Source organism: Saccoglossus kowalevskii, chromosome 20, assembly GCF_978046115.1.
Source record: "Saccoglossus kowalevskii chromosome 20, keSacKowa6.1, whole genome shotgun sequence".
NCBI classification, from domain to species: Eukaryota; Metazoa; Hemichordata; class Enteropneusta; family Harrimaniidae; genus Saccoglossus; species Saccoglossus kowalevskii.
In genome coordinates this window covers 25,224,974-25,369,152 of record NC_140660.1, presented here as the reverse complement: position 1 = coordinate 25,369,152, position 144,179 = coordinate 25,224,974, and the positions used below count along the sequence as shown (strand labels likewise).

Sequence of the window (144,179 nt, the reverse complement as noted above, 5' to 3'; positions counted from 1 at the left end):
TATTATTTAGCTTTATTTAGCATTCTGTGTAGTTGATTAACATTACTGTATCTTAGTGTAGTTTATTTTATTTTATTTTATTCTATTTTATCTTTATTTTATTGTTATATGACCATAGAACAACACACTGTAGTTCTTTTTAGTGTTGAATAAATAAATTATTTGACAAATTAATTTATTTTTTAATTCAACTAATCCTTGTTTGAGGTAGTGATGTCTGGGGACATTGAAGCATGTACTGTTCCAATGTACTATTTACAGCTAACATCTAGTATGTAAGCTTGTAGCATTTAACTAGTACAATTGTATACAACCATTTTAATTCCTCTCCAGGAATTTGACATGTTTCAATAAATGTAAGGTTATCCTGATATTACTTGTTCTAGACCTGAGTGTTTTTGGGTAAATTTTTTTTCTAAGATTGGGGAACACAGCATTAAAGAACTGAGTAATATTCTTTCCACATTAGACGTAAACAAATTTCACTGGCTAACTCAGGTGACTGTGTATTATTGTTGTTGTTAAAACAACACTTCATACCTTTGTAATTTTTAAACATTATTATCTTGGTATAGTAGTGGTTCATACCCCGGTATAAGGAGCAGTATAAATTTGATATATTTGAACATAACATGTTTCTATTTTAGCATGTTTGATCTTATATTGCTTCAGTGATCAAAACATTCAATCCCATCCCCATACACAGACAGAACCTATATTTCAAAACTGTGATCTTTTATGATGTTGAATAGTCCCTTGAAATAAAAGAAAGACAGTGATTGGTGTGCTTACTACAGGCTAATTACTGAAATGTATTTTACCACAACTATCTTTTGGTAACCATCAGGTGCTACAATTTTTTTCTCAATAATGATCAATGTATGTTTCTAATTTGTGTTTATTGAAAATCAAATTATTTTACTAATAGATGTCATCTCTATTACTTATAATAAATAAAATGTGGCTAATGATTTTTATCAAATTTACCGCTGCATGTACATAAATCAGATTAAATTATTACCAGTAACTGATTTGGATGGCTGATAGATAGTATGAACCTAATAAAAAGGTCTATGATTTAACAGTAGAGTGTATAGTTTCCTTTCTCGAACAAGTAAATTTTTAACCTAATGAATATTTCTATTTAGTATCCACTGGAATTCAAACCAGTGAATGTTTTTTAATTACACAGCACCCTCTAGGGGTTGCTTGGAGAAAGATACAAAATAATTTGAACTAATTAAAATTGAAGATTGCATAGCAATTATTAGTTTTCTAGAAGTTCAAGAACGATTAATGCCTGATAATTATGATATAATTCCCATGTAGTTCCACCTTATCGTTAAAATTCCACCATTTAAATTCATGAAGTGAAGAATATCATTTTTCAGGCATGCCTTAATATATTGTGTGCACCACAGCTTTGGATTCAGCTGTCATGAAAATTCATTTATTTAATATTTTAATCATTCATATTGTGAAAGGTGCAGCATTTGAATATTGCATTTAAAATAAATAAATAAATACAATAATGTATCTTATTGTTCACATTTGTCCAGCCATCACTTTGTGCTAGGCAGTATTATTCAATTTTTGAGACTAATTGAATCCCACATCCCAAATGCCTGGGTTGAGATTTCTCGTGCAAGGAATATTGTTTTGAAATAAAAAAGTGATTGTGTTAACGAATCATTTACATACCATTGTAGCTACCAGTATATAAGGGGATTATTAGGTTTGAACCAATTGATATTTAAGGTGGAGATGCAGTTTACCTGACAGGTATTTTAATTAGTTAATTAGACAACCAAGATGACCTCCCTTGTCCACATATATATATATTTTCGGAAAGTTTATAGTATGAATTTTAAAATTTTGTAAGTATTTTTTGTTGTTGACATTGTAGTTTGAAATATGCACAAAAATGTGTTTTTTTGGTCAAAAGTGATTTAAAAAAATTTGCTTCTAAACCATGCCTCTGTTTCCTGTCAAAATTGGTTTACGGATACATCTGTTTACTATGAAGAAAGGGCCGTATACCTGGCCAGCAGCTAAAATTTCACTAATTCACGTTTATGCATAAATTAACACCCAGGCTAGTTGTCTGTACGATTGTTGTAACACTGTTCAACCAAAAACAATGCCCCAACAGCGTTTTGAAGATAAAACATTGTCAATCATTTGTGAAAATTTCAAAAGCAAAGGTCAAAGCGTCTAGGAGCTATTTTTTTTTTAAAGTTCTGGGATGTGCACTAAAAAGAAGCTGAGATAATTGCTAATTTGCATATTTTATAGTTAAAAATATATGCTGATTTACATCGCCATGGGATTTAACAGTGTTCCACTAATGATTTTAATTTCAAATTTTCACAGAATACAGATGTTCATACAATGCCATAAAAAATTAAAAAAAGTGAAATTTGTCAAAATTTGCAAAATAAACTGCATCTCTACCTTAAGAGGTGTCAGAATTGAAAAAAAAATTGCTCGGCACCATCTGTAAAAAAATTTTGTTATATATATGTATGTATGTATGTATGAATATATATAATTTTTTTATATATATATTTTTTTAAATTGGCTAGCAAGGTTAAATGGTCCCATTATAAAATTGGTGACAACAATATACATTAGTATACATCTGACACCAAAAACAATAGAAATTACACACGACATACAAATGCAGTCAAATGTCTTCCTCATTTGGAAATTGTGTCATGTTTACGTCGTAATCAAACACTTTCTTTTGTTCACTTCAGACACATAAGTGCTATCAGCCCATAATAGATATAGAATCCCATCACTAAACGCAAACGTTTGCACAGCATTGCCATTATGGGCAGTTTTTCTAAATTTTAGCTCCGCTTTCATCGCAGATTACCCAGCGGAGCTGTTGGTATGAGGGGCTCTCCGGCGTCCCGTGTCCCGCATGAAGTTTTCCTTCAAACGACATTTTCTTCAAAACTACTCGACCAATTATATTTATATTTGTACCAAAGGTACTTGGGGGTAGTCCTCTGTCAGATTTGTTAAATTCGTGTAAAAATATGGAAATTTGGATTTTTAGTGAATATTTTTGTCATTTTTGGTAAAAAATGTTATTTTCAACAACTAGTCTGAAACCGTAAGTCCAAATGCTTTCATATTTCCAGCAATGATACGTGGGGTGGTCAGATTTGTTAAACTGGTGTCAAAATATGCAAATTTGGATATTTAGAGAACATTTTCCTCATTTTTGGTAAAAAATGTTATTTTTGACAACTGGTTCAAAACCGTAAGCCCTATTTACAGAGGGCTTTCAACTAAATATAAAACATAATACAGATTTAAATTATACTTTGAATAAGTAATAGCACAAGTGAGTTAAGTAACTGGTATTTTTGATGAAAAATGCGATGATTATTCTGCTTATATCAGGTCCCTTAAATTGCACACATAATAATTTGGATGGTCATTATAAATAGAACATTGATACAGTCATTAGAAACAACTTTTAGATCTTCTCAGCTTATTTCAGAAGCCACCACATATATGGCACAACAATTGATCTTGCATTCAGCAATGTCTTATGTAAAACTGGAGTAATTGATTATTACTGCACAGATTTATTGAACATTTGTTCTTGGGTGTAACAAAACAATTACATATATGTATAACGTATCAGGAAAGATAACATTTCAAAAACATGATCACAATTTTCTAACAAAAACATATATTTTTTTTTCCGACTATTTCTTAGGTTTTTGCACATCCACGATTTCTTAAGTTTAGCCTCAATGATGTTTGTCCAATAAAATGCACTATCCTTATGAACACTATAAAAGTTCATAATTGCAACTACAAGAAACTGTAACTCAAGTGCAATGTTCTCTAAATTTCTCTGAATATTACAACCACAATGCCACTTCACCGGTTCTTGTTCCATGATAATGAAGACAGCGGAGCTATTTCAACCGTCATGTCGCTTGTTTTTCAGTAGATTAATGATTTTTTTTCACAGCACAAATCATCACTGTGTACATGGTATGCTATCAAATCACATATGCAATCTATAAACGACAACCATTACAAGTTTTGAATATTATGGTAACATCCATGTGAAATATAGGAATCTGAGTCTTTGATTTGCACAGAAGATCTGAAGTTTGTGGACTCCTGGTGATACATCACTCAAAATAGGGAATAATATATAATAGCTTGTGTTGCATGCTCGTTGAATTACGTTGTTTTATTATTTTACCTTTTGATCATGAAAATTAAATTATGTTGTTCCTGATAATAAAATCAACAAAGATCACATAAATTTGCATGCACAAAGTTTCTTAAAAGTGGGAATAAATATAACCACAGTTTGGCAGTGCCATATTTACAATTAAATAATTGTATTTAATGTATTCATGGTCATTAAAGCGTGGTTGCTACGCATTCCCTGTAAACAAATGTGTATTTTACACGTATTGTGTATGTCATGAGTTCCATATTGATTAGGACAAGTAGTAGTTTGACCAATCATTTTCATAAACAGATTAAACAGCAAATACAGTGTTTATGTTAGCAACATATTTCTTAAGAACATTTCCCATCATTTCCACTGCTACTACCAGTACTGCAGAATTTACAGTTGATGGAAAATGTTACTGATATTAAAATATACAATCAATACATTTTTTCTCTATTGGTGCATTAAAATTGTTGTTCTCTATTTCTTTTCTCTAATTTTTTTGGAGTATAAAGAAAACTGGTATTTTTTTTTTTACAAAATTGACCATCACATTAAATGTTTGCAGTTTTCCCCATAGACCACCATGTAAACTGAAAAAGGTTGTATACTAATGAAACATTTTATTTAGCCATTTCTGAATACAGTCTTGAAAATGTATTGGTCACCCTTAATTTCTGTGCAAATGAATTTATTCACTGATTTCACCTCAAATTTGGTTGTTTTCCAGACTTTTACAAAATTGTTATATAGGCCTGTACATATGACTTACATATGAACATCCATTTGTGATACAGACTTATTTAACATGGACAAACAGTGGCAATTTTAGTGCTAAAAATACATCAAAATTCCTTGTTTTGGCCATTTCAGAAACAGATCTTGGTAATGCATAGACTGATTACATTCAAACTTGGTACAATGAAAACGAATGGGACCTTGATGCACGAGACATGCAGATATAATTAAAAATGGCTTACAGGTGGCCATTTTGTTTTACCAAATACAGTTCCAGGTCTCTATATTGGAAACACTGGAATGGTCAAGTTCAAACTTTATACAAACACCATACAACATGTGCTACTACTTGATTCAAGATTTAGTACTAAAAATGCATTAAACTTATTTAAATTGGCCTTTCTGAACTAATATTGAACCTTGATGCGCGTCCTTTCCTTTTGATTTAACAAATATAATTCTGGTTCCATATCTTGAAAGTACTTGGATAGTTAACCTGAAACTTTAAACATGCACACAACTCGGGATGCATATTTTTTATTCATATTTGTTTTTTATTTGTTTTTTATTTTTAGAATAGTGCGTTTTCTTTTTTTTTTTTTTTTAAATTATAGTTTTTAAATTTCTTTTTGTAAGACCCTTTTTATTCTTCCCTGAGGATTTTATGCATCTAATAAATATTATTAAGATGACTGCAGAAGGCCCCATCTTGGATGGATTTTGTTTTTTATGCAATGACTTAAACTTCATAACCAATGAGGACTGTATAACTTGTTAATAGTATTTTTGGGCAGGCAATACAGTAAAACTTGGGTTTTATCTATTTATAGCAGTTTAATTGTACCACAATAAGTCAAAGGTGACATTGTACACTCTTTGCCCAAAAACAATGTTTCTGGCCAAATAATTTTTTCAAAATTGATGCATTTCTTTACTACCATGGCCAACTACAAAAAAAAAACATTTGACATGTAATCTTTGAGTGATGTGCATGGTGATCTGAAACATTATTTTGTTTTGTTGAGCTTTAACTATATATAAATCTTAAAAAACATGGCTAAGAAAACAGAAATTCTGTGGAACCACAGATAAATCATCCTTGTATATATCATGTGTGTTTGACATTCTGAGTGCATGCTTTTTTAGTTTGTATGTTACATTAGTATAGGAAATGCAGAAAGTATTTGGTGTCCTTTGATGCCCTATTTTCACAGGTTCGTACAGAGTCCTGTCAGGAGCACTAGTGCATATAGAGATAGTCACACAGTGTTATAATGAAGACATTGCACACTAGACTTGATTAACCTATTTAACAAGTTTATAATTCCATAGTTTGTAATAAAATGTTGAGATGACGATGACATAAGTATCCACCACATTCCAGTATATTACTTACATGCACTGTAGGCAACTTTAATACAAATATGAGGGTATTAGTGACAACTGATTTTCATTGATGTCAGTTCAAATTTAAATAGCTAATTATTGCTACTGCAGAACTGACACTTGCCATATTAGTCATCTAGAAGGCAGCACATTTACAGTTTTCAATTTTTTTGGAAAATTATCTTTACCTACTTAAGATACTTGATGAAATTTGTGGTGCAAATTTTCACTGGCCCTTTAAATTAGTTGCTCATAATTGTGGATGTACAGTTATTTATATTTTGTGGACACAAATCTCAATTGTCAGTTTTGCACCTAAAATGTCACACAAATCATATGGACATTCAGAACCAAGTTTATTTAGTATGGAATAACACTGCAACCATTTACAATTATTATAAAACAAATTGTGTTTTATTAGAGAACCTATATAATATAACTGAGGATGCTGATAAAGAATGCCATATTTTTTCCTTTATATTCTTTAGAACAAGCTGTATGGAAACCAACATTACTGCACTGTATACTGGATATAATATAAATTAATGCTGGCTAACCTGGAATTATCAACATTGTATAGATGTGGGTGCAACCTCAGGACAGACATTTTGCCAGATTATTTCAGGTTATAATGAAAATATTTTTTTGATAATCATCTTATAAGCTATTTTCATTTGTTAACTTGAGTCTCAAGTCCAGGAAATAATTCCCTTTCCTCGATGGGTTAAATAAAGTGACACTGAAACATTACAATGAAAAGAAATTGTTTCAGATGATATTTAAATGTTTTTCATATTAAAAGTGCTGATAATACCATGAACTAACAAACATTCATTGTCAGCTGGCTACACATGAAGCTCCATGCAATACATAACCCCCAAAATAGCTTACTGCGGAAGCACCCAACACTGTTCTGTACACTGTTCTAATACATTTGGAGTTATTGCTATATACCGGTACTAATAGAAAATTGCGTATTTCTAAAGATGCAATACAGTACAATTTATTAACTCATAAAAACCTACTGAAGGAGGTTAAAGGTTACAACAACAACAAAAATTACAGAAAAAAAATTAATCAAATTACAATGGCTAATAGTTTAAAGACAACCAAAAACAGACTAAAAACAGAATAAAAGTTAGTAACGGAAATATATAATAAAGTAAAATAAAACACACAAAAAAAACTATAAACTGAATATAAAAACAAAAACCCAATGAATAGGTGTAAAAAAAAAATAAAAGAAAAAGTCAATGACTAAGTACCAGGGGTAGGTGCTGCTGTCTAATAGCAAAGCTGTATTTCAGATATTGTGCCAGAGGAATTGCTAAGTTATTATTTGACATTATTTTTATGAATTTATTTTCAGGTGTGAGATTAGTAAAGTCAGGAATAATCTTTTCAGCTTCATTGTATAAAACGACCCTCTCTTTACTATATACTGGGCATATTGTGAGGAAGTGATGTTCATCTTCAATATCATTTTTATTACACAATTTGCAGATTCTGTCGCTACTTTTGATTCTGTTTTGTCTTTCTTTTTCAATTTCTAAACTGTGATTGCTCAGTCTGAATTTAGTTAGGGTACTTTTCAGTTCTTTATTTTTTAGCTTAATTAAGTAGTTTTCCAAAATGAAGTTTGTTTTAAATTTTTTGTAAGTCCTCAGTTTGTTTTTTGTATTAGTGTTTTGTCTGTTATCATCATTAATTGAATTAATCCAATGCTTTATAAATACATTTTTTATTTTATCATATATCCGTGACATTTGTGACGATTTTAGCTCATTATTGTCAATATCTGATAGTGTTGTATTTGTAGATTTAAATACAGTTATTATTATTATGCGTCTTATATCTACTTCAAACAAAAGTAGCCGCTATTCATGATGAGAACTGGAAAACCAACTGTAACCCTAATGTTCATCTGCCGACACGTTATTGGACTTTCCCACCCACGATGACAACCAATAAATCATGTTTGTAACGTCTGGTCTGATTACACCCAGCAGCACAAGCTCTAAATCAGGGTCATATATTGCAGATTTGTATTTGAACAAATAATCGTGCATGGGCATTCTGTCTTCTAAGCTTTGTGAAAGCATATGGTTTTGAAAGCATTGTGCATATTTACAACTTTCTAGCATTTCACACGTAATGCGCCATATACTGTAAAAGGATCAATTGTTCACCGGGTTTTAATTTGGCTTATTTCGCTGAATGAAAAATGCGCTAAATTAAAACCCAGTGAATATGTAAAATTTAGCATAGAATACATTATCTAAATGACAAAACCGTGAATTTAAAACCCACTTAATATACCTGAAATGGTAAATCAGCGAAATTTAAACCAAGTGAAAATTAGTCATTTTACAGTATGTGTACCGATGTCGCCATGCCAACGTTTCGTCCTAGTTGTGATATTTATCTGTAAATGTCAGACCATTGGTCTGAGGTTCATCGCAGACTCTATTTGAAAGGCTGCGGTTGAGGTTTCATGTTGATCCGTCGAAAATGGCAGTTACTTATCACACAACAAAACTTATTAGTTACGACAATATTTTCTTAACATTTTATGGAAACAATTCGTAGTGTGCATAAACCTTAAAGAAACATAATAGACAAAACAGTCACGGTAAATTTTAATATTACTTGTTCGTGCTGTTTTGCAGCACTGCGAAGGAAAATGAAAGATTACAACAATTAGCACATATGGCTGGAAGTTACATTTGCTCCGTTGTGTAGACAGGTTTCAACATTTCATCAGATAATACAATTTATATCCAATCATCTAGAACAAACTTTTCTAGAGAACACACGCGCACAAAGATTTTGTGGTCTCGTATTGGGGGGGTGGGTCACAGTAATATAAACAAGGATACATTTTGCCGAGATATTCAAATCAGTCGCTATTATGATTTACAGAGGCGGCGGAACGAAATACCCCATGGAGGGGCGAGATCTGCTCATCACCCCTCGCTTACTAGGAGGACCCAGGGGCATACACTTCCTTGAATTTTGAAATCTAGACCCTCTACAACCTAAGCTATTTCCTTCATTTTGAGGGGCAAATTGTGCTGACACAAAAGGTTTCAGCTTGATTTTCGAGTGGCGGCATATTTTACATGCCCCTGAAGTGGTTCTCGTTTTTAGAATATTAGAAATAAGTATCGGTCTTATTTCTGATCAAGATAGGTATGAATATCGGTAGTATTTTCCCAATTTGGTGTATTTATGGTTCCGTATATGAGCGAATATCTCCACCTCAGATTCCGGCCTCACTCATATCCCTAGGTAACTGTTTTATTCGAAATAAACAGTGAGGACAGAAATGGTACTTTGGTATAGATTTTGCCACTATCCAGTTATAAAATTGGCCACACTTTTGAGCACTCAGGGGCACTTTCCTACCCAGCTATGTATCAACTGCCACCCCCCCCCCCCCCCCCCCCCCCGCGTGCATGCCCGTGAATGTGGTTATGCAATAGAAAGTAATGTCTACACGTAGGTAGGGTTATTAAAATCGAGAAAACAAAATACGGGTATATTTTTTCCAACATATAAGATAAACGGAAAAGAGGTTACTAATCAATCTTCAAGTTTTACATTTTTGTAATTTCTTCTGTGAATCTCTCCGGCGAACCTACCAGCGAATCTCCGGTAAGGTATACTTAGTAGTACGTGACGTTCAGAATTCCCCCGCCCCTGAATAATCGCGAAGAACAGACTGGCGTGTTAACTGCATAAATATGTATAATTTCCTTCCTGAATACAGAACTTAGTTGATCTAATCGTTAAGGCGTATGATACATTTTGATGTGAGTTAATTTGTAATGAATAGTTCAGCCAAACACTTAATTATATCATGATGGTGGTATGATGAATTATATTTTTTTTTCAAAATGATATTTCTGGATTTCATAGAAGTATATTTTCATTTTTTGGCTGGCTAATGTTGGATGTGCAAACCTCATTCGGGAACATGTATATTCGGTGTTTAGAATAAAGATGGGCAAAATGCTAACAGGGCAATCGTTTTTATTGATGTGTTGAAATTACGCCAATAGGGTATGCTTTTGATGTTTTTGTTAATTGAATGTTTTTGTTGTTGTTGTTGTTGTTGTTGTTGTTGTTGTTGTTTTTAAAAAATTGTGTACGTATTTGAAATTTATTTAAAAAGCTGAAGAACCCTTGTATCATCAGAGGGACTGTGCATCATCATAAGAATAGCGGATTTTGCAAGGAATAATGTTTACTTGCTCTCTTGACTGAACACTTAAAACCCAGAGTAAAGAATAAACTTTATAAAATAGTCGGATGGTTGAGATCATATACTAGTATCACATGGATATGTGTAGTTGTAGTCGGATGGTTGAGGTGATATACTAGTATCACATGGATATGTGTAGTTGTAGTCGGATAGTTGGGTGATATACTAGTATCACATGGATATGTGTAGTTGTAGTCGGATGGTTGAGATGATATACTAGTATCACATGGATATGTGTAGTTGTAGTCGGATGGTTGGGTGAAATACTAGTATCACATGGATATGTGTAGTTGTAGTCGGATGGTTGAGGTGATATACTAGTATCACGTGGATATGTGTAGTTGTAGTCGGATGGTTGGGTGATATACTAGCATCACATGGATATGTGTAGTTGTAGTCGGATGGTTGGGGTGATATACTAGTATCACATGGATATGTGTAGTTGTAGTCGGATGGTTGAGGTGATATACTAGTATCACATGGATATATGTAGTTGTAGTTGGATGGTTGGGTGATATACTAGTATCACATGGATATGTGTAGTTGTAGTTGGATGGTTGAGATGATATACTAGTATCACATGGATGTGTGTAGTGTAGTCAGATGGTTGAGGTGATATACTAGTATCACATGGATATGTGTAGTGTAGTCAGATGGTTGAGGTGATATACTAGTATCACATGGATATGTGTAGTGTAGTCAGATGGTTGAGGTGATATACTAGTATCACATGGATATGTGTAGTTGTAGTCGGATGGTTGAGGTGATATACTAGTATCACATGGATATGTGTAGTTGTAGTCGGATGGTTGAGGTGATATACTAGTATCACATGGATGTGTGTAGTTGTAGTCGAATGGTTGAGATGATATACTAGTATCACATGGATATGTGTAGTTGTAGTCGGATGGTTGAGATGATATACTAGTATCACATGGATATGTGTAGTTGTAGTCGGATAGTTGGGTGATATACTAGTATCACATTGATATGTGTAGTTGTAGTTGGATGATATACTAGTATCACATGGATATGTGTAGTTGTAGTCGGATGGTTGAGATGATATACTAGTATCACATGGATGTATGTAGTTGTAGTCGGATGGTTGGTGATATACTATACTAGTATCACATTGATATGTGTAGTTGTAGTTGGATGGTTGGGTGATATACTAGTGTCACATGGATATGTGTAGTTGTAGTCAGATGGTTGAGATGATATACTAGTATCACATGGATATGTGTAGTTGTAGTCGGATGGTTGGGGTGATATACTAGTATCACATGGATATGTGTAGTTGTAGTCGGATGGTTGGGGTGATATACTAGTATCACATGGATGTATGTAGTTGTAGTCGGATGGTTGGTGATATACTATACTAGTATCACATGGATATGTGTAGTTGTAGTCGGATGGTTGAGATCATATACTAGTATCACATGGATATATGTAGTTGTAGTCGGAAGGTTGAGACGATATACTAGTATCACATGGATATGTGTAGTCGTAGTCGGATGGTTGAGGTGATATACTAGTATCACGTGGATATGTGTAGTTGTAGTCGGATGGTTGAGGTGATATACTGGTATCACATGAATATGTGTAGTTGTAGTCGGATGGTTGAGGTGAAATACTAGTATCACGTGGATATGTGTAGTTGTAGTTGGATGGTTGGGTGATATACTAGTATCACATGGATATGTGTAGTTGTAGTCGGATGGTTGAGGTGATATACTAGTATCACATGGATATGTGTAGTTGTAGTCGGATGGTTGGGTGATATACTAGTATCACATGGATATGTGTAGTTGTAGTTGGATGGTTGGTTGATATACTAGTATCACATGGATATGTGTAGTTGTAGTTGGATGGTTGGGTGATATACTAGTATCACATGGATATGTGTAGTTGTAGTTGGATGGTTGGGTGATATACTAGTATCACATGGATATGTGTAGTATAGTCAGATGGTTGAGGTGATATACTAGTATCACATGGATATGTGTAGTTGTAGTCGGATGGTTGAGATGATATACTAGTATCACATGGATGTATGTAGTTGTAGTCGGATGGTTGGTGATATACTATACTAGTATCACATGGATATGTGTAGTTGTAGTCGGATGGTTGAGATCATATACTAGTATCACATGGATATATGTAGTTGTAGTCGGAAGGTTGAGACGATATACTAGTATCACATGGATATGTGTAGTCGTAGTCGGATGGTTGAGGTGATATACTAGTATCACGTGGATATGTGTAGTTGTAGTCAGATGGTTGATGTGATATACTGGTATCACATGAATATGTTTAGTTGTAGTCGGATGGTTGAGGTGATCTACTAGTATCACATAGATATGTGTAGTTGTAGTCAGATGGTTGATGTGATATACTGGTATCACATGAATATGTTTAGTTGTAGTCGGATGGTTGAGGTGATCTACTAGTATCACATGGATATGTGTAGTTGTAGTCGGATGGTTGAGGTGATATACTAGTATCACATGGATATGTGTAGTTGTAGTCAGATGGTTGAGGTGATATACTAGTAACACATGGATATGTATAGTGTAGTCGGATGGTTGGGTCATATACTAGTATCACATGGATATGTGTATTATATGTACATGTCGGATATTTTGTCTTTTACGCCTTGATGAGTCTGTCACATGGTTCACAAAGAATCACGTGTAACTGCCCCTTAAAAGAAAAATAACATTGCATACTCCGAGGTTAGTATTAAAGCCAATCGGCGAATTTTGCAGGGGCTTATTGCCAGTAGCCCATATTCTCAAAACCGTGGCGAAATGAAACATTAAGCTCAGTGGTTAGTTTACGCATCTTTTAAATGTGTTTTGATTCACAGTGCATTCGGCAATCAACTGCAAGTCAGTTATGTGAATATGAATTGCATTCACTGGCAGCCGTACTAATGAACAAGTTGAAATCGCATTTAACGGTAGAAATATGATAATTCTTAAAACATCTACATTTCTATGAAAGGCCTCAGTACTCTATATTGTTTTAATTTGTATGTAGCTGTTGTTGTATTTTCTGATTTAGTAGTAAGTGCAATGTATATTTCATTAAATGAGTGAAACAAAGACGTGGAATTCATCACCTAAACTGAGTATAATAATTTGTCAAAATAGCAATAGAAAATAATATTTCTTTGGCATTACCCAATCTCATTTAATATACTTATTAGACAACAGAAAGACAGACAATATGCAGGGTTACATCCTTAAATGACGATTCACCGTGAATGGAAGGGGTTCACTGCCAAGTTGAAGCTCCTTGTGTTGGAGAGGTATAGGTACATTCTGCGCTACGGAGTTCTCATTTCAAACTGTTTAACCCCTCTTTTCAGTGTAATGTAGAACTATGTCTTATTATGACAACACATCTTCATCAAAATGTCGAAATTTGAATATCCATTTTAGTACAATTTACCCAAAATGGAGCCTGAGTTTTAAGACCTTTTCTAATATAAATAAGAAGTGGAGTTTAGAACACCTATTAAAACATACCATCTTACATATTTCGACATTGATTTTGCAAATAAAACATTCCCTTGAATGGTATCATCACACTGCTGTCATTTGAAATAAAATTTGCACTCTGAGAGAATTTATAAAGCGTTATTAGTGTACTGGAAAATGCCATTCCCTGTAATAGCACGAACTGTGACAAAACGTGAAACCGTGAGTTCTATAAGTTTGTTGGACGTAAATAATTACATTTCAGCTTTAAAACATGAAACTTACTGCTAATGGTCCATTCAAATAATGGGTCAAATATTTTTTTTAGTCTATGAAGACGAATCGCGTACATTTTATGTAATAGATTGAGAGTATACTGTCAACCAGATTATTTGGAAATCTGTTTTTCAAAGCTAAATTTAGGTAGCACCGCAGTTCTCTTCAACCCACACATTTATAAGCAAACGCTGTTTTATTTTAGAATTATCTTGCGAGCATCATTATTTGTTGTCATCAGAGTACTTTGCTACGACGTACAGAACTCTATAGTATGTTAATCTCCATGACCAACTTCTACAAAGTACCGAAAAATCTAATTGTTGAAAACATCACTACCGGTAAATTGAAGATAATGAACTGGAACTCGAAGGCCTCAAAACACATTCTGTACCCAGGAATATAATGGCACACGGCGTTTAAATCAGTCACAGTACCGACCGTTACCTCGCGAGTCATTGAATAGTAGCACCGTAAACGGGCCATTCAATAACCAAACACTCCCTTGCTCTGTTCGACTGTGTGCGACCCGAGTCCACGTCGCGAGCTCAGTTTTTATTTACGAATTACCAAATATATTGATACTAATGGCCCCGGCATCGTTTATTTATAATGTACCACGACGCCATTGAACAATCAATACGTCACTTCCTGAGTCCTATTCGTGAGGTCGTATCTGTGAGGTCCTATTCGTGAGGTATATAGCGTGCGCATACATCAATTGCAAGTGTTGGTATCAGTGAGTTGATGTGTACTGCCCTCTGTAGGTGACATACTGTCAATCATTATACAGTAATAAATACACTTGGCAATACTAACTAGTGTTTGTATCAGTGAGTTGATGTGTACTGCCCTCTGTAGGTGACATACTGTCAATCATTACACAGTAATAAATACACTTGGCAATACTAACTAGTGTTTGTATCAGTGAGTTGATGTGTACTGCCCTCTGTAGGTGACATACTGTCAATCATTACACAGTAATAAATACACTTGGCAATATTAACTCGTGTTGGTATCAGTGAGTTGATGTGTACTGCCCTCTGTAGGTGACATACTGTCAATCATTATACAGTAATAAATACACTTGGCAATACACCACAGAGGGCAGTACACATCATTTGCGAGTATTATCTGGTGTTCATTAATCTAAATTTTTCAACGTTTGTTTTTGTAATAAAATAAAAAAGTAAAATGATCAAAATTATACTTACATTTTTTTTACGTGACAATCCATATACCTTGTACCTTTCCACTTCACACTGACACCATTGCTGTTTGAAGTCACTGATGTAGTGTCTTTGTAGTTGTCATCTGGAATTATCAGTCTTGCATCAAGTACAGCAAGTGTTGTGGTAAATTATGTCTTTCACATCAGTCAATATTCTAATAATTGTGAAAAAATAAAATAGAATAAAATTATCACTGTATTCTTTTCTATCAAACCATCCTCTTCTGTAGTACATTGTAGGAAAAGTAACTTGTTTATATTAAATTTCTTTTTTAACCTCCCGATAAGGTTAGTCAGCATGAAGCAGGACATCACACATCATTCCTAATGTGGCTACAAACTAAATTTTCCACAAATTTAGCAAAAGCAAGAAATGATGGATCATTTCATTTAGAAGCTTCTCTGTAAAGATTGATGATTACACTTGAATAAATCTTCAAATATGTGTCACATGCAGCATTGTATGACAACCATCTTACAGCTTTTGCTTGCTTTGGTTTCAAGACTGGGTTTGTCATACTTTTTTGTCAATATTTTACAATTGATTAATAAACACATATATACCCTATATTATTTGACAACATTTAAATTACTGGTACAAACAACATACATTGTTGTACCTGTATCTTTTTTCAAAGCATTCAGTCTTACAGGAGAATACTTGTAAAATCTAATTTCGGCGTACAGTTGTTTAGTTGTTTACAGAAATATTTAATACATAGTCTATTAGTTATGTCGGCATACAGTTGTTTACAGAAATATTTTATGCATAGTCATTCTGTGACAAAGATCATATTACCATTGAACTCTACTTAGTCCAAAACGTCCGCCCTGGTCAAAATCCTTGGCCGAAACGTTCGCTGCCCAAATGTCCGGCATTCCTACAATCACTCTGAATAAATCTGGTATTCAAAACTGTATGTATTAAAGTGCCTGTGCAATGCCCACCCTCACGTTTCCCATTTAGATCTGTGTCCCACTGAAAAGGGTTGTTATTGATTTTTTTGCTGAAAATGATTACTCGTATCCAAGTAAATTTGGGATATTTCTCATGTTGTAGCCACGCCCACCTATCGTGAAACGGTCGACTGTTTCCTGATTTCCGACTCTCGCCGAAAGTGCGCCACCAAATGACAAAATGTGAGAGGAAGTCGTATGCCTGAGCCATAATAACACTGGTCATTCAGTATACATACTTTTAAACGATATACATTTTTCGGTCGGCATTTTTTCTTTTTTTTTTGTCTATTTTTTTTTTTTTTTGAGAGAGAGAGAGTTTTTAGATGTTGTGTTGTGGGCAGTTGCAGTGAAACGTATAGCCATAATGTATGTATTCACACGTTTCTAATCGATCCGAAGGTGCGACATCACTTAACCTTAGATTCATTCAACTGTCCTCGTCCATAAAAAAACGACTAGGTTTAAAGAGAAACGCCGACAACGTAAACCTGGCGCAACACTTTTGAAAGAAATAGATTCCGGACCAGCCCATGATCACCGAGGCGGATTTCAGAAGAGAGAGAGACGTCCGGCAAGTGTTTCAAATGAGTTGACTTTTTTTGCGATCCTGATCGTTTTATAGAGACCAATTAGTCCCTGTTAAGGTAGAGATGCAGTTTATTTGTGAATTTCAATCAAAAATAGTTTTTTTCGTTTTTTATATAGATTTTTATCTAAAGAACATTCTGTCAAAATTTGACCAATGAATTCTTATTGGAACACCGTTAAAATTGCTGTTTATTTTCTGGTTAAAAATAAAAAAAACACTCACACGTGGCAATGTTTATGTCCAATTGCCTAATTTGCATGAGTAACCAAATAACAGGACCTTTGATTGACAATATGCAAATCGAGATTGTACGGGTCATAGTTCATTCAATTCACGCGCATGTGCAATTATTCTCAAATCAGTTCTCGCTCGCTAGCAAACCAAACATTATATTTCCTCAGCGTTTTTTCCTAATTTTTATCATTACATTATGCGTGGTGTGAAAAGAAAGAGAGGTAGAAAGAAAATTCAGATGATTTCTATGTCGGAAGAGGCAAAAGCTACACTGAAGGCATCAGCCCACCGAACGAAAAACAAAATTGATGTGAGCGTCCAAACATGACTTTCCCTGAAGGCATGAATCCGAGTTTCTGATTGACTGGGAGATTTTATTTTTAAATAATTGTTCTCAAAAAATAAACTGAGCATGTGAAGAATAATTTAACATTGTTTACAGTGATAACTGCTCATTGTCGAAAAGAAGCTTACCCATTCACGCTAGTCACAATAAACATCATACTCTTGAATAGGCGTCAATGACTGCGGTAAAACTTAGACTCTATTTTAGGCATCAGGAATGATTGAAATATACGAAAATAACGCCAAAATACACCTAAAAAGTCCCATTTTATTTTTTTTCAAAATCCCATCCCGAATTTACGGCAGAATCTGGTCCCTCAAATAAGGGACACGTGAGCTTTGATTCTAACCGGATATATTGCACTGGGTCGGGGAGATACAAACTTTTGTGTATCTTTTGTCAATGAATACCTCTACTACGATCATTCGCAAGTTTTGCTAGGTGGTGCGAGACAGCTTTGTTTGCAACCGGACGAACTTCGTTTAATTCAATGAAGCAAACAACTGATGGTCTTAGTGCCGAATTTTATAAAACATTTTGGGCTTTGGTGGGACCCTGTGTGGTGAAAGCATTGAATTATGGGTATGAGGTGGGTAAATTATCAATTACACAAAGACAGGCAGTGATATCATTACTCCCTAAAGAAGGAAAGGACCTCAGATACATTAAAAATTGGCGCCCCATATCGCTGTTAAATTTGGATTATAAGATTGCGGCTAAATGTGTTGCCTTGAGAGTGGAGAAAGTATTACCCTCCCTTATTTCTGAACTCCAGTCTGCTTTTGTTAAAGGTAGATATATAGGTGACTGTGCACGTCTGATAGATGACCTTATGAACTACACAAAAGACAGGAATATACCTGGAATTTTATTTTGCATTGATTTTGAAAAGGCATTTGACTCTTTGGAATGGCAATACATTTTTGCTGTTCTAAAGAAATATAATTTTGGGGAGTCATTTATTAACTGGATTCATTGTTTCTACTCTGATATCTCAAGTTGTGTAATGAACAAAGGCTTTTCAACTGGGTATTTTAACATGAATCGAGGTGTAAGACAAGGTGACCCTTTATCTCCTGCTTTGTTTATTTTAAGTTTGGAACCTTTACTAAATGCTATATCTGAAAATAATAAAATAAATGGTATTCAGATTGGTCCAAATCAAGTGAAATACACTGCTTATGCAGATGATCTCACCACTTTTGTTAGAGACTTGGCTTCTGCTACGGAACTATTTAGCAAATTGGACTGTTTTAGTACTGTATCTGGGCTGAGGGTAAATGCGGATAAAACGGAAGCAATGTGGATAGGTAGCTGGAGACACCGAAAAGACGAACCTTTAAAATTAAAATGGTGTTCAGATTGTGTTAAAATTGTCGGTATATATTTTTCATATAACGATGATCTTGCGACTTCAATGAATTGTGAAAAATATCTTGTGTCAGTTGGAAAGCTTTTAAAATTTTGGGCTTGTCGTAATTTATCTTTACTCGGTAAAATACAAGTTATTAGATCCTTAGCTATTTCCAAATTACTGTATACGTTTAACCTTATTTCCGTTCCTAAATCAGTATTAGTTAAACTCAACTCGATGTTTTATAATTTCCTCTGGAACGGTCCTGATAAGATCGCCAGAAACACTGTGATTGGTAATATGTTAAAGGGGGGTTTGGCTATGCCGGATTTATTGAGCATGTGTGTTGGAGCAAAAGCAAATTGGGTTAAAAAGTTTTTTGATAAAAATTACCATCCATGGAAACAAGTTTTTGATTGGTATCTTAATTCGGTAGGTGGAGCAAATTTGTTGTTCCAGTGTAATTTTAATAGGGAAATGTTACCGATAAACTTGCCACCCTTTTATGAGTCTGTTCTTCATGCATGGTCGTCAGTAAATTTACATAAACCCCCGGAAAATCTTCAAGAAATCGCAAGTGAGATTATTTGGAACAATCAAAATATTATTATTCAAGGAAAATCTATCTTTTATAGGGAATTGTATAACATAGGTATAGTTTATATTACGGATTTATATGATAAGAATGGTAAAATTCTGTCTTGGGATCTATTGGTTAATCGTTTGGAAGGCACGACAATTTTTTTAAAATGGTTTGGTCTTGTGGATGCAATTCCGAAAACTTGGCATATTAAACGTTCTTATGTTGTTAGACCCACTCTCCCGGTAAGTGTTCCTAGTGATGGTAAAATTATAGTTATTAGCAAAATGTCTACGAGAATATTTTCCCAAATACTAGTTAAAAGGAAATTTTCCCCCCCGAAAAGCGAAATATACTACCAAAATTTGTTTCCTACTATAACTTTAGACTGGAAAAAATTGTATGCACTTCCGTACAAGGTTACAATAGAATCTAAGTCACGTGCATTTTATTGTAAAATTTTGAGAAATATTCTATATATTAATTTTATTTTATTTAAAATGTCCCCAGCTTATGCATCATCTCCCCTGTGTACTTTTTGTAAAAAAACAGATGAAACTTTACTACATTTATTTGTAGACTGCCAATATTCAAAGGAGCTTTGGGGTAAAGTATTTCATAACTGGGGCAAATTTTTAAATCTAAACAGTCTGCCAGATAAACATCAATTACTACTTGGGGATGGAAATTTTAGTACTATTACAAATCAGGTTATATTACTTGCTAAACGGGCTATATACACTGCTAGGTGTCAAGATACCTTACCCAGTTTCATAGTATTAAAACATTTAGTATTGAATATCAGCAGTGGTAACAATGTTTGGAGGTGTTCAAAAAGGCGAAAACGTGTCTCCGTGGTAACATATTCGTGACGGAAGATTACTGCCAAGCCGATTATAAATTAAAGCGTGGGTTGAGATCAGTAATGGAAAATGCGTATAAAACGGGACAGAAACCATACTTCAGTAATGGTCGCTTATTTATTAACGGTAAGCTGTATGTGACAAATAATTAAATTAAGAATCGTTATCTGTGCATTGTTACCACTGCTGATTTGATTTTGGGGACAAAATACAGTCCTCGCTTTGTATGGATTTTATTATATTAATTACCGGACGGGTGTAATTATTATCACTGCTGGTTTGTTTTACAGTATTATGTTTAAATTTTGCCTAGCGGATGGATAGTTAAACCCATTCTATTCTTTAATGCTTTGGGTTTTTCTCTTTTTGTTTTATTTGTTTTTGTTTCGTGGGTGTCTGTGTTTTATTATCAGAGTATTTTTTTATGAAATATGTAATCATTGTGACTTATGCCAGAATTGAATTTTATCTCATTCAATGTACGGGGATTACAGGGATATAAAAAGCGAATGAAAATTTTCAGCTGGATTAGGAACTCGAAAGCTAATATTATTCTGCTTCAAGAAACGCATAGTCTAGAAAAAAATGATCATTTGTGGTGCTCACAGATTAAAGGTAATGTGATATTTTCTCATGGGACGGGGGGATCAAGGGGTGTCATAATAGTTATTAGAAATATAGAATGCGAGGTGAATAGTGTTATTAGGGATTCAGAGGGTCGTTTGCTAATTATTCGGATAACCATTGAAGATAATAATTTTCTTATTATAAATACATATGGCCCGAATTACGAACTTGATCATTGTAATTTTTTAAACATCGTTAACAAAAATCTACACAAAATGAATATTAACCCTGATACTCAAATAATTTGGGGAGGTGACCATAATTATGCATTGGATATTGTTTTGGATCGTAAAGGGGGGAATCCAAGAGTATGGCGGCGATCATTAGATTGGTATAATAAACTAATGGAAAAATTTAGCCTCATTGATATCTGGCGTATACAAAACCCAAACTCTCGTTGCTTTACATGGAGTCGTTACAGACCTGAACTCATACAGAGTAGAATCGATTATTTTTTGATTAGTGAATCATTGCAATCTTCTGTATTATCTTCTTCAATGAAACCAGGATTGAAGTCAGATCATTTGGCAATAACTCTCTCCATTTCAATAAAAACATCAAAACGAGGGCCCTCATATTGGAAATTTAACTCTAGTTTAGTGAATGATAGCGTGTATATCGAACAAATCACATACAATTTTCCATTATGGTTACAAAAATATAACAATCTGAGAAATCCCCTTCTAATTTGGGATTTATTAGAGCTGCAGAAAAAAGAAAGAAGATTCAGAAACTAAATGTTGAAATACTAGCCTTGGAATTGGAATATAATTCGGATCCATCGGAACAGTTGTTGGATAGGCTTGAAGGCAAAAGAAAATCACTAGAAGAAGAATATGACTATATAACGGAAGGGTGTATAATTAGGTCGAGAGCAGATTGCTACGAATTTGGGGAAAAAAATTCAAAATATTTTTTAGGCCTAGAAAAGACTAACCAGACTAAAATTCAGATAAATAATTTAATTGATATATCAGGAAATATAATACATGGGGAAAAGAATATTTTATCAGAAATCGGGAAATTTTATTCAGAATTGTTCCGATCAAAAGTTGTGACTGATAATACAAACATTGAGACATTTTTGAACCCATTGAGACTTCCCCATTTAAAAGAATCTGACAAAAATTTGTGTGAGGGTCCAATTACATTGAAGGAAGCTTACGAGGCTCTGCAAAAAATTCCAAATAATAAAACACCGGTTGCAGAGGTACGCTAAAATTAATTGAAAACAACCAAATAATTTCAATGAAAAATAAATCACAGAGAGAGGTAACTTGATACATTACGGTAACAACTCTTTTGACGCGCTGACCGCTTCTGCGCGTCTGATGTTTTGTTTTCCTTGTCATAATACTTACTGATTGATGATTTTGTTTTGATTTTTGAGTTTTTTAGCCTGCAACTCGACCACGACCTTTGCTTTTTCCGTGAAAAATGGGGAAGTTTACGTCAATTTGACGGACATTCCATTTTTTTAAACTAACGAAGCACACTGTTTAGCACTCCTATTTTTTTTCATTTGCCGATTTCTATTCAGAAAAATCCGACCGCTCGAAAATGCACCTCAATTTTGCACTATTAAAACATGTCAGATTTCCAACACTAATTATTTAAAACCGGTCGAAATTTTAAAACTTTTACGTTAGGAGCTGGAGCTCTCTTCTTGCAGGCGACCGTCGCCGGTAGTACAACAGCATGTTTTGTACGTACATCCGTGCGCTGATTGTCTGCGACTGTCTTAGAAAATCCCTGAATAAGGCGTTGCTAAAATCGGAAAAATAAAAAAATGCCTCCTTAAAAAACGAACATAATTCAAATATTTCTTTTAACAAATATGTTGCAGTGGGAAAAATGGAATTGGAAACGATGAACAAAACTTCTGTGCCTCGCGTTTCGATTCTAGGATTACGCGATTATTCATTATTGTGCGTTCGCTTCCTGGAGTTGGTTCTCAATACTACATCAAAATCATCAAGGATAAATAATTTAATATCCCACTTTGTACTCTTCACGGTAAACCATAGGCTCTGAAATACTCGTAGATTGTTTATTGAAAATACATCAAAGAGAAGCCATGATGTTTTGATCGTGATAAAAGGTCACCTTCCTAGGACCGCCCCCTGTTTAATAATTCATGAGATTACGTCATATTTACTGGGCATTGCCACGTGTTTTTACCGACCCCATCAAAACACTGGTATGAATGACGTGTTTCTGATTTATATATTCAAGAGCAGTTGTTCTGGTCCAACGATTTTACATAAAATGTCTATGTCTATACGTCAACTTTCAATTTCAATAGTCTAGAAAGTATGACAAAGTATGACAAAGCAGTAATTCCCGGTTTAACGCGCAAATATGCAAATTAGCCTTTTTCTCGTCTTCTATTTTTGGTGAATTCTTGGGTTTCAAATTAAAATAGCTGATAGACGCTTTGGCCATTTGCCTCGAAATTTTCACACATTATTGACAAGGTGTTTCCCCTTCAAAATGCGTCCGGACAGTTTATTACGGCGAGTGGAACAAAAATAACAAGTCCCCAATTAACATGGATATATAAATTATGCAAAAATAGAAAAGAGTGAACTTTGAGGTCATGCTGTGCGACTTTGAAAGTCGTTAGAGAGATGAGTGGACGCATTTGAATTAGTAGTATACCAAGGTATCCAGTGATGTAATTTTACCCACAAATGGACTTGAAGTTTTTAAGCTAATTTTTTTTAAACCACTTTTGTCCAAAAAAGCATATTTTTGACCCAAAATCAAAAACGCATTCTGGATATTTAAAATAAAGACAAGTTTTACAAAGTTTGTATAATAAGCTTTCAGAAAATATATAACATGTTGGATATATAATACCATCTTCATTGTCTAATTACTCAATTAAAAAGCAAGCCAAATAAACTGCATCTCTACTTTAAGTAAAAGGTAGCAATAATTTTGACAGTGACACGAAAACGAAGCGTCGGACAAACAGGAAATGACACAGCCCTTACACACTGCTAACTCTTTTCATTTTCAAAGGCTAAAAGTTTCTGAATTGTTTGGTGCGTTGAATGTCGAATTCACACCTCTGTTCTTTTTTTACTTCCATGCTTGCAGCTTGATCTGCGTAATAATTTATGAAACAAGAATCCGAGCTACGATGTTATAATTATGACAATCACGCCATGGATCAAGCTAACTCGAATCCACTCTGAATTTATCTGTATGTGTGTCGAACTCAATTATTTTTGTTATCCAATTAAACACCGCTTTTAACGCACTTGCCCTCGCCGTGACCCGACGCGTTCACCTATTTCAACAAAATGTCAATTTATTTCCACGCGGCTATCATTTATTTAGTAACTGTGATTTGTCGTTTTTTTAATTATTTTATAGTGATCACTATAGTCTAATGTTTAGAATGCCACAATATGTTCTCTTTTATTTTAATTTGAAAGTTTTACTCAGACGATCGATGAAATAAAACAGTGTAGTGACATGCCTAGTAACCTGCTAAATAACGAGATAATTCCGACGTCAAATTCTATTTTGTCAAGCAACAGTGTACAAACGTGCGCCGGTGTCGGTGACGATCACGGTGACCAGCTACACCAGAACGGACATATTTCGCATTTAACTCAACCCCATGCAACAAAAATTGATACATTGTACTATGTGTTCATTATGGTCCATTCTTCCTCGACGAACATGTACATAAGTGACAATATAGTCAAAGACGAGAAAACTGCACAAGAAATTTGCCTTATTTACACGTATCGGCAATGCAAGCTGCCATGCGACTTCCCCTTCTGACGTCACAAGGGGAATTTCTGTATGCAAATGAGAAGCTAATGAGGAGCCTCGTTTTAAAATATACAAAAATAAAGGTTGTTGAAGACTGGGTTTAAAACACATTTTTCACTTAAAAAAAATAATTCATGCTTAGAAACAAAAAAATTAATAATATTTATGTATCAATTGATAATTTTAGGCGTGAAAATAACAGCCATTTCACAGGCACTTTAAAATCCAATAGTGTGGAAAGCACCATGGAAGAAATAATATATTGAACATTTAAATCTCCTATTTAAACAAACTAATCACTAAAAAATTAAATTACTAAATTTGAAGTAAATACCAAAATCACAATAAAATAATATACAAGTAATTAACCACAAAAAATAATCTTTGTAGATACACACATGTCATGTATGTGTATTGACTGCTAAAACAATTCCAAGTTTGAAAAATATCAAAAATTAAAAACCCAGCCAGTTCACATGTTTTACAGATAGGAAATACCGGTAGGTATATATTGTAATGACCCAAGTGACAAATATCAAATCTGTGATGAAAGTGAAATCAATAAATTATTCACAAGTGAGAGATAATTTCTCATAAGTGAAGCAGAACAATTTATAATGAAATATCACATCAAATAGAGAGAAATATGAAAGTCATCATGACCAGTGAAAATGAGGGAGTACTTTCTGTTTACGAGAGGAAAAAAATAAAATTGTCAGCTTCCTCATAATAATTTTGTCATGTTATTTATTTTTTCTAGATTTATTTTTTATCATTTTTCTGATATGTTCTGCTATTTGACTGTGTGTGAAGTATTTTGTTGATTTTGTCTCGTCTTTTGATCATTTTGTCATCTCATGCTTAATTCAATAAAGATTATTATTATTAAAAATGGTAATTTATATACTTGTATACCTTGAAATGGAAAATTAATTAAATACAGACTTTCATTATTCTTAGAACAAACAAAAGGTTTATTATTTTTATAGCTTACTAAAACAATACAATGTAGTTGAAGGTTAGTTTGATTTGCCAGTACTTAATCCATTTTTAACACCTTGGTTGACATTGGCTGTTTATTCTACTGATGTAGTTCTTGAGCTAACTGATAACAGATTTTCATAATTAATTATAAGATAACACCCTGGTTTAGGGTGGATTAAAGGAATAGCTTATAAGGGTGCTTTCAACTCATGTAAATTTCATGTTCACCACACTATTTTGAAATTACACATAAATTAGTAAATGAAATGTATTCGCCTGGACAGAGGTAAGACAGCCCAGCCATATTGCATGCACATCACATTATACCATAATTAGATAAAATAATACTGTGTCCAGAAAGTGTTGACACCCGTAATACCGATATACAACAAACATACAGTTACTGTCGGAGTGTTATTTTTTCCTATTTTATCCACGGAGTTAAATTTCCCTAAATACCATCTATAGGCTAATACTCAAAAATCACAGTGTTGACGTTAATCCAAGGGGTACCTCATCATTAAAAACTGGATCAAGAACACAGTCACTTGGGGGCTGAAAATCAATAAATACTAATTTTCAATAAAAATCATCCGCTATACGTATATAAATAAACAAGTTGTGAAACACGGCACCTAGTAAATCGACACCCTGTCGTTTTCAAATGTTGATTTCTTACCTTAAAATGCGAAACAAAAAGTGCAGAGGGGGTCAGGTGTTATGTTAATAACCATTGTTCATAATCGCTAACTTGGTTTTATTCAAAACTGCACAAATCGCGAGTTTTCTGGTGATATCCGACAATTTCATGATCGAAAAGAATACAACCGAACTCGGCCAGATTTCAACTCGGCCACGAAAAAATTGCACAACTCGGCCAGTTGTGAATGTCGAGGTGTTAACTGGTCATTGGTCAACAATTGTCACCTTCTTTCACGTCTGTTGCCGTGGCGGCATTTTATTTCCAGATGTTATATGCTACACAACATACCCAGTGACGCATCCGTTTCACTGACTGTTTTTGACTAACTCCCGTGACTGTTTTATTGTCGATTTCAACAACGCAAGTTTACATACACACACAAACGCTACTGGTTCTCCGACATGTTCAAGTTGTTGATTTCAACATTGGCTGAACATTGTCGATTTCAGTGACGCAAATTTTCTTTTCAAAGAAAAAACACAGACATTACATCGGAATCACAGACATTACATCGGCGACCGTCTGGCTACGCTGTGTAACAACACAACACACAAAAAAGAAACGCTCCTGTTTCCCCGACTGTTGTCGATTTCAGTGACGCAAGTTTTCAAAGAAAAAGCTCTGCTATGTAAAAACACTAAAACTAATGTTTCAATTTGTAGCAGTTTTGTATGGCGCAACATTTTATTGTGTGATCCTTAATGCATTTTATTTTTCAGATCCATTACAAAATAATGTGAAGATTTACGAGTTGCATTTAATAAATCACTTCTGTTATAGATAAACTTTATGTTACGGTAAAATAAACTACTAGTATATATAATAATGGACTATGCTTGAGTATGATTCACATGCGTCTTGACTCACCGTGATAATAAACCATTTGACAAGGCTACAAGTGTGATTCACAATCGGCGCTAACCCACGGTGTGTTTAAATGAACTAAGGCAGTAGTGTTTTAGATCATGGAACTATAGTTCCATGTTTAGATCGATTCACGGATGGCTTTGTAGTGGGTAAACAAGATTTATGCAAGATTTACTCACCAAAAGTTCTTTATTTTTAACTTGTCACTGTGCTTGGCAAACAGGAAAAGGCTACAATGCTTCATGCGCGGAACCAAGCTATGTATACATTGCATATATATTTAAAAACACAACGCGGTTATTACCAGATTGTTACATCATCTATACCATTTTTCTCGCCCAATGTGATTACACTCACACATATATATTGTTCGTAGCTGGGGGAGCAGTATATATGAATGAAAATAAAAATAATAAGAACATTATAACGGTTAATCGCTGGAAAAAAACCCATGGATTTAATAAGATACTTCCAAGGAATAACAAAAACATTTTGGCAAAGCGTCCCGGTTTTATTGGAACGTTCACAGCCATGGCTGCACCCTCTAGCGGCTGATAGCCATAAGCATAATTCTTTGCCAAATTCTGCTAGGAATGAAAACACCTTTACACGACTTGTTACTTTCAAAAAAATAGTTTTATTTAGGAAAAGTACAGACCAATTTGAACACTGCAATTGGTAAATAAATGCAAATACACCGTTCTTGTAAGATACGAGTTATTGGTAAATAAATGCAAATACATCGTTCTTGTAAGATACGAGTTATTGGAAAATAAATGCAAATACATCGTTCTTGTAAGATACGAGTTATTGGTAAATAAATGCAATTACGCCGCGCTTGTAAGGTACAAGTTGTTGTACATAGGGGAAATTCTATTTTAGTTGTTGAAAGTCACGGGACAACCTGGCAATATCATGAGTGCTTGTGTCTGTGCGTATCTTGAGAGATCGACGCAACCCATAAAATATAAACCAGCAGTAATAAGTTGTGTGTTTCAATAAAAGAATGGACATATTTGGCATAAAAATCACAATGGAAATGCTGTTGATAACTACACGTGGTCACACCTTTTACCGACTTGTTAAAGAAGAGCTCCCCTGTCGTATGCCACCAGTCAAATCGCGCCTCGCACGAGGTGTTTATTCATCCATGTCTGTCGATTACAAGTTAGTATGCCCACGCTTGTAGCCATGAAGTATTTTACGCACCGATCACGCGAACTCCATTATTTTTGTGACCATAAAGTTGAAAAAAAAAACATGACACAAATTGATAATATACATGAAAATATGAAAACAGTGAAAACTGTTATTTCGAATAACGATTGCGCCACATTTAAAAAATAAGTTAAGAAACATAATGTGAATTAAAAAACAATTTTGCTTTAGAAACCTACCTTGTTACCCTGCAAAATATTGAGATGCGCGAAAATCTAACTAAATTCTACCTCAGTGACCATAACTTGAAAATTGAGACACAAAGAAACACGCCCGAAAGAAATGTTCTATTTGAAACGGCAAAAACCAAAACTTTTCCACCAAAGACACAATTCATAGCCTTGCTAAACAACAGTGGTCTAACACTCCCTGTGGCGAGGTACCCGGAAAGAAATATTTTGAAAAAAGACACCAACCGCAGTGACAATTTTAGTTCGTTTTATTTTATTTATTTGTTGTAACCTTTTCTATTGCAAACTATACCTCGAAAGCGACATGTCGAAGTTTAGTACAGGCGGCATCATCAATTATGTACTCACTTCTATACATGTTGTTAACACCTTTAAGCCGTGAATTTTTTTCTTTAAACAATGATCTGCCGCCAATTGACAGGTCATTGTTTGCAACTTAGCGTATAAAGTACAAGAAGTCGGGCATTTAACTTGGCGACAGAGTGGGACATCTTGCTACATTGTTACATTCCGACTTCAGTTCTCAATTTATTCACGCAATCTCCCCCACGAAAACACATCCTAACAAACCACAACAATGCGGACCCTGAAATGTATTGCTCAACAACCAGAAGCACAACGTGCAAAGAAACAGTTTGTTCAGATATGAACGCATATCAAATATAATTTATACCCAATCTGTTTTGGATCGTCCAAACCAGGGCCGGATCGTCATGGCAACATGATTTTTGCTTGAGTGGAGTGGATCGCCAACAGCCTTCCGGTTTGTATATACAATAACATGGCATAGTTTCAAAACTGTTGTATTTCATTTCCACTGAAGATTACTACATGCCTCTCACCATTCTTAATTAAACCCTTGCCGTCCGTGCAGTATTTATTTTTACATAAATAACGCTGTGCTCGTTGCTGCCGCTTGTGACACGGAAACAATAACAAGCGTCTAATGCAAGAATCACACCTTGCAAGATGTGTTAATTAACCATGAGGGTTACACCACGGTTACTAGAACTCCAACGTTTTTAACCATAAAGCACTGCGTCACTGAAACCGATAATCCTTGTGGCCATATTTTATTTTTTAACAATCGACAACCCTTTCAGCATCACTGAAATCGACACCCTTTGACGCCCGTACATTTTTTTATATTGTATTGTGATTTGACTCTGGCAGTCTGTAATACAGCGCTCGCTATTGCATCGCTGAGATTGATAACCCTCGGTGCCCGTGTATTTTTTTTAAACATTTTATTGCGTCACTGAAATCGACACCCTTTGACAAACCCATTAACACATATGCTGGCCGAGTACGGTCACTGGCCGTGATCGGTCACTGGCCGAGTAGAATTCTGGCCGAGTTCGGTGGTCACCATCGAAAATGGCCAGCAGCCAGAATCAAGGGGGATTCGCACAGAGTTCTGGGTAAATCAAGTGCGCAAACTCATTTTCAGCCAATCAGGCGTGTCGTAACAGCGAGTATTTCCTTGATTTACCCAGAACTCTATGAGAATCTCCCTTGATTCTGGCTGCTGGCCATTTTCGATCATGAAATCGTCGGATATCATCAGAAAACGCGGGATTTGTGCAGTTTTGAATAAAACCAAGTTAGCGATTATGAACAATGGTTATTAACGTAACACCTGATCCCTTCTAAAATTTTTGTTTCGCATTTTAAGGTAAGAAATCGACATTTGAAACCGGCAGGGTGTCGATTTACTCGGTGCCGTGTTTCACAACTTGTTTATTTATATACGTATAGCGGATGATTTTTTTTGAAAATTAGTATTTATTGATTTTCAGCCCCCAAGTGACTGTGATCAAGAATGTCGTCAATGACTATAATAATAACAGCTGTCGTCTGCACATCGTGCAATTACTGTCAACTTGTACTTATTTGTGTGAACTTTACTAAAATAGAATATTTACTACCACCAAAGAAGCTTATTCCACAAGAAAATAGAAAGTCCCCCGAGTTCACGCAATAAACAGGGTTCTCCACGGTTTGAAAATTAAACAGGGCGCGCCAATGTGAAGTGGGCGTGGCACATTTGTAATGTGCATCATTGGCAAGGATGTTGAAAAATGGAAACCAAAAAATCTATTAATCTACATATTATTACATATGCATAATATATATTTATTATTACAAAATGAATGGGAATTTTTAAGAGCTATTATTAAGTAAACGTCAGCACGTACAATCAGCTGATTTTAGCTGCACGATTCCTCAAGCGGCGACATCAGTTGTTTACAAGTAATGATCGCGTCCAGAAAAAAACGTAACAAGTTTGTTAATTTATTTTCCCAAATAGATACATACATACATGCTTTATTTAATTATTAGCAAAAATTTATATTTATGATTTATATTTATTTGGACGAAGCAAAATAAAATATATGTCGCACAAACGTTCGTAATTGGTTCATTAAAAAACTTGCATGAATGGCACTAACAACCAAGGTGATCAAACGAAATAAAATGTACACAATAGAAGATTTTCGATCTGCAGTTAACAGTTACTATCAAAAATAATAGAATTAGGTATAAAAAAACAAAATACATAATTAAAAGAATATTATAATTTTCATTCGAATCGAAAGTTTGTTGATGTCTGCTTCGTTGAAAACAGCTATGACCCGGAAACAGTTCATTTTACTTTGTGCACCCTGATACTATGTAACGATGCTTTTGATTGGCCAAAGCCACGCATTGACGCGAAAAACAACCAATCAGAATATTTGTTCCAAAAGAACACAAGTAAATTTTTTCTTCCACTTATGATGCGAGTTGAAAGCATGGCCGTTTTACCGGGGTTTTTAAATCGTGATTTAAAGAAAATTCAACTTTAAATAGTGACATTTAAATATAAACATTTACGTGTTCAAGCAAGCATTCATGTGGACTTCTTGGTGATCAGCAATGTCTGTGATGGTACGTCGGCTGCGCTGGTCGTTTACCGATCATGCAAGTGCATAGCTGCCCGGTTGCTGCCTTTGTTCCACTCGGCGGTGAAGATGTTGCCGCTACCTAGTCACGGCGTGAACTTGGTTTTAACCATAGACTTTATGTTTAACGAATGGTTTTACCGATAACGATTTTATATATTTGACGTCACCCTAGCAGTAAAAATATGGGTACGGTAATGCACTTTTCTGGGCCACATGTTCATTTTTAATCGTGTTGAAAAAACTTGTAACTTTTTGTTTGGTGGTGTTATCACCTCGCGGTGACCTGCTACGATAACAAACCGGAATTTTCACAGTTGCACCTTAAAACAATGAACCAGTTACCCTGAGCACAATGAATCATCTTCGGAAGACAATGAGTGTTGGCCTGTTTTGTAAACAATTCTTTGTATGGGACCATGCAGGGCGCACAGGAAATATAACAGGGCGCTGACAATTTAAACAGGGCGTCAATTTCAGATAACAGGGCGCGGCGCCCTGTAAAAACCTCTCGTGGAGAACCCTGATAAATGTTCACGTGAGAACAGTTTACAAATAACTTGGGGTCCGTCCTTTTCAGAATAAGTTACTCACCAAGACACCATTTCAGCTAAATAATATCCCGGGTTTATCTGGCAGTCGGGCCAGCGAGGCGCCAATCACAAAGGCGTAACTTTCTGCACCACTATCTCTCAGAATTCCGAAGTATTCCACGCAGGTTTAGATGTTCCAGACAGTTTTACTACTCCATTAAAGACAATGAGTGTCCTCGTTGCATGTGATACATTTTGTAAACCGCCTTGACTCAATGACTATTCTTCCACTGCTGTTAGAGCATTCGTTGTTTCTCTCCTCCAATGTAACGTCTTCAAAGATCTCAACAAAGTGGCCCTTTACACGTTCACATAATAACGCACAATACGCCATAAATTATGTCACACAAACTGTACCTGTGCATATCAAAGTTGGGTTTGAAGTTACAGTTTCATTTTTGTTTTTTGTGCAGTTGTGTGAGCAAGTAATAAGCTATTTCGATTCATTTTTGAAAGTTCAGTGTTAGAATAAAAATGAACTATAATTATTTTAATATGGCTATGTATGCATTTATGCGTGCGATAAACTAAGATCCATAAAAATACAGTTTTCGTCACAATATTTCATTATATTGATATTTTTTAAATCAAAACCTATTTCTAATTGTGTTTTTTTGTTCGCCCATTCTCCCTCCATGGTTCGCTATAGAGTCACGTGTATTAGCGTAATCTGCGTATAATTATATCAGCATTTTAATTTCCTGAACACATCATTCTGATTGATTCTGATTCATACACCGAACACACTCACTGGCTTTAGGTGTTATAGATTCTTTTCTTTTTCGGTCCTGTGTTCGGCATAACAATACTTGTGATATCCGGCCATTCTGTGTAAATAAATGACGTCATAATTTATCGACGGTAACATGATATTTAGAACTTGGTACAGACTGCTTTACGATGATTTTTGTTTGCCTATTCCGATAGCTTAACACATGAACGATATGTTTATATATAAATAAGATACGATTCACGCTCTGAAAAAATGTATATGCAATTAAAATTCATATCGTAATATTGACACTGTTTATCTGGCATGTATCTTCCTTGTTAGCCGGTCACGTGATCTAGCGAACAAACTATCGGGAATCATTATAAGCACTCAAGCTCAATGCAACTTTTGGTTTCTGCATACGAAAGATTCAGCCAATCACAATGCATATATTTTAGCCAATCATATACCCTCCTTATTGACCTATCACAAACATGTAATATATCCCCTTCCCGCCTAAATTCAAAAATGCACCATTCCCCGATAAATTGAGAAATATTCCTCGTACTTGTCAGATGCTGTGTTATGTTATGTTAGTATAATAAACCTCGTTACTTCTTCAAGCCACTGTTATCTCGCCTCCATTATCTCTATCAACTCGAATATCTTCTATATAATTCTACACACAAACATACTCTTCGAACTTTAGTTACTCTCTTCGGTTATTCTGTATGAAGTCAGAGAAACTGTGAATTCTCTATCATGGCCACGAATGGGGCTCGAATCCATGTACATTCACTTCCGATCAGCAGGCAGTTTCATTTGTTCAGAAAATGTTATTCTGCATTGCGCTACTGGACAACCGTTTATAAAATCGACATATCTTTCTGTACTGAGAGCACAGTTAGTAACGTAGCAACCATGCAAACAGGAATTCGCAACTCAGCGGCAAATCATCTGGATCTCTAGATTTTTTTAGTGACCCTGTGGTAATTTAAAACAGAGAACAGGACACGGACGCATTTCCCATCATAATGTAATTTTTACAATTCATCTTGGAATGTTTCGTAAATTAAAACAAATCTCAATTTATTTCAATTACCGTTGACAAAGGGCAAACTGTGTTTTGTCATGGATTTGTTTTAAGTATGTCGTATATCTCTGGAATGTGGGTGACCTCGAAACCATGGATACGTAATTAAGTGTGGTCAGGCCACAATCGACACTTAACATCAAATAATCTCAGAAAAAAACGTGTTTAGTTTAGTATTAGTCATAATAAGGAATATACCGCTATACCGAATGTCTTTGGTGAATTTCCTATGATGCCACCGGGGTGACAACCTGACAGTCCGAAGAATACTGATTGTTCGCCTTACATCACTGACAGAAACCTCATTCACTTCACCTTAAATCGATAATATTGTCCCTATATTTTTTATAAACTTACGTCATGTTTCGTTGAACTTCAACAACACAATAACAATATTGCCTATTTTTAGAACTCATCCACAACAGATATCCATGTTTTTCATACACCTTAGATTAATCCAATAATCTTACTTAGAATGACGAATGATGAGTTGAGGAATTAAAAAAAGAATGTTGTTGTTGTCGGCACTACTTTGTTGATTGGAGGTAAAGGTAGGAAAATGTCTGAGACTATTTTCTAGAAGTTATAATGTTCGGTTTTGACACAGGCAACTAATAGTTGTCTGAGATATTGAGGTCTGAAGGAAACCAACAATGAAAACAGCTATGATATCGTGTGTGACATGCTACTGAATTTAAGAACCAAGACATTTGATCGAAATCGTACATCGTGTTCCTTTACGTGCAGGTGATAATAAATATACTTACACTTTTCAACATCGATACCAGGGTCCGTCTCCAATCTCAGTGTTTGTAATAAGATACTATTTAGTTTTTTTCATCAAATATAATTTAGTTAATGTTTGTAATATTTTATTTTATTTGCTGGTATTTTAAAAATGTTGGTAAAAAAATAAACTAAATTATATTTGATAAAAAATACCCACTACTAGTAGGGTTTTTATAATAATAAAAAATCTATAGTTATAATAGAAAACATAACAGCGGAAATTTCTGGATTTAGAACAGACCGCATCAACCACACATCAACCGGAAGACATTAAAAACAAGTCATTGTCATTGACACGTCCCCGTTCCGTTCATATTTGAGTGACATGTATGAATGTATTCAAAGCAGATCATGACCGAAATCTCAGACCACTTTTAGTGGTCTGATCCGAAATGCACCTGCATATGTAACAACACATTGTACTAAATCTGAACAAAATCCATCCATGCATGACTGAGATCCGGTTCCGGAATTGTGAAAATACGTGATTTTGATGCATTTTCGGCCTTAAAATGGCCATCATTCAGCTATTGTTAAGCGGATCATGAAACAAATGCACATATCTATTTGTGACATGATGTACCATGTGTGTGTAAAGTTTGAACTTGATCAATCCAGACATGTCTCGGATACGGATCCAGAACTGAATTCTTTAAAACAAAATGGCCGCCAGTCGGCCATTTCGAACTTGACCCGAAAAAAATGACGTGCATTAAGGTTCTATTATGTTTCATGTATGTACCAAATTCGAACAAAATCCGTCCATGCATAACTGAGATCCGGGTCCGGAATGGTGAAAATGTGCGATTTCAATGCATTTTCGGCCTTAAAACGGCCGCCATTTGGCTATCGTTAATGAGATCATGAAACAAATGCACATACATATTTGTGACATGATGTACCTTGTGTGTGTGAAGTTTGAACTCGATCAATCCAGGCATGTCTCAGATACGGATCCAGAACTGGATTCTTTAAAACAAAAAGGCCGCCAGTCGGCCATTTCAAACCCGATCCAAAAAAATGACGTGCATCAAGGTCCTATTATGTTTAATGTATGTACCAAATTTGAACAAAATCCGTCCATGCATAACTGAGATCCGGGTCCGGAATGGTGGAAATGTGCGATTTCAATGCATTTTCGGTCTTAAAGCGGCCGCCATTTGGCTATTGTTAATGAGATCATGAAACAAATGCACATACATATTTGTGACATGGTGTACCTTGTGTGTGTGAAGTTTGAACTCGATCAATCCAGGCATGTCTCAGATACAGATCCAGAACTGAATTCTTTAAAACAAAATGGCCGCCAGTCGACCATTTCAAACCCGATCCCCAAAAGAATGACGTGCATCAAGGTCCTATTATGTTTAATGTATGTACGAAATTTGAACAAAATCCGTCCATGCATAACTGTGATCCGGGTTCGGAATGGTGAAAATGTGCGATTTTGACCATTTTCGGCCTTAAAATGGCCGCTATTCGGCTATCGTTAATCGGATCATGAAAAAATGCATGTGCGTATGTCCCATATAATGTGTGATGTATGAGTAAAGTTTGAACTTAATCGGTCCATACATGTTCGAGATACAGGTGATCACGGACGCACGGACGCACGGACGCACGGACGCACACAGGGCAATACATAAGGGGGATGTTGATCTAGTTTGCAGTGCATTAGAAAAACAATATATTAAAAAGTGAAAGCAGAATTTGTTACTTGTACTGAAAACCTGGATTTATTGATTTACACGATTTAGAATCTAGCAATACCGTGACGATGGGGGTTGTGTGAATAAAACCATGGATACAAAATAATAAAAGATATTAACGAGAAAATTACTTATTACAAACATATTTTGAAGGAGAAAAAAAACATTACGAAAAACTTTATGGTGGCCTAATGAATATTCATAACATGGTTCTGGGTGTCATGACATCAGCACAGAGCAAACAATCAACGAGGAACGATTAACTTAGAAATTCTACTGACGGTTGTAGAAGCCGAAAATGTGCTTACAGTTATGCCAAACTAAAAAAGTCCAGGTGCGTTCTGGCTTTACCACGGAATTTTATAAAGCATTTTACGGGGCCGGTTTAGCATCGGGGTTCAACGACGTATACGTGGCTGTAGAAATAAAATAATAATAGTAGCGGCAATGTATAGTGACGTGTATAGTGCCACGCCCCTACTCTACAACACGTATGTTTATGGGAGATCGTGAAAGTTATGCGGCACAAACATTTTACTATTAACTTTAATTATAGATTCCGTAAACGGGTGAACATTTTAAACACTAGAGTTGAGGGTTTTCTGTTGTTTTTTTCCCAATTGCAGCTTGAGCTTGAAAAAGAGAAAACTCTCTTACGCCATACCTTTCATAAGCAGTTAAATATGTGATCTGCCAAAACCTCAGGCTAAACAGAATACCGTACAGCGCTGATCGATATTCTGATTTTCATTTACCGGTACTATCAGTTTGAGTGTCTAGCGCCCCAAGTGTTCACTTATTGAATAAAGCAAGAACAGTCGTATAATACTGCGTTATTGTTATTTGTTATTATTGCCATAATTTTATTTTTTTCCCGCACATCCATTTCCACCTCTGGTGCTGTAGAGAATCAAGAACACGCTCCCAAAAAAGTGTATTATTAAATCTGCAGTGAAAAATAAGCTTACAGCTCACATGTACCACAGTCCCTCTATCCCAAGTCTGGAAACAATGGGAGTGTGAGATGCTTACGTTCAGTAAGGAAAATGTATGAAAATGATCCACAAGATCAAAATCACCATCAGCACTTTTCATGTTGAAATTGACAACCCCGATACCCTGGATCGAAATCTACAACGCCGGTATTTTTTCATGTTAAAATCGACAGCACTGGAATTTTTATGTTGAAATAGACAACAACAATACCCTAGATTGAAATCGACAACACCGGTATTTTTTTTATGTTGAAATGGAAAACACCGTTACCCTAGATCGAAATCGACAACACCGGTATTTTTTCGAATACTAAATCGAGTTGGTATTCGGGTGAGTTGGTTTAGGTGCCCCTACCCTGTCACAGAGTATTGAAAAAAAAGCTCATAGTTCCACAGGGAGAAAAAACACATAGAATAATTCTGCCAGAAACATTATAATCTCGACCAAATCACTGTGACCGTGCATGGAGGTAAAAGGAGAAGGAATTACAGCCAAAATAATCCTCCTAAAATGTGTTCACTGATTACGTACAGTACCCCCTAGGCAAGCTACAACGAATCCCTCAAATGCGAGATGCTCAAATTCAGTGATCGCATGTAGGAATGGAAATCATCGCATTTAGGATAAAAATGGTCGCATATAGGAATCGAAATCATCGCACTTAGGGATAAAAATGGTCGCATGTAGGAATCGATATTACAAAATGTAATAATATAGGACGTTAATTTTGGCATGGATACCGCACCATTTTATGGACGTTAATTTTGGCATGGATATCGCGCCATATTATGGACGTTAATGTTGGCATGGATACCGCGCCATATTATGGACGTTAATTTTGGCATGGATACCGCGCCATATTATGGACGTTAATTTTGGTATGGATACCGCACCATATTATGGACATTAATTTTGGCATGGATACCGCGCCATATTATGGACGTTAATGTTGGCATGGATACCGCGCCATATTATGGACGTTAATTTTGGCATGGATACCGCGCCATATTATGGACGTTAATTTTGGCATGGATACTGCGCCATATTATGGACGTTAATTTTGGCATGGATACCGTGCCATAGGAAGGGTTGGAGGAATTTGGTATTTACAATATTTTCACAGATATGATTAACAACATTTTCTAAATTTTCATTTGTTGTTCATTATGTTGTTGTCATGAAAACTGCTATTTGTTTATTTTCTCCCTCCGAAATTTATTTAATAACAAAAATCCCTAGTTCACCCCAGTTCTTCGAATGGATAAGCCCTTACTCCTTATGACCTCTGGCATGACCTCAACTCACCCGCTATTCACACACGTGTTTCCGGTCAATCACCAGACGAGAAAATGGCGGCGGTTGAAATGGGTGAGTTTTGTATTGGCCGTGTTTATCACGTTTGTCACTTTATTTCGTATCGTTTCTAATTGCTTCGAGGCTACACGACTTTTAAATGTAAAATGGATCGTTGAAATGTGTTTTCACATGGCGATTCATTTGGTGGCGCGTTCGCCGCAAATGCCATGTGTGTTGTGTCTTCTGATAGTGGATTGCCAAAGCAACCGTGGCTATTGTCTAGTATTTGGACATCAGCCAGAGAATGAATGAATAATACAAGACATTATTGTTGAATAGTACGATGTAGAATGGGGTGCATATTTCTATATATATTTCCAAAATATTGAATATCTTCTGGTACATGTTTTGGCAGAGCTCCAGAAGGAGTACCTACACTTTAAGCAATTTTTTTTAAAATTATGCTAATTTATTCATGACGTAGCAGTTTCTGTGCTCATGAATATTCATTAATTTGTGGCTCAATACATTTTAAAAGGGGCGATATATTATTTTTGGGGGAAGAGTTAGAAAGGGGGATTAGCAATCCTTAGGGGGTCAATACAAAAGAAGGGTCCCATTTGGAGAGCAGCCATGCTCCTCGTGTCTGTTGTTGCACGTGACCTACAGCTGTCAACAGAGTTCGTTCTTCGACGACTTCGACTGGCTTCCATGTGGGGTAGTATTCTTGTGTTCTGTTTTCCTGACTTGAGTTTTTGAAACCGCTGTTTATGTTTTTAACGTCTTTCATGTCTTTTGTAGGAGTGTCCAATCCGTGATTCGAACTTGCGATCTTTGAGTTCCCAACGCACTGTCTTGTCCACTGTACCACGAGTGTCTTCACACAGGAGTTTGGATTTAAGTCCTACTCATAGGAGCACTGTCTTCACTAGCATTCAAAAATCTAACTAAACATACTGGATTCGAACCAGCGATCGCTCACATTGCTGACATAGTACAAATCAACTGAGCTATGTGGGTAGTCATGCAAATTAAATAATTTGTTGTCATATTTAGCTTTATTGCCAAATGGTGTTTGCGAGAAAAAGATGGGCAGGCAAGGGAATTGAACCCAGGTCCTCCTGATCACTATGTAAAGAACTGACCCACAAGACCACAATGGATTAACTGGATGTGTTTGCATTTAATAAGACTATATAGTGTGTATATATATAGAAATACAACATATTTCTATTATTGAGTTACAATTGTCCGAAAAAATTGCCAATTTTGTGTTTTTACTTGTGTAAACTATATGCATGCCATAACCCGTTAGTGTACATCTTGCCAATTGGGTGTTTGCCATTTGCGTTGCCCATACCTGACCCGACCCTAACCCTAATGTCAAGACACATTCCTGTTAATAATTCCGTTGCCAATACCTGACCCGACCCTAACCCTAATGCCAAGACATGATACTCTGTTGTGCACTGTCTGCGGGTACTGTAAAATGACTAATTTTCATTGGGTTTAATTTTCACTGATTTACCATTTCAGGCATATTAAGTGGGTTTTAAATTCACGGTTTCGTCATTTAGATAATGTGTTCTATGCTAAATTGTACATATTCACTGTGTTTTAATTTAGCGCATTTTCCAGTCAGCGAAATAAGCTAAATTAAAACCCAGTGAATAATTACCCCATTTACAGTAAGTTGCATTGATGTCAACTGATTAAACAATTTAAATAATTTCCACTATTAACAAGTGGTTAAATTGTGACAATAAATGTGTGGACAAATATTTGAGATTAATTTTGGTGTAGACAACTCTCGTTTAATTATTTTACACCATTACAAGTTGTTAAATTGAGAGAATAAATGTCTCAACAAATATTAAATACTTAGTTTGATGTAAACAACTCACGTTTGATTAATTCCCACAATTACAGGTTGTTAAATTGAAAGAATAAATGTGCGGACAAATATTTTAGACTTATTTTGGTGTAGACAGCTCTCGTTTAATTATTTTACACAATTCCAAGTTGTTAAATTGAGAGAATAAATGTATGGACAAATATTTTAGACTTATTTTGGTGTAGACAGCTCTCGTTTAATTATTTTACACCATTACAAGTTGTTAAATTGAGAGAATAAGTGTGCGTGCGGACAAATATTTTAGACTTATTTTGGTGTAGACAGCTCTCGTTTGATTAATTCCCACAATTACAAGTTGTTAAATTGAAAGAATAAATGTACGGACAAATATTTTAGACTTATTTTGGTGTAGACAGCTATCGTTTAATTATTTTACACCATTACAAGTTGTTAAATTGAGAGAATAAATGTGCGGACAAATATTTTAGACTTATTTTGGTGTAGACAACTCTCATTTGATTAATTCCAACAATTACAAGTTCTTAAATTGACAGAATGAATGTATGGACAAATATTGACCATTATATTTGTGAGTAAATACCTGTTGTTTAATTAATTTCCACCTCTACAAGGTTGAGAGAATAAATGTGTCGACAAATATTTGATACTTATTTAGGTGTAAGAACTCGTGTTTGACCAACTTCCACCATTGCAAGTTGTTAAAATAATGAAATAAATATACTGGTATCATTGGATATTTGATTTAATTGTGAAACTTTCTAACAAAATGTTAACTGCTGGCTTCGAACCCTCAATCAACAATTCCGCAGACACAGTATAAATTCCACAACACCACAGAAGATATTCGTCTGTTGCCTGAATTGTTTTCGTAATATAGGGAACGCCATCGACACTTTAACAAAACTTACCTTGACTTGGGTCTTGTTTATCTCTTGTCACAATCTGGAAACTGTTGAACAAATTGCGCGTCGTCCAGTTTAAGACGTTAGTTATTTTATTATTTATTCATTCAGTTTTGTATGGTGGAGTTTTGTGAGGTTTATTATTTTTTTGCGACGTTCTTTGTTTACTTGTTTACGGTTTGAGAGATTTCAGTTTATTTGATTTACGTTTTTACGGTAGCTCTGAGCGGGACTCGAACCCACTGTCTTTTCAAGCTAATTTTGTTTTATTTTGATGGCACGCTTGTGTACCACGCCACGACGTTGGTCGTTAAGTGGTGTTCATTTTTCTAACTACTCCAGTGTTCCGATGAGTTGAACGGAAAAGCCAAAACGATTGCTGGTTTCTGATTGCTTCGGTTCCGGTGAGTGTGTATCTAGTGTGATTCGAACCCATGTCGTTTGTATTGGGCGTTTTTTTATTTCCCATGTTGGCTACGCCGTAATATGCAACCAGTTCCCCGTTTTATTGTGATTTTGAGTGTTTAATGATGTCTTCCTCACCCGTAACGCCATGACCCAGTTTCAACCACACGGCCATTTTGCAACACAGTTCGTGACCCTCGGCGTCACCCGACTGACTGTATGAGCGTTCTGTTCAACTGTTAAGCTAGGATTTATTACCGTTATTATCATTATATTGTCACGTGATTTGTTTTACCTTATGTGTAATGTCTTAAGTATCTTTATTGTAATTTGTATATACCAATTCGTATATACCGAGGAAACGACCTCGATTGAAGGTCATGTATTTTATGACGTCACCAATTCGTGTGTAGGTACTGCTTCTAGATCTGTGCCCATGTTTTGAAACAGTAGCTTTTAGCAGCGTGCATAGAATTACCTGTGGGCTGAGGCTAGCTTAGTGTATATCAGGATTCCCATCACGTTGTAGAGTAGGCATTGATTACATTCAGTTATTGACTGCCCAATCAAACACTGTCATGGATTAAAAGTATTTGTAATCATACTGGTAAATATTTAAAATGATTTTCAACAAGGTTTCAATTTTAAACCATTACAAAACCAATCCTTTTCACTAATTCCTAATTTTTACTTTATTAGATGATCATCTATACATGTTCCAAAAGCCAAAAAAATTGTATTTTATGCTGTAATTGTTAAAATCTGACTTTGATTCATTCCTAGTGATTGACCATGGTAGACACATTTCTACACATGTGGTATTAATAGAGTAAAAACAGTATTGTATGTTGTAATAATAATCTTTATTGTTGTCATATCCTCTATGGGACTTTGATTATAAATTACAATAAAGTATAGCAATGAAAAAAATTTAATGAAATTAAAAGAGTAGAAAACAAAGTTATTAATAAAATATAATAAATTAAAGTAAATGTATTATTGATTTTGAGGCAGCTGGTAGTACTTTTTTCAAGCTGTTCTCTCAGATTTTAAAACAATCATGTTTGTACTTAGCAATTTGAGGAATCAATTTTATAATACCATTGTTTAGTATTGCAACTATTTTTTATTTTTCAGAAAGTTTTTGAGAAGCTCATTTCTTTCTTTTTTATAAAGACCGCTTTTAAGAAGGAAGTTCTCTTCATTTTCTATTTCGTTGTATGTGTTCAGTTATGGTGCTGTTGGTGGAGGGGGGTGTCATTATTGTTTAACTAGATCATTACATTATGAGGTACATGTACTGTTGCCATGGACACCTCTACACATTTCTACTAATCAATATTGTGTTATAATAATATGACACAAAAATTTTCTATTTATAGCTTTACTGAGTGTGTCTGACAAGACCGGATTGGTGCCGTTTGCTAAGAAGCTGCACAACCTGGGACTAAAGTTGATTAGATCTGGTGGTACAGCGAAAGCCATCAGAGATGCTGGTATTCCAATCAGGTGATGTCTTATTTTTTGACAAAATAATATCTTGTCACATTCTATAAATACTGACAAGCATTATAAATTGAGACTTTAGGGAATTTACTTTTAACTTTCACAACCAACAGAACAAAAATTGTAATGAGAATCTCCTTAAAAAATGTTTACAGCGGACACAAGATATTTAAATACTCCCGCACCTGATAGGCAATTACTGAGGCACTTTGCAACATCCCCAGACACTTTCCTAGACACTCCAATTACCGTTGTAGACGCAATAAAGTTACATACCCGCTCAATAATAATAATTTTTAATTTTATTTCTTGGTCTTGTATTATAGCGATGTGTCTGATGTAACTGGTGCACCTGAAATGTTGGGAGGTAGAGTTAAGACGTTGCATCCAGCTGTACATGGAGGTATGACAGTAAATGATAATTTCATTCGATTTTGTGATAACGGAAAACAGCAGCTGTTGTTGTGATGTCTGTGTGTTGTACTCAAATGTCAGGTGATTATGGGGTAAACCACATCACCAATATTAAATATGTTATGTCACATTAGAACACTTTCCTGTGTTTACATTGGACACAGAAATGTATACATGTAAACCATATCACAATATTAAATATGTTATGTCACATTAGAACACTTTCCTGTGTTTACATTGGACACAGAAATGTATACATGTAAACCACATCACCAATATTAAATATGTTATGTCACATTAGAACACTTTTCTGTGTTTACATTGGACACAGAAATGTATACATGTAACTCATAATAAAACCATAATCCTGTCACTGATCACAAATGTTCATACATAGAAAAACAATTTTGATCAGCATTTTTTGCTATCATCTTTAGCTCCGCTGTCGACTTTGTTGAGCTGGAGCTTATCATATGAGTGATTGTCCCTCGTCGTCCGTGTCAATGTTTTACTTTTTCGACTTCTTCTTGAAAACTACAAGCCTGAATGCTTTGATACTTGGTGTGTATGTACCTTGGGTAGACCTCTCTCATATTTGTTCATTTCATGTTGATATCTTCAATTCTCTAATTTTGGTGAATATTTTTGGTAAAAGTAATATTTTCGACTTCTTGTTAAAAACCACAAGTCCGATTGCTTTGATATTACATATATAGGTACTACATGTGGATCTTTTTCAGATTTGTTCATTTCGTGATGATATCTTCAATTCTCTAATTTTGGTGAATATTTTTGTAATTTTTGGTAAAAAGTGATATTTTCGACTTCTTGTTAAAAACCAATAGTTCAATTGCTTTGATATTACATATATAGATACTACATGTAGACCTTTCTCAGATTTGTTCATTTCGTGATGATATCTTTGATTCTTTAATTTTGGTGAATATTTTTATCACTTTTGGTAAAAAGTGATATTTTCGACTTCTTATTAAAAACTGTATGTCCGATTGCTTTGATATTACATATATAGGTACTACATGAGGACCTCGCTCAGATTTGTTCATTTTGTGATGATATCTTCAATTCTCTAATTTTGGTGAATATTTTCATAATTTTTGGTAAAAAGTTATATTTTATTTTTATATTTTATAAAAACCAAAAGTTCAATTGCTTTGATATTACATATATAGATACTACATGTACATATTGTTCATTTTCTAATGATGTCTTCAGTTCTTTAATTGAAATGTACATTGCTAACAGCGGAGCTATCTCAGCCGATAGGCTGCTTGTTTAGTAAATTACATTTATTAGTACAAACAGAAAAATCATTCCGCAAGGTATGGACTGGAGCAGTACTGACTCGCAACGACCTCTGCTGTGTGTTGGTCGATAAACGTGCTTTGTTGTATTCAAATAACCTCATTAATATTCATAGTTTAAATTTTGATGGCATAACACATGTAGAAATCAGTGAACACTATTGGCTTTAGTTAACATGGAATGTAAAATTTCTCATTATTTATGTTCTGTTCTTAGATTATTATTAGTCCCCGTTTGGACGAAGTCCGAAAACAGGGACTTATAATTCGGTCTCCGTCCGTCCGTCCGTCCGTCCGGAGTCATATCTCAGAATCTTTTGGATCGATTCCGTTCATTCTTTGCATGTGCCTCGTACTTTATGTGGGACATATGCACATGCAGTGGTTTAGCGATTCGATTCAAAATGGCCGACTGGCAGCCATCATTTTTTTTGAAAATGTTGTATTTTGGACATGCTTTGTCAGTTTTCATTCAAACTTGGTACATAGATTATACATGTTAGGATACATGTCCATGATGATTTATTTAACAATCGGATCAAAGATGGCCGACTGGCAGCCATCTTGTTTTTTGAAAATGTCGTATTTTGGACATGCTTTGTCAGTTTTCATTCAAATTTAGTACATAGATCATACATGTTAGGATACATGTCTCCGACCATCCGTGAGTTCCTGAGTCTGTCCGTCCGACCGTCCATCTGTCCGTGCGTCAGTCTATCCAACGTCATATTTCAGAATCCTGTGGACCGATTCCATTCATTCTTTGTATGTGCCTAGTACCTTATGTGGGACATATGCACATGCAGTGGTTTAGCGATTCGATTCAAAATGGCCGACTGGCAGCCATCTTGTTTTTTGGAAATGTTGTATTTTGGACATGCTTTGTCAGTTTTCATTCAAATTTAGTACATAGATCATGCATGTTAGGATACATGTCCCTGACCATCCGTGAGTCCATGTACCTGAGTCTGTCCGTCCATCCATCCATCAGTCTGTCCAGAGTCATATTTCAGAATCTTGTGAACCAATTCCGTTCATTCTTTGCATGTGCCCAGTACCTTATGTGGACATATGCACATGCAGTGGTTTAGCGATTCGACTCAAAATGGCCAGATGGCAGCCATCTTGTTTTTTGAAAATGTTGTATTTTGGATATGCTTGTCAGTTGTCATTCAAACTTGGTACACAGATTAAACATGTTAGAATACATGTCCATGACGATTTAATTCGCAATTGGATAAAAGATGGTCGACTGGCAGGCATCTTGTTTTTGTTTTTATATGCGGTATCTTGGACGTGCTCTGTCAGTTTTCATTCAAATTTGGCACATACATGTACTTTATACATGTTAGGATGCATGTTCATGACAATTTGTTTCAAAATCTGGTCAAGGATGGCCAATTGACAGCCATCTGACTTTTTGGCCTTATTACCAGGGGTTGCATCAGTGTTTGATAATGTGGAGTCCCTGGGACCCACCCCTTATAAAATGTGTGGGTCCCTTAAAAATATGTGGGGTCCCTGCCGCTATCGCACTTTATTTTTTTTAAATATTTTTTTGCACGAACTATTACACAATAAACATAAACAGGCATTAATCACATTTATATTGTACTTTATTTACATGTTCATTCCACCCTATACATGTCAGCAATCAGCATTATTTACATGGTTTACTTCTATTTTTACAGTTATTAAAATATAATGCTGCTTTTACAAATTTTAAATCATTACTGGGTTACCCTCAAGTTTTTCATAAGCCAAGATAAATGAACTGGTGTCAGACTTAACTTGGACTTAATACGGTTCTGGCAAGAAAAGGCATGGCCTCATAGAACCTGCCTGGGAGGAGATCTTGCAAATAACTAATCGATCCATGGCTTCTAGAAAAGTAATTTTTTTTCTCCCATAGTCACTTGTGTTATATAATTAAATAGTTCATTGTTTCGATTAATATTGTCCCCAGAAAACAATACACCCAAAATTTGTACATACTAGTACCAGATTCTGCAGTAAATTCGCCTCTGGGCAGTTTGGGTTTTAAAAAAAATAAAATGGGACCAAGAAATCGGCGATTTTTCGGCAGATTTTATTTAATATTTGTTATTTAAATATTTAGGCGTAATTTTTCGGACATTACAATCTCCTGACGCCTAAAAACAGTTTTTATTCAAGAGTATGTTTTTTGTGACTAGCGAGAGTGCGTAATCTTCGTTTCGGTTCGAGTTGTTGTCACTGTAAACGATGTTAAATTAGTCTTCAAATGCGCAGTTTATCTTTTGAAAACAACATTTTTTGATTTAAAAAAAAAATCATACCGTTTTTCCATGAAAATCCAATCATTCCTGACGGCTAAAATAGTCTAAGTTTTACCGTAAGTCATTGACGTCTACTCAAGACTATGATTTTTATCGAGACTAGCATGAACGGGTGAGCTTAGTTTTGACAATGAACTGTTATCACTGTAAACAATGTTAAATTATTCTTCAAATGCTCAGTTTATTTTTAAAAAAAAAAACAAATTTTTTGATTTAAAAAAAATCATGCCGTTTTCCCATCAAAATCCAAGCCAAAAGATCGTACTACAACATCGGCAAATCTCTTCCGCGTTGCGTTCAATAACATTAACATATTTAAATGAGCTATGGTAATTTGAACACGTTGGCGTCATCCAGCATTTTTATTGGTTAATTAGCGATTTGACCTATTAGGTCAACCATGCAAGACAAGGAACATGGTGGATACTCGAAAGCATCGAGCGTTAATTTGCGACCGGAATTATTTGCTTACGACGAAACGAAGTTGAATTTAATTTGCATTTCATAACAATTCAACAAATTTGTTTTTTGTACATTATTATAATCACTACTGAGTAATACCGGTAATCGACAATCTTGAAACGCAGCATGACTGGATTGCGCAACCGTGATCATTTGTTGCTCGGCAGTTGTGTTCGTTTTTACTTCGTTTAGAATATAATTTCGTTACCAATAAAATTAGGGAAAAAAAGTGTATTTGACGTACCAGGGTAGTTTTTTTTTTTGAAAAAAATTACTCTGGGTGACATTGCAAATTTTAGGCGGATAAATTAGCAGGTCACAGTGCATTCTACTTGTCTCAGTATTGACTGTCTCGCCGTACTTCAGATGGGACTTCACACATTCCATTGTGAAATGTAGATGCTATTAGGTGTTTTTGAAGACAATGGCACAGTATTTTACGTGAATTTACAAGCTCTATGAACTTTGTATGCGGGACAATGGCATCGCAAACGTACACAATGCCTTTAGACCTATCATAATATGACCGAGTCGCCTGCTCACCGGATGCGTCCCAGGGACTCACCAGTTAAAAAATTCATGCGTCCCACAGAAAAACTATGCTTCCCGGACGCGAAATTCCGCGTTAACGCAATCCCTGTTATTACTATATTTCCACAATTTATGTACCATTTTCATTCATATTTGGCACATACATCCTATACATATCAGTGTGTTTCATAATCATATCAAAGATGGCCGATTAACGGCTGTTTTTATTTTTGGCCATATTACTACTACATGGAACACATGTTTTGATGTAAATAAACAATCTGTTGTATACGCCATTTGGAACTCGAGTCAAGGACACGCTCGCGACAACCTCTCCGCTTTAATATAACGAGCACAAAGAGAACTTTCAAAGAGTTAACGGGGACTGTCATTTTCAATGACTTGTTAGACTTATTTTGTTCATACAATGTAAATTTCATTTTACCAAATTTGTTTTTTGATTCAGTGACACGTTAGCACGTCATCAGAAAAAATCCTTCTGCATCAATGACTTGTCATATCAGATAAGAGGATGTACTGATGAAAATATTGTGAAATCTAAACAACACAGTATGATTATTGAATGTCTGCCGTGTTCTCACATGAAGTGTTGACATCGCTTGACCTTTGTTATCAGTGTTTATCATATGAGTGATTGTCCATCATCCATGTAAACTTTTTACTTATTTGACTTCTTCTTGAAAACTACAATTCTTATTGCTTAGATTGGTGTATATGTACCTTGGGCAGGCCCCTCTTAGATTTGTTCATTTCGTGATGATATCTTCAATTCTCCAATTTTGATGAATATTTTTGTTATTTTTGGTAAAATGTGATATTTTCGTCGTCTTGTTAAAACCCACAAGTCCGATTGCATTGATACTATACATATAGGTACTACATGTGAATCTCTCTCAGATTTGCTCATTTCATGTCTTCAGTTCTTTAATTGAAATGTGCATAGCTGACAGCTAAGCTATCTCAGCCTAGAGGCTGCTTGTTTGTCTTTTGTTTACGGTTGATTTCACACATAACAGGGAACTTCAGAGAAAATTAGTCTATTGGAATCAATTTTGAGTCTGTCCTGCGATGTGTTAGTTGATACAATTGCTGAAATTCATTTTTATCATATTTTTTTCAAGCTTCCTGAGGCAGCTGTACGTGATCTGATAGTTGCTAGCATTGCATTGAAGTATACACAGTCAAACTCAGTTTGTTATGCTAGAGATGGTCAAGTTATTGGTATGGGTGCTGGACAACAGTCACGTATCCATTGTACTAGACTAGCTGGTGATAAAGCTAATAACTGGTAAGTTAACTTTAATTATCAACTACCTACTGTAAAAAAACTTTCTATATTCTGTTGCTAGGTGGTTACGTCAACATCCCAAAATACTTGGAATGCATTGACTTGAACAAAGCTTTGATAATTTCTTCTATATTCTGTTGCTAGGTGGTGACATCAACATGCCAAAATACTTGGAATGCATTGACTTGAACAAAGCTTTGATAATTTCTTTTATATTCTGTTGCTAGGTGGTGACATCAACATGCCAAAATACTTGGAATGCATTGACTTGAAGAAAGTTTTTCTATATTCTGTTGCTAGGTGGTTACGTCAACATCCCAAAGTACTTGGAATGCATTTTAAGAAAGGAGTAAAGAGAGCTGAGAAGTCTAATGCAATTGACAATTATGTAAATGGAACAGTTGGACAGGTGAGACTGGATTCTCATGAGTGCTCCTGTGTGGCTGGCTGGCTATTATTGGCAGACCCATGTTCTTTTTTGTTGTTGTAGGATATGGAGACATCTGCATGGGAGAGTATGCTAGAGAAACCACCTGAACAGTTAACACAGGTACTAACTGCATTTATACCACTCTTGGTCATGTGACATAATGTCCTGATTGAGTGTCACTCTATACTTTGTCTCTTTGTTAATTTTCTGTGTCAAGCACTTCTGAACTTTAGTGATTGACCAATTGTCAAGGTTTGGAATTATAGAAGTAAATGAGAGTTCTTCTGCAACAATTGAAAAGTTGGCCAAGCAAGGTTTGAACCATGACTTTTGGTATTGGTTGGAATGGTGATACAAATAACGAAAATGTTTGAAATTACATGTACTTTGATTCCCATGCATGTTACCTTCAATTTACTCTAGGAGAGTTCACTCATCTTCTTCAGAATACATTGTGGTTATTTATATATTCTGAATTCATTGTTTGTATTGAATACAGTATTTTGAAATCAGTTTTCAAATTTATCAATAATTGCTTTGTTATTCTTTCTGCAGTCTGAGCGTGAGCAGTGATTATCAAAACTGAAAGGTGTAGCACTGAGTTCTGATGCATTCTTTCCATTCCGTGATAATATTGACAGAGCGTATCAGGTGAGTCTTTGATATGTCTACCAATACTGTGCCGGAATTTTTTTTTTTTTTTGAGGGTTAGACCAATTCATATCAGCTTAGGTTGCAAGTTAATATAGGGTTAGACTGGTTTAGACAGGTTGCTAGTTTATACAGAGTTAGACTGGGTTAGACAGTTTGCCAGTTTGTACAGAGTTAGACCTGTTTAGACAGATTGAAAGTTTATACAGGGTTAGATCAGTTGCTAGTGTATACAAGGTTAGACTGGTTTAGACATTTTGAAAGTTTATACAGGTTTAGACAGATTAAAAGTTTATACAGGGTTAGACTGGTTTAGACAAGGTTAGAATGGCTGCTAGTGTATACAGGGTTAGACTGGTTTAGACAAATTGAAAGTTTATACAGTGTTAGAACGGTTGCTAGTGTATACAGGGTTAGACTGGTTTAGACAGATTGAAAGTTTATACAGGGTTAGAATGGTTGCTAGTGTATACAGGGTTAGACTGGTTTAGACAGATTGAAAGTTAAACAGCGTTAGAACTGTTGTTAGTGTATACAGAGTTAGACTGGCTGAGACAGATTGAAAGTTTATACAGGGTTAGATCAGTTGCTAGTGTATACAGGATTAGACTGGTTTAGACAGAGTGAAAATTTATACAGGGTTAGATCAGTTGCTAGTGTATACAGGGTTAGACTGGTTTAGACAGATTGAAAGTTTATACAGGGCTAGATCAGTTGCTAGTGTATACAGGGGTAGACTGGTTTAGACAGATTGAAAGTTTATACAGGGTTAGATCAGTTGCTAGTGTATACAGAGTTAGACTGGTTTAGACAGATTGAAAGTTTATACAGGGTTAGATCAGTTGCTAGTGTATACAGGATTAGACTGGTTTAGACAGATTGAAAATTTATACAGGGTTAGATCAGTTGCTAGTGTATACAGGGTTAGACTGGTTTAGACAGATTGAAAGTTTATACAGGGTTAGAACTTGCTAGTGTATACAGGGTTAGACTGGTTTAGACAGATTGAAAGTTTATACAGGGCTAGATCAGTTGCTAATGTATACAGGGGTAGACTGGTTTAGACAGATTGAAAGTTTATACAGGGTTAGAACTTGCTAGTGTATACAGGGTTAGACTGGTTTAGACAGATTGAAAGTTTATACAGGGTTAGATCAGTTGCTAGTGTATACAGGGGTAGACTGGTTTAGACAGATTGAAAGTTTATACAGGGTTAGATCAGTTGCTAGTGTATACAGGGTTAGACTGGTTTAGACAGATTGAAAGTTTATACAGGGTTAGATCAGTTGCTCGTGTATACAGGGTTAGACTGGTTCAGACAGATTGAAAGTTTATACAGGGTTAGATCAGTTGCTACTGTATACAGGGTGAGACTGGTTTAGACAGATTGAAAGTTTATACAGGGTTAGATCAGTTGCTAGTGTATACAGGGTTAGACTGGTTTAGACAGATTGAAAGTTTATACAGGGTTAGATCAGTTGCTAGTGTATACAGGGTTAGACTGGTTCAGACAGATTTAAAGTTTATACAGGGTTAGATCAGTTGCTAGTGTATACAGGGTTAGACTGGTTTAGACAGATTGAAAGTTTATACAGGGTTATATCAGTTGCTAGTGTATACAGCGTTAGACTGGATTAGACAGATTTAAAGTTTATACAGGATTAGAATGGTTGCTAGTGTATACATAGTTAGACTGGTTTAGACAGATTGCTAGTTTATAGAGGGCTAGATTGGTTTAGACAGATTGAAAATTTATACAGGGTTAGATCAGTTGCTAGTGTATACAGGGTTAGACTGGTTCAGACAGATTGAAAGTTTATACAGGGTTAGATCAGTTGCTAGTGTATACAGGGTTAGACTGGATTAGACAGATTGAAAGTTTATACAGGGTTAGAATGGTTGCTAGTGTATACAGAGTTAGACTGGTTTAGACAGATGCTAGTTTATAGAGGGCTTGACTGGTTTAGACAGATTGAAAATTTATACAGGGTTAGATCAGTTGCTAGTGTATACAGGGTTAGACTGGTTTAGACAGATTGAAAGTTTATACAGGGCTAGATCAGTTGCTAGTGTATACAGAGTTAGACTGGTTTAGACAGATTGAAAGTTTATACAGGGTTAGATCAGTTGCTAGTGTATACAGGATTAGACTGGTTTAGACAGATTGAAAATTTATACAGGGTTAGATCAGTTGCTAGTGTATACAGGGTTAGACTGGTTTAGACAGATTGAAAGTTTATACAGGGTTAGACTGGTTGCTAGTGTATACAGGGTTAGACTGGTTTAAACAGATTGAAAGTTTATACAGGGTTAGATCAGTTGCTAGTGTATACAGGGGTAGACTGGTTTAGACAGATTGAAAGTTTATACAGGGTTAGATCAGTTGCTAGTGTATACAGGGGTAGACTGGTTTAGACAGATTGAAAGTTTATACAGGGTTAGAACTTGCTAGTGTATACAGGGTTAGAATGGTTCAGACAGATTGAAAGTTTATACAGGGTTAGATCAGTTGCTAGTGTATACAGGGGTAGACTGGTTTAGACAGATTGAAAGTTTATACAGGGTTAGATCAGTTGCTAGTGTATACAGGATTAGACTGGTTTAGACAGATTGAAAATTTATACAGGGTTAGAACTTGCTAGTGTATACAGGGTTAGAATGGTTCAGACAGATTGAAAGTTTATACAGGGTTAGATCAGTTGCTAGTGTATACAGGGGTAGACTGGTTTAGACAGATTGAAAGTTTATACAGGGTTAGATCAGTTGCTAGTGTATACAGGATTAGACTGGTTTAGACAGATTGAAAATTTATACAGGGTTAGATCAGTTGCTAGTGTATACAGGGTTAGACTGGTTTAGACAGATTGAAAGTTTATACAGGGCTAGATCAGTTGCTAATGTATACAGGGTTAGACTGGTTTAGACAGATTGAAAGTTTATACAGGGTTAGATCAGTTGCTAGTGTATACAGGGGTAGACTGGTTTAGACAGATTGAAAGTTTATACAGGGTTAGAACTTGCTAGTGTATACAGGGTTAGACTGGTTTAGACAGATTGAAAATTTATACAGGGTTAGATCAGTTGCTAGTGTATACAGGGGTAGACTGGTTTAGACAGATTGAAAGTTTATACAGGGTTAGATCAGTTGCTAGTGTATACAGGGTTAGACTGGTTTAGACAGATTGAAAATTTATACAGGGTTAGATCAGTTGCTAGTGTATACAGGGTTAGACTGGTTTAGACAGATTGAAAGTTTATACAGGGTTAGATCAGTTGCTAGTGTATACAGGGTTAGACTGGTTTAGACAGATTGAAAGTTTATACAGGGCTAGATCAGTTGCTAATGTATACAGGGTTAGACTGGTTTAAACAGATTGAAAGTTTATACAGGGTTAGAACTTGCTAGTGTATACAGGGTTAGACTGGTTTAGACAGATTGAAAGTTTATACAGGGTTAGAACTTGCTAGTGTATACAGGGTTAGACTGGTTTAGACAGATTGAAAGTTTATACAGGGTTAGATCAGTTGCTAGTGTATACAGGGGTAGACTGGTTTAGACAGATTGAAAGTTTATACAGGGTTAGATCAGTTGCTAGTGTATACAGGGTTAGACTGGTTTAGACAGATTGAAAGTTTATACAGGGTTAGATCAGTTGCTCGTGTATACAGGGTTAGACTGGTTCAGACAGATTGAAAGTTTATACAGGGTTAGATCAGTTGCTACTGTATACAGGGTGAGACTGGTTTAGACAGATTGAAAGTTTATACAGGGTTAGATCAGTTGCTAGTGTATACAGGGTTAGACTGGTTTAGACAGATTGAAAGTTTATACAGGGTTAGATCAGTTGCTAGTGTATACAGGGTTAGACTGGTTCAGACAGATTTAAAGTTTATACAGGGTTAGATCAGTTGCTAGTGTATACAGGGTTAGACTGGTTTAGACAGATTGAAAGTTTATACAGGGTTATATCAGTTGCTAGTGTATACAGCGTTAGACTGGATTAGACAGATTTAAAGTTTATACAGGATTAGAATGGTTGCTAGTGTATACATAGTTAGACTGGTTTAGACAGATTGCTAGTTTATAGAGGGCTAGATTGGTTTAGACAGATTGAAAATTTATACAGGGTTAGATCAGTTGCTAGTGTATACAGGGTTAGACTGGTTCAGACAGATTGAAAGTTTATACAGGGTTAGATCAGTTGCTAGTGTATACAGGGTTAGACTGGATTAGACAGATTGAAAGTTTATACAGGGTTAGAATGGTTGCTAGTGTATACAGAGTTAGACTGGTTTAGACAGATGCTAGTTTATAGAGGGCTTGACTGGTTTAGACAGATTGAAAATTTATACAGGGTTAGATCAGTTGCTAGTGTATACAGGGTTAGACTGGTTTAGACAGATTGAAAGTTTATACAGGGCTAGATCAGTTGCTAGTGTATACAGAGTTAGACTGGTTTAGACAGATTGAAAGTTTATACAGGGTTAGATCAGTTGCTAGTGTATATAGGATTAGACTGGTTTAGACAGATTGAAAATTTATACAGGGTTAGATCAGTTGCTAGTGTATACAGGGTTAGACTGCTTTAGACAGATTGAAAGTTTATACAGGGTTAGATCAGTTGCTAGTGTATACAGGGGTAGACTGGTTTAGACAGATTGAAAGTTTATACAGGGTTAGAACTTGCTAGTGTATACAGGGTTAGACTGGTTTAGACAGATTGAAAGTTTATACAGGGTTAGATCAGTTGCTAGTGTATACAGGGGTAGACTGGTTTAGACAGATTGAAAGTTTATACAGGGTTAGATCAGTTGCTAGTGTATACAGGGTTAGACTGGTTTAGACAGATTGAAAGTTTATACAGGGTTAGATCAGTTGCTCGTGTATACAGGGTTAGACTGGTTCAGACAGATTGAAAGTTTATACAGGGTTAGATCAGTTGCTAGTGTATACAGGGTTAGACTGGTTTAGACAGATTGAAAGTTTATACAGGGTTAGATCAGTTGCTCGTGTATACAGGGTGAGACTGGTTTAGACAGATTGAAAGTTTATACAGGGTTAGATCAGTTGCTAGTGTATACAGGGTTAGACTGGTTTAGACAGATTGAAAGTTTATACAGGGTTAGATCAGTTGCTAGTGTATACAGGGTTAGACTGGTTCAGACAGATTTAAAGTTTATACAGGGTTAGATCAGTTGCTAGTGTATACAGGGTTAGACTGGTTTAGACAGATTGAAAGTTTATACAGGGTTATATCAGTTGCTAGTGTATACAGCGTTAGACTGGATTAGACAGATTTAAAGTTTATACAGGATTAGAATGGTTGCTAGTGTATACATAGTTAGACTGGTTTAGACAGATTGCTAGTTTATAGAGGGCTAGATTGGTTTAGACAGATTGAAAATTTATACAGGGTTAGATCAGTTGCTAGTGTATACAGGGTTAGACTGGTTCAGACAGATTGAAAGTTTATACAGGGTTAGATCAGTTGCTAGTGTATACAGGGTTAGACTGGATTAGACAGATTGAAAGTTTATACAGGGTTAGAATGGTTGCTAGTGTATACAGAGTTAGACTGGTTTAGACAGATGCTAGTTTATAGAGGGCTTGACTGGTTTAGACAGATTGAAAATTTATACAGGGTTAGATCAGTTGCTAGTGTATACAGGGTTAGACTGGTTTAGACAGATTGAAAGTTTATACAGGGCTAGATCAGTTGCTAGTGTATACAGGGTTAGACTGGTTTAGACAGATTGAAAGTTTATACAGGGTTAGATCAGTTGCTAGTGTATACAGGATTAGACTGGTTTAGACAGATTGAAAGTTTATACAGGGTTAGATCAGTTGCTAGTGTATACAGGATTAGACTGGTTTAGACAGATTGAAAGTTTATACAGGGTTAGATCAGTTGCTAGTGTATACAGGGGTAGACTGGTTTAGACAGATTGAAAGTTTATACAGGGCTAGATCAGTTGCTAGTGTATACAGGGTTAGACTGGTTTAGACAGATTGAAAGTTTATACAGGGTTAGATCAGTTGCTAGTGTATACAGGATTAGACTGGTTTAGACAGATTGAAAGTTTATACAGGGTTAGATCAGTTGCTAGTGTATACAGGATTAGACTGGTTTAGACAGATTGAAAGTTTATACAGGGTTAGATCAGTTGCTAGTGTATACAGGGGTAGACTGGTTTAGACAGATTGAAAGTTTATACAGGGTTATAACTTGCTAGTGTATACAGGGTTAGACTGGTTTAGACAGATTGAAAGTTTATACAGGGTTAGATCAGTTGCTAGTGTATACAGGGGTAGACTGGTTTAGACAGATTGAAAGTTTATACAGGGTTAGAACTTGCTAGTGTATACAGGCTTAGACTGGTTCAGACAGATTGAAAGTTTATACATGGTTAGATCAGTTGCTAGTGTATACAGGGTTAGACTGGTTTAGACAGATTGAAAGTTTATACAGGGTTAGATCAGTTGCTCGTGTATACAGGGTTAGACTGGTTCAGACAGATTGAAAGTTTATACAGGGTTAGATCAGTTCCTACTGTATACAGGGTGAGACTGGTTTAGACAGATTGAAAGTTTATACAGGGTTAGATCAGTTGCTAGTGTATACAGGGTTAGACTGGTTTAGACAGATTGAAAGTTTATACAGAGTTAGATCAGTTGCTAGTGTATACAGGCTTAGACTGGTTCAGACAGATTGAAAGTGTATACAGGGTTAGATCAGTTGCTAGTGTATACAGGGTTAGACTGGTTCAGACAGATTGAAAGTTTATACAGGGTTAGATCAGTTGCTAGTGTATACAGGGTTAGACTGGTTTAGACAGATTGAAAGTTTATACAGGGTTAGATCAGTTGCTAGTGTATACAGCGTTAGACTGGATTAGACAGATTTAAAGTTTATACAGGATTAGAATGGTTGCTAGTGTATACATAGTTAGACTGGTTTAGACAGATGGCTAGTTTATAGAGGGCTAGATTGGTTTAGACAGATTGAAAATTTATACAGGGTTAGATCAGTTGCTAGTGTATACAGGGTTAGACTGGTTCAGACAGATTGAAAGTTTATACAGGGTTAGATCAGTTGCTAGTGTATACAGGGTTAGACTGGATTAGACAGATTGAAAGTTTATACAGGGTTAGAATGGTTGCTAGTGTATACAGAGTTAGACTGGTTTAGACAGATGCTAGTTTATAGAGGGCTTGACTGGTTTAGACAGATTGAAAATTTATACAGGGTTAGATCAGTTGCTAGTGTATACAGGGTTAGACTGGTTTAGACAGATTGAAAGTTTATACAGGGCTAGATCAGTTGCTAGTGTATACAGGGTTAGACTGGTTTAGACAGATTGAAAGTTTATACAGGGTTAGATCAGTTGCTACTGTATACAGGGTTAGACTGGTTCAAACAGATTGAAAGTTTATACAGGGTTAGAATGGTTGCTAGTGTATACAGGGTTAGACTGGTTCAGACAGATTGAAAGTTTATACAGGGTTAGAATGGTTGCTAGTGTATACAGGGTGAGACTGGTTTAGACAGATTGAAAGTTTATACAGGGTTAGATCAGTTGCTAGTGTATACAGGGTTAGACTGGTTTAGACAGATTGAAAGTTTATACAGAGTTAGATCAGTTGCTAATGTATACAGGGTTAGACTGGTTTAGACAGATTGAAAGTTTATACAGGGTTAGATCAGTTGCTAGTGTATACAGCGTTAGACTGGATTAGACAGATTTAAAGTTTATACAGGATTAGAATGGTTGCTAGTGTATACAGAGTTAGACTGGTTTAGACAGATGCTAGTTTATAGAGGGCTTGACTGGTTTAGACAGATTGAAAATTTATACAGGGTTAGATCAGTTGCTAGTGTATACAGGGTTAGACTGGTTTAGACAGATTGAAAGTTTATACAGGGCTAGATCAGTTGCTAGTGTATACAGGGTTAGACTGGTTTAGACAGATTGAAAGTTTATACAGGGTTAGATCAGTTGCTACTGTATACAGGGTTAGACTGGTTCAAACAGATTGAAAGTTTATACAGGGTTAGAATGGTTGCTAGTGTATACAGGGTTAGACTGGTTCAGACAGATTGAAAGTTTATACAGGGTTAGAATGGTTGCTAGTGTATACAGAGTTAGACTGGTTTATACAGATTGAAAGTTTATACAGGGTTAGATCAGTTGCTAGTGTATACAGGGTTAGACTGGTTTAGACAGATTGAAAGTTTATACAGGGCTAGATCAGTTGCTAGTGTATACAGGGTTAGACTGGTTTAGACAGATTGAAAATTTATACAGGGTTAGATCAGTTGCTAGTGTATACAGGGTTAGACTGGTTTAGACAGATTGAAAGTTTATACAGGGCTAGATCAGTTGCTAGTGTATACAGGGTTAGACTGGTTTAGACAGATTGAAAGTTTATACAGGGTTAGATCAGTTGCTACTGTATACAGGGTTAGACTGGTTCAAACAGATTGAAAGTTTATACAGGGTTAGAATGGTTGCTAGTGTATACAGGGTTAGACTGGTTCAGACAGATTGAAAGTTTATACAGGGTTAGAATGGTTGCTAGTGTATACAGAGTTAGACTGGTTTATACAGATTGAAAGTTTATACAGGGTTAGATCAGTTGCTAGTGTATACAGGGTTAGACTGGTTTAGACAGATTGAAAGTTTATACAGAGTTAGATCAGTTGCTAGTGTATACAGGGTTAGACTGGTTTAGACAGATTGAAAGTTTATACAGGGTTAGATCAGCAGCTAGTGTATACAGGGTTAGACTGGATTAGACAGATTTAAAGTTTATACAGGATTAGAATGGTTGCTAATGTATACAGAGTTAGACTGGTTTAGACAGATTGCTAGTTTATAGAGGGCTAGATTGGTTTAGACAGATTGAAAATTTATACAGGGTTAGATCAGTTGCTAGTGTATACAGGGTTAGACTGGTTCAGACAGATTGAAAGTTTATACAGGGTTAGATCAGTTGCTACTGTATACAGGGTTAGACTGGTTCAAACAGATTGAAAGTTTATACAGGGTTAGAATGGTTGCTAGTGTATACAGGGTTAGACTGGTTCAGACAGATTGAAAGTTTATACAGGGTTAGAATGGTTGCTAGTGTATACAGAGTTAGACTGGTTTATACAGATTGAAAGTTTATACAGGGTTAGATCAGTTGCTAGTGTATACAGGGTTAGACTGGTTTAGACAGATTGAAAGTTTATACAGGGTTAGATCTTGCTAGTGTATACAGGGTTAGACTGGTTTAAACAGATTGAAAGTTTATACAGGGTTAGATCTTGCTAGTGTATACAGGGGTAGACTGGTTTAAACAGATTGAAAGTTTATACAGGGTTAGATCTTGCTAGTGTATACAGGGTTAGACTGGTTCAGACAGATTGAAAGTTTATACAGGGTTAGATCAGTTGCTAGTGTATACAGGGTTAGACTGGTTTAGACAGATTGAAAGTTTATACAGGGTTAGATCAGTTGCTAGTGTATACAGGGTTAGACTGGTTTAGACAGATTGAAAGTTTATACAGGGTTAGATCAGTTGCTACTGTATACAGGGTTAGACTGGTTCAAACAGATTGAAAGTTTATACAGGGTTGGAATGGTTGCTAGTGTATACAGGGTTAGACTGGTTCAGACAGATTGAAAGTTTATACAGGGTTAGAATGGTTGCTAGTGTATACAGAGTTAGACTGGTTTATACAGATTGAAAGTTTATACAGGGTTAGATCAGTTGCTAGTGTATACAGGGTTAGACTGGTTTAGACAGATTGAAAGTTTATTCAGGGTTAGAACAGTTGCTAGTGTATACAGGGTTAGACTGGTTTAAACAGATTGAAAGTTTATTCAGGGTTAGATCTTGCTAGTGTATACAGGGTTAGACTGGTTCAGACAGATTGAAAGTTTATACAGGGTTAGATCAGTTGCTAGTGTATAGAGGTTTAGACTGGTTTAGACAGATTGAAAGTTTATACAGGGTTAGATCTTGCTAGTGTATACACGGTTAGACTGGTTTAAACAGATTGAAAGTTTATTCAGGGTTAGAACAGTTGCTAGTGTATACAGGGTTAGACTGGTTTAAACAGATTGAAAGTTTATACAGGGTTAGATCAGTTGCTACTGTATACAGGGTTAGACTGGTTCAAACAGATTGAAAGTTTATACAGGGTTAGAATGGTTGCTAGTGTATACAGGGTTAGACTGGTTCAGACAGATTGAAAGTTTATACAGGGTTAGAATGGTTGCTAGTGTATACAGAGTTAGACTGGTTTATACAGATTGAAAGTTTATACAGGGTTAGATCAGTTGCTAGTGTATACAGGGTTAGACTGGTTTAGACAGATTGAAAGTTTATACAGGTTTAGATCTTGCTAGTGTATACAGGGTTAGACTGGTTTAAACAGGTTGAAAGTTTATACAGGGTTAGATCTTGCTATTGTATACAGGGTTAGACTGGTTTAATCAGATTGAAAGTTTATACAGGGTTAGAACAGTTGCTAGTGTATATAGGGTTAGACTGGTTTAGACAGATTGAAAGTTTATACAGGGTTAGATCTTTCTAGTGTATACAGGGTTAGACTGGTTTAAACAGATTGAAAGTTTATTCAGGGTTAGAACAGTTGCTAGTGTATACAGGGTTAGACTGGTTTAAACAGATTGAAAGTTTATACAGGGTTAGAATGGTTGTTAGTGTATACAGAGTTAGACTGGTTTAGACAGATTGAAAGTTTATACAGAGTTAGATCAGTTGCTAGTGTATACAGGGTTAGACTGGTTTAGACAGATTGAAAGTTTATACAGGGTTAGATCAGCAGCTAGTGTATACAGGGTTAGACTGGATTAGACAGATTTAAAGTTTATACAGGATTAGAATGGTTGCTAGTGTATACAGAGTTAGACTGGTTTAGACAGATTGCTAGTTTATAGAGGGCTTGACTGGTTTAGACAGATTGAAAATGTATACAGGGTTAGATCAGTTGCTAGTGTATACAGGGTTAGACTGGTTTAGACAGATTGAAAGTTTATACAGGGTTAGATCAGTTGCTAGTGTATACAGGGTTAGACTGGATTAGACAGATTGAAAGTTTATACAGGGTTAGAATGGTTGCTAGTGTATACAGAGTTAGACTGGTTTAGACAGATGCTAGTTTATAGAGGGCTTGACTGGTTTAGACAGATTGAAAATTTATACAGGGTTAGATCAGTTGCTAGTGTATACAGGGTTAGACTGGTTTAGACAGATTGAAAGTTTATACAGGGCTAGATCAGTTGCTAGTGTATACAGGGTTAGACTGGTTTAGACAGATTGAAAGTTTATACAGGGTTAGATCAGTTGCTACTGTATACAGGGTTAGACTGGTTCAAACAGATTGAAAGTTTATACAGGGTTAGAATGGTTGCTAGTGTATACAGGGTTAGACTGGTTCAGACAGATTGAAAGTTTATACAGGGTTAGAATGGTTGCTAGTGTATACAGGGTGAGACTGGTTTAGACAGATTGAAAGTTTATACAGGGTTAGATCAGTTGCTAGTGTATACAGGGTTAGACTGGTTTAGACAGATTGGAAGTTTATACAGAGTTAGATCAGTTGCTAGTGTATACAGGGTTAGACTGGTTTAGACAGATTGAAAGTTTATACAGGGTTAGATCAGTTGCTAGTGTATACAGCGTTAGACTGGATTAGACAGATTTAAAGTTTATACAGGATTAGAATGGTTGCTAGTGTATACAGAGTTAGACTGGTTTAGACAGATTGCTAGTTTATAGAGGGCTAGATTGGTTTAGACAGATTGAAAATTTATACAGGGTTAGATCAGTTGCTAGTGTATACAGGGTTAGACTGGTTCAGACAGATTGAAAGTTTATACAGGGTTAGATCAGTTGCTAGTGTATACAGGGTTAGACTGGATTAGACAGATTGAAAGTTTATACAGGGTTAGAATGGTTGCTAGTGTATACAGGGTTAGACTGGTTTAGACAGATTGAAAGTTTATACAGGGTTAGATCAGTTGCTACTGTATACAGGGTTAGACTGGTTCAAACAGATTGAAAGTTTATACAGGGTTAGAATGGTTGCTAGTGTATACAGGGTTAGACTGGTTCAGACAGATTGAAAGTTTATACAGGGTTAGAATGGTTGCTAGTGTATACAGAGTTAGACTGGTTTATACAGATTGAAAGTTTATACAGGGTTAGATCAGTTGCTAGTGTATACAGGGTTAGACTGGTTTAGACAGATTGAAAGTTTATACAGAGTTAGATCAGTTGCTAGTGTATACAGGGTTAGACTGGTTTAGACAGATTGAAAGTTTATACAGGGTTAGATCAGCAGCTAGTGTATACAGGGTTAGACTGGATTAGACAGATTTAAAGTTTATACAGGATTAGAATGGTTGCTAGTGTATACAGAGTTAGACTGGTTTAGACAGATTGCTAGTTTATAGAGGGCTAGATTGGTTTAGACAGATTGAAAATTTATACAGGGTTAGATCAGTTGCTAGTGTATACAGGGTTAGACTGGTTCAGACAGATTGAAAGTTTATACAGGGTTAGATCAGTTGCTACTGTATACAGGGTTAGACTGGTTCAAACAGATTGAAAGTTTATACAGGGTTAGAATGGTTGCTAGTGTATACAGGGTTAGACTGGTTCAGACAGATTGAAAGTTTATACAGGGTTAGAATGGTTGCTAGTGTATACAGAGTTAGACTGGTTTATACAGATTGAAAGTTTATACAGGGTTAGATCAGTTGCGAGTGTATACAGGGTTAGACTGGTTTAGACAGATTGAAAGTTTATACAGGGTTAGATCTTGCTAGTGTATACAGGGTTAGACTGGTTTAAACAGATTGAAAGTTTATACAGGGTTAGATCTTGCTAGTGTATACAGGGGTAGACTGGTTTAAACAGATTGAAAGTTTATACAGGGTTAGATCTTGCTAGTGTATACAGGGTTAGACTGGTTCAGACAGATTGAAAGTTTATACAGGGTTAGATCAGTTGCTAGTGTATACAGGGTTAGACTGGTTTAGACAGATTGAAAGTTTATACAGGGTTAGATCAGTTGCTACTGTATACAGGGTTAGACTGGTTCAAACAGATTGAAAGTTTATACAGGGTTGGAATGGTTGCTAGTGTATACAGGGTTAGACTGGTTCAGACAGATTGAAAGTTTATACAGGGTTAGAATGGTTGCTAGTGTATACAGAGTTAGACTGGTTTATACAGATTGAAAGTTTATACAGGGTTAGATCAGTTGCTAGTGTATACAGGGTTAGACTGGTTTAGACAGATTGAAAGTTTATTCAGGGTTAGAACAGTTGCTAGTGTATACAGGGTTAGACTGGTTTAAACAGATTGAAAGTTTATTCAGGGTTAGATCTTGCTAGTGTATACAGGGTTAGACTGGTTCAGACAGATTGAAAGTTTATACAGGGTTAGATCAGTTGCTAGTGTATAGAGGTTTAGACTGGTTTAGACAGATTGAAAGTTTATACAGGGTTAGATCTTGCTAGTGTATACACGGTTAGACTGGTTTAAACAGATTGAAAGTTTATTCAGGGTTAGAACAGTTGCTAGTGTATACAGGGTTAGACTGGTTTAAACAGATTGAAAGTTTATACAGGGTTAGATCAGTTGCTCCTGTATACAGGGTTAGACTGGTTCAAACAGATTGAAAGTTTATACAGGGTTAGAATGGTTGCTAGTGTATACAGGGTTAGACTGGTTTATACAGATTGAAAGTTTATACAGGGTTAGATCAGTTGCTAGTGTATACAGGGTTAGACTGGTTTAGACAGATTGAAAGTTTATACAGGTTTAGATCTTGCTAGTGTATACAGGGTTAGACTGGTTTAAACAGGTTGAAAGTTTATACAGGGTTAGATCTTGCTAGTGTATACAGGGTTAGACTGGTTTAATCAGATTGAAAGTTTATACAGGGTTAGAACAGTTGCTAGTGTATATAGGGTTAGACTGGTTTAGACAGATTGAAAGTTTATACAGGGTTAGATCTTGCTAGTGTATACAGGGTTAGACTGGTTTAAACAGATTGAAAGTTTATTCAGGGTTAGAACAGTTGCTAGTGTATACAGGGTTAGACTGGTTTAAACAGATTGAAAGTTTATACAGGGTTAGAATGGTTGTTAGTGTATACAGAGTTAGACTGGTTTAGACAGATTGAAAGTTTATACAGAGTTAGATCAGTTGCTAGTGTATACAGGGTTAGACTGGTTTAGACAGATTGAAAGTTTATACAGGGTTAGATCAGCAGCTAGTGTATACAGGGTTAGACTGGATTAGACAGATTTAAAGTTTATACAGGATTAGAATGGTTGCTAGTGTATACAGAGTTAGACTGGTTTAGACAGATTGCTAGTTTATAGAGGGCTTGACTGGTTTAGACAGATTGAAAATGTATACAGGGTTAGATCAGTTGCTAGTGTATACAGGGTTAGACTGGTTTAGACAGATTGAAAGTTTATACAGGGTTAGATCAGTTGCTGGTGTATACAGGGTTAGACTGGTCTATACAGATTGAAAGTTTATGCAGGGTTAGATCAGTTGCTAGTGTATACAGGGTTAGACTGGTTTAGACAGATTGAAAGTTTATACAGGGTTAGAATGGTTGCTAGTGTATACAGGGTTAGACTAGTTCAGACAGATTGAAAGTTTATACAGGGTTAGAATGGTTGCTAGTGTATACAGAGTTAGACTGGTTTAGACAGATGCTAGTTTATAGAGGGCTTGACTGGTTTAGACAGATTGAAAATTTATACAGGGTTAGATCAGTTGCTAGTGTATACAGGGTTAGACTGGTTTAGACAGATTGAAAGTTTATACAGGGCTAGATCAGTTGCTAGTGTATACAGGGTTAGACTGGTTTAGACAGATTGAAAGTTTATACAGGGTTAGATCAGTTGCTACTGTATACAGGGTTAGACTGGTTTAGACAGATTGAAAGTTTATACAGAGTTAGATCAGTTGCTAGTGTATACAGGGTTAGACTGGTTTAGACAGATTGAAAGTTTATACAGGGTTAGATCAGCAGCTAGTGTATACAGGGTTAGACTGGATTAGACAGATTTAAAGTTTATACAGGATTAGAATGGTTGCTAGTGTATACAGAGTTAGACTGGTTTAGACAGATTGCTAGTTTATAGAGGGCTAGATTGGTTTAGACAGATTGAAAATTTATACAGGGTTAGATCAGTTGCTAGTGTATACAGGGTTAGACTGGTTCAGACAGATTGAAAGTTTATACAGGGTTAGATCAGTTGCTACTGTATACAGGGTTAGACTGGTTCAAACAGATTGAAAGTTTATACAGGGTTAGAATGGTTGCTAGTGTATACAGGGTTAGACTGGTTCAGACAGATTGAAAGTTTATACAGGGTTAGAATGGTTGCTAGTGTATACAGAGTTAGACTGGTTTATACAGATTGAAAGTTTATACAGGGTTAGATCAGTTGCGAGTGTATACAGGGTTAGACTGGTTTAGACAGATTGAAAGTTTATACAGGGTTAGATCTTGCTAGTGTATACAGGGTTAGACTGGTTTAAACAGATTGAAAGTTTATACAGGGTTAGATCTTGCTAGTGTATACAGGGGTAGACTGGTTTAAACAGATTGAAAGTTTATACAGGGTTAGATCTTGCTAGTGTATACAGGGTTAGACTGGTTCAGACAGATTGAAAGTTTATACAGGGTTAGATCAGTTGCTAGTGTATACAGGGTTAGACTGGTTTAGACAGATTGAAAGTTTATACAGGGTTAGATCAGTTGCTAGTGTATACAGGGTTAGACTGGTTTAGACAGATTGAAAGTTTATACAGGGTTAGATCAGTTGCTACTGTATACAGGGTTAGACTGGTTCAAACAGATTGAAAGTTTATACAGGGTTGGAATGGTTGCTAGTGTATACAGGGTTAGACTGGTTCAGACAGATTGAAAGTTTATACAGGGTTAGAATGGTTGCTAGTGTATACAGAGTTAGACTGGTTTATACAGATTGAAAGTTTATACAGGGTTAGATCAGTTGCTAGTGTATACAGGGTTAGACTGGTTTAGACAGATTGAAAGTTTATTCAGGGTTAGAACAGTTGCTAGTGTATACAGGGTTAGACTGGTTTAAACAGATTGAAAGTTTATTCAGGGTTAGATCTTGCTAGTGTATACAGGGTTAGACTGGTTCAGACAGATTGAAAGTTTATACAGGGTTAGATCAGTTGCTAGTGTATAGAGGTTTAGACTGGTTTAGACAGATTGAAAGTTTATACAGGGTTAGATCTTGCTAGTGTATACACGGTTAGACTGGTTTAAACAGATTGAAAGTTTATTCAGGGTTAGAACAGTTGCTAGTGTATACAGGGTTAGACTGGTTTAAACAGATTGAAAGTTTATACAGAGTTAGATCAGTTGCTACTGTATACAGGGTTAGACTGGTTCAAACAGATTGAAAGTTTATACAGGGTTAGAATGGTTGCTAGTGTATACAGGGTTAGACTGGTTCAGACAGATTGAAAGTTTATACAGGGTTAGAATGGTTGCTAGTGTATACAGAGTTAGACTGGTTTATACAGATTGAAAGTTTATACAGGGTTAGATCAGTTGCTAGTGTATACAGGGTTAGACTGGTTTAGACAGATTGAAAGTTTATACAGGTTTAGATCTTGCTAGTGTATACAGGGTTAGACTGGTTTAAACAGGTTGAAAGTTTATACAGGGTTCGATCTTGCTAGTGTATACAGGGTTAGACTGGTTTAATCAGATTGAAAGTTTATACAGGGTTAGAACAGTTGCTAGTGTATATAGGGTTAGACTGGTTTAGACAGATTGAAAGTTTATACAGGGTTAGATCTTGCTAGTGTATACAGGGTTAGACTGGTTTAAACAGATTGAAAGTTTATTCAGGGTTAGAACAGTTGCTAGTGTATACAGGGTTAGACTGGTTTAAACAGATTGAAAGTTTATACAGGGTTAGAATGGTTGTTAGTGTATACAGGGTTAGACTGGTTTAGACAGATTGAAAGTTTATACAGGGTTAGATCAGTTGCTGGTGTATACAGGGTTAGACTGGTCTATACAGATTGAAAGTTTATGCAGGGTTAGATCAGTTGCTAGTGTATACAGGGTTAGACTGGTTTAGACAGATTGAAAGTTTATACAGGGTTAGAATGGTTGCTAGTGTATACAGGGTTAGACTAGTTCAGACAGATTGAAAGTTTATACAGGGTTAGAATGGTTGCTAGTGTATACAGAGTTAGACTGGTTTAGACAGATGCTAGTTTATAGAGGGCTTGACTGGTTTAGACAGATTGAAAATTTATACAGGGTTAGATCAGTTGCTAGTGTATACAGGGTTAGACTGGTTTAGACAGATTGAAAGTTTATACAGGGCTAGATCAGTTGCTAGTGTATACAGGGTTAGACTGGTTTAGACAGATTGAAAGTTTATACAGGGTTAGATCAGTTGCTACTGTATACAGGGTTAGACTGGTTCAAACAGATTGAAAGTTTATACAGGGTTAGAATGGTTGCTAGTGTATACAGCGTTAGACTGGATTAGACAGATTTAAAGTTTATACAGGATTAGAATGGTTGCTAGTGTATACAGAGTTAGACTGGTTTAGACAGATTGCTAGTTTATACAGGGTTAGATCAGTTGCTAGTGTATACAGGGTTAGACTGGATTAGACAGATTGAAAGTTTATACAGGGTTAGAATGGTTGCTGGTGTATACAGAGTTAGACTGGTTTAGACAGATGCTAGTTTTAGAGGGCTTGACTGGTTTAGACAGATTGAAAATTTATACAGGGTTAGATCAGTTGCTAGTGTATACAGGGTTAGACTGGTTTAGACAGATTGAAAGTTTATACAGGGCTAGATCAGTTGCTAGTGTATACAGGGTTAGACTGGTTTAGACAGATTGAAAGTTTATACAGGGTTAGAATGGTTGCTAGTGTATACAGGGTTAGACTGGTTCAGACAGATTGAAAGTTTATACAGGGTTAGAATGGTTGCTAGTGTATACAGAGTTAGACTGGTTTATACAGATTGAAAGTTTATACAGGGTTAGATCAGTTGCTAGTGTATACAGGGTTAGACTGGTTTAGACAGATTGAAAGTTTATACAGGGTTAGATCTTGCTAGTGTATACAGGGTTAGACTGGTTTAAACAGATTGAAAGTTTATACAGGGTTAGATCTTGCTAGTGTATACAGGGGTAGACTGGTTTAAACAGATTGAAAGTTTATACAGGGTTAGATCTTGCTAGTGTATACAGGGTTAGACTGGTTCAGACAGATTGAAAGTTTATACAGGGTTAGATCAGTTGCTAGTGTATACAGAGTTAGACTGGTTTATACAGATTGAAAGTTTATACAGGGTTAGATCAGTTGCTAGTGTATACAGGGTTAGACTGGTTTAGACAGATTGAAAGTTTATTCAGGGTTAGAACAGTTGCTAGTGTATACAGGGTTAGACTGGTTTAAACAGATTGAAAGTTTATTCAGGGTTAGATCTTGCTAGTGTATACAGGGTTAGACTGGTTCAGACAGATTGAAAGTTTATACAGGGTTAGATCAGTTGCTAGTGTATAGAGGGTTAGACTGGTTTAGACAGATTGAAAGTTTATACAGGGTTAGATCTTGCTAGTGTATACAGGGTTAGACTGGTTTAAACAGATTGAAAGTTTATTCAGGGTTAGAACAGTTGCTAGTGTATACAGGTTTAGACTGGTTTAAACAGATTGAAAGTTTATACAGGGTTAGATCAGTTGCTACTGTATACAGGGTTAGACTGGTTCAAACAGATTGAAAGTTTATACAGGGTTATAATGGTTGCTAGTGTATACAGGGTTAGACTGGTTCAGACAGATTGAAAGTTTATACAGGGTTAGAATGGTTGCTAGTGTATACAGAGTTATACTGGTTTATACAGATTGAAAGTTTATACAGGGTTAGATCAGTTGCTAGTGTATACAGGGTTAGACTGGTTTAGACAGATTGAAAGTTTATACAGGGTTAGATCTTGCTAGTGTATACAGGATTAGACTGGTTTAAACAGATTGAAAGTTTATACAGGGTTAGATCTTGCTAGTGTATACAGGGTTAGACTGGTTTAATCAGATTGAAAGTTTATACAGGGTTAGAACATTTGCTAGTGTATATAGGGTTAGACTGGTTTAGACAGATTGAAAGTTTATACAGGGTTAGATCTTGCTAGTGTATACAGGGTTAGACTGGTTTAAACAGATTGAAAGTTTATTCAGGGTTAGAACAGTTGCTAGTGTATACAGGGTTAGACTGGTTTAAACAGATTGAAAGTTTATACAGGGTTAGAATGGTTGCTAGTGTATACAGAGTTAGACTGGTTTAGACAGATTGAAAGTTTATACAGGGTTAGATCAGTTGCTAGTATATACAGGGTTAGACTGGTTTAGACAGATTGAAAGTTTATACAGATTGAAAGTTTATTCAGGGTTAGAACAGTTGCTAGTGTATACAGGGTTAGACTGGTTTAGACAGATTGAAAGTTTATACAGGGTTAGATCAGTTGCTAGTGTATACAGGGTTAGACTGGTTTAGACAGATTGAAAGTTTATACAGGGTTAGATCTTGCTAGTGTATACAGGGTTAGACTGGTTTAAACAGATTGAAAGTTTATACAGGGTTAGATCTTGCTAGTGTATACAGGGTAAGACTGGTTCAGACAGATTGAAAGTTTATACAGGGTTAGATCAGTTGCTAGTGTATACAGGGTTAGACTGGTTTAGACAGATTGAAAGTTTGTACAGGGTTAGATCAGTTGCTAGTGTATACAGGGTTAGACTGGTTTAGACAGATTGAAAGTTTATACAGGGTTAGATCAGTTGCTACTGTATACAGGGTTAGACTGGTTCAAACAGATTGAAAGTTTATACAGGGTTAGAATGGTTGCTAGTGTATACAGGGTTAGACTGGTTCAGACAGATTGAATGTTTATACAGGGTTAGAATGGTTGCTAGTGTATACAGAGTTAGACTGGTTTATACAGATTGAAAGTTTATACAGGGTTAGATCAGTTGCTAGTGTATACAGGGTTAGACTGGTTTAGACAGATTGAAAGTTTATTCAGGGTTAGAACAGTTGCTAGTGTATACATGGTTAGACTGGTTTAAACAGATTGAAAGTTTATACAGGGTTAGATCAGTTGCTACTGTATACAGGGTTAGACTGGTTCAAACAGATTGAAAGTTTATACAGGGTTAGAATGGTTGCTAGTGTATACAGGGGTAGACTGGTTTAGACAGATTGAAAGTTTATACAGGGTTAGATCAGTTGCTAGTGTATACAGGATTAGACTGGTTTAGACAGATTGAAAGTTTATACAGGGTTAGATCAGTTGCTAGTGTATACAGGGGTAGACTGGTTTAGACAGATTGAAAGTTTATACAGGGCTAGATCAGTTGCTAGTGTATACAGGGTTAGACTGGTTTAGACAGATTGAAAGTTTATACAGGGTTAGATCAGTTGCTAGTGTATACAGGATTAGACTGGTTTAGACAGATTGAAAGTTTATACAGGGTTAGATCAGTTGCTAGTGTATACAGGATTAGACTGGTTTAGACAGATTGAAAGTTTATACAGGGTTAGATCAGTTGCTAGTGTATACAGGGGTAGACTGGTTTAGACAGATTGAAAGTTTATACAGGGCTAGATCAGTTGCTAGTGTATACAGGGTTAGACTGGTTTAGACAGATTGAAAGTTTATACAGGGTTAGATCAGTTGCTAGTGTATACAGGGGTAGACTGGTTTAGACAGATTGAAAGTTTATACAGGGTTAGAACTTGCTAGTGTATACAGGCTTAGACTGGTTCAGACAGATTGAAAGTTTATACATGGTTAGATCAGTTGCTAGTGTATACAGGGTTAGACTGGTTTAGACAGATTGAAAGTTTATACAGGGTTAGATCAGTTGCTCGTGTATACAGGGTTAGACTGGTTCAGACAGATTGAAAGTTTATACAGGGTTAAATCAGTTGCTACTGTATACAGGGTGAGACTGGTTTAGACAGATTGAAAGTGTATACAGGGTTAGATCATTTGCTAGTGTATACAGGGTTAGACTGGTTTAGACAGATTGAAAGTTTATACAGGGTTAGATCAGTTGCTAGTGTATACAGGGTTAGACTGGTTCAGACAGATTGAAAGTTTATACAGGGTTAGATCAGTTGCTAGTGTATACAGGGTTAGACTGGTTTAGACAGATTGAAAGTTTATACAGGGTTAGATCAGTTGCTAGTGTATACAGCGTTAGACTGGATTAGACAGATTTAAAGTTTATACAGGATTAGAATGGTTGCTAGTGTATACATAGTTAGACTGGTTTAGACAGATGCTAGTTTATAGAGGGCTTGACTGGTTTAGACAGATTGAAAATTTATACAGGGTTAGATCAGTTGCTAGTGTATACAGGGTTAGACTGGTTTAGACAGATTGAAAGTTTATACAGGGCTAGATCAGTTGCTAGTGTATACAGGGTTAGACTGGTTTAGACAGATTGAAAGTTTATACAGGGTTAGATCAGTTGCTACTGTATACAGGGTTAGACTGGTTCAAACAGATTGAAAGTTTATACAGGGTTAGAATGGTTGCTAGTGTATACAGGGTTAGACTGGTTCAGACAGATTGAAAGTTTATACAGGGTTAGAATGGTTGCTAGTGTATACAGGGTGAGACTGGTTTAGACAGATTGAAAGTTTATACAGGGTTAGATCAGTTGCTAGTGTATACAGGATTAGACTGGTTTAGACAGATTGAAAGTTTATACAGGGTTAGATCAGTTGCTAGTGTATACAGGGGTAGACTGGTTTAGACAGATTGAAAGTTTATACAGGGCTAGATCAGTTGCTAGTGTATACAGGGTTAGACTGGTTTAGACAGATTGAAAGTTTATACAGGGTTAGATCAGTTGCTAGTGTATACAGGGGTAGACTGGTTTAGACAGATTGAAAGTTTATACAGGGTTAGAACTTGCTAGTGTATACAGGCTTAGACTGGTTCAGACAGATTGAAAGTTTATACATGGTTAGATCAGTTGCTAGTGTATACAGGGTTAGACTGGTTTAGACAGATTGAAAGTTTATACAGGGTTAGATCAGTTGCTCGTGTATACAGGGTTAGACTGGTTCAGACAGATTGAAAGTTTATACAGGGTTAGATCAGTTGCTACTGTATACAGGGTGAGACTGGTTTAGACAGATTGAAAGTGTATACAGGGTTAGATCATTTGCTAGTGTATACAGGGTTAGACTGGTTTAGACAGATTGAAAGTTTATACAGGGTTAGATCAGTTGCTAGTGTATACAGGGTTAGACTGGTTCAGACAGATTGAAAGTTTATACAGGGTTAGATCAGTTGCTAGTGTATACAGGGTTAGACTGGTTTAGACAGATTGAAAGTTTATACAGGGTTAGATCAGTTGCTAGTGTATACAGCGTTAGACTGGATTAGACAGATTTAAAGTTTATACAGGATTAGAATGGTTGCTAGTGTATACATAGTTAGACTGGTTTAGACAGATGCTAGTTTATAGAGGGCTTGACTGGTTTAGACAGATTGAAAATTTATACAGGGTTAGATCAGTTGCTAGTGTATACAGGGTTAGACTGGTTTAGACAGATTGAAAGTTTATACAGGGCTAGATCAGTTGCTAGTGTATACAGGGTTAGACTGGTTTAGACAGATTGAAAGTTTATACAGGGTTAGATCAGTTGCTACTGTATACAGGGTTAGACTGGTTCAAACAGATTGAAAGTTTATACAGGGTTAGAATGGTTGCTAGTGTATACAGGGTTAGACTGGTTCAGACAGATTGAAAGTTTATACAGGGTTAGAATGGTTGCTAGTGTATACAGGGTGAGACTGGTTTAGACAGATTGAAAGTTTATACAGGGTTAGATCAGTTGCTAGTGTATACAGGGTTAGACTGGTTTAGACAGATTGAAAGTTTATACAGAGTTAGATCAGTTGCTAGTGTATACAGGGTTAGACTGGTTTAGACAGATTGAAAGTTTATACAGGGTTAGATCAGTTGCTAGTGTATACAGCGTTAGACTGGATTAGACAGATTTAAAGTTTATACAGGATTAGAATGGTTGCTAGTGTATACAGAGTTAGACTGGTTTAGACAGATTGCTAGTTTATAGAGGGCTAGATTGGTTTAGACAGATTGAAAATTTATACAGGGTTAGATCAGTTGCTAGTGTATACAGGGTTAGACTGGTTCAGACAGATTGAAAGTTTATACAGGGTTAGATCAGTTGCTAGTGTATACAGGGTTAGACTGGATTAGACAGATTGAAAGTTTATACAGGGTTAGAATGGTTGCTAGTGTATACAGGGTTAGACTGGTTCAAACAGATTGAAAGTTTATACAGGGTTAGAATGGTTGCTAGTGTATACAGGGTTAGACTGGTTCAGACAGATTGAAAGTTTATACAGGGTTAGAATGGTTGCTAGTGTATACAGAGTTAGACTGGTTTATACAGATTGAAAGTTTATACAGGGTTAGATCAGTTGCTAGTGTATACAGGGTTAGACTGGTTTAGACAGATTGAAAGTTTATACAGAGTTAGATCAGTTGCTAGTGTATACAGGGTTAGACTGGTTTAGACAGATTGAACGTTTATACAGGGTTAGATCAGCAGCTAGTGTATACAGGGTTAGACTGGATTAGACAGATTTAAAGTTTATACAGGATTAGAATGGTTGCTAGTGTATACAGAGTTAGACTGGTTTAGACAGATTGCTGGTTTATAGAGGGCTAGATTGGTTTAGACAGATTGAAAATTTATACAGGGTTAGATCAGTTGCTAGTGTATACAGGGTTAGACTGGTTCAGACAGATTGAAAGTTTATACATGGTTAGATCAGTTGCTACTGTATACAGGGTTAGACTGGTTCAAACAGATTGAAAGTTTATACAGGGTTAGAATGGTTGCTAGTGTATACAGGGTTAGACTGGTTCAGACAGATTGAAAGTTTATACAGGGTTAGAATGGTTGCTAGTGTATACAGAGTTAGACTGGTTTATACAGATTGAAAGTTTATACAGGGTTAGATCAGTTGCGAGTGTATACAGGGTTAGACTGGTTTAGACAGATTGAAAGTTTATACAGGGTTAGATCTTGCTAGTGTATACAGGGTTAGACTGGTTTAAACAGATTGAAAGTTTATACAGGGTTAGATCTTGCTAGTGTATACAGGGGTAGACTGGTTTAAACAGATTGAAAGTTTATACAGGGTTAGATCTTGCTAGTGTATACAGGGTTAGATTGGTTCAGACAGATTGAAAGTTTATACAGGGTTAGATCAGTTGCTAGTGTATACAGGGTTAGACTGGTTTAGACAGATTGAAAGTTTATACAGGGTTAGATCAGTTGCTAGTGTATACAGGGTTAGACTGGTTTAGACAGATTGAAAGTTTATACAGGGTTAGATCAGTTGCTACTGTATACAGGGTTAGACTGGTTCAAACAGATTGAAAGTTTATACAGGGTTGGAATGGTTGCTAGTGTATACAGGGTTAGACTGGTTCAGACAGATTGAAAGTTTATACAGGGTTAGAATGGTTGCTAGTGTATACAGAGTTAGACTGGTTTATACAGATTGAAAGTTTATACAGGGTTAGATCAGTTGCTAGTGTATACAGGGTTAGACTGGTTTAGACAGATTGAAAGTTTATTCAGGGTTAGAACAGTTGCTAGTGTATACAGGGTTAGACTGGTTTAAACAGATTGAAAGTTTATTCAGGGTTAGATCTTGCTAGTGTATACAGGGTTAGACTGGTTCAGACAGATTGAAAGTTTATACAGGGTTAGATCAGTTGCTAGTGTATAGAGGGTTAGACTGGTTTAGACAGATTGAAAGTTTATACAGGGTTAGATCTTGCTAGTGTATACAGGGTTAGACTGCTTTAAACAGATTGAAAGTTTATTCAGGGTTAGAACAGTTGCTAGTGTATACAGGGTTAGACTGGTTTAAACAGATTGAAAGTTTATACAGGGTTAGATCAGTTGCTACTGTATACAGGGTTAGACTGGTTCAAACAGATTGAAAGTTTATACAGGGTTAGAATGGTTGCTAGTGTATACAGAGTTAGACTGGTTTATACAGATTGAAAGTTTATACAGGGTTAGATTAGTTGCTAGTGTATACAGGGTTAGACTGGTTTAGACAGATTGAAAGTTTATACAGGGTTAGATCTTGCTAGTGTATACAGGGTTAGACTGGTTTAAACAGATTGAAAGTTTATACAGGGTTAGATCTTGCTAGTGTATACAGGGGTAGACTGGTTTAAACAGATTGAAAGTTTATACAGGGTTAGATCTTGCTAGTGTATACAGGGTTAGACTGGTTCAGACAGATTGAAAGTTTATACAGGGTTAGATCAGTTGCTAGTGTATACAGGGTTAGACTGGTTTAGACAGATTGAAAGTTTATACAGGGTTAGATCAGTTGCTAGTGTATACAGGGTTAGACTGGTTCAAACAGATTGAAAGTTTATACAGGGTTAGAATGGTTGCTAGTGTATACAGGGTTAGACTGGTTCAGACAGATTGAAAGTTTATACAGGGTTGGAATGGTTGCTAGTGTATACAGAGTTAGACTGGTTTATACAGATTGAAAGTTTATACAGGGTTAGATCAGTTGCTAGTGTATACAGGGTTAGACTGGTTTAGACAGATTGAAAGTTTATTCAGGGTTAGAACAGTTACTAGTGTATACAGGGTTAGACTGGTTTAAACAGATTGAAAGTTTATTCAGGGTTAGATCTTGCTAGTGTATACAGGGTTAGACTGGTTCAGACAGATTGAAAGTTTATACAGGGTTAGATCAGTTGCTAGTGTATAGAGGGTTAGACTGGTTTAGACAGATTGAAAGTTTATACAGGGTTAGATCTTGCTAGTGTATACAGGGTTAGACTGGTTTAAACAGATTGAAAGTTTATTCAGGGTTAGAACAGTTGCTAGTGTATACAGGTTTAGACTGGTTTAAACACATTGAAAGTTTATACAGGGTTAGATCAGTTGCTACTGTATACAGGGTTAGACTGGTTCAAACAGATTGAAAGTTTATACAGGGTTAGAATGGTTGCTAGTGTATACAGGGTTAGACTGGTTCAGACAGATTGAAAGTTTATACAGGGTTAGAATGGTTGCTAGTGTATACAGAGTTAGACTGGTTTATACAGATTGAAAGTTTATACAGGGTTAGATCAGTTGCTAGTGTATACAGGGTTAGACTGGTTTAGACAGATTGAAAGTTTATACAGGGTTAGATCTTGCTAGTGTATACAGGGTTAGACTGGTTTAAACAGGTTGAAAGTTTATACAGGGTTAGATCTTGCTAGTGTATACAGGGTTAGACTGGTTTAATCAGATTGAAAGTTTATACAGGGTTAGAACATTTTCTAGTGTATATAGGGTTAGACTGGTTTAGACAGATTGAAAGTTTATACAGGGTTAGATCTTGCTAGTGTATACAGGGTTAGACTGGTTTAAACAGATTGAAAGTTTATTCAGGGTTAGAACAGTTGCTAGTGTATACAGGGTTAGACTGGTTTAGACAGATTGAAAGTTTATACAGGGTTAGAATGGTTGCTAGTGTGTACAGAGTTAGACTGGTTTATACAGATTGAAAGTTTATACAGGGTTAGATCAGTTGCTAGTGTATACAGGGTTAGACTGGTTTAGACAGATTGAAAGTTTATACAGGGTTAGATCTTGCTAGTGTATACAGGGTTAGACTGGTTTAAACAGATTGAAAGTTTATACAGGGTTAGATCTTGCTAGTGTATACAGGGTTAGACTGGTTTAAACAGATTGAAAGTTTATTCAGGGTTAGAACAGTTGCTAAGTGTATACAGGGTTAGACTGGTTTAAACAGATTGAAAGTTTATACAGGGTTAGAATGGTTGCTAGTGTATACAGAGTTAGACTGGATTAGACAGATTGAAAGTTTATACAGGGTTAGAATGGTTGCTAGTGTATACAGAGTTAGACTGGTTTAGACAGATTGCTAGTTTATAGAGGGCTTGACTGGTTTATACCGATTGAAAGTTTATACAGGGTTAGATCAGTTGCTACTGTATACAGGGTTAGACTGGTTCAAACAGATTGAAAGTTTATACAGGGTTAGAATGGTTGCTAGTGTATACAGGGTTAGACTGGTTTAGACAGATTGAAAGTTTATACAGGGTTAGATCAGTTGCTAGTGTATACAGGGTTAGACTGGTTTAGACAGATTGAAAGTTTATACAGGGTTAGATCTTGCTAGTGTATACAGGGTTAGACTGGTTTAAACAGATTGAAAGTTTATTCAGGGTTAGAACAATTGCTAGTGTATACAGGGTTAGACTGGTTTAAACAGATTGAAAGTTTATACAGGGTTAGAATGGTTGCTAGTGTATACAGAGTTAGACTGGTTTAGACAGATTGAAAGTTTATACAGGTTAGATCTTGCTAGTGTATACAGGGTTAGACTGGTTTAAACAGATTGAAAGTTTATACAGGGTTAGAACAGTTGCTAGTGTATACAGGGTTAGACTGGTTTAGACAGATTGAAAGTTTATACAGGGTTAGAACTTGCTAGTGTATACAGGGGTAGACTGGTTTAGACAGATTGAAAGTTTATACAGGGTTAGATCAGCAGCTAGTGTATACAGGGTTAGACTGGGTCAGACAGATTGAAAGTTTATACAGGGTTAGATCAGTTGCTAGTGTATACAGGGTTAGACTGGTTTAGACAGATTGAAAGTTTATACAGGGTTAGATCTTGCTAGTGTATACAGGGTTAGACTGGTTTAAACAGATTGAAAGTTTATTCAGGGTTAGAACAGTTGCTAGTGTATACAGGGTTAGACTGGTTTAAACAGATTGAAAGTTTATACAGGGTTAGAATGGTTGCTAGTGTATACAGAGTTAGACTGGTTTAGACAGGTTGAAAGTTTATACAGGTTAGATCTTGCTAGTGTATACAGGGTTAGACTGGTTTAAACAGATTGAAAGTTTATACAGGGTTAGAACAGTTGCTAGTGTATACAGGGTTAGACTGGTTCAGACAGATTGAAAGTTTATACAGGGTTAGATCAGTTGCTAGTGTATACAGGGTTAGACTGGTTTAGACAGATTGAAAGTTTATACGGGGTTAGATCTTGCTAGTGTATACAGGGTTAGACTGGTTTAAGCAGATTGAAAGTTTATTCAGGGTTAGAACAATTGCTAGTGTATACAGGGTTAGACTGGTTTAAACAGATTGAAAGTTTATACAGGGTTAGAATGGTTGCTAGTGTAAACAGAGTTAGACTGGTTTAGACAGATTGAAAGTTTATACAGGTTAGATCTTGCTAGTGTATACAGGGTTAGACTGGTTTAAACAGATTGAAAGTTTATACAGGGTTAGAACAGTTGCTAGTGTATACAGGGTTAGACTGGTTTAGACAGATTGAAAGTTTATACAGGGTTAGAACTTGCTAGTGTATACAGGGGTAGACTGGTTTAGACAGATTGAAAGTTTATACAGGGTTAGATCAGCAGCTAGTGTATACAGGGTTAGACTGGTTCAGACAGATTGAAAGTTTATACAGGGTTAGATCAGTTGCTAGTGTATACAGGGTTAGACTGGTTTAGACAGATTGAAAGTTTATACAGGGTTAGATCTTGCTAGCGTATACAGGGTTAGACTGGTTTAAACAGATTGAAAGTTTATTCAGGGTTAGAACAGTTGCTAGTGTATACAGGGTTAGACTGGTTTAAACAGATTGAAAGTTTATACAGGGTTAGAATGGTTGCTAGTGTATACAGGGTTAGACTGGTTTAGACAGATTGAAAGTTTATACAGGGTTAGATCAGTTGCTAGTGTATACAGGGTTAGACTGGTTCAAACAGATTGAAAGTTTATACAGGGTTAGAATGATTGCTAGTGTATACAGGGTTAGACTGGTTTAGACAGATTGAAAGTTTATACAGGTTAGATCTTGCTAGTGTATACAGGGTTAGACTGGTTTAAACAGATTGAAAGTTTATACAGGGTTAGAACAGTTGCTAGTGTATACAGGGTTAGACTGGTTCAGACAGATTGAAAGTTTATACAGGGTTAGATCAGTTGCTAGTGTTATACAGGGTTAGACTGGTTTAGACAGATTGAAAGTTTATACGGGGTTAGATCTTGCTAGTGTATACAGGGTTAGACTGGTTTAAGCAGATTGAAAGTTTATTCAGGGTTAGAACAATTGCTAGTGTATACAGGGTTAGACTGGTTTAAACAGATTGAAAGTTTATACAGGGTTAGAATGGTTGCTAGTGTAAACAGAGTTAGACTGGTTTAGACAGATTGAAAGTTTATACAGGTTAGATCTTGCTAGTGTATACAGGGTTAGACTGGTTTAAACAGATTGAAAGTTTATACAGGGTTAGAACAGTTGCTAGTGTATACAGGGTTAGACTGGTTTAGACAGATTGAAAGTTTATACAGGGTTAGAACTTGCTAGTGTATACAGGGGTAGACTGGTTTAGACAGATTGAAAGTTTATACAGGGTTAGATCAGCAGCTAGTGTATACAGGGTTAGACTGGTTCAGACAGATTGAAAGTTTATACAGGGTTAGATCAGTTGCTAGTGTATACAGGGTTAGACTGGTTTAGACAGATTGAAAGTTTATACAGGGTTAGATCTTGCTAGCGTATACAGGGTTAGACTGGTTTAAACAGATTGAAAGTTTATTCAGGGTTAGAACAGTTGCTAGTGTATACAGGGTTAGACTGGTTTAAACAGATTGAAAGTTTATACAGGGTTAGAATGGTTGCTAGTGTATACAGGGTTAGACTGGTTTAGACAGATTGAAAGTTTATACAGGGTTAGATCAGTTGCTAGTGTATACAGGGTTAGACTGGTTCAAACAGATTGAAAGTTTATACAGGGTTAGAATGATTGCTAGTGTATACAGGGTTAGACTGGTTCAGACAGATTGAAAGTTTATACAGGGTTAGATCAGTTGCTAGTGTATACAGGGTTAGACTGGTTTAGACAGATTGAAAGTTTATACAGGGTTAGATCTTGCTAGTGTATACAGGGTTAGACTGGTTTAAACAGATTGAAAGTTTATACAGGGTTAGATCTTGCTAGTGTATACAGGGTTAGACTGGTTTAAACAGATTGAAAGTTTATTCAGGGTTAGAACAGTTGCTAAGTGTATACAGGGTTAGACTGGTTTAAACAGATTGAAAGTTTATACAGGGTTAGAATGGTTGCTAGTGTATACAGAGTTAGACTGGATTAGACAGATTGAAAGTTTATACAGGGTTAGAATGGTTGCTAGTGTATACAGAGTTAGACTGGTTTAGACAGATTGCTAGTTTATAGAGGGCTTGACTGGTTTATACAGATTGAACGTTTATACAGGGTTAGATCAGTTGCTACTGTATACAGGGTTAGACTGGTTCAAACAGATTGAAAGTTTATACAGGGTTAGAATGGTTGCTAGTGTATACAGGGTTAGACTGGTTTAGACAGATTGAAAGTTTATACAGGGTTAGATCTTGCTAGTGTATACAGGGTTAGACTGGTTTAAACAGATTGAAAGTTTATTCAGGGTTAGAACAATTGCTAGTGTATACAGGGTTAGACTGGTTTAAACAGATTGAAAGTTTATACAGGGTTAGAATGGTTGCTAGTGTATACAGAGTTAGACTGGTTTAGACAGATTGAAAGTTTATACAGGTTAGATCTTGCTAGTGTATACAGGGTTAGACTGGTTTAAACAGATTGAAAGTTTATACAGGGTTAGAACAGTTGCTAGTGTATACAGGGTTAGACTGGTTTAGACAGATTGAAAGTTTATACAGGGTTAGAACTTGCTAGTGTATACAGGGGTAGACTGGTTTAGACAGATTGAAAGTTTATACAGGGTTAGATCAGCAGCTAGTGTATACAGAGTTAGACTGGTTCAGACAGATTGAAAGTTTATACAGGGTTAGATCAGTTGCTAGTGTATACAGGGTTAGACTGGTTTAGACAGATTGAAAGTTTATACAGGGTTAGATCTTGCTAGTGTATACAGGGTTAGACTGGTTTAAACAGATTGAAAGTTTATTCAGGGTTAGAACAGTTGCTAGTGTATACAGGGTTAGACTGGTTTAAACAGATTGAAAGTTTATACAGGGTTAGAATGGTTGCTAGTGTATACAGAGTTAGACTGGTTTAGACAGATTGAAAGTTTATACAGGTTAGATCTTGCTAGTGTATACAGGGTTAGACTGGTTTAAAAAGATTGAAAGTTTATACAGGGTTAGAACAGTTGCTAGTGTATACAGGGTTAGACTGGTTCAGACAGATTGAAAGTTTATACAGGGTTAGATCAGTTGCTAGTGTATACAGGGTTAGACTGGTTTAGACAGATTGAAAGTTTATACGGGGTTAGATCTTGCTAGTGTATACAGGGTTAGACTGGTTTAAACAGATTGAAAGTTTATTCAGGGTTAGAACAATTGCTAGTGTATACAGGGTTAGACTGGTTTAAACAGATTGAAAGTTTATACAGGGTTAGAATGGTTGCTAGTGTATACAGAGTTAGACTGGTTTAGACAGATTGAAAGTTTATACAGGTTAGATCTTGCTAGTGTATACAGGGTTAGACTGGTTTAAACAGATTGAAAGTTTATACAGGGTTAGAACAGTTGCTAGTGTATACAGGGTTAGACTGGTTTAGACAGATTGAAAGTTTATACAGGGTTAGAACTTGCTAGTGTATACAGGGGTAGACTGGTTTAGACAGATTGAAAGTTTATACAGGGTTAGATCAGCAGCTAGTGTATACAGGGTTAGACTGGTTCAGACAGATTGAAAGTTTATACAGGGTTAGATCAGTTGCTAGTGTATACAGGGTTAGACTGGTTTAGACAGATTGAAAGTTTATACAGGGTTAGATCTTGCTAGCGTATACAGGGTTAGACTGGTTTAAACAGATTGAAAGTTTATTCAGGGTTAGAACAGTTGCTAGTGTATACAGGGTTAGACTGGTTTAAACAGATTGAAAGTTTATACAGGGTTAGAATGGTTGCTAGTGTATACAGAGTTAGACTGGTTTAGACAGATTGAAAGTTTATACAGGTTAGATCTTGCTAGTGTATACAGGGTTAGACTGGTTTAGACAGATTGAAAGTTTATGCAGGGTTAGAACTTGCTAGTGTATACAGGGGTAGACTGGTTTAGACAGATTGAAAGTTTATACAGGGTTAGATCAGTTGCTAGTGTATAGAGGGTTAGACTGGTTTAGACAGATTGAAAGTTTATACAGGGTTAGATCTTGCTAGTGTATACAGGGTTAGACTGGTTTAAACAGATTGAAAGTTTATTCAGGGTTAGAACAGTTGCTAGTGTATACAGGTTTAGACTGGTTTAAACACATTGAAAGTTTATACAGGGTTAGATCAGTTGCTACTGTATACAGGGTTAGACTGGTTCAAACAGATTGAAAGTTTATACAGGGTTAGAATGGTTGCTAGTGTATACAGGGTTAGACTGGTTCAGACAGATTGAAAGTTTATACAGGGTTAGAATGGTTGCTAGTGTATACAGAGTTAGACTGGTTTATACAGATTGAAAGTTTATACAGGGTTAGATCAGTTGCTAGTGTATACAGGGTTAGACTGGTTTAGACAGATTGAAAGTTTATACAGGGTTAGATCTTGCTAGTGTATACAGGGTTAGACTGGTTTAAACAGGTTGAAAGTTTATACAGGGTTAGATCTTGCTAGTGTATACAGGGTTAGACTGGTTTAATCAGATTGAAAGTTTATACAGGGTTAGAACATTTGCTAGTGTATATAGGGTTAGACTGGTTTAGACAGATTGAAAGTTTATACAGGGTTAGATCTTGCTAGTGTATACAGGGTTAGACTGGTTTAAACAGATTGAAAGTTTATTCAGGGTTAGAACAGTTGCTAGTGTATACAGGGTTAGACTGGTTTAGACAGATTGAAAGTTTATACAGGGTTAGAATGGTTGCTAGTGTATACAGAGTTAGACTGGTTTATACAGATTGAAAGTTTATACAGGGTTAGATCAGTTGCTAGTGTATACAGGGTTAGACTGGTTTAGACAGATTGAAAGTTTATACAGGGTTAGATCTTGCTAGTGTATACAGGGTTAGACTGGTTTAAACAGATTGAAAGTTTATACAGGGTTAGATCTTGCTAGTGTATACAGGGTTAGACTGGTTTAAACAGATTGAAAGTTTATTCAGGGTTAGAACAGTTGCTAAGTGTATACAGGGTTAGACTGGTTTAAACAGATTGAAAGTTTATACAGGGTTAGAATGGTTGCTAGTGTATACAGAGTTAGACTGGATTAGACAGATTGAAAGTTTATACAGGGTTAGAATGGTTGCTAGTGTATACAGAGTTAGACTGGTTTAGACAGATTGCTAGTTTATAGAGGGCTTGACTGGTTTATACCGATTGAAAGTTTATACAGGGTTAGATCAGTTGCTACTGTATACAGGGTTAGACTGGTTCAAACAGATTGAAAGTTTATACAGGGTTAGAATGGTTGCTAGTGTATACAGGGTTAGACTGGTTTAGACAGATTGAAAGTTTATACAGGGTTAGATCAGTTGCTAGTGTATACAGGGTTAGACTGGTTTAGACAGATTGAAAGTTTATACAGGGTTAGAACTTGCTAGTGTATACAGGGGTAGACTGGTTTAAACAGATTGAAAGTTTATTCAGGGTTAGAACAGTTGCTAGTGTATACAGGGTTAGACTGGTTTAGACAGATTGAAAGTTTATACAGGGTTAGAATGGTTGCTAGTGTATACAGAGTTAGACTGGTTTATACAGATTGAAAGTTTATTCAGGGTTAGAACAGTTGCTAGTGTATACAGGTTTAGACTGGTTTAAACACATTGAAAGTTTATACAGGGTTAGATCAGTTGCTACTGTATACAGGGTTAGACTGGTTCAAACAGATTGAAAGTTTATACAGGGTTAGAATGGTTGCTAGTGTATACAGGGTTAGACTGGTTCAGACAGATTGAAAGTTTATACAGGGTTAGAATGGTTGCTAGTGTATACAGAGTTAGACTGGTTTATACAGATTGAAAGTTTATACAGGGTTAGATCAGTTGCTAGTGTATACAGGGTTGGACTGGTTTAGACAGATTGAAAGTTTATACAGGGTTAGATCTTGCTAGTGTATACAGGGTTAGACTGGTTTAAACAGGTTGAAAGTTTATACAGGGTTAGATCTTGCTAGTGTATACAGGGTTAGACTGGTTTAATCAGATTGAAAGTTTATACAGGGTTAGAACATTTGCTAGTGTATATAGGGTTAGACTGGTTTAGACAGATTGAAAGTTTATACAGGGTTAGATCTTGCTAGTGTATACAGGGTTAGACTGGTTTAAACAGATTGAAAGTTTATTCAGGGTTAGAACAGTTGCTAGTGTATACAGGGTTAGACTGGTTTAGACAGATTGAAAGTTTATACAGGGTTAGAATGGTTGCTAGTGTATACAGAGTTAGACTGGTTTATACAGATTGAAAGTTTATACAGGGTTAGATCAGTTGCTAGTGTATACAGGGTTAGACTGGTTTAGACAGATTGAAAGTTTATACAGGGTTAGATCTTGCTAGTGTATACAGGGTTAGACTGGTTTAAACAGATTGAAAGTTTATACAGGGTTAGATCTTGCTAGTGTATACAGGGTTAGACTGGTTTAAACAGATTGAAAGTTTATTCAGGGTTAGAACAGTTGCTAAGTGTATACAGGGTTAGACTGGTTTAAACAGATTGAAAGTTTATACAGGGTTAGAATGGTTGCTAGTGTATACAGAGTTAGACTGGATTAGACAGATTGAAAGTTTATACAGGGTTAGAATGGTTGCTAGTGTATACAGAGTTAGACTGGTTTAGACAGATTGCTAGTTTATAGAGGGCTTGACTGGTTTATACCGATTGAAAGTTTATACAGGGTTAGATCAGTTGCTACTGTATACAGGGTTAGACTGGTTCAAACAGATTGAAAGTTTATACAGGGTTAGAATGGTTGCTAGTGTATACAGGGTTAGACTGGTTTAGACAGATTGAAAGTTTATACAGGGTTAGATCAGTTGCTAGTGTATACAGGGTTAGACTGGTTTAGACAGATTGAAAGTTTATACAGGGTTAGATCTTGCTAGTGTATACAGGGTTAGACTGGTTTAAACAGATTGAAAGTTTATTCAGGGTTAGAACAATTGCTAGTGTATACAGGGTTAGACTGGTTTAAACAGATTGAAAGTTTATACAGGGTTAGAATGGTTGCTAATGTATACAGAGTTAGACTGGTTTAGACAGATTGAAAGTTTATACAAGTTAGATCTTGCTAGTGTATACAGGGTTAGACTGGTTTAAACAGATTGAAAGTTTATACAGGGTTAGAACAGTTGCTAGTGTATACAGGGTTAGACTGGTTTAGACAGATTGAAAGTTTATACAGGGTTAGAACTTGCTAGTGTATACAGGGGTAGACTGGTTTAGACAGATTGAAAGTTTATACAGGGTTAGATCAGCAGCTAGTGTATACAGGGTTAGACTGGTTCAGACAGATTGAACGTTTATACAGGGTTAGATCAGTTGCTAGTGTATACAGGGTTAGACTGGTTTAGACAGATTGAAAGTTTATACAGGGTTAGATCTTGCTAGTGTATACAGGGTTAGACTGGTTTAAACAGATTGAAAGTTTATTCAGGGTTAGAACAGTTGCTAGTGTATACAGGGTTAGACTGGTTTAAACAGATTGAAAGTTTATACAGGGTTAGAATGGTTGCTAGTGTATACAGAGTTAGACTGGTTTAGACAGATTGAAAGTTTATACAGGTTAGATCTTGCTAGTGTATACAGGGTTAGACTGGTTTAAACAGATTGAAAGTTTATACAGGGTTAGAACAGTTGCTAGTGTATACAGGGTTAGACTGGTTCAGACAGATTGAAAGTTTATACAGGGTTAGATCAGTTGCTAGTGTATACAGGGTTAGACTGGTTTAGACAGATTGAAAGTTTATACAGGGTTAGATCTTGCTAGTGTATACAGGGTTAGACTGGTTTAAACAGATTGAAAGTTTATTCAGGGTTAGAACAATTGCTAGTGTATACAGGGTTAGACTGGTTTAAACAGATTGAAAGTTTATACAGGGTTAGAATGGTTGCTAGTGTATACAGAGTTAGACTGGTTTAGACAGATTGAAAGTTTATACAGGTTAGATCTTGCTAGTGTATACAGGGTTAGACTGGTTTAGACAGATTGAAAGTTTATACAGGGTTAGAACTTGCTAGTGTATACAGGGGTAGACTGGTTTAGACAGATTGAAAGTTTATACAGGGTTAGATCAGCAGCTAGTGTATACAGGGTTAGACTGGTTCAGACAGATTGAAAGTTTATACAGGGTTAGATCAGTTGCTAGTGTATACAGGGTTAGACTGGTTTAGACAGATTGAAAGTTTATACAGGGTTAGATCTTGCTAGCGTATACAGGGTTAGACTGGTTTAAACAGATTGAAAGTTTATTCAGGGTTAGAACAGTTGCTAGTGTATACAGGGTTAGACTGGTTTAAACAGATTGAAAGTTTATTCAGGGTTAGATCTTGCTAGTGTATACAGGGTTAGACTGGTTCAGACAGATTGAAAGTTTATACAGGGTTAGATCAGTTGCTAGTGTATAGAGGGTTAGACTGGTTTAGACAGATTGAAAGTTTATACAGGGTTAGATCTTGCTAGTGTATACAGGGTTAGACTGGTTTAAACAGATTGAAAGTTTATTCAGGGTTAGAACAGTTGCTAGTGTATACAGGGTTAGACTGGTTTAAACAGATTGAAAGTTTATACAGGGTTAGATCAGTTGCTACTGTATACAGGGTTAGACTGGTTCAAACAGATTGAAAGTTTATACAGGGTTAGAATGGTTGCTAGTGTATACAGAGTTAGACTGGTTTATACAGATTGAAAGTTTATACAGGGTTAGATCAGTTGCTAGTGTATACAGGGTTAGACTGGTTTAGACAGATTGAAAGTTTATACAGGTTTAGATCTTGCTAGTGTATACAGGGTTAGACTGGTTTAAACAGGTTGAAAGTTTATACAGGGTTAGATCTTGCTAGTGTATACAGGGTTAGACTGGTTTAATCAGATTGAAAGTTTATACAGGGTTAGAACAGTTGCTAGTGTATATAGGGTTAGACTGGTTTAGACAGATTGAAAGTTTATACAGGGTTAGATCTTGCTAGTGTATACAGGGTTAGACTGGTTTAAACAGATTGAAAGTTTATTCAGGGTTAGAACAGTTGCTAGTGTATACAGGGTTAGACTGGTTTAAACAGATTGAAAGTTTATACAGGGTTAGAATGGTTGTTAGTGTATACAGAGTTAGACTGGATTAGACAGATTGAAAGTTTATACAGGGTTAGAATGGTTGCTAGTGTATACAGAGTTAGACTGGTTTAGACAGATTGCTAGTTTATAGAGGGCTTGACTGGTTTAGACAGATTGAAAATGTATACAGGGTTAGATCAGTTGCTAGTGTATACAGGGTTAGACTGGTTTAGACAGATTGAAAGTTTATACAGGGTTAGATCAGTTGCTGGTGTATACAGGGTTAGACTGGTCTATACAGATTGAAAGTTTATGCAGGGTTAGATCAGTTGCTAGTGTATACAGGGTTAGACTGGTTTAGACAGATTGAAAGTTTATACAGGGTTAGATCAGTTGCTACTGTATACAGGGTTAGACTGGTTCAAACAGATTGAAAGTTTATACAGGGTTAGAATGGTTGCTAGTGTATACAGGGTTAGACTGGTTTAGACAGATTGAAAGTTTATACAGGGTTAGATCAGTTGCTAGTGTATACAGGGTTAGACTGGTTTAGACAGATTGAAAGTTTATACAGGGTTAGATCTTGCTAGTGTATACAGGGTTAGACTGGTTTAGACAGATTGAAAGTTTATACAGGGTTAGATCAGTTGCTACTGTATACAGGGTTAGACTGGTTCAAACAGATTGAAAGTTTATACAGGGTTAGAATGGTTGCTAGTGTATACAGGGTTAGACTAGTTCAGACAGATTGAAAGTTTATACAGGGTTAGAATGGTTGCTAGTGTATACAGAGTTAGACTGGTTTAGACAGATGCTAGTTTATAGAGGGCTTGACTGGTTTAGACAGATTGAAAATTTATACAGGGTTAGATCAGTTGCTAGTGTATACAGGGTTAGACTGGTTTAGACAGATTGAAAGTTTATACAGGGCTAGATCAGTTGCTAGTGTATACAGGGTTAGACTGGTTTAGACAGATTGAAAGTTTATACAGGGTTAGATCAGTTGCTACTGTATACAGGGTTAGACTGGTTCAAACAGATTGAAAGTTTATACAGGGTTAGAATGGTTGCTAGTGTATACAGCGTTAGACTGGATTAGACAGATTTAAAGTTTATACAGGATTAGAATGGTTGCTAGTGTATACAGAGTTAGACTGGTTTAGACAGATTGCTAGTTTATACAGGGTTAGATCAGTTGCTAGTGTATACAGGGTTAGACTGGATTAGACAGATTGAAAGTTTATACAGGGTTAGATCTTGCTAGTGTATACAGAGTTAGACTGGTTTAGACAGATGCTAGTTTTAGAGGGCTTGACTGGTTTAGACAGATTGAAAGTTTATACAGGGTTAGATCAGTTGCTAGTGTATACAGGGTTAGACTGGTTTAGACAGATTGAAAATTTATACAGGGTTAGATCAGTTGCTAGTGTATACAGGGTTAGACTGGTTTAGACAGATTGAAAGTTTATACAGGGTTAGAATGGTTGCTAGTGTATACAGAGTTAGACTGGTTTATACAGATTGAAAGTTTATACAGGGTTAGATCAGTTGCTAGTGTATACAGGGTTAGACTGGTTTAGACAGATTGAAAGTTTATACAGGGTTAGATCTTGCTAGTGTATACAGGGTTAGACTGGTTTAAACAGATTGAAAGTTTATACAGGGTTAGATCTTGCTAGTGTATACAGGGGTAGACTGGTTTAAACAGATTGAAAGTTTATACAGGGTTAGATCTTGCTAGTGTATACAGGGTTAGACTGGTTCAGACAGATTGAAAGTTTATACAGGGTTAGATCAGTTGCTAGTGTATACAGGGTTAGACTGGTTTAGACAGATTGAAAGTTTATACAGGGTTAGATCAGTTGCTAGTGTATACAGGGTTAGACTGGTTTAGACAGATTGAAAGTTTATACAGGGTTAGATCAGTTGCTACTGTATACAGGGTTAGACTGGTTCAAACAGATTGAAAGTTTATACAGGGTTGGAATGGTTGCTAGTGTATACAGAGTTAGACTGGTTTATACAGATTGAAAGTTTATACAGGGTTAGATCAGTTGCTAGTGTATACAGGGTTAGACTGGTTTAGACAGATTGAAAGTTTATTCAGGGTTAGAACAGTTGCTAGTGTATACAGGGTTAGACTGGTTTAAACAGATTGAAAGTTTATTCAGGGTTAGATCTTGCTAGTGTATACAGGGTTAGACTGGTTCAGACAGATTGAAAGTTTATACAGGGTTAGATCAGTTGCTAGTGTATAGAGGGTTAGACTGGTTTAGACAGATTGAAAGTTTATACAGGGTTAGATCTTGCTAGTGTATACAGGGTTAGACTGGTTTAAACAGATTGAAAGTTTATTCAGGGTTAGAACAGTTGCTAGTGTATACAGGTTTAGACTGGTTTAAACAGATTGAAAGTTTATACAGGGTTAGATCAGTTGCTACTGTATACAGGGTTAGACTGGTTCAAACAGATTGAAAGTTTATACAGGGTTAGAATGGTTGCTAGTGTATACAGGGTTAGACTGGTTCAGACAGATTGAAAGTTTATACAGGGTTAGAATGGTTGCTAGTGTATACAGAGTTATACTGGTTTATACAGATTGAAAGTTTATACAGGGTTAGATCAGTTGCTAGTGTATACAGGGTTAGACTGGTTTAGACAGATTGAAAGTTTATACAGGGTTAGATCTTGCTAGTGTATACAGGGTTAGACTGGTTTAAACAGATTGAAAGTTTATACAGGGTTAGATCTTGCTAGTGTATACAGGGTTAGACTGGTTTAATCAGATTGAAAGTTTATACAGGGTTAGAACATTTGCTAGTGTATATAGGGTTAGACTGGTTTAGACAGATTGAAAGTTTATACAGGGTTAGATCTTGCTAGTGTATACAGGGTTAGACTGGTTTAAACAGATTGAAAGTTTATTCAGGGTTAGAACAGTTGCTAGTGTATACAGGGTTAGACTGGTTTAAACAGATTGAAAGTTTATACAGGGTTAGAATGGTTGCTAGTGTATACAGAGTTAGACTGGTTTAGACAGATTGAAAGTTTATACAGGGTTAGATCAGTTGCTAGTATATACAGGGTTAGACTGGTTTAGACAGATTGAAAGTTTATACAGATTGAAAGTTTATTCAGGGTTAGAACAGTTGCTAGTGTATACAGGGTTAGACTGGTTTAGACAGATTGAAAGTTTATACAGGGTTAGATCAGTTGCTAGTGTATACAGGGTTAGACTGGTTTAGACAGATTGAAAGTTTATACAGGGTTAGATCTTGCTAGTGTATACAGGGTTAGACTGGTTTAAACAGATTGAAAGTTTATACAGGGTTAGATCTTGCTAGTGTATACAGGGTAAGACTGGTTCAGACAGATTGAAAGTTTATACAGGGTTAGATCAGTTGCTAGTGTATACAGGGTTAGACTGGTTTAGACAGATTGAAAGTTTGTACAGGGTTAGATCAGTTGCTAGTGTATACAGGGTTAGACTGGTTTAGACAGATTGAAAGTTTATACAGGGTTAGATCAGTTGCTACTGTATACAGGGTTAGACTGGTTCAAACAGATTGAAAGTTTATACAGGGTTAGAATGGTTGCTAGTGTATACAGGGTTAGACTGGTTCAGACAGATTGAATGTTTATACAGGGTTAGAATGGTTGCTAGTGTATACAGAGTTAGACTGGTTTATACAGATTGAAAGTTTATACAGGGTTAGATCAGTTGCTAGTGTATACAGGGTTAGACTGGTTTAGACAGATTGAAAGTTTATTCAGGGTTAGAACAGTTGCTAGTGTATACATGGTTAGACTGGTTTAAACAGATTGAAAGTTTATACAGGGTTAGATCAGTTGCTACTGTATACAGGGTTAGACTGGTTCAAACAGATTGAAAGTTTATACAGGGTTAGAATGGTTGCTAGTGTATACAGAGTTAGACTGGTTTATACAGATTGAAAGTTTATACAGGGTTAGATCAGTTGCTAGTGTATACAGGGTTAGACTGGTTTAGACAGATTGAAAGTTTATACAGGGTTAGATCTTGCTAGTGTATACAGGGTTAGACTGGTTTAAACAGATTGAAAGTTTATACAGGGTTAGATCTTGCTAGTGTATACAGGGTTAGACTGGTTTAAACAGATTGAAAGTTTATTCAGGGTTAGAACAGTTGCTAGTGTATACAGGGTTAGACTGGTTTAAACAGATTGAAAGTTTATACAGGGTTAGAATGGTTGCTAGTGTATACAGAGTTAGACTGGATTAGACAGATTGAAAGTTTATACAGGGTTAGAATGGTTGCTAGTGTATACAGAGTTAGACTGGTTTAGACAGATTGCTAGTTTATAGAGGGCTTGACTGGTTTATACAGATTGAAAGTTTATACAGGGTTAGATCAGTTGCTACTGTATACAGGGTTAGACTGGTTCAAACAGATTGAAAGTTTATACAGGGTTAGAATGGTTGCTAGTGTATACAGGGTTAGACTGGTTTAGACAGATTGAAAGTTTATACAGGGTTAGATCAGTTGCTAGTGTATACAGGGTTAGACTGGTTTAGACAGATTGAAAGTTTATACAGGGTTAGATCTTGCTAGTGTATACAGGGTTAGACTGGTTTAAACAGATTGAAAGTTTATTCAGGGTTAGAACAGTTGCTAGTGTATACAGGGTTAGACTGGTTTAAACAGATTGAAAGTTTATACAGGGCTAGATCAGTTGCTAGTGTATACAGGGTTAGACTGGTTTAGACAGATTGAAAGTTTATACAGGGCTAGATCAGTTGCTAGTGTATACAGGGTTAGACTGGTTTAGACAGATTGAAAGTTTATACAGGGTTAGATCAGTTGCTACTGTATACAGGGTTAGACTGGTTCAAACAGATTGAAAGTTTATACAGGGTTAGAATGGTTGCTAGTGTATACAGGGTTAGACTGGTTCAGACAGATTGAAAGTTTATACAGGGTTGGAATGGTTGCTAGTGTATACAGAGTTAGACTGGTTTATACAGATTGAAAGTTTATACAGGGTTAGATCAGTTGCTAGTGTATACAGGGTTAGACTGGTTTAGACAGATTGAAAGTTTATTCAGGGTTAGAACAGTTGCTAGTGTATACAGGGTTAGACTGGTTTAAACAGATTGAAAGTTTATTCAGGGTTAGATCTTGCTAGTGTATAGAGGGTTAGACTGGTTCAGACAGATTGAAAGTTTATACAGGGTTAGATCTTGCTAGTGTATACAGGGTTAGACTGGTTTAAACACATTGAAAGTTTATACAGGGTTAGATCAGTTGCTACTGTATACAGGGTTAGACTGGTTCAAACAGATTGAAAGTTTATACAGGGTTAGAATGGTTGCTAGTGTATACAGGGTTAGACTGGTTCAGACAGATTGAAAGTTTATACAGGGTTAGAATGGTTGCTAGTGTATACAGAGTTAGACTGGTTTATACAGATTGAAAGTTTATACAGGGTTAGATCAGTTGCTAGTGTATACAGGGTTAGACTGGTTTAGACAGATTGAAAGTTTATACAGGGTTAGATCTTGCTAGTGTATACAGGGTTAGACTGGTTTAAACAGGTTGAAAGTTTATACAGGGTTAGATCTTGCTAGTGTATACAGGGTTAGACTGGTTTAATCAGATTGAAAGTTTATACAGGGTTAGAACATTTTCTAGTGTATATAGGGTTAGACTGGTTTAGACAGATTGAAAGTTTATACAGGGTTAGATCTTGCTAGTGTATACAGGGTTAGACTGGTTTAAACAGATTGAAAGTTTATTCAGGGTTAGAACAGTTGCTAGTGTATACAGGGTTAGACTGGTTTAGACAGATTGAAAGTTTATACAGGGTTAGAATGGTTGCTAGTGTATACAGAGTTAGACTGGTTTATACAGATTGAAAGTTTATACAGGGTTAGATCAGTTGCTAGTGTATACAGGGTTAGACTGGTTTAGACAGATTGAAAGTTTATACAGGGTTAGATCTTGCTAGTGTATACAGGGTTAGACTGGTTTAAACAGATTGAAAGTTTATACAGGGTTAGATCTTGCTAGTGTATACAGGGTTAGACTGGTTTAAACAGATTGAAAGTTTATTCAGGGTTAGAACAGTTGCTAAGTGTATACAGGGTTAGACTGGTTTAAACAGATTGAAAGTTTATACAGGGTTAGAATGGTTGCTAGTGTATACAGAGTTAGACTGGATTAGACAGATTGAAAGTTTATACAGGGTTAGAATGGTTGCTAGTGTATACAGAGTTAGACTGGTTTAGACAGATTGCTAGTTTATAGAGGGCTTGACTGGTTTATACCGATTGAAAGTTTATACAGGGTTAGATCAGTTGCTACTGTATACAGGGTTAGACTGGTTCAAACAGATTGAAAGTTTATACAGGGTTAGAATGGTTGCTAGTGTATACAGGGTTAGACTGGTTTAGACAGATTGAAAGTTTATACAGGGTTAGATCAGTTGCTAGTGTATACAGGGTTAGACTGGTTTAGACAGATTGAAAGTTTATACAGGGTTAGATCTTGCTAGTGTATACAGGGTTAGACTGGTTTAAACAGATTGAAAGTTTATTCAGGGTTAGAACAATTGCTAGTGTATGCAGGGTTAGACTGGTTTAAACAGATTGAAAGTTTATACAGGGTTAGAATGGTTGCTAGTGTATACAGAGTTAGACTGGTTTAGACAGATTGAAAGTTTATACAGGTTAGATCTTGCTAGTGTATACAGGGTTAGACTGGTTTAAACAGATTGAAAGTTTATACAAGGTTAGAACAGTTGCTAGTGTATACAGGGTTAGACTGGTTTAGACAGATTGAAAGTTTATACAGGGTTAGAACTTGCTAGTGTATACAGGGGTAGACTGGTTTAGACAGATTGAAAGTTTATACAGGGTTAGATCAGCAGCTAGTGTATACAGGGTTAGACTGGGTCAGACAGATTGAAAGTTTATACAGGGTTAGATCAGTTGCTAGTGTATACAGGGTTAGACTGGTTTAGACAGATTGAATGTTTATACAGGGTTAGATCTTGCTAGTGTATACAGGGTTAGACTGGTTTAAACAGATTGAAAGTTTATTCAGGGTTAGAACAGTTGCTAGTGTATACAGGGTTAGACTGGTTTAAACAGATTGAAAGTTTATACAGGGTTAGAATGGTTGCTAGTGTATACAGAGTTAGACTGGTTTATACAGATTGAAAGTTTATACAGGGTTAGATCAGTTGCTAGTGTATACAGGGTTAGACTGGTTTAGACAGATTGAAAGTTTATACAGGGTTAGATCTTGCTAGTGTATACAGGGTTAGACTGGTTTAAACAGATTGAAAGTTTATACAGGGTTAGAACAGTTGCTAGTGTATACAGGGTTAGACTGGTTCAGACAGATTGAAAGTTTATACAGGGTTAGATCAGTTGCTAGTGTATACAGGGTTAGACTGGTTTAGACAGATTGAAAGTTTATACGGGGTTAGATCTTGCTAGTGTATACAGGGTTAGACTGGTTTAAGCAGATTGAAAGTTTATTCAGGGTTAGAACAATTGCTAGTGTATACAGGGTTAGACTGGTTTAAACAGATTGAAAGTTTATACAGGGTTAGAATGGTTGCTAGTGTAAACAGAGTTAGACTGGTTTAGACAGATTGAAAGTTTATACAGGTTAGATCTTGCTAGTGTATACAGGGTTAGACTGGTTTAAACAGATTGAAAGTTTATACAGGGTTAGAACAGTTGCTAGTGTATACAGGGTTAGACTGGTTTAGACAGATTGAAAGTTTATACAGGGTTAGAACTTGCTAGTGTATACAGGGGTAGACTGGTTTAGACAGATTGAAAGTTTATACAGGGTTAGATCAGCAGCTAGTGTATACAGGGTTAGACTGGTTCAGACAGATTGAAAGTTTATACAGGGTTAGATCAGTTGCTAGTGTATACAGGGTTAGACTGGTTTAGACAGATTGAAAGTTTATACAGGGTTAGATCTTGCTAGCGTATACAGGGTTAGACTGGTTTAAACAGATTGAAAGTTTATTCAGGGTTAGAACAGTTGCTAGTGTATACAGGGTTAGACTGGTTTAAACAGATTGAAAGTTTATACAGGGTTAGAATGGTTGCTAGTGTATACAGGGTTAGACTGGTTTAGACAGATTGAAAGTTTATTCAGGGTTAGATCAGTTGCTAGTAAATACAGGGTTAGACTGGTTCAAACAGATTGAAAGTTTATACAGGGTTAGAATGATTGCTAGTGTATACAGGGTTAGACTGGTTCAGACAGATTGAAAGTTTATACAGGGTTAGATCAGTTGCTAGTGTATACAGGGTTAGACTGGTTTAGACAGATTGAAAGTTTATACAGGGTTAGATCTTGCTAGTGTATACAGGGTTAGACTGGTTTAAACAGATTGAAAGTTTATACAGGGTTAGATCTTGCTAGTGTATACAGGGTTAGACTGGTTTAAACAGATTGAAAGTTTATTCAGGGTTAGAACAGTTGCTAAGTGTATACAGGGTTAGACTGGTTTAAACAGATTGAAAGTTTATACAGGGTTAGAATGGTTGCTAGTGTATACAGAGTTAGACTGGATTAGACAGATTGAAAGTTTATACAGGGTTAGAATGGTTGCTAGTGTATACAGAGTTAGACTGGTTTAGACAGATTGCTAGTTTATAGAGGGCTTGACTGGTTTATACAGATTGAACGTTTATACAGGGTTAGATCAGTTGCTACTGTATACAGGGTTAGACTGGTTCAAACAGATTGAAAGTTTATACAGGGTTAGAATGGTTGCTAGTGTATACAGGGTTAGACTGGTTTAGACAGATTGAAAGTTTATACAGGGTTAGATCTTGCTAGTGTATACAGGGTTAGACTGGTTTAAACAGATTGAAAGTTTATTCAGGGTTAGAACAATTGCTAGTGTATACAGGGTTAGACTGGTTTAAACAGATTGAAAGTTTATACAGGGTTAGAATGGTTGCTAGTGTATACAGAGTTAGACTGGTTTAGACAGATTGAAAGTTTATACAGGTTAGATCTTGCTAGTGTATACAGGGTTAGACTGGTTTAAACAGATTGAAAGTTTATACAGGGTTAGAACAGTTGCTAGTGTATACAGGGTTAGACTGGTTTAGACAGATTGAAAGTTTATACAGGGTTAGAACTTGCTAGTGTATACAGGGGTAGACTGGTTTAGACAGATTGAAAGTTTATACAGGGTTAGATCAGCAGCTAGTGTATACAGAGTTAGACTGGTTCAGACAGATTGAAAGTTTATACAGGGTTAGATCAGTTGCTAGTGTATACAGGGTTAGACTGGTTTAGACAGATTGAAAGTTTATACAGGGTTAGATCTTGCTAGTGTATACAGGGTTAGACTGGTTTAAACAGATTGAAAGTTTATTCAGGGTTAGAACAGTTGCTAGTGTATACAGGGTTAGACTGGTTTAAACAGATTGAAAGTTTATACAGGGTTAGAATGGTTGCTAGTGTATACAGAGTTAGACTGGTTTAGACAGATTGAAAGTTTATACAGGTTAGATCTTGCTAGTGTATACAGGGTTAGACTGGTTTAAAAAGATTGAAAGTTTATACAGGGTTAGAACAGTTGCTAGTGTATACAGGGTTAGACTGGTTCAGACAGATTGAAAGTTTATACAGGGTTAGATCAGTTGCTAGTGTATACAGGGTTAGACTGGTTTAGACAGATTGAAAGTTTATACGGGGTTAGATCTTGCTAGTGTATACAGGGTTAGACTGGTTTAAACAGATTGAAAGTTTATTCAGGGTTAGAACAATTGCTAGTGTATACAGGGTTAGACTGGTTTAAACAGATTGAAAGTTTATACAGGGTTAGAATGGTTGCTAGTGTATACAGAGTTAGACTGGTTTAGACAGATTGAAAGTTTATACAGGTTAGATCTTGCTAGTGTATACAGGGTTAGACTGGTTTAAACAGATTGAAAGTTTATACAGGGTTAGAACAGTTGCTAGTGTATACAGGGTTAGACTGGTTTAGACAGATTGAAAGTTTATACAGGGTTAGAACTTGCTAGTGTATACAGGGGTAGACTGGTTTAGACAGATTGAAAGTTTATACAGGGTTAGATCAGCAGCTAGTGTATACAGGGTTAGACTGGTTCAGACAGATTGAAAGTTTATACAGGGTTAGATCAGTTGCTAGTGTATACAGGGTTAGACTGGTTTAGACAGATTGAAAGTTTATACAGGGTTAGATCTTGCTAGCGTATACAGGGTTAGACTGGTTTAAACAGATTGAAAGTTTATTCAGGGTTAGAACAGTTGCTAGTGTATACAGGGTTAGACTGGTTTAAACAGATTGAAAGTTTATACAGGGTTAGAATGGTTGCTAGTGTATACAGAGTTAGACTGGTTTAGACAGATTGAAAGTTTATACAGGTTAGATCTTGCTAGTGTATACAGGGTTAGACTGGTTTAGACAGATTGAAAGTTTATACAGGGTTAGAACTTGCTAGTGTATACAGGGGTAGACTGGTTTAGACAGATTGAAAGTTTATACAGGGTTAGATCAGTTGCTAGTGTATAGAGGGTTAGACTGGTTTAGACAGATTGAAAGTTTATACAGGGTTAGATCTTGCTAGTGTATACAGGGTTAGACTGGTTTAAACAGATTGAAAGTTTATTCAGGGTTAGAACAGTTGCTAGTGTATACAGGTTTAGACTGGTTTAAACACATTGAAAGTTTATACAGGGTTAGATCAGTTGCTACTGTATACAGGGTTAGACTGGTTCAAACAGATTGAAAGTTTATACAGGGTTAGAATGGTTGCTAGTGTATACAGGGTTAGACTGGTTCAGACAGATTGAAAGTTTATACAGGGTTAGAATGGTTGCTAGTGTATACAGAGTTAGACTGGTTTATACAGATTGAAAGTTTATACAGGGTTAGATCAGTTGCTAGTGTATACAGGGTTAGACTGGTTTAGACAGATTGAAAGTTTATACAGGGTTAGATCTTGCTAGTGTATACAGGGTTAGACTGGTTTAAACAGGTTGAAAGTTTATACAGGGTTAGATCTTGCTAGTGTATACAGGGTTAGACTGGTTTAATCAGATTGAAAGTTTATACAGGGTTAGAACATTTGCTAGTGTATATAGGGTTAGACTGGTTTAGACAGATTGAAAGTTTATACAGGGTTAGATCTTGCTAGTGTATACAGGGTTAGACTGGTTTAAACAGATTGAAAGTTTATTCAGGGTTAGAACAGTTGCTAGTGTATACAGGGTTAGACTGGTTTAGACAGATTGAAAGTTTATACAGGGTTAGAATGGTTGCTAGTGTATACAGAGTTAGACTGGTTTATACAGATTGAAAGTTTATACAGGGTTAGATCAGTTGCTAGTGTATACAGGGTTAGACTGGTTTAGACAGATTGAAAGTTTATACAGGGTTAGATCTTGCTAGTGTATACAGGGTTAGACTGGTTTAAACAGATTGAAAGTTTATACAGGGTTAGATCTTGCTAGTGTATACAGGGTTAGACTGGTTTAAACAGATTGAAAGTTTATTCAGGGTTAGAACAGTTGCTAAGTGTATACAGGGTTAGACTGGTTTAAACAGATTGAAAGTTTATACAGGGTTAGAATGGTTGCTAGTGTATACAGAGTTAGACTGGATTAGACAGATTGAAAGTTTATACAGGGTTAGAATGGTTGCTAGTGTATACAGAGTTAGACTGGTTTAGACAGATTGCTAGTTTATAGAGGGCTTGACTGGTTTATACCGATTGAAAGTTTATACAGGGTTAGATCAGTTGCTACTGTATACAGGGTTAGACTGGTTCAAACAGATTGAAAGTTTATACAGGGTTAGAATGGTTGCTAGTGTATACAGGGTTAGACTGGTTTAGACAGATTGAAAGTTTATACAGGGTTAGATCAGTTGCTAGTGTATACAGGGTTAGACTGGTTTAGACAGATTGAAAGTTTATACAGGGTTAGAATGGTTGCTAGTGTATACAGAGTTAGACTGGTTTATACAGATTGAAAGTTTATTCAGGGTTAGAACAGTTGCTAGTGTATACAGGTTTAGACTGGTTTAAACACATTGAAAGTTTATACAGGGTTAGATCAGTTGCTACTGTATACAGGGTTAGACTGGTTCAAACAGATTGAAAGTTTATACAGGGTTAGAATGGTTGCTAGTGTATACAGGGTTAGACTGGTTCAGACAGATTGAAAGTTTATACAGGGTTAGAATGGTTGCTAGTGTATACAGAGTTAGACTGGTTTATACAGATTGAAAGTTTATACAGGGTTAGATCAGTTGCTAGTGTATACAGGGTTAAACTGGTTTAGACAGATTGAAAGTTTATACAGGGTTAGATCTTGCTAGTGTATACAGGGTTAGACTGGTTTAAACAGGTTGAAAGTTTATACAGGGTTAGATCTTGCTAGTGTATACAGGGTTAGACTGGTTTAATCAGATTGAAAGTTTATACAGGGTTAGAACATTTGCTAGTGTATATAGGGTTAGACTGGTTTAGACAGATTGAAAGTTTATACAGGGTTAGATCTTGCTAGTGTATACAGGGTTAGACTGGTTTAAACAGATTGAAAGTTTATTCAGGGTTAGAACAGTTGCTAGTGTATACAGGGTTAGACTGGTTTAGACAGATTGAAAGTTTATACAGGGTTAGAATGGTTGCTAGTGTATACAGAGTTAGACTGGTTTATACAGATTGAAAGTTTATACAGGGTTAGATCAGTTGCTAGTGTATACAGGGTTAGACTGGTTTAGACAGATTGAAAGTTTATACAGGGTTAGATCTTGCTAGTGTATACAGGGTTAGACTGGTTTAAACAGATTGATAGTTTATACAGGGTTAGATCTTGCTAGTGTATACAGGGTTAGACTGGTTTAAACAGATTGAAAGTTTATTCAGGGTTAGAACAGTTGCTAAGTGTATACAGGGTTAGACTGGTTTAAACAGATTGAAAGTTTATACAGGGTTAGAATGGTTGCTAGTGTATACAGAGTTAGACTGGATTAGACAGATTGAAAGTTTATACAGGGTTAGAATGGTTGCTAGTGTATACAGAGTTAGACTGGTTTAGACAGATTGCTAGTTTATAGAGGGCTTGACTGGTTTATACCGATTGAAAGTTTATACAGGGTTAGATCAGTTGCTACTGTATACAGGGTTAGACTGGTTCAAACAGATTGAAAGTTTATACAGGGTTAGAATGGTTGCTAGTGTATACAGGGTTAGACTGGTTTAGACAGATTGAAAGTTTATACAGGGTTAGATCAGTTGCTAGTGTATACAGGGTTAGACTGGTTTAGACAGATTGAAAGTTTATACAGGGTTAGAATGGTTGCTAGTGTATACAGAGTTAGACTCGTTTATACAGATTGAAAGTTTATTCAGGGTTAGAACAGTTGCTAGTGTATACAGGTTTAGACTGGTTTAAACACATTGAAAGTTTATACAGGGTTAGATCAGTTGCTACTGTATACAGGGTTAGACTGGTTCAAACAGATTGAAAGTTTATACAGGGTTAGAATGGTTGCTAGTGTATACAGGGTTAGACTGGTTCAGACAGATTGAAAGTTTATACAGGGTTAGAATGGTTGCTAGTGTATACAGAGTTAGACTGGTTTATACAGATTGAAAGTTTATACAGGGTTAGATCAGTTGCTAGTGTATACAGGGTTAGACTGGTTTAGACAGATTGAAAGTTTATACAGGGTTAGATCTTGCTAGTGTATACAGGGTTAGACTGGTTTAAACAGGTTGAAAGTTTATACAGGGTTAGATCTTGCTAGTGTATACAGGGTTAGACTGGTTTAATCAGATTGAAAGTTTATACAGGGTTAGAACATTTGCTAGTGTATATAGGGTTAGACTGGTTTAGACAGATTGAAAGTTTATACAGGGTTAGATCTTGCTAGTGTATACAGGGTTAGACTGGTTTAAACAGATTGAAAGTTTATTCAGGGTTAGAACAGTTGCTAGTGTATACAGGGTTAGACTGGTTTAGACAGATTGAAAGTTTATACAGGGTTAGAATGGTTGCTAGTGTATACAGAGTTAGACTGGTTTATACAGATTGAAAGTTTATACAGGGTTAGATCAGTTGCTAGTGTATACAGGGTTAGACTGGTTTAGACAGATTGAAAGTTTATACAGGGTTAGATCTTGCTAGTGTATACAGGGTTAGACTGGTTTAAACAGATTGAAAGTTTATACAGGGTTAGATCTTGCTAGTGTATACAGGGTTAGACTGGTTTAAACAGATTGAAAGTTTATTCAGGGTTAGAACAGTTGCTAAGTGTATACAGGGTTAGACTGGTTTAAACAGATTGAAAGTTTATACAGGGTTAGAATGGTTGCTAGTGTATACAGAGTTAGACTGGATTAGACAGATTGAAAGTTTATACAGGGTTAGAATGGTTGCTAGTGTATACAGAGTTAGACTGGTTTAGACAGATTGCTAGTTTATAGAGGGCTTGACTGGTTTATACCGATTGAAAGTTTATACAGGGTTAGATCAGTTGCTACAGTATACAGGGTTAGACTGGTTCAAACAGATTGAAAGTTTATACAGGGTTAGAATGGTTGCTAGTGTATACAGGGTTAGACTGGTTTAGACAGATTGAAAGTTTATACAGGGTTAGATCAGTTGCTAGTGTATACAGGGTTAGACTGGTTTAGACAGATTGAAAGTTTATACAGGGTTAGATCTTGCTAGTGTATACAGGGTTGGACTGGTTTAAACAGATTGAAAGTTTATTCAGGGTTAGAACAATTGCTAGTGTATACAGGGTTAGACTGGTTTAAACAGATTGAAAGTTTATACAGGGTTAGAATGGTTGCTAGTGTATACAGAGTTAGACTGGTTTAGACAGATTGAAAGTTTATACAGGTTAGATCTTGCTAGTGTATACAGGGTTAGACTGGTTTAAACAGATTGAAAGTTTATACAGGGTTAGAACAGTTGCTAGTGTATACAGGGTTAGACTGGTTTAGACAGATTGAAAGTTTATACAGGGTTAGAACTGGCTAGTGTATACAGGGGTAGACTGGTTTAGACAGATTGAACGTTTATACAGGGTTAGATCAGCAGCTAGTGTATACAGGGTTAGACTGGTTCAGACAGATTGAACGTTTATACAGGGTTAGATCAGTTGCTAGTGTATACAGGGTTAGACTGGTTTAAACAGATTGAAAGTTTATTCAGGGTTAGAACAGTTGCTAAGTGTATACAGGGTTAGACTGGTTTAAACAGATTGAAAGTTTATACAGGGTTAGAATGGTTGCTAGTGTATACAGAGTTAGACTGGATTAGACAGATTGAAAGTTTATACAGGGTTAGAATGGTTGCTAGTGTATACAGAGTTAGACTGGTTTAGACAGATTGCTAGTTTATAGAGGGCTTGACTGGTTTATACAGATTGAACGTTTATACAGGGTTAGATCAGTTGCTACTGTATACAGGGTTAGACTGGTTCAAACAGATTGAAAGTTTATACAGGGTTAGAATGGTTGCTAGTGTATACAGGGTTAGACTGGTTTAGACAGATTGAAAGTTTATACAGGGTTAGATCTTGCTAGTGTATACAGGGTTAGACTGGTTTAAACAGATTGAAAGTTTATTCAGGGTTAGAACAATTGCTAGTGTATACAGGGTTAGACTGGTTTAAACAGATTGAAAGTTTATACAGGGTTAGAATGGTTGCTAGTGTATACAGAGTTAGACTGGTTTAGACAGATTGAAAGTTTATACAGGTTAGATCTTGCTAGTGTATACAGGGTTAGACTGGTTTAAACAGATTGAAAGTTTATACAGGGTTAGAACAGTTGCTAGTGTATACAGGGTTAGACTGGTTTAGACAGATTGAAAGTTTATACAGGGTTAGAACTTGCTAGTGTATACAGGGGTAGACTGGTTTAGACAGATTGAAAGTTTATACAGGGTTAGATCAGCAGCTAGTGTATACAGAGTTAGACTGGTTCAGACAGATTGAAAGTTTATACAGGGTTAGATCAGTTGCTAGTGTATACAGGGTTAGACTGGTTTAGACAGATTGAAAGTTTATACAGGGTTAGATCTTGCTAGTGTATACAGGGTTAGACTGGTTTAAACAGATTGAAAGTTTATTCAGGGTTAGAACAGTTGCTAGTGTATACAGGGTTAGACTGGTTTAAACAGATTGAAAGTTTATACAGGGTTAGAATGGTTGCTAGTGTATACAGAGTTAGACTGGTTTAGACAGATTGAAAGTTTATACAGGTTAGATCTTGCTAGTGTATACAGGGTTAGACTGGTTTAAAAAGATTGAAAGTTTATACAGGGTTAGAACAGTTGCTAGTGTATACAGGGTTAGACTGGTTCAGACAGATTGAAAGTTTATACAGGGTTAGATCAGTTGCTAGTGTATACAGGGTTAGACTGGTTTAGACAGATTGAAAGTTTATACGGGGTTAGATCTTGCTAGTGTATACAGGGTTAGACTGGTTTAAACAGATTGAAAGTTTATTCAGGGTTAGAACAATTGCTAGTGTATACAGGGTTAGACTGGTTTAAACAGATTGAAAGTTTATACAGGGTTAGAATGGTTGCTAGTGTATACAGAGTTAGACTGGTTTAGACAGATTGAAAGTTTATACAGGTTAGATCTTGCTAGTGTATACAGGGTTAGACTGGTTTAAACAGATTGAAAGTTTATACAGGGTTAGAACAGTTGCTAGTGTATACAGGGTTAGACTGGTTTAGACAGATTGAAAGTTTATACAGGGTTAGAACTTGCTAGTGTATACAGGGGTAGACTGGTTTAGACAGATTGAAAGTTTATACAGGGTTAGATCAGCAGCTAGTGTATACAGGGTTAGACTGGTTCAGACAGATTGAAAGTTTATACAGGGTTAGATCAGTTGCTAGTGTATACAGGGTTAGACTGGTTTAGACAGATTGAAAGTTTATACAGGGTTAGATCTTGCTAGCGTATACAGGGTTAGACTGGTTTAAACAGATTGAAAGTTTATTCAGGGTTAGAACAGTTGCTAGTGTATACAGGGTTAGACTGGTTTAAACAGATTGAAAGTTTATACAGGGTTAGAATGGTTGCTAGTGTATACAGAGTTAGACTGGTTTAGACAGATTGAAAGTTTATACAGGTTAGATCTTGCTAGTGTATACAGGGTTAGACTGGTTTAGACAGATTGAAAGTTTATACAGGGTTAGAACTTGCTAGTGTATACAGGGGTAGACTGGTTTAGACAGATTGAAAGTTTATACAGGGTTAGATCAGTTGCTAGTGTATAGAGGGTTAGACTGGTTTAGACAGATTGAAAGTTTATACAGGGTTAGATCTTGCTAGTGTATACAGGGTTAGACTGGTTTAAACAGATTGAAAGTTTATTCAGGGTTAGAACAGTTGCTAGTGTATACAGGTTTAGACTGGTTTAAACACATTGAAAGTTTATACAGGGTTAGATCAGTTGCTACTGTATACAGGGTTAGACTGGTTCAAACAGATTGAAAGTTTATACAGGGTTAGAATGGTTGCTAGTGTATACAGGGTTAGACTGGTTCAGACAGATTGAAAGTTTATACAGGGTTAGAATGGTTGCTAGTGTATACAGAGTTAGACTGGTTTATACAGATTGAAAGTTTATACAGGGTTAGATCAGTTGCTAGTGTATACAGGGTTAGACTGGTTTAGACAGATTGAAAGTTTATACAGGGTTAGATCTTGCTAGTGTATACAGGGTTAGACTGGTTTAAACAGGTTGAAAGTTTATACAGGGTTAGATCTTGCTAGTGTATACAGGGTTAGACTGGTTTAATCAGATTGAAAGTTTATACAGGGTTAGAACATTTGCTAGTGTATATAGGGTTAGACTGGTTTAGACAGATTGAAAGTTTATACAGGGTTAGATCTTGCTAGTGTATACAGGGTTAGACTGGTTTAAACAGATTGAAAGTTTATTCAGGGTTAGAACAGTTGCTAGTGTATACAGGGTTAGACTGGTTTAGACAGATTGAAAGTTTATACAGGGTTAGAATGGTTGCTAGTGTATACAGAGTTAGACTGGTTTATACAGATTGAAAGTTTATACAGGGTTAGATCAGTTGCTAGTGTATACAGGGTTAGACTGGTTTAGACAGATTGAAAGTTTATACAGGGTTAGATCTTGCTAGTGTATACAGGGTTAGACTGGTTTAAACAGATTGAAAGTTTATACAGGGTTAGATCTTGCTAGTGTATACAGGGTTAGACTGGTTTAAACAGATTGAAAGTTTATTCAGGGTTAGAACAGTTGCTAAGTGTATACAGGGTTAGACTGGTTTAAACAGATTGAAAGTTTATACAGGGTTAGAATGGTTGCTAGTGTATACAGAGTTAGACTGGATTAGACAGATTGAAAGTTTATACAGGGTTAGAATGGTTGCTAGTGTATACAGAGTTAGACTGGTTTAGACAGATTGCTAGTTTATAGAGGGCTTGACTGGTTTATACCGATTGAAAGTTTATACAGGGTTAGATCAGTTGCTACTGTATACAGGGTTAGACTGGTTCAAACAGATTGAAAGTTTATACAGGGTTAGAATGGTTGCTAGTGTATACAGGGTTAGACTGGTTTAGACAGATTGAAAGTTTATACAGGGTTAGATCAGTTGCTAGTGTATACAGGGTTAGACTGGTTTAGACAGATTGAAAGTTTATACAGGGTTAGAATGGTTGCTAGTGTATACAGAGTTAGACTGGTTTATACAGATTGAAAGTTTATTCAGGGTTAGAACAGTTGCTAGTGTATACAGGTTTAGACTGGTTTAAACACATTGAAAGTTTATACAGGGTTAGATCAGTTGCTACTGTATACAGGGTTAGACTGGTTCAAACAGATTGAAAGTTTATACAGGGTTAGAATGGTTGCTAGTGTATACAGGGTTAGACTGGTTCAGACAGATTGAAAGTTTATACAGGGTTAGAATGGTTGCTAGTGTATACAGAGTTAGACTGGTTTATACAGATTGAAAGTTTATACAGGGTTAGATCAGTTGCTAGTGTATACAGGGTTAGACTGGTTTAGACAGATTGAAAGTTTATACAGGGTTAGATCTTGCTAGTGTATACAGGGTTAGACTGGTTTAAACAGGTTGAAAGTTTATACAGGGTTAGATCTTGCTAGTGTATACAGGGTTAGACTGGTTTAATCAGATTGAAAGTTTATACAGGGTTAGAACATTTGCTAGTGTATATAGGGTTAGACTGGTTTAGACAGATTGAAAGTTTATACAGGGTTAGATCTTGCTAGTGTATACAGGGTTAGACTGGTTTAAACAGATTGAAAGTTTATTCAGGGTTAGAACAGTTGCTAGTGTATACAGGGTTAGACTGGTTTAGACAGATTGAAAGTTTATACAGGGTTAGAATGGTTGCTAGTGTATACAGAGTTAGACTGGTTTATACAGATTGAAAGTTTATACAGGGTTAGATCAGTTGCTAGTGTATACAGGGTTAGACTGGTTTAGACAGATTGAAAGTTTATACAGGGTTAGATCTTGCTAGTGTATACAGGGTTAGACTGGTTTAAACAGATTGAAAGTTTATACAGGGTTAGATCTTGCTAGTGTATACAGGGTTAGACTGGTTTAAACAGATTGAAAGTTTATTCAGGGTTAGAACAGTTGCTAAGTGTATACAGGGTTAGACTGGTTTAAACAGATTGAAAGTTTATACAGGGTTAGAATGGTTGCTAGTGTATACAGAGTTGGACTGGATTAGACAGATTGAAAGTTTATACAGGGTTAGAATGGTTGCTAGTGTATACAGAGTTAGACTGGTTTAGACAGATTGCTAGTTTATAGAGGGCTTGACTGGTTTATACCGATTGAAAGTTTATACAGGGTTAGATCAGTTGCTACTGTATACAGGGTTAGACTGGTTCAAACAGATTGAAAGTTTATACAGGGTTAGAATGGTTGCTAGTGTATACAGGGTTAGACTGGTTTAGACAGATTGAAAGTTTATACAGGGTTAGATCAGTTGCTAGTGTATACAGGGTTAGACTGGTTTAGACAGATTGAAAGTTTATACAGGGTTAGATCTTGCTAGTGTATACAGGGTTAGACTGGTTTAAACAGATTGAAAGTTTATTCAGGGTTAGAACAATTGCTAGTGTATACAGGGTTAGACTGGTTTAAACAGATTGAAAGTTTATACAGGGTTAGAATGGTTGCTAGTGTATACAGAGTTAGACTGGTTTAGACAGATTGAAAGTTTATACAGGTTAGATCTTGCTAGTGTATACAGGGTTAGACTGGTTTAAACAGATTGAAAGTTTATACAGGGTTAGAACAGTTGCTAGTGTATACAGGGTTAGACTGGTTTAGACAGATTGAAAGTTTATACAGGGTTAGAACTGGCTAGTGTATACAGGGGTAGACTGGTTTAGACAGATTGACAGTTTATACAGGGTTAGATCAGCAGCTAGTGTATACAGGGTTAGACTGGTTCAGACAGATTGAAAGTTTATACAGGGTTAGATCAGTTGCTACTGTATACAGGGTTAGACTGGTTCAAACAGATTGAAAGTTTATACAGGGTTAGAATGGTTGCTAGTGTATACAGGGTTAGACTGGTTCAGACAGATTGAAAGTTTATACAGGGTTAGAATGGTTGCTAGTGTATACAGAGTTAGACTGGTTTATACAGATTGAAAGTTTATACAGGGTTAGATCAGTTGCTAGTGTATACAGGGTTAGACTGGTTTAGACAGATTGAAAGTTTATACAGGGTTAGATCTTGCTAGTGTATACAGGGTTAGACTGGTTTAAACAGGTTGAAAGTTTATACAGGGTTAGATCTTGCTAGTGTATACAGGGTTAGACTGGTTTAATCAGATTGAAAGTTTATACAGGGTTAGAACATTTTCTAGTGTATATAGGGTTAGATTGGTTTAGACAGATTGAAAGTTTATACAGGGTTAGATCTTGCTAGTGTATACAGGGTTAGACTGGTTTAAACAGATTGAAAGTTTATTCAGGGTTAGAACAGTTGCTAGTGTATACAGGGTTAGACTGGTTTAGACAGATTGAAAGTTTATACAGGGTTAGAATGGTTGCTAGTGTATACAGAGTTAGACTGGTTTATACAGATTGAAAGTTTATACAGGGTTAGATCAGTTGCTAGTGTATACAGGGTTAGACTGGTTTAGACAGATTGAAAGTTTATACAGGGTTAGATCTTGCTAGTGTATACAGGGCTAGACTGGTTTAAACAGATTGAAAGTTTATACAGGGTTAGATCTTGCTAGTGTATACAGGGTTAGACTGGTTTAAACAGATTGAAAGTTTATTCAGGGTTAGAACAGTTGCTAAGTGTATACAGGGTTAGACTGGTTTAAACAGATTGAAAGTTTATACAGGGTTAGAATGGTTGCTAGTGTATATAGAGTTAGACTGGATTAGACAGATTGAAAGTTTATACAGGGTTAGAATGGTTGCTAGTGTATACAGAGTTAGACTGGTTTAGACAGATTGCTAGTTTATAGAGGGCTTGACTGGTTTATACCGATTGAAAGTTTATACAGGGTTAGATCAGTTGCTACTGTATACAGGGTTAGACTGGTTCAAACAGATTGAAAGTTTATACAGGGTTAGAATGGTTGCTAGTGTATACAGGGTTAGACTGGTTTAGACAGATTGAAAGTTTATACAGGGTTAGATCAGTTGCTAGTGTATACAGGGTTAGACTGGTTTAGACAGATTGAAAGTTTATACAGGGTTAGATCTTGCTAGTGTATACAGGGTTAGACTGGTTTAAACAGATTGAAAGTTTATTCAGGGTTAGAACAATTGCTAGTGTATACAGGGTTAGACTGGTTTAAACAGATTGAAAGTTTATACAGGGTTAGAATGGTTGCTAGTGTATACAGAGTTAGACTGGTTTAGACAGATTGAAAGTTTATACAGGTTAGATCTTGCTAGTGTATACAGGGTTAGACTGGTTTAAACAGATTGAAAGTTTATACAAGGTTAGAACAGTTGCTAGTGTATACAGGGTTAGACTGGTTTAGACAGATTGAAAGTTTATACAGGGTTAGAACTTGCTAGTGTATACAGGGGTAGACTGGTTTAGACAGATTGAAAGTTTATACAGGGTTAGATCAGCAGCTAGTGTATACAGGGTTAGACTGGGTCAGACAGATTGAAAGTTTATACAGGGTTAGATCAGTTGCTAGTGTATACAGGGTTAGACTGGTTTAGACAGATTGAAAGTTTATACAGGGTTAGATCTTGCTAGTGTATACAGGGTTAGACTGGTTTAAACAGATTGAAAGTTTATTCAGGGTTAGAACAGTTGCTAGTGTATACAGGGTTAGACTGGTTTAAACAGATTGAAAGTTTATACAGGGTTAGAATGGTTGCTAGTGTATACAGAGTTAGACTGGTTTATACAGATTGAAAGTTTATACAGGGTTAGATCAGTTGCTAGTGTATACAGGGTTAGACTGGTTTAGACAGATTGAAAGTTTATACAGGGTTAGATCTTGCTAGTGTATACAGGGTTAGACTGGTTTAAACAGATTGAAAGTTTATACAGGGTTAGAACAGTTGCTAGTGTATACAGGGTTAGACTGGTTCAGACAGATTGAAAGTTTATACAGGGTTAGATCAGTTGCTAGTGTATACAGGGTTAGACTGGTTTAGACAGATTGAAAGTTTATACGGGGTTAGATCTTGCTAGTGTATACAGGGTTAGACTGGTTTAAGCAGATTGAAAGTTTATTCAGGGTTAGAACAATTGCTAGTGTATACAGGGTTAGACTGGTTTAAACAGATTGAAAGTTTATACAGGGTTAGAATGGTTGCTAGTGTAAACAGAGTTAGACTGGTTTAGACAGATTGAAAGTTTATACAGGTTAGATCTTGCTAGTGTATACAGGGTTAGACTGGTTTAAACAGATTGAAAGTTTATACAGGGTTAGAACAGTTGCTAGTGTATACAGGGTTAGACTGGTTTAGACAGATTGAAAGTTTATACAGGGTTAGAACTTGCTAGTGTATACAGGGGTAGACTGGTTTAGACAGATTGAAAGTTTATACAGGGTTAGATCAGCAGCTAGTGTATACAGGGTTAGACTGGTTCAGACAGATTGAAAGTTTATACAGGGTTAGATCAGTTGCTAGTGTATACAGGGTTAGACTGGTTTAGACAGATTGAAAGTTTATACAGGGTTAGATCTTGCTAGCGTATACAGGGTTAGACTGGTTTAAACAGATTGAAAGTTTACTCAGGGTTAGAACAGTTGCTAGTGTATACAGGGTTAGACTGGTTTAAACAGATTGAAAGTTTATACAGGGTTAGAATGGTTGCTAGTGTATACAGGGTTAGACTGGTTTAGACAGATTGAAAGTTTATACAGGGTTAGATCAGTTGCTAGTAAATACAGGGTTAGACTGGTTCAAACAGATTGAAAGTTTATACAGGGTTAGAATGATTGCTAGTGTATACAGGGTTAGACTGGTTCAGACAGATTGAAAGTTTATACAGGGTTAGATCAGTTGCTAGTGTATACAGGGTTAGACTGGTTTAGACAGATTGAAAGTTTATACAGGGTTAGATCTTGCTAGTGTATACAGGGTTAGACTGGTTTAAACAGATTGAAAGTTTATACAGGGTTAGATCTTGCTAGTGTATACAGGGTTAGACTGGTTTAAACAGATTGAAAGTTTATTCAGGGTTAGAACAGTTGCTAAGTGTATACAGGGTTAGACTGGTTTAAACAGATTGAAAGTTTATACAGGGTTAGAATGGTTGCTAGTGTATACAGAGTTAGACTGGATTAGACAGATTGAAAGTTTATACAGGGTTAGAATGGTTGCTAGTGTATACAGAGTTAGACTGGTTTAGACAGATTGCTAGTTTATAGAGGGCTTGACTGGTTTATACAGATTGAACGTTTATACAGGGTTAGATCAGTTGCTACTGTATACAGGGTTAGACTGGTTCAAACAGATTGAAAGTTTATACAGGGTTAGAATGGTTGCTAGTGTATACAGGGTTAGACTGGTTTAGACAGATTGAAAGTTTATACAGGGTTAGATCTTGCTAGTGTATACAGGGTTAGACTGGTTTAAACAGATTGAAAGTTTATTCAGGGTTAGAACAATTGCTAGTGTATACAGGGTTAGACTGGTTTAAACAGATTGAAAGTTTATACAGGGTTAGAATGGTTGCTAGTGTATACAGAGTTAGACTGGTTTAGACAGATTGAAAGTTTATACAGGTTAGATCTTGCTAGTGTATACAGGGTTAGACTGGTTTAAACAGATTGAAAGTTTATACAGGGTTAGAACAGTTGCTAGTGTATACAGGGTTAGACTGGTTTAGACAGATTGAAAGTTTATACAGGGTTAGAACTTGCTAGTGTATACAGGGGTAGACTGGTTTAGACAGATTGAAAGTTTATACAGGGTTAGATCAGCAGCTAGTGTATACAGAGTTAGACTGGTTCAGACAGATTGAAAGTTTATACAGGGTTAGATCAGTTGCTAGTGTATACAGGGTTAGACTGGTTTAGACAGATTGAAAGTTTATACAGGGTTAGATCTTGCTAGTGTATACAGGGTTAGACTGGTTTAAACAGATTGAAAGTTTATTCAGGGTTAGAACAGTTGCTAGTGTATACAGGGTTAGACTGGTTTAAACAGATTGAAAATTTATACAGGGTTAGAATGGTTGCTAGTGTATACAGAGTTAGACTGGTTTAGACAGATTGAAAGTTTATACAGGTTAGATCTTGCTAGTGTATACAGGGTTAGACTGGTTTAAAAAGATTGAAAGTTTATACAGGGTTAGAACAGTTGCTAGTGTATACAGGGTTAGACTGGTTCAGACAGATTGAAAGTTTATACAGGGTTAGATCAGTTGCTAGTGTATACAGGGTTAGACTGGTTTAGACAGATTGAAAGTTTATACGGGGTTAGATCTTGCTAGTGTATACAGGGTTAGACTGGTTTAAACAGATTGAAAGTTTATTCAGGGTTAGAACAATTGCTAGTGTATACAGGGTTAGACTGGTTTAAACAGATTGAAAGTTTATACAGGGTTAGAATGGTTGCTAGTGTATACAGAGTTAGACTGGTTTAGACAGATTGAAAGTTTATACAGGTTAGATCTTGCTAGTGTATACAGGGTTAGACTGGTTTAAACAGATTGAAAGTTTATACAGGGTTAGAACAGTTGCTAGTGTATACAGGGTTAGACTGGTTTAGACAGATTGAAAGTTTATACAGGGTTAGAACTTGCTAGTGTATACAGGGGTAGACTGGTTTAGACAGATTGAAAGTTTATACAGGGTTAGATCAGCAGCTAGTGTATACAGGGTTAGACTGGTTCAGACAGATTGAAAGTTTATACAGGGTTAGATCAGTTGCTAGTGTATACAGGGTTAGACTGGTTTAGACAGATTGAAAGTTTATACAGGGTTAGATCTTGCTAGCGTATACAGGGTTAGACTGGTTTAAACAGATTGAAAGTTTATTCAGGGTTAGAACAGTTGCTAGTGTATACAGGGTTAGACTGGTTTAAACAGATTGAAAGTTTATACAGGGTTAGAATGGTTGCTAGTGTATACAGAGTTAGACTGGTTTAGACAGATTGAAAGTTTATACAGGTTAGATCTTGCTAGTGTATACAGGGTTAGACTGGTTTAGACAGATTGAAAGTTTATACAGGGTTAGAACTTGCTAGTGTATACAGGGGTAGACTGGTTTAGACAGATTGAAAGTTTATACAGGGTTAGATCAGTTGCTAGTGTATAGAGGGTTAGACTGGTTTAGACAGATTGAAAGTTTATACAGGGTTAGATCTTGCTAGTGTATACAGGGTTAGACTGGTTTAAACAGATTGAAAGTTTATTCAGGGTTAGAACAGTTGCTAGTGTATACAGGTTTAGACTGGTTTAAACACATTGAAAGTTTATACAGGGTTAGATCAGTTGCTACTGTATACAGGGTTAGACTGGTTCAAACAGATTGAATGTTTATACAGGGTTAGAATGGTTGCTAGTGTATACAGGGTTAGACTGGTTCAGACAGATTGAAAGTTTATACAGGGTTAGAATGGTTGCTAGTGTATACAGAGTTAGACTGGTTTATACAGATTGAAAGTTTATACAGGGTTAGATCAGTTGCTAGTGTATACAGGGTTAGACTGGTTTAGACAGATTGAAAGTTTATACAGGGTTAGATCTTGCTAGTGTATACAGTGTTAGACTGGTTTAAACAGGTTGAAAGTTTATACAGGGTTAGATCTTGCTAGTGTATACAGGGTTAGACTGGTTTAATCAGATTGAAAGTTTATACAGGGTTAGAACATTTGCTAGTGTATATAGGGTTAGACTGGTTTAGACAGATTGAAAGTTTATACAGGGTTAGATCTTGCTAGTGTATACAGGGTTAGACTGGTTTAAACAGATTGAAAGTTTATTCAGGGTTAGAACAGTTGCTAGTGTATACAGGGTTAGACTGGTTTAGACAGATTGAAAGTTTATACAGGGTTAGAATGGTTGCTAGTGTATACAGAGTTAGACTGGTTTATACAGATTGAAAGTTTATACAGGGTTAGATCAGTTGCTAGTGTATACAGGGTTAGACTGGTTTAGACAGATTGAAAGTTTATACAGGGTTAGATCTTGCTAGTGTATACAGGGTTAGACTGGTTTAAACAGATTGAAAGTTTATACAGGGTTAGATCTTGCTAGTGTATACAGGGTTAGACTGGTTTAAACAGATTGAAAGTTTATTCAGGGTTAGAACAGTTGCTAAGTGTATACAGGGTTAGACTGGTTTAAACAGATTGAAAGTTTATACAGGGTTAGAATGGTTGCTAGTGTATACAGAGTTAGACTGGATTAGACAGATTGAAAGTTTATACAGGGTTAGAATGGTTGCTAGTGTATACAGAGTTAGACTGGTTTAGACAGATTGCTAGTTTATAGAGGGCTTGACTGGTTTATACCGATTGAAAGTTTATACAGGGTTAGATCAGTTGCTACTGTATACAGGGTTAGACTGGTTCAAACAGATTGAAAGTTTATACAGGGTTAGAATGGTTGCTAGTGTATACAGGGTTAGACTGGTTTAGACAGATTGAAAGTTTATACAGGGTTAGATCAGTTGCTAGTGTATACAGGGTTAGACTGGTTTAGACAGATTGAAAGTTTATACAGGGTTAGAATGGTTGCTAGTGTATACAGAGTTAGACTGGTTTATACAGATTGAAAGTTTATTCAGGGTTAGAACAGTTGCTAGTGTATACAGGTTTAGACTGGTTTAAACACATTGAAAGTTTATACAGGGTTAGATCAGTTGCTACTGTATACAGGGTTAGACTGGTTCAAACAGATTGAAAGTTTATACAGGGTTAGAATGGTTGCTAGTGTATACAGGGTTAGACTGGTTCAGACAGATTGAAAGTTTATACAGGGTTAGAATGGTTGCTAGTGTATACAGAGTTAGACTGGTTTATACAGATTGAAAGTTTATACAGGGTTAGATCAGTTGCTAGTGTATACAGGGTTAGACTGGTTTAGACAGATTGAAAGTTTATACAGGGTTAGATCTTGCTAGTGTATACAGGGTTAGACTGGTTTAAACAGGTTGAAAGTTTATACAGGGTTAGATCTTGCTAGTGTATACAGGGTTAGACTGGTTTAATCAGATTGAAAGTTTATACAGGGTTAGAACATTTGCTAGTGTATATAGGGTTAGACTGGTTTAGACAGATTGAAAGTTTATACAGGGTTAGATCTTGCTAGTGTATACAGGGTTAGACTGGTTTAAACAGATTGAAAGTTTATTCAGGGTTAGAACAGTTGCTAGTGTATACAGGGTTAGACTGGTTTAGACAGATTGAAAGTTTATACAGGGTTAGAATGGTTGCTAGTGTATACAGAGTTAGACTGGTTTATACAGATTGAAAGTTTATACAGGGTTAGATCAGTTGCTAGTGTATACAGGGTTAGACTGGTTTAGACAGATTGAAAGTTTATACAGGGTTAGATCTTGCTAGTGTATACAGGGTTAGACTGGTTTAAACAGATTGAAAGTTTATACAGGGTTAGATCTTGCTAGTGTATACAGGGTTAGACTGGTTTAAACAGATTGAAAGTTTATTCAGGGTTAGAACAGTTGCTAAGTGTATACAGGGTTAGACTGGTTTAAACAGATTGAAAGTTTATACAGGGTTAGAATGGTTGCTAGTGTATACAGAGTTAGACTGGATTAGACAGATTGAAAGTTTATACAGGGTTAGAATGGTTGCTAGTGTATACAGAGTTAGACTGGTTTAGACAGATTGCTAGTTTATAGAGGGCTTGACTGGTTTATACCGATTGAAAGTTTATACAGGGTTAGATCAGTTGCTACTGTATACAGGGTTAGACTGGTTCAAACAGATTGAAAGTTTATACAGGGTTAGAATGGTTGCTAGTGTATACAGGGTTAGACTGGTTTAGACAGATTGAAAGTTTATACAGGGTTAGATCAGTTGCTAGTGTATACAGGGTTAGACTGGTTTAGACAGATTGAAAGTTTATACAGGGTTAGATCTTGCTAGTGTATACAGGGTTAGACTGGTTTAAACAGATTGAAAGTTTATTCAGGGTTAGAACAATTGCTAGTGTATACAGGGTTAGACTGGTTTAAACAGATTGAAAGTTTATACAGGGTTAGAATGGTTGCTAGTGTATACAGAGTTAGACTGGTTTAGACAGATTGAAAGTTTATACAGGTTAGATCTTGCTAGTGTATACAGGGTTAGACTGGTTTAAACAGATTGAAAGTTTATACAGGGTTAGAACAGTTGCTAGTGTATACAGGGTTAGACTGGTTTAGACAGATTGAAAGTTTATACAGGGTTAGAACTTGCTAGTGTATACAGGGGTAGACTGGTTTAGACAGATTGAAAGTTTATACAGGGTTAGATCAGCAGCTAGTGTATACAGGGTTAGACTGGTTCAGACAGATTGAACGTTTATACAGGGTTAGATCAGTTGCTAGTGTATACAGGGTTAGACTGGTTTAGACAGATTGAAAGTTTATACAGGGTTAGATCTTGCTAGTGTATACAGGGTTAGACTGGTTTAAACAGATTGAAAGTTTATTCAGGGTTAGAACAGTTGCTAGTGTATACAGGGTTAGACTGGTTTAAACAGATTGAAAGTTTATACAGGGTTAGAATGGTTGCTAGTGTATACAGAGTTAGACTGGTTTAGACAGATTGAAAGTTTATACAGGTTAGATCTTGCTAGTGTATACAGGGTTAGACTGGTTTAAACAGATTGAAAGTTTATACAGGGTTAGAACAGTTGCTAGTGTATACAGGGTTAGACTGGTTCAGACAGATTGAAAGTTTATACAGGGTTAGATCAGTTGCTAGTGTATACAGGGTTAGACTGGTTTAGACAGATTGAAAGTTTATACAGGGTTAGATCTTGCTAGTGTATACAGGGTTAGACTGGTTTAAACAGATTGAAAGCTTATTCAGGGTTAGAACAATTGCTAGTGTATACAGGGTTAGACTGGTTTAAACAGATTGAAAGTTTATACAGGGTTAGAATAGTTGCTAGTGTATACAGAGTTAGACTGGTTTAGACAGATTGAAAGTTTATACAGGTTAGATCTTGCTAGTGTGTACAGGGTTAGACTGGTTTAGACAGATTGAAAGTTTATACAGGGTTAGAACTTGCTAGTGTATACAGGGGTAGACTGGTTTAGACAGATTGAAAGTTTATACAGGGTTAGATCAGCAGCTAGTGTATACAGGGTTAGACTGGTTCAGACAGATTGAAAGTTTATACAGGGTTAGATCAGTTGCTAGTGTATACAGGGTTAGACTGGTTTAGACAGATTGAAAGTTTATACAGGGTTAGATCTTGCTAGCGTATACAGGGTTAGACTGGTTTAAACAGATTGAAAGTTTATTCAGGGTTAGAACAGTTGCTAGTGTATACAGGGTTAGACTGGTTTAGACAGATTGAAAGTTTATACAGGGTTAGAATGGTTGCTAGTGTATACAGAGTTAGACTGGTTTATACAGATTGAAAGTTTATACAGGGTTAGATCAGTTGCTAGTGTATACAGGGTTAGACTGGTTTAGACAGATTGAAAGTTTATACAGGGTTAGATCTTGCTAGTGTATACAGGGTTAGACTGGTTTAAACAGATTGAAAGTTTATACAGGGTTAGACTGGTTTAAACAGATTGAAAGTTTATTCAGGGTTAGAACAGTTGCTAAGTGTATACAGGGTTAGACTGGTTTAAACAGATTGAAAGTTTATACAGGGTTAGAATGGTTGCTAGTGTATACAGAGTTAGACTGGATTAGACAGATTGAAAGTTTATACAGGGTTAGAATGGTTGCTAGTGTATACAGAGTTAGACTGGTTTAGACAGATTGCTAGTTTATAGAGGGCTTGACTGGTTTATACCGATTGAAAGTTTATACAGGGTTAGATCAGTTGCTACTGTATACAGGGTTAGACTGGTTCAAACAGATTGAAAGTTTATACAGGGTTAGAATGGTTGCTAGTGTATACAGGGTTAGACTGGTTTAGACAGATTGAAAGTTTATACAGGGTTAGATCAGTTGCTAGTGTATACAGGGTTAGACTGGTTTAGACAGATTGAAAGTTTATACAGGGTTAGATCTTGCTAGTGTATACAGGGTTAGACTGGTTTAAACAGATTGAAAGTTTATTCAGGGTTAGAACAATTGCTAGTGTATACAGGGTTAGACTGGTTTAAACAGATTGAAAGTTTATACAGGGTTAGAATGGTTGCTAGTGTATACAGAGTTAGACTGGTTTAGACAGATTGAAAGTTTATACAGGTTAGATCTTGCTAGTGTATACAGGGTTAGACTGGTTTAAACAGATTGAAAGTTTATACAGGGTTAGAACAGTTGCTAGTGTATACAGGGTTAGACTGGTTTAGACAGATTGAAAGTTTATACAGGGTTAGAACTTGCTAGTGTATACAGGGGTAGACTGGTTTAGACAGATTGAAAGTTTATACAGGGTTAGATCAGCAGCTAGTGTATACAGGGTTAGACTGGTTCAGACAGATTGAACGTTTATACAGGGTTAGATCAGTTGCTAGTGTATACAGGGTTAGACTGGTTTAGACAGATTGAAAGTTTATACAGGGTTAGATCTTGCTAGTGTGTACAGGGTTAGACTGGTTTAAACAGATTGAAAGTTTATTCAGGGTTAGAACAGTTGCTAGTGTATACAGGGTTAGACTGGTTTAAACAGATTGAAAGTTTATACAGGGTTAGAATGGTTGCTAGTGTATACAGAGTTAGACTGGTTTAGACAGATTGAAAGTTTATACAGGTTAGATCTTGCTAGTGTATACAGGGTTAGACTGGTTTAAACAGATTGAAAGTTTATACAGGGTTAGAACAGTTGCTAGTGTATACAGGGTTAGACTGGTTCAGACAGATTGAAAGTTTATACAGGGTTAGATCAGTTGCTAGTGTATACAGGGTTAGACTGGTTTAGACAGATTGAAAGTTTATACGGGGTTAGATCTTGCTAGTGTATACAGGGTTAGACTGGTTTAAACAGATTGAAAGTTTATTCAGGGTTAGAACAATTGCTAGTGTATACAGGGTTAGACTGGTTTAAACAGATTGAAAGTTTATACAGGGTTAGAATGGTTGCTAGTGTATACAGAGTTAGACTGGTTTAGACAGATTGAAAGTTTATACAGGTTAGATCTTGCTAGTGTATACAGGGTTAGACTGGTTTAAACAGATTGAAAGTTTATACAGGGTTAGAACAGTTGCTAGTGTATACAGGGTTAGACTGGTTTAGACAGATTGAAAGTTTATACAGGGTTAGAACTTGCTAGTGTATACAGGGGTAGACTGGTTTAGACAGATTGAAAGTTTATACAGGGTTAGATCAGCAGCTAGTGTATACAGGGTTAGACTGGTTCAGACAGATTGAAAGTTTATACAGGGTTAGATCAGTTGCTAGTGTATACAGGGTTAGACTGGTTTAGACAGATTGAAAGTTTATACAGGGTTAGAACAGTTGCTAGTGTATACAGGGTTAGACTGGTTTAAACAGATTGAAAGTTTATACAGGGTTAGAATGGTTGCTAGTGTATACAGGGTTAGACTGGTTCAAACAGATTGAAAGTTTATACAGGGTTAGAATGATTGCTAGTGTATACAGGGTTAGACTGGTTCAGACAGATTGAAAGTTTATACAGGGTTAGATCAGTTGCTAGTGTATACAGGGTTAGACTGGTTTAGACAGATTGAAAGTTTATACAGGGTTAGATCTTGCTAGTGTATACAGGGTTAGACTGGTTTAAACAGATTGAAAGTTTATACAGGGTTAGATCTTGCTAGTGTATACAGGGTTAGACTGGTTTAAACAGATTGAAAGTTTATTCAGGGTTAGAACAGTTGCTAAGTGTATACAGGGTTAGACTGGTTTAAACAGATTGAAAGTTTATACAGGGTTAGAATGGTTGCTAGTGTATACAGAGTTAGACTGGATTAGACAGATTGCTAGTTTATAGAGGGCTTGACTGGTTTATACAGATTGAAAGTTTATACAGGGTTAGATCAGTTGCTACTGTATACAGAGTTAGACTGGATTAGACAGATTGAAAGTTTATACAGGGTTAGAATGGTTGCTAGTGTATACAGAGTTAGACTGGTTTAGACAGATTGCTAGTTTATAGAGGGCTTGACTGGTTTATACAGATTGAAAGTTTATACAGGGTTAGATCAGTTGCTACTGTATACAGGGTTAGACTGGTTCAAACAGATTGAAAGTTTATACAGGGTTAGAATGGTTGCTAGTGTATACTGGGTTAGACTGGTTTAGACAGATTGAAAGTTTATACAGGGTTAGATCAGTTGCTAGTGTATACAGGGTTAGACTGGTTTAGACAGATTGAAAGTTTATACAGGGTTAGATCTTGCTAGTGTATACAGGGTTAGACTGGTTTAAACAGATTGAAAGTTTATTCAGGGTTAGAACAATTGCTAGTGTATACAGGGTTAGACTGGTTTAAACAGATTGAAAGTTTATACAGGGTTAGAATGGTTGCTAGTGTATACAGAGTTAGACTGGTGTAGACAGATTGAAAGTTTATACAGGTTAGATCTTGCTAGTGTATACAGGGTTAGACTGGTTTAAACAGATTGAAAGTTTATACAGGGTTAGAACAGTTGCTAGTGTATACAGGGTTAGACTGGTTTAGACAGATTGAAAGTTTATACAGGGTTAGAACTTGCTAGTGTATACAGGGGTAGACTGGTTTAGACAGATTGAAAGTTTATACAGGGTTAGATCAGCAGCTAGTGTATACAGGGTTAGACTGGTTCAGACAGATTGAAAGTTTATACAGGGTTAGATCAGTTGCTAGTGTATACAGGGTTAGACTGGTTTAGACAGATTGAAAGTTTATACAGGGTTAGATCTTGCTAGTGTATACAGGGTTAGACTGGTTTAAACAGATTGAAAGTTTATTCAGGGTTAGAACAGTTGCTAGTGTATACAGGGTTAGACTGGTTTAAACAGATTGAAAGTTTATACAGGGTTAGAATGGTTGCTAGTGTATACAGAGTTAGACTGGTTTAGACAGATTGAAAGTTTATACAGGTTAGATCTTGCTAGTGTATACAGGGTTAGACTGGTTTAAACAGATTGAAAGTTTATACAGGGTTAGAACAGTTGCTAGTGTATACAGGGTTAGACTGGTTCAGACAGATTGAAAGTTTATACAGGGTTAGATCAGTTGCTAGTGTATACAGGGTTAGACTGGTTTAGACAGATTGAAAGTTTATACGGGGTTAGATCTTGCTAGTGTATACAGGGTTAGACTGGTTTAAACAGATTGAAAGTTTATTCAGGGTTAGAACAATTGCTAGTGTATACAGGGTTAGACTGGTTTAAACAGATTGAAAGTTTATACAGGGTTAGAATGGTTGCTAGTGTATACAGAGTTAGACTGGTTGAGACAGATTGAAAGTTTATACAGGTTAGATCTTGCTAGTGTATACAGGGTTAGACTGGTTTAAACAGATTGAAAGTTTATACAGGGTTAGAACAGTTGCTAGTGTATACAGGGTTAGACTGGTTTAGACAGATTGACAGTTTATACAGGGTTAGAACTTGCTAGTGTATACAGGGGTAGACTGGTTTAGACAGATTGAAAGTTTATACAGGGTTAGATCAGCAGCTAGTGTATACAGGGTTAGACTGGTTCAGACAGATTGAAAGTTTATACAGGGTTAGATCAGTTGCTAGTGTATACAGGGTTAGACTGGTTTAGACAGATTGAAAGTTGATACAGGGTTAGATCTTGCTAGCGTATACAGGGTTAGACTGGTTTAAACAGATTGAAAGTTTATTCAGGGTTAGAACAGTTGCTAGTGTATACAGGGTTAGACTGGTTTAAACAGATTGAAAGTTTATACAGGGTTAGAATGGTTGCTAGTGTATACAGAGTTAGACTGGTTTAGACAGATTGAAAGTTTATACAGGTTAGATCTTGCTAGTGTATACAGGGTTAGACTGGTTTAAACAGATTGAAAGTTTATACAGGGTTAGATCAGTTGCTACTGTATACTGGGTTAGACTGGTTCAAACAGATTGAAAGTTCATACAGGGTTAGAATGATTGCTAGTGTATACAGGGTTAGACTGGTTCAGACAGATTGAAAGTTTATACAGGGTTAGAATGGTTGCTAGTGTATACAGGGTTAGACTGGTTTAAACAGATTGAAAGTTTATACAGGGTTAGATCTTGCTAGTGTATACAGGGTTAGACTGGTTTAAACAGATTGAAAGTTTATGCAGGGTTAGATCTTGCTAGTGTATACAGGGTTAGACTGGTTTAAACAGATTGAAAGTTTATACAGGGTTAGATCTTGCTAGTGTATACAGGGTTAGACTGGTTTAAACAGATTGAAAGTTTATACAGGGTTAGAACAGTTGCTAGTGTATACAGGGTTAGACTGGTTTAGACAGATTGAATGTTTATACAGGGTTAGATCTTGCTAGTGTATACAGGGTTAGACAGGTTTAAACAGATTGAAAGTTTATTCAGGGTTAGAACAGTTGCTAGTGTATACAGGGTTAGACTGGTTTAAACAGATTGAAAGTTTGTACAGGGTTAAATCAGTTGCTAGTGTATACAGGGTTAGACTGGTTTAGACAGATTGAAAGTTTATACAGGGTTAGATCAGTTGCTAGTGTATACAGGGTTAGACTGGTTTAGACAGATTGAAAGTTTATTCAGGGTTAGAACAGTTGCTAGTGTATACAGGGTTAGACTGGTTTAAACAGATTGAAAGTTTATACAGGGTTAGATCAGTTGCTACTGTATACAGGGTTAGACTGGTTCAAACAGATTGAAAGTTTATACAGGGTTAGAATGGTTGCTAGTGTATACAGAGTTAGACTGGTTTATACAGATTGAAAGTTTATACAGGGTTAGATCAGTTGCTAGTGTATACAGGGTTAGACTGGTTTAGACAGATTGAAAGTTTATACAGGGTTAGATCTTGCTAGTGTATACAGGGTTAGACTGGTTTAAACAGATTGAAAGTTTATACAGGGTTAGATCTTGCTAGTGTATACAGGGTTAGACTGGTTTAAACAGATTGAAAGTTTATTCAGGGTTAGAACAGTTGCTAGTGTATACAGGGTTAGACTGGTTTAAACAGATTGAAAGTTTATACAGGGTTAGAATGGTTGCTAGTGTATACAGAGTTAGACTGGATTAGACAGATTGAAAGTTTATACAGGGTTAGAATGGTTGCTAGTGTATACAGAGTTAGACTGGTTTAGACAGATTGCTAGTTTATAGAGGGCTTGACTGGTTTATACAGATTGAAAGTTTATACAGGGTTAGATCAGTTGCTACTGTATACAGGGTTAGACTGGTTCAAACAGATTGAAAGTTTATACAGGGTTAGATCAGTTGCTAGTGTATACAGGGTTAGACTGGTTTAGACAGATTGAAAGTTTATACAGGTTAGATCTTGCTAGTGTATACAGGGTTAGACTGGTTTAAACAGATTGAAAGTTTATACAGGGTTAGAACAGTTGCTAGTGTATACAGGGTTAGACTGGTTTAGACAGATTGAAAGTTTATACAGGGTTAGAACTTGCTAGTGTATACAGGGGTAGACTGGTTTAGACAGATTGAAAGTTTAAACAGGGTTAGATCAGCTGCTAGTGTATACAGGGTTAGACTGGTTCAGACAGATTGAAAGTTTATACAGGGTTAGATCAGTTGCTAGTGTATACAGGGTTAGACTGGTTTAGACTGATTGAAAGTTTATACAGGGTTAGTTCTTGCTAGTGTATACAGGGTTAGACTGGTTTAAACAGATTGAAAGTTTATTCAGGGTTAGAACAGTTGCTAGTGTATACAGGGTTAGACTGGTTTAAACAGATTGAAAGTTTATACAGGTTAGATCTTGCTAGTGTATACAGGGTTAGACTGGTTTAAACAGATTGAAAGTTTATACAGGGTTAGAACAGTTGCTAGTGTATACAGGGTTAGACTAGTTTAGACAGATTGAAAGTTTATACAGGGTTAGAACTTGCTAGTGTATACAGGGGTAGACTGGTTTAGACAGATTGAAAGTTTATACAGGGTTAGATCAGTTGCTAGTGTATACAGGGTTAGACTGGTTCAGACAGATTGAAAGTTTATACAGGGTTAGATCAGTTGCTAGTGTATACAGGGTTAGACTGGTTTAGACAGATTGAAAGTTTATACAGGGTTAGATCTTGCTAGTGTATACAGGGTTAGACTGGTTTAAACAGATTGAAAGTTTATTCAGGGTTAGAACAGTTGCTAGTGTAAACAGGGTTAGACTGGTTTAAACAGATTGAAAGTTTATACAGGGTTAGATCAGTTGCTACTGTATACAGGGTTAGACTGGTTCAAACAGATTGAAAGTTTATACAGGGTTAGAATGATTGCTAGTGTATACAGGGTTAGACTGGTTCAGACAGATTGAAAGTTTATACAGGGTTAGAATGGTTGCTAGTGTATACAGGGTTAGACTGGTTTAAACAGATTGAAAGTTTATACAGGGTTAGATCTTGCTAGTGTATACAGGGTTAGACTGGTTTAAACAGATTGAAAGTTTATACAGGGTTAGATCTTGCTAGTGTATACAGGGTTAGACTGGTTTAAACAGATTGAAAGTTTATACAGGGTTAGATCTTGCTAGTGTATACAGGGTTAGACTGGTTTAAACAGATTGAAAGTTTATACAGGGTTAGATCAGTTGCTAGAGTATACAGGGTTAGACTGTTTTAGACAGATTGAAAGTTTATACAGGGTTAGATCTTGCTAGTGTATACAGGGTTAGACAGGTTTAAACAGATTGAAAGTTTATTCAGGGTTAGAACAGTTGCTAGTGTATACAGGGTTAGACTGGTTTAAACAGATTGAAAGTTTATACAGGGTTAGATCAGTTGCTAGTGTATACAGGGTTAGACTGGTTTAGACAGATTGAAAGTTTATACAGGGTTAGATCTTGCTAGTGTATACAGGGTTAGACTGGTTTAAACAGATTGAAAGTTTATACAGGGTTAGATCTTGCTAGTGTATACAGGGTTAGACTGGTTTAAACAGATTGAAAGTTTATACAGGGTTAGAACAGTTGCTAGTGTATACAGGGTTAGACTGGTTTAGACAGATTGAAAGTTTATACAGGGTTAGTTCTTGCTAGTGTATACAGGGTTAGACAGGTTTCAACAGATTGAAAGTTTATTCAGGGTTAGAACAGTTGCTAGTGTATACAGGGTTAGACTGGTTTAAACAGATTGAAAGTTTATACAGGGTTAGAATGGTTGCTAGTGTATACAGAGTTAGACTGGATTAGACAGATTGAAAGTTTATACAGGGTTAGAATAGTTGCTAGTGTATACAGAGTTAGACACGTTTAAACAGATTGAAAGTTTATTCAGAGTTAGAACAGTTGCTAGTGTATACAGGGTTAGACTGGTTTAAACAGATTGAAAGTTTATACAGGGTTAGAATGGTTGCTAGTGTATACAGAGTTAGACTGGATTAGACAGATTGAAAGTTTATACAGGGTTAGAATGGTTGCTAGTGTATACAGAGTTAGACTGGTTTAGACCGATTGCTAGTTTATAGAGGGCTTGACTGGTTTAGACAGATTGAAAATTTATACAGGGTTAGATCAGTTGCTAGTGTATACAGGGTTTGACTGGTTTAGACAGATTGAAAGTTTATACAGGGTTAGATCAGTTGCTAGTGTATACAGGGTTAGACTGGTTTAGACAGATTGAAAGTTTATACAGGGTTAGATCAGTTGCTACTGTATACAGGGTTAGACTGGTTCAAACAGATTGAAAGTTTATACAGGGTTAGATCAGTTGCTAGTGTATACAGGGTTAGACTGGTTTAGACAGATTGAAAGTTTATACGGGGTTAGATCTTGCTAGTGTATACAGGGTTAGACTGGTTTAAACAGATTGAAAGTTTATTCAGGGTTAGAACAGTTGCTACTGTATACAGGGTTAGACTGGTTCAAACAGATTGAAAGTTTGTACAGGGTTAGAATGGTTGCTAGTGTATACAGAGTTAGACTGGTTTAGACCGATTGCTAGTTTATAGAGGGCTTGACTGGTTTAGACAGATTGAAAATTTATACAGGGTTAGATCAGTTGCTAGTGTATACAGGGTTAGACTGGTTTAGACAGATTGAAAGTTTATACAGGGTTAGATCTGTTGCTAGTGTATACAGGGTTAGACTGGTTTAGACAGATTGAAAGTTTATACAGGGTTAGATCAGTTGCTACTGTATACAGGGTTAGACTGGTTCAAACAGAATGAAAGTTTATACAGGGTTAGAATGGTTGCTAGTGTATACAGGGTTAGACTTATTTAGACAGATTGAAAGTTTATACAGGGTTAGATCAGTTGCTAGTGTATACAGGGTTAGACTGGTTTAGACAGATTGAAAGTTTATACAGGGTTAGATCTTGCTAGTGTATACAGGGTTAGACTGGTTTAAACAGATTGAAAGTTTATTCCGGGTTAGAACAGTTGCTAGTGTATACAGGGTTAGACTGGTTTAAACAGATTGAAAGTTTATACAGGGTTAGAATGGTTGCTAGTGTATACAGAGTTAGACTGGTTTAGGCAGATTGAAAGTTTATACAGGGTTAGATCAGTTGCTAGTGTATACAGGGTTAGACTGGTTTAGACAGATTGAAAGTTTATACAGGGTTAGAACTTACTAGTGTATACAGGGGTAGACTGGTTCAGACAGATTGAAAGTTTATACAGGGTTAGATCAGTTGCTAGTGTATACAGGGTTAGACTGGTTTAGACAGATTGAAAGTTGATACAGGGTTAGATCTTGCTAGCGTATACAGGGTTAGACTGGTTTAAACAGATTGAAAGTTTATTCAGGGTTAGAACAGTTGCTAGTGTATACAGGGTTAGACTGGTTTAAACAGATTGAAAGTTTATACAGGGTTAGAATGGTTGCTAGTGTATACAGAGTTAGACTGGTTTAGACAGATTGAAAGTTTATACAGGTTAGATCTTGCTAGTGTATACAGGGTTAGACTGGTTTAAACAGATTGAAAGTTTATACAGGGTTAGATCAGTTGCTACTGTATACTGGGTTAGACTGGTTCAAACAGATTGAAAGTTCATACAGGGTTAGAATGATTGCTAGTGTATACAGGGTTAGACTGGTTCAGACAGATTGAAAGTTTATACAGGGTTAGAATGGTTGCTAGTGTATACAGGGTTAGACTGGTTTAAACAGATTGAAAGTTTATACAGGGTTAGATCTTGCTAGTGTATACAGGGTTAGACTGGTTTAAACAGATTGAAAGTTTATGCAGGGTTAGATCTTGCTAGTGTATACAGGGTTAGACTGGTTTAAACAGATTGAAAGTTTATACAGGGTTAGATCTTGCTAGTGTATACAGGGTTAGACTGGTTTAAACAGATTGAAAGTTTATACAGGGTTAGAACAGTTGCTAGTGTATACAGGGTTAGACTGGTTTAGACAGATTGAATGTTTATACAGGGTTAGATCTTGCTAGTGTATACAGGGTTAGACAGGTTTAAACAGATTGAAAGTTTATTCAGGGTTAGAACAGTTGCTAGTGTATACAGGGTTAGACTGGTTTAAACAGATTGAAAGTTTGTACAGGGTTAAATCAGTTGCTAGTGTATACAGGGTTAGACTGGTTTAGACAGATTGAAAGTTTATACAGGGTTAGATCAGTTGCTAGTGTATACAGGGTTAGACTGGTTTAGACAGATTGAAAGTTTATTCAGGGTTAGAACAGTTGCTAGTGTATACAGGGTTAGACTGGTTTAAACAGATTGAAAGTTTATACAGGGTTAGATCAGTTGCTACTGTATACAGGGTTAGACTGGTTCAAACAGATTGAAAGTTTATACAGGGTTAGAATGGTTGCTAGTGTATACAGAGTTAGACTGGTTTATACAGATTGAAAGTTTATACAGGGTTAGATCAGTTGCTAGTGTATACAGGGTTAGACTGGTTTAGACAGATTGAAAGTTTATACAGGGTTAGATCTTGCTAGTGTATACAGGGTTAGACTGGTTTAAACAGATTGAAAGTTTATACAGGGTTAGATCTTGCTAGTGTATACAGGGTTAGACTGGTTTAAACAGATTGAAAGTTTATTCAGGGTTAGAACAGTTGCTAGTGTATACAGGGTTAGACTGGTTTAAACAGATTGAAAGTTTATACAGGGTTAGAATGGTTGCTAGTGTATACAGAGTTAGACTGGATTAGACAGATTGAAAGTTTATACAGGGTTAGAATGGTTGCTAGTGTATACAGAGTTAGACTGGTTTAGACAGATTGCTAGTTTATAGAGGGCTTGACTGGTTTATACAGATTGAAAGTTTATACAGGGTTAGATCAGTTGCTACTGTATACAGGGTTAGACTGGTTCAAACAGATTGAAAGTTTATACAGGGTTAGATCAGTTGCTAGTGTATACAGGGTTAGACTGGTTTAGACAGATTGAAAGTTTATACAGGTTAGATCTTGCTAGTGTATACAGGGTTAGACTGGTTTAAACAGATTGAAAGTTTATACAGGGTTAGAACAGTTGCTAGTGTATACAGGGTTAGACTGGTTTAGACAGATTGAAAGTTTATACAGGGTTAGAACTTGCTAGTGTATACAGGGGTAGACTGGTTTAGACAGATTGAAAGTTTAAACAGGGTTAGATCAGCTGCTAGTGTATACAGGGTTAGACTGGTTCAGACAGATTGAAAGTTTATACAGGGTTAGATCAGTTGCTAGTGTATACAGGGTTAGACTGGTTTAGACTGATTGAAAGTTTATACAGGGTTAGTTCTTGCTAGTGTATACAGGGTTAGACTGGTTTAAACAGATTGAAAGTTTATTCAGGGTTAGAACAGTTGCTAGTGTATACAGGGTTAGACTGGTTTAAACAGATTGAAAGTTTATACAGGTTAGATCTTGCTAGTGTATACAGGGTTAGACTGGTTTAAACAGATTGAAAGTTTATACAGGGTTAGAACAGTTGCTAGTGTATACAGGGTTAGACTAGTTTAGACAGATTGAAAGTTTATACAGGGTTAGAACTTGCTAGTGTATACTGGGGTAGACTGGTTTAGACAGATTGAAAGTTTATACAGGGTTAGATCAGTTGCTAGTGTATACAGGGTTAGACTGGTTCAGACAGATTGAAAGTTTATACAGGGTTAGATCAGTTGCTAGTGTATACAGGGTTAGACTGGTTTAGACAGATTGAAAGTTTATACAGGGTTAGATCTTGCTAGTGTATACAGGGTTAGACTGGTTTAAACAGATTGAAAGTTTATTCAGGGTTAGAACAGTTGCTAGTGTAAACAGGGTTAGACTGGTTTAAACAGATTGAAAGTTTATACAGGGTTAGATCAGTTGCTACTGTATACAGGGTTAGACTGGTTCAAACAGATTGAAAGTTTATACAGGGTTAGAATGATTGCTAGTGTATACAGGGTTAGACTGGTTCAGACAGATTGAAAGTTTATACAGGGTTAGAATGGTTGCTAGTGTATACAGGGTTAGACTGGTTTAAACAGATTGAAAGTTTATACAGGGTTAGATCTTGCTAGTGTATACAGGGTTAGACTGGTTTAAACAGATTGAAAGTTTATACAGGGTTAGATCTTGCTAGTGTATACAGGGTTAGACTGGTTTAAACAGATTGAAAGTTTATACAGGGTTAGATCTTGCTAGTGTATACAGGGTTAGACTGGTTTAAACAGATTGAAAGTTTATACAGGGTTAGATCAGTTGCTAGAGTATACAGGGTTAGACTGTTTTAGACAGATTGAAAGTTTATACAGGGTTAGATCTTGCTAGTGTATACAGGGTTAGACAGGTTTAAACAGATTGAAAGTTTATTCAGGGTTAGAACAGTTGCTAGTGTATACAGGGTTAGACTGGTTTAAACAGATTGAAAGTTTATACAGGGTTAGATCAGTTGCTAGTGTATACAGGGTTAGACTGGTTTAGACAGATTGAAAGTTTATACAGGGTTAGATCTTGCTAGTGTATACAGGGTTAGACTGGTTTAAACAGATTGAAAGTTTATACAGGGTTAGATCTTGCTAGTGTATACAGGGTTAGACTGGTTTAAACAGATTGAAAGTTTATACAGGGTTAGAACAGTTGCTAGTGTATACAGGGTTAGACTGGTTTAGACAGATTGAAAGTTTATACAGGGTTAGTTCTTGCTAGTGTATACAGGGTTAGACAGGTTTCAACAGATTGAAAGTTTATTCAGGGTTAGAACAGTTGCTAGTGTATACAGGGTTAGACTGGTTTAAACAGATTGAAAGTTTATACAGGGTTAGAATGGTTGCTAGTGTATACAGAGTTAGACTGGATTAGACAGATTGAAAGTTTATACAGGGTTAGAATAGTTGCTAGTGTATACAGAGTTAGACACGTTTAAACAGATTGAAAGTTTATTCAGAGTTAGAACAGTTGCTAGTGTATACAGGGTTAGACTGGTTTAAACAGATTGAAAGTTTATACAGGGTTAGAATGGTTGCTAGTGTATACAGAGTTAGACTGGATTAGACAGATTGAAAGTTTATACAGGGTTAGAATGGTTGCTAGTGTATACAGAGTTAGACTGGTTTAGACCGATTGCTAGTTTATAGAGGGCTTGACTGGTTTAGACAGATTGAAAATTTATACAGGGTTAGATCAGTTGCTAGTGTATACAGGGTTTGACTGGTTTAGACAGATTGAAAGTTTATACAGGGTTAGATCAGTTGCTAGTGTATACAGGGTTAGACTGGTTTAGACAGATTGAAAGTTTATACAGGGTTAGATCAGTTGCTACTGTATACAGGGTTAGACTGGTTCAAACAGATTGAAAGTTTATACAGGGTTAGATCAGTTGCTAGTGTATACAGGGTTAGACTGGTTTAGACAGATTGAAAGTTTATACGGGGTTAGATCTTGCTAGTGTATACAGGGTTAGACTGGTTTAAACAGATTGAAAGTTTATTCAGGGTTAGAACAGTTGCTACTGTATACAGGGTTAGACTGGTTCAAACAGATTGAAAGTTTGTACAGGGTTAGAATGGTTGCTAGTGTATACAGAGTTAGACTGGTTTAGACCGATTGCTAGTTTATAGAGGGCTTGACTGGTTTAGACAGATTGAAAATTTATACAGGGTTAGATCAGTTGCTAGTGTATACAGGGTTAGACTGGTTTAGACAGATTGAAAGTTTATACAGGGTTAGATCTGTTGCTAGTGTATACAGGGTTAGACTGGTTTAGACAGATTGAAAGTTTATACAGGGTTAGATCAGTTGCTACTGTATACAGGGTTAGACTGGTTCAAACAGAATGAAAGTTTATACAGGGTTAGAATGGTTGCTAGTGTATACAGGGTTAGACTTATTTAGACAGATTGAAAGTTTATACAGGGTTAGATCAGTTGCTAGTGTATACAGGGTTAGACTGGTTTAGACAGATTGAAAGTTTATACAGGGTTAGATCTTGCTAGTGTATACAGGGTTAGACTGGTTTAAACAGATTGAAAGTTTATTCCGGGTTAGAACAGTTGCTAGTGTATACAGGGTTAGACTGGTTTAAACAGATTGAAAGTTTATACAGGGTTAGAATGGTTGCTAGTGTATACAGAGTTAGACTGGTTTAGGCAGATTGAAAGTTTATACAGGGTTAGATCAGTTGCTAGTGTATACAGGGTTAGACTGGTTTAGACAGATTGAAAGTTTATACAGGGTTAGAACTTACTAGTGTATACAGGGGTAGACTGGTTCAGACAGATTGAAAGTTTATACAGGGTTAGATCAGTTGCTAGTGTATACAGGGTTAGACTGGTTTAGACAGATTGAAAGTTTATACAGGGTTAGATCTTGCTAGTGTATACAGGGTTAGACTGGTTTAAACAGATTTAAAATTTATACAAGGTTAGATCTTGCTAGTGTATACAGGGTTAGACTGGTTTAAACAGATTGAAAGTTTATACAGGGTTAGATCTTGCTAGTGTATACAGGGTTAGACTGGTTCAGACAGATTGAAAGTTTATACAGGGTTAGATCAGTTGCTAGTGTATACAGGGTTAGACTGGTTTAGACAGATTGAAAGTTTATACAGGGTTAGATCAGTTGCTAGTGTATACAGGGTTAGACTGGTTTAGACAGATTGAAAGTTTATACAGGGTTAGACCAGTTGCTACTGTATACAGGGTTAGACTGGTTCAAACAGATTGAAGGTTTATACAGGGTTAGAATGGTTGCTAGTGTATACAGGGTTAGACTGGTTCAGACAGATTGAAAGTTTATACAGGGTTAGAATGGTTGCTAGTGTATACAGAGTTTGACAGGTTTAAACAGATTGAAAGTTTATTCAGGGTTAGAACAGTTGCGAGTGTATACAGGGTTAGACTGGTTTAAACAGATTGAAAGTTTATACAGGGTTAGAATGGTTGCTAGTGTATACTGAGTTAGACTGGATTAGACAGATTGAAAGTTTATACAGGGTTAGAATGGTTGCTAGTGTATACAGAGTTAGACTGGTTTAGACCGATTGCTAGTTTATAGAGGGCTTGACTGGTTTAGACAGATTGAAAATTTATACAGGGTTAGATCAGTTGCTAGTGTATACAGGGTTAGACTGGTTTAGACAGATTGAAAGTTTATACAGGGTTAGATCAGTTGCTAGTGTATACAGGGTTAGACTGGTTTAGACAGATTGAAAGTTTATACAGGGTTAGATCAGTTGCTACTGTATACAGGGTTAGACTGGTTTAGACAGATTGAAAGTTTATACAGGGTTAGATCAGTTGCTAGTGTATACAGGCTTAGACTGGTTTAGACAGATTGAAAGTTTATACAGGGTTAGATCAGTTGCTAGTGTATACAGGGTTAGAATGGTTTAGACAGATTGAAAGTTTATACAGGGTTAGATCTTGCTAGTGTATACAGGGTTAGACTGGTTTAAACAGATTGAAAGTTTATTCCGGGTTAGAACAGTTGCTAGTGTATACAGGGTTAGACTGGTTTAAACAGATTGAAAGTTTATACAGGGTTAGAATGGTTGCTAGTGTATACAGAGTTAGACTAGTTTAGACAGATTGAAAGTTTATACAGGGTTAGATCAGTTGCTAGTGTATACAGGGTTAGACTGGTTTAGACAGATTGAAAGTTTATACAGGGTTAGAACTTGCTAGTGTATACAGGGGTAGACTGGTTCAGACAGATTGAAAGTTTATACAGGGTTAGATCAGTTGCTAGTGTATACAGGGTTAGACTGGTTTAGATAGATTGAAAGTTTATACAGGGTTAGATCTTGCTAGTGTATACAGGGTTAGACTGGTTTAAACAGATTGAAAGTTTATACAGGGTTAGATCTTGCTAGTGTATACAGGGTTAGACTGGTTTGAACAGATTGAAAGTTTATACAGGGTTAGATCTTGCTAGTGTATACAGGGTTAGACTGGTTCAGACGGATTAAAAGTTTATACAGGGTTAGATCAGTTGCTAGTGTATACAGGGTTAGACTGGTTTAGACAGATTGAAAGTTTATACAGGGTTAGATCAGTTGCTAGTGTATACAGGGTTAGACTGGTTTAGACAGATTGAAAGTTTATACAGGGTTAGATCAGTTGCTACTGTATACAGGGTTAGACTGGTTCAAACAGATTGAAGGTTTATACAGGGTTAGAATGGTTGCTAGTGTATACAGGGTTAGACTGGTTCAGACAGATTGAAAGTTTATACAGGGTTAGAATGGTTGCTAGTGTATACAGAGTTAGACTGGTTTATACAGATTGAAAGTTTATACAGGGTTAGATCAGTTGCTAGTGTATACAGGGTTAGACTGGTTTAGACAGATTGAAAGTTTATTCAGGGTTAGAACAGTTGCTAGTGTATACAGGGTTAGACTGGTTTAGACAGATTGAAAGTTTATACAGGGTTAGATCTTGCTAGTGTATACAGGGTTAGACTGGTTCAGACAGATTGAAAGTTTATACAGGGTTAGATCAGTTGCTAGTGTATACAGGGTTAGACTGGTTTAGACAGATTGAAAGTTTATACAGGGTTAGATCTTGCTAGTGTATACAGGGTTAGACTGGTTTAAACAGATTGAAAGTTTATACAGGGTTAGATCAGTTGCTACTGTATACAGGGTTAGACTGGTTCAAACAGATTGAAAGTTTATACAGGGTTAGAATGGTTGCTAGTGTATACAGGGTTAGACTGGTTCAGACAGATTGAAAGTTTATACAGGGTTAGAATGGTTGCTAGTGTATACATAGTTAGACTGGTTTATACAGATTGAAAGTTTATACAGGGTTAGATCATTTGCTAGTGTATACAGGGTTAGACTGGTTTAGACAGATTGAAAGTTTATACAGGGTTAGATTTTGCTAGTGTATACAGGGTTAGACTGGTTTAAACAGATTGAAAGTTTATACAGGGTTAGATCTTGCTAGTGTATACAGGGTTAGACTGGTTTAAACAGATTGAAAGTTTATTCAGGGTTAGAACAGTTGCTAGTGTATACAGGGTTAGACTGGTTTAAACAGATTGAAAGTTTATACAGGGTTAGAATGGTTGCTAGTGTATACAGAGTTAGACTGGTTTAGACAGATTGCTAGTTTATAGAGGGCTTGACTGGTTTAGACAGATTGAAAATGTATACAGGGTTAGATCAGTTGCTAGTGTATACAGGGTTAGACTGGTTTAGACAGATTGAAAGTTTATACAGGGTTAGATCAGTTGCTAGTGTATACAGGGTTAGACTGGTCTATACAGATTGAAAGTTTATGCAGGGTTAGATCAGTTGCTAGTGTATACAGGGTTAGACTGGTTTAGACAGATTGAAAGTTTATACAGGGTTAGATCAGTTGCTACTGTATACAGGGTTAGACTGGTTCAAACAGATTGAAAGTTTATACAGGGTTAGAATGGTTGCTAGTGTATACAGGGTTAGACTGGTTTAGACAGATTGAAAGTTTATACAGGGTTAGATCAGTTGCTAGTGTATACAGGGTTAGACTGGTTTAGACAGATTGAAAGTTTATACAGGGTTAGATCTTGCTAGTGTATACAGGGTTAGACTTGTTTAAACAGATTGAAAGTTTATTCAGGGTTAGAACAGTTGCTAGTGTATACAGGGTTAGACTGGTTTAAACAGATTGAAAGTTTATACAGGGTTAGAATGGTTGCTAGTGTATACAGAGTTAGACTGGTTTAGACAGATTGCAAGTTTATACAGGGTTAGATCAGTTGCTAGTGTATATAGGGTTAGACTGGTTTAGACAGATTGAAAGTTTATACAGGTTAGATCTTGCTAGTGTATACAGCGTTAGACTGGTTTAAACAGATTGAAAGTTTATACAGGGTTAGATCAGTTGCTAGTGTATACAGGATTAGACTGGTTTAGACAGATTGAAAGTTTATACAGGGTTAGATCAGTTGCTAGTGTATACAGGGTTAGACTGGTTTAAACAGATTGAAAGTTTATACAGGGTTAGAACAGTTGCTAGTGTATACAGGGTTAGACTGGTTTAGACAGATTGAAAGTTTATACAGGGTTAGAACTTGCTAGTGTATACAGGGGTAGACTGGTTTAAACAGAATGAAAGATTATACAGGGTTAGATCAGTTGCTAGTGTATACAGGGTTAGACTGGTTTAGACAGATTGAAAGTTTATACAGGGTTAGATCAGTTGCTAGTGTATACAGGGTTAGACTGGTTTAGACAGATTGAAAGTTTATACAGGGTTAGAACTTGCTAGTGTATACAGGGGTAGACTGGTTTAAACAGAATGAAAGATTATACAGGGTTAGATCAGTTGCTAGTGTATACAGGGTTAGACTGGTTTAGACAGATTGAAAGTTTATACAGGGTTAGATCAGTTGCTAGTGTATACAGGGTTAGACTGGTTTAGACAGATTGAAAGTTTATACAGGGTTAGATCTTGCTAGTGTATACAGGGTTAGACAGGTTTAAACAGATTGAAAGTTTATTCAGGGTTAAAACAGTTGCTAGTGTATACAGGGTTAGACTGGTTTAAACAGATTGAAAGTTTATACAGGGTTAGAATGGTTGCTAGTGTATACAGAGTTAGACTGGATTAGACAGATTGAAAGTTTATACAGGGTTAGAATGGTTGCTAGTGTATACAGAGTTAGACTGGTTTAGACCGATTGCTAGTTTATAGAGGGCTTGACTGGTTTAGACAGATTGAAAATTTATACACGGTTAGATCAGTTGCTTGTGTATACAGGGTTAGACTGGTTTAGACAGATTGAAAGTTTATACAGGGTTAGATCAGTTGCTAGTGTATACAGGGTTAGACTGGTTTAGACAGATTGAAAGTTTATACAGGGTTAGATCAGTTGCTAGTGTATACAGGGTTAGACTGGTTTAAACAGATTGAAAGTTTTTTCAGGGTTAGAACAGTTGCTAGTGTATACAGGGTTAGACTGGTTTAAACAGATTGAAGGTTTATACAGGGTTAGAATGGTTGCTCGTGTATACAGGGTTAGACTGGTTTAAACAGATTGAAAGTTTATTCAGGGTTAGATCAGTTGCTAGTGTATACAGGGTTAGACTGGTTTAGACAGATTGAAAGTTTATACAGGGTTAGATCAGTTGCTAGTGTATACAGAGTTAGACTGGTTTAGACAGATTGAAATTTTACGCAGGGTTAGAATGGTTGCTAGTGTATACAGGGTTAGACTGGTTTAGACAGATTGAAAGTTTATACAGGGTTAGAATGGTTGCTAGTGTATACAGGGTTAGACTGGTTTAGACAGTTTGAAAGTTTATACAGGGTTAGGTCAGTTGCTAGCTTATACAAGGTTAGATCAATTGCTAGTTTATACAGGGTTAGACTGGTTTGATAGTTTGCCAGTTTATACAAGGTTAGACTGGTTTAGACTGTATGCTAGTTTTTACAGGGTTGGACTGGTTTAGACAGTTTGCTAGTTTATACAGAGTTAGACCAGTTTTAACAGGTTAGACTGGTTTAGACAGATTGAAAGTTTATACAGGGTTAGATCAATTGCTAGTTTATACAGGGTTAGATCAATTGCTAGTTTATACAGGGTTAGACTGGTTTAGACAGTTTGCTAGTTTGTACAGATTGAAAGTTTGTGCAGGGTTAGATCAATTGCTAGTTAATACAGAGTTAAACTGGTTTAGACAGGCTCAGAATGGTTGCTAGTTTATACAGGTTTAGACAGTTTTCTTGTTTATACAAGATTAGACTGGTTTAAACAGGTTGTCAGTTTGCCAGTTTAAACAGTGTTAGACTGGTTCAGAATGGTTGCTAGTTTATACAGGGTTAGACTGGTTTATAGGAGGTTAGACTGGTTTAAACAGGTTGTCAGTTTGCTATTTTATACAGAGTTAGACAGTTTGTTTATTTATAGTGAGTTAGACTGGTTCAAACAGTTTGCTAGTTTATACAGGGTTAGACTGGTTTAGACAGTTTGCTTGTTTATACAAGATTAGACTAGTTTAGACCACTTTGAACAGGTTCAGAATGGTTGCTTGTTTATACAGGGTTAGACAGGTTGCTGGTTTAAAAGGAGTTCCAATTTATACAGGGTAACACTGGTTTAGACCAGTTTAGACAGGTTGCTGATTTAGACAGGATTATACCAGTTTCTGGTTTACTCAAGTTTATGCTAGTTGCTAGTTTATGCAGGGTTAAACAAATTTAAACAGACCCAGAACTGGTATAACTATGAGTGGAATTTTTTTATATTTTCAGAGTGGTGTTCAATACATTGCTTCACCATCAGGATCAACTCAAGACCAGGTTATAACTGAAGCCTGTGATGACCATTCCATTGCATTAGTATTCACAAATACCAGACTATTCCATCACTAGATATGACATCATGTGATGTCATACAACACTGGATGAAATGACTGAAATAGAGGCTGTGGATCCAACAACTAAATGCAATATAACCAGATTCTGTCGTAAATTCGCCCATCCGAAAAATCGCCCTGGGCGGGCCCTTATTTGGGGTTCAAATTTTCAAAAAAATTATCATTAAATATTTTTAGGGGCTTGTTTTTTCATTGAAAAATCCATCTACGCCGATTTTCAACACCGGCAGTTGAACCACCCAAAACGAAAGAAACTAAAATTGTATACATTTTTTTTTAGCTGGATTAAAAAGTAGACCACGCATCATTCTCCAAAAAAATCACATTAACGAACCTTGTGCGCCAAATACAATTATTTTGTTTCATTTTATTAGTAACGAAAGTATATTCTAAAAGATGTTTCAAATAACAACGAACACAACTGCATTGCTTAGTAGCAAATGATCGTGGTAGCGCAATCCGGTCATGCTGCGTTTTACAATTGTTGATTATTACCTAGTAATGATTATAATAACGTGCAAAAAATAAATTCGTTGAATTGTTATAAAATGCAAATAAATTTCAACTTATTTCATCTTAAGCAAATAATTCCGAATATTTTCAATGCTCGATGCTGTAGAAATGAATATCTGCCATGTTTTGACCTGACCTGACAGGTCAAATCGATAATTAACCAATGAAAATGATGGATGATGCCAAGGTGTTCAAATTACCATAACACATTTAAATATGTTAATGTTATTGAACCCAGCACGGAAGAGATTTGCCGATGTTGCTGGGAAAGCGCCATGATTTGTTTTTAAATAAAAAAATATTTGTTTTCAAAAGATAAGCTGAGCATTTGAAGAATAATTTAACATTATTTACAGCGATAACAACTCATTGTCGAAACGAAGTTAACCCATTCACGCTAGTCGCAATAAACATCAATACTCTTGACCACGGCGAAACTTTTAGGTATCAGAAAACTGCCGAAAAATCGCCCTGGGCGGTTTCTTGGTCCAAATTTATTTTTTTAAAAACCTGAACTGCCGTTTAACGGCCCTGGGCGAATTTACGGCAGAATCTGATAAGACCACGGTACACTAATCAACAAATGGCAACTTTTGTTAAGAAATGTTGATCTGTTTATAATGCTATATTTGACTGCCTTCAACAATCCGCAACATGAATGTTGCAAAGAATAGAATGAGTCAAAAATTTGATTAATGTTTTTTGTATCACATTTCTTTTTTGTGTGTCATCTCTTATTTTAATTTTTATGAAAACAATACTAAATTAACTTTTACTACTTCCCTCAAATCAAATGACTTGTGTTTCCAGTTAATTTTTTAATAATCAATCAATTTCCAAATATTGCCACTATGTGTCAAGTTAGTTATTTTATATTTTTTTCTGCAAACAGTTTTTATTTATTCCATTATTAAATGTTGTGCTTTTGAAATATTTTTCATTTTCTGAACTGGTGTGAGAAGTTAATAATTCCCAATGAGCAACCATTCCATGGATACCGTCATTTTTGGCCAAACTATTCTGTAGTAAAAATTAGCGATGTATTCTTGGCCAAAATTAAACATTTTTTGTGATTTCTTGTGCACATTTGCCCTGAAAAATTCCCATATTTTATGCAATGGAACATTTTTGCTGAATTGCGATGATTTCCTCAAAAACAAATTACTGTAAGTTCATTCATATTTTACTGATATCTAAGTTTATGTGACCAGGGAAAATAACAGAACTCATCGTTTCCCTGCCAAGTTAGATTCCAATGAAAATAAATGGTTTTACAATATTAATTCAACATATAAAATTAAATTGTAGTTTTTGGTTTGGTTTTTGACATTTGCTATCTTTATCATCATTTTGACATTCATGTATTCTTGTACTACATGTACACAGTTTATTTGACAGGTAGGAAAAAAGTGATTGTCCCATTCAGCAAAGTATGTAAACAAATTTGTGGCAACAGTTAGTTACAGTATATACTAGTGGAGACGTAAACATGTAAATATCAATCTGGGGTTACTATGGTTACTGGTTGAGAAACTAAAAATGTTATTGCTTTATGTCACTGCTAACCTGCTTCTGTTATTTAACTTTGTTGTTAAATTCTGATCTGAATTCTCATTAAATACTAAAGCAATTTCAATTGCACAGACTGCTGTATGGTTGTTATTATTACCCACAATGCACCACTGATGTACCTTGGCTTAGATTTCATTACACTACTATACTTTCCCATGCATAGTTGTGCAATGAATCCTGTACCAAAGTACATGTTGTATATGTGAGTTGCAGAAATTAAAAAATGTGTGTTTTGTGTGTTGGCGGAATGTTAAGTTATTGTGGTGGTACACTCTTAACCCTTTTTATCGGCAACGGTTGCTAGGAGATGAAAATGCATGGATGTCCACCCTGAGAATAGAGATAATACAGTATTGTTATAGTGGATTATTTTGACCACATACACCAGTACATATGTCGCTAAAATTACCCCCGTATATAAAAAAAGGTTCACCTTTAGAAATAAGCAACTACAGACCCATTTCCTTATTGTAAATTCTAAGCAAAATTATTGAATCTGTTGTTAAATCCCAACTTTTAGCGTTCCTTGATAAATTTAATATTCTTTTGCCGACTCAATATGGTTTTCGCAAACATTACAATACCAAACTTGCACTTGTAGATCTTATTACTGACATCACAGACAAATGGTTGCAGGTTACATCACATTTGGTATATTTATAAATTTAAAGAAAGCATTCGATACAATTGACCACCACATTTTATTACAAAAATTAGAGCATTATGGGATTCGGGGCCTGCCACTTAAATGGTTTCACAGTTATCTAGAAAATCGTCTCCAGACAGTGGATGTCAATGGTACCGTATCACCCCCAAACCAAGTTAAATATGGAATTCTCCAGGGTTCAATACTCGGCCCTCTATTATTTCTTCTCTATATTAATGATATTAACTCCAGTACCAATGCCTTTGATTTTCGTTTATTTGCAGATGACACTAACCTATTCAACTCACTGAAATCTAACCAAATTAATCTTAATACTATTAGTACAGAAATTAAAAAAGTCGTTAACTGGTGTAAAGCTAATAAACTAACAATTAATGCCAACAAAACAAATTATATGGTAATTAAAACTCCACAAAAACAAGTTCATATTAATGGGTCCCTAGAAATTGATAATGTACCGTTAGAGGGCGTAACATCAGTATCTTACTTGGGTGTCAATATAAATTCATCTTTGAACTGGAAATCTCATTAACAAAGTCACTAACATACATTGTACTTAGCTCTAAAATTGGTATAATCTCACAAATTCAACATTATGTCCCAAAGTATATTCTTATTCTATTATATAATACCCTGATTCTTCCACATTTAACGTACTGTGTTGAAATATGGGGAAACGCTTATCCTACCCTTCTTGAACCGATTCTACGACTCCAGAAAAGACTTGTGCGGCTTATCACTTTTTCAAAATGGAACTCGCATTCTGCAACACTGTTCCGTTCTCTTCAAATTCTGGACATTCACAAACTATGTAAATTCCACTCTTGTCTATATATTTTCGATTTAAATAAAAATCGTTTTGCACACTGTCGTAATACCTACATCAACGCTACTTCTCATAATTATCCCACTAAAATAAATAGAAGTGGCAGCCTCTCCATACCAAAAACAAAACTTTCTATAACCCAGCATAACATAAAGTTTGCATCAATTAAGCATTGGAATTCACTCAGACCAGAACTACAAAATGCCAATATTAGTAGATATTTTTTTAAAAATTGTCTGAAAGCTGAACTTATATCTGAATATTCAGATTAATTATACGACTATTGGTTGACAACTCACTACAGACTGACTGATTGACAAGCTGACTAATTGACTGGTAGTTTGTACAATGTGATTGATTGTTTTGCGATGAGAAAAATATTAATCTATTTATTTTGCAATTAAGTGACTTATTTATTCAATTGAATTATGATAATTCACCATATCAGGATAGAGCATAAAAATCACATATACATATATATGATTACCTTTTGATATTTGTTTCATTGACAGACTGATTGTTTGCTTGATTTTGCAGTTTAGTGATTAGTTTATTTTGTGGAAAATGATTTATTAAATTTAGTGATTTGTTTATTATGCGACAAAATAATATTCATATTCACTCAGCAATTTCAATGACTTATTTATTTAATTTTGATATTTAGTAATTGAACTATAATTTTGCGCCATTTCACGATAAAAATATATGTATATGATAAATTTATGATAATCCGCACGTCAGTACAGTATTATTTCTTATTCCGGGTCTAGGACTCGACTAGCTCAAATGAGCTATTTCCATGACCCACACCAGAATCCTTTGCAGTGGTAAAAAGGAAAAATTAATTGTGTTATGTATATTTTGTTTTTCTGGTGTAAATAAATAAATACAAATACCATTGTTATCTTTTGAGACCATCTATCAAATTATTTTGTATAGTCTGCTTCTCCCTACATGAAATATTGATAAAAATTAAAAGCAATCTGTCCCAAAAAAGTGAAAATTTAGTGAAAAATTTTACAAAATATTTACACTAAATCTTGGGCGACAAAATCTCTGGCACAAGGGTAAGTCATACTAATATGTCATATACTGGGACAAACCAAAGATTATTTTATGATGTCGTACTGTAAAGTCGAGGACGGAAATTAAAAAAAACATTCATTAAAGCCACTTAGATGACATAAACTGTAATTTATGCAAGAATGAAATACACAAGGTGCAGTCAATGTTGAACTATAGATGAACTACATCCAGTTTCCATTTCCTGAAAAATAGAATAGTTCATGTAATATTTTTTTCTGAGAATCTATTGTTTTTAAAATGACTGGAATCCAGGTCAAATATTTTTAAGTTAAATAGAAACAGCGCATCTTAATCCAAAAATTAATCATCCCTGGAAACAATTTTTATCATACTATCTGCTTTCCCTTGGTGGTCCTTCAATCTTAAGATGTAATTATCCAGTGATTTCTCAGAGATGGGTGGACTGATTTTATTGAAACTTAGTACAAAGACATAGCGG

General features: G+C 36.0%; 1 protein-coding gene and 1 long non-coding RNA gene across 2 annotated transcripts; both read left to right on the top strand.

Annotated features, from left to right (window-relative positions):
• The first annotated feature begins 39,078 nt into the window (after positions 1-39,078).
• LOC146730168 (uncharacterized) lies at positions 39,079-40,225 on the top strand. Its single transcript, XR_014927960.1, has 2 exons — positions 39,079-39,115; positions 39,845-40,225. It is a non-coding gene; the product is annotated as an uncharacterized LOC146730168 (long non-coding RNA).
• Positions 40,226-44,061: 3,836 nt separating this feature from the next.
• LOC102810243 (bifunctional purine biosynthesis protein ATIC-like) lies at positions 44,062-141,230 on the top strand. The gene is made up of 6 exons (XM_085494615.1): positions 44,062-44,135; positions 49,922-50,088; positions 50,389-50,497; positions 50,579-50,638; positions 51,074-51,169; positions 138,952-141,230. The coding sequence occupies exons 1-5, from the start codon at positions 44,130-44,132 to the stop codon at positions 51,089-51,091; spliced, it is 360 nt and encodes a 119-aa protein (XP_085350741.1). The 5' UTR covers positions 44,062-44,129; the 3' UTR covers positions 51,092-51,169; positions 138,952-141,230.
• Positions 141,231-144,179: the final 2,949 nt, after the last annotated feature.

Coding starts and splice junctions, on each gene's coding strand:
- LOC102810243 (XM_085494615.1), top strand. Junction 50,089..50,388: donor GGTGATAAAGCTAATAACTG/GTAAGTTAACTT, acceptor TTCTGTTGCTAG/GTGGTTACGTCAACATCCCA. Junction 50,498..50,578: donor TAAATGGAACAGTTGGACAG/GTGAGACTGGAT, acceptor TTGTTGTTGTAG/GATATGGAGACATCTGCATG.